The 144,179-nt window shown below is 41.0% G+C and overlaps 1 protein-coding gene, 1 long non-coding RNA gene and 1 pseudogene across 4 annotated transcripts; 1 reads left to right on the top strand and 2 right to left on the bottom strand.

Annotated features, from left to right (window-relative positions):
* Positions 1 to 45,119: 45,119 nt before the first annotated feature.
* Positions 45,120 to 47,085, bottom strand: LOC309829568. The gene is made up of 3 exons (XR_014297415.1): positions 46,985 to 47,085; positions 46,348 to 46,413; positions 45,120 to 45,129 (listed from the first exon to the last, which is right to left on the bottom strand). It is a non-coding gene; the product is annotated as an uncharacterized lncRNA (long non-coding RNA).
* Positions 47,086 to 50,383: 3,298 nt separating this feature from the next.
* On the top strand, positions 50,384 to 129,927 carry SLC22A15 (solute carrier family 22 member 15). 2 transcript variants are annotated; one of them, XR_014298198.1, is made up of 12 exons: positions 50,384 to 50,508; positions 63,041 to 63,253; positions 89,533 to 89,665; positions 90,303 to 90,467; positions 96,821 to 96,950; positions 102,168 to 102,383; positions 107,110 to 107,250; positions 109,899 to 109,984; positions 123,877 to 123,997; positions 126,067 to 126,143; positions 128,234 to 128,422; positions 128,739 to 129,927. XR_014298198.1 is itself a non-coding variant. In XM_082677244.1 (12 exons), the coding sequence occupies exons 1-12, from the start codon at positions 50,422 to 50,424 to the stop codon at positions 128,826 to 128,828; spliced, it is 1,644 nt and encodes a 547-aa protein (XP_082533370.1). In that variant the 5' UTR covers positions 50,384 to 50,421; the 3' UTR covers positions 128,829 to 129,927. The 2 variants fall into 2 exon arrangements, 1 of the variants encoding a protein (XP_082533370.1); XM_082677244.1 differs by having other exon boundaries at positions 126,067 to 126,139.
* LOC309828748 (KH domain-containing, RNA-binding, signal transduction-associated protein 3-like) lies at positions 51,341 to 54,171 on the bottom strand (annotated as a pseudogene). Its single transcript has 2 exons — positions 54,029 to 54,171; positions 51,341 to 52,202 (listed from the first exon to the last, which is right to left on the bottom strand). The product of its transcript is annotated as a KH domain-containing, RNA-binding, signal transduction-associated protein 3-like (transcript).
* Positions 129,928 to 144,179: the final 14,252 nt, after the last annotated feature.

The raw sequence follows: 144,179 nt of genomic DNA, 5'->3' as shown, positions 1-144,179 counted from the left end.
CTAATGGATAAAAAGGAGAGAAACTGCACTGAAATATAACAAAATGGCTTTCTCTACAGTGAAAATGATTAATTTATGAAGTAATTTACCACTGAATTTAAAGCCTTGTCACCACTCAGGACAGTATGAATAGGACCAGGTAAAATGATCCAAAGTCTTAGAAACAGATATCTATCACGGCCATACTCAACCTTAGCATCGGACTTGTTGAAGAGAATAAAGCAGTACATCCTACTGTACAGTTTAAAATGGCCCTCAAGATGCCCTGGTCGAGAGACCAGAGACTGTTCTAGAGGCTCTGAAAATAAAAATACAGTTCCTAGTGGATGGGGCATGGGCTGGAGGAAGGTCAATCAAATTTATGGAAGCCAAGGCCCATTTTGGGCGTAAATAAAAGTGGAAGGCTTTAAGGAATTGAAAAGTGTTCCCTTCCCATCTAAAATACCTCCCTGAAATCTCTGACGTTTGAAATTATGTTAACTTAGGAATAAAGACAGTCCCTTAACAACGAGATAAAGGCCTTAGATGGAAATTTCCATGAGAGCACTAATATGGTACTAAAAACTAGGCTGCTCTGAAGTGGACGTTAGTTTACTTTCTGTTGCACTGGCTGTAGAGTATATGCTTTGTGAGGCCAGGTATATTTTTGTCTTGTTCATTGCTTTGTCCCTCGTAACTAAAATGGTCCCCAATCCATAGTACATGTAACAAAAATGTGAATGAATGAATGAATGAATGAATGAGATAGCCAAATCCTTACCAAAAACAAACTTTTATAGGAGAGAATTTTTAGAGGACACTATATGGCTGAACAAGATAAAGGAAAAGTGAACCATGCAGAAGCTAAAGGCGGTGGGGTGGGGGAAGGACGAAAGATGGGAAAGGCAATTTTTTCTTATTTTATTTAGTCAAGGGCAGCTTCTGATTGGATTCTCACACTAGACCCATGTCACGGAGCTGAAAAACCCGACATCCTCATGCTAGAGAATCACGAAGAGTATTTGAGCCAAGTAGCAGAACCATGTTGCACCTGCGCTTTCCACAGGCCTGTCCTCGTTCTCCAAATATCAATGCCCCCAAACCCCTCCCCAAAGTCCACAGGTGGATTTATCATGAAGTTGATAGAAGTCAAGCTTTGGTGCCCTCATTTGTTAGGAGGAACCCTAGCAATGCATTCACTTGGCATATGTTTTGGCAAAATTTGTAAAAGTCACATATTTTAGTCATAATAGGGCAGACTGCCTTCTCTTTCTACTCTGACTTACCCTCTTATCAGGTGGCCTCAGGGTGGCTGCAAGCATTTTGGGGGGCCCAGCTAAGGCAAGTGCAGTTGGAAATATATTGGTTTGAGTTTAATGGGATGTTTTGATGTGATTCCCAGTCACTTTATGTATAAATATTTCTAGCTAACCTTTTGTAGGAGTGGCTTTCAGGAACATTCTCACAGCCCACTGTGAAAGCTCATCTGGTTGTCATCACATAAAGTGGCACACCTAAATGTTGTATCACAATATGAATGTGTTCTATGACCTTAGTGGAGGAAAATAAAGGTTTGAAATGGAGCCAGAAGATTGTAGAAAATTCTTTCCAATCAATTTTTTTTAACTTCTTTATTGGAGTATAATTGCTTTACAATGGTGTGTTAGTTTCTGCTTTATAACAAAGTGAATCAGCTATACACATACATATATCCCCATATCCCTTCCCTCTTGCGTCTCCCTCCCTCCCACCGTCCCTATCCCACCCCTCTAGGTGGTCACAAAGCCCCCAGCTGATCGGCTGCTTCCCACTAGCTATCTGTTTTACATTTGGTAGTGTATATATGTCCATGCCACTCTCTCACTTCGTCCCCGCTTACCCTTCCCCCTCCCGGGGTCCTCAGGTCCATTCTCTACAAACAAAGGATTCAGTATTCATTGACACCTACTCAAAATGAAGTTCTTTCCTATTGGGAATACACATGAAGATGCAATGTATACGTTTGTGGTTTTGTACCACACAATAAAATTATTTTTCATATGTTTGTATATGAAGTCCATGGAAATTATCCTGACATCTAAAGTGAATTGTAATGAAAAAAAGAATATTATTCCAAAGGTATAAATCATTAACAGGAAGAGATTAATTACTAATAGAAATAATACATAAGCTCTTGGATTATGTAATGATCCAATTAATGAGGAAGAGTGAGTTATCTGAACCTATTTGAAAAACTATTTGTATCTCTTTAGGATTTGACAGGAATATGCATATTGACCAACATGTACTTCACAATACACGACTACAATGAGGACATTGCCAGCAAAATAGTCAACAGTGAGCAACATCAATTGAAAACCTTTAAGACTAGGCACTAAACAACAAAAAACTGGAAAAGGTCTGAAATCTTAGAGATGACAAAAATTTGGGTAAAGTTTCCAAAATTTGACTATAATCCCACACGTCCATGTGATGATACCAATAATGAGCTGCGAAGCACACAGAAACTCTTCTAAATTATTAATAAACAAATTTGATCAACGATGTTACAGGAAAGAATGATTTATCTGGTTTTTTTTTTTTTCAGTGTATACATGTCAATCCCAATCTCCCAATTCATCACACCACCACCACCACCACCACCACCCCCGCCGCTTTCCCCCCTTGGTGTCCATACCTTTGTTCTCTATATCTGTGTCTCAATTTCTGCCCTGCAAACCAGTTCATCTGTACCATTTCTCTAGGTTCCACATATATGCATTGATATATGATATTTGTTTTTCTCTTTCTGACTTACTTCATTCTGTATACAGTCTCTAGATCCATCCGCGACTCTATAAATGACCCAATTTCATTCCTTTTTATGGCTGAGTAATATTCCATTGTATATATATACCACTTCTTCTTTATCCATTCGTCTGTCGATGGGCATTTAGGTTGCTTCCATGACCTGGCTATTGTAAATAGTGCTGCAATGAACATTGGGGTGCATGTGTCTTTTTGAATTATGGTTTTCTCTGGTATATGCCCAGTAGTGGGATTGCTGCGTCATATGGTAATTCTATTTTTAGTTTTTTAAGGAACCTCCATACTGTTCTCCATAGTGGCTCTATCAATTTACATTCCCACCAACAGTGCAAGAGGGTTCCCTTTCTCCACACCCACATCAGCATTTGTTGTTTGTAGATTTTCTGATGATGCCCATACTAACTGGTGTGAGGTGATACCTCATTGTAGTTTTGATTTGCATTTCTCTAATAATTAGGGATGTTGGGCATCTTTTCATGTGCTTCTTGGCCATCTGTATGCTTCTTTGGAAAAATGTCTATTTAGGTCTTCTGTCCATTTTTGGATTGGGTTGTTTTTTTTTTAATATTAAGCTGCATGAGCTGTTTATATATTTTGGAGATTAATCCTTTGTCCGTTGATTTGCTTGCAAATATCTTCCCCCATTCTGAGGGTTGTCTTTTCGTCTTGTTTGTAGTTTCCTTTGTTTTGCAAAAGCTTTTAAGTTTCATTAGGTCCCATTTGTTTATTTTTGTTTTTATTTCCATTACTCTAGGAGGTGGATCAAAAAATATCTTGCTCTGATTTATGTCAAAGAGTGTTCTTCCTATGTTTTCCTCTAAGAGTTTTATAGTGTCCGGTCTTACATTTAGGTCTCTAATCCATTTTGAGTTTATTTTTGTTATGGTGTTAGGGAGTGTTCTCATTTCATTCTTTTACATGTAGCTGTCCAGTTTTCCCAGCACCACTTATTGAAGAGACTGTCTTTTCTCTGTTGTATATACTTGCCTTCTTTGTTACAGATTGGTTGACCATAGGTGTGTGGGTTTATCTCTGGGCTTTCTATCCTATTCCATTGATCTATATTTCTGTTGTTGTGCCAGTACCATATTGTCTTGATTACTGTAGCTTTGTAGTATAGTCTGAAGTCAGGGAGTCTGATTCCTCCAGCTCCATTTTTTTCCCTCAAGACTGCTTTGGCTATTCGGGGTCTTTTGTGTCTCCATACAAATTTTAGATTTTTTGTTCTAGTTCTGTAAAAAATGCCACTGGTAATTTGATAGGGATTGCATTGAATCTGTAGATTGCTTTGGGTAGTATAGTCATTTTCACAATATTGATTCTTTCAAACCAAAAACATGGTATATCTCTCCATCTGTTGGTATCATTTTTAATTTCTTTCATCAGTGTCTTATAGTCTTCTGCATACAGAACTTTTGTCTCCCTAGGTAGGTTTATTCCTAGGTATTTTATTCTTTTTTCTTGCAATGATAAATGGGAGTGTTTCCTTAATTTCTCTTTCAGATTTTTCATCATTAGTGTATAGGAATGCCAGAGATTTCTGTGCATTAATTTTGTATCCTGCAGCTTTACCAAATTCAATGATTAGCTCTAGTAGTTTTCTGGTGGCATGTTTAGGATTCTCTAGGTATAGTATCATGTCATCTGCAAACAGTGACAGTTTTACCTCTTCTTTTCCAATTTGTATTCCTTTTATTTCTTTTTCTTCTCTGATTGCTGTGGCTAGGACTTCCAAAACTATGTTGAATAATAGTGGTGAGAATGGACATCCTTGTCTTTTTCCTGATCTTAGAGGAAATGCTTTCAGTTTTTCACCATTGAGAATGATATTTGCTGTGGGTTTGTCATATATGACCTTTATTATGTTGAAGTAGATTCCCTCTATGCCTGCTTTCTGGAGAGTTTTGTTTGTTTGTTTGTTTTGTGGTACGTGGGCCTCTCACTGTTGTGGCCTCTTCCATTGCGGAACACAGGCTCCGGACGCGCAGGCTCAGCGGCCATGGCTCACGGGCCCAGCTGCTTCGCGGCATGTGGGATCTTCCCAGACCGGGGCACGAACCCATGTCCCCTGCACTGGCAGGCGGACTCTCAACCACAGCGCCACCAGGGAAGCCCTCTGCAGAGTTTTTATCATAAATGGGTGTTGAATTGTGTCAAAAGCTCTTTCTGCATCTATTGAGATGATCATATGGTTTTTATTCTTCAATTTGTTAATATGGTGTATCACATTGATTTGCATATATGAAAGAATCCTTGCATCTCTGGGATAAATCTATTTGATCATGGTATATGCTCCTTTTAATGTGTTGTTGGATTCTGTTTGCTAGTATTTTGTTGAGGATTTTTACATCTATATTCATCAGTGATATTGGTGTGTAATTTTCTTTTTTTGTAGTATCTTTGTCTGGTTTTGGTATCAGAGTGATGGTGGCCTCATAGAATGAATTTGAGAGTTTTGCTTCCTCTGCAGTTTTTTGGAAGAGTTTGAGAAGGGTGGTTGTTAGCTCTTCTCTAAATGCTTGTTACAATGGACCTGTGAAGCCATCTGGACCTGGACTTCTGTTTGTTGGAAGATTTTTAATCACAGTTTCAATTTCATTACTTGTGATTGGTCTGTTCATATTTTCTATTGCTTCCTGGTTCAGTCTTGGAAGGTTACACCTTTCTAAGAATTTGTCCATTTCTTCCAGGTTGACCATTTTGTTGGCATGGAGTTGCTTGTAGTAGGATGCTTTGTATTTCTGCAGTGTCCATTGTAACTTCTCCTTTTTCATTTCTAATTTTATTGATTTGAGTCCTCTCCCTCTTTTTCTTGATGAGTCTGGCTAATGGTTTATCAATTTTGTTTATCTTCTCAAGGAACCAGCTTTTAGTTTTATTGATCTTTGCTATTGTTTTCTTTGTTTCTATTTCATTTATTTCTGCTCTGATCTTTATGATTTCTTTCCTTCTGCTAACTTTGGGTTTTGTTTGTTCTTCTTTCTCTAGTTCCTTTAGGTGTAAGGTTAGATTGTGTATTTGAGATTTTTCTTATTTATTGAGGTAGGCTTGTGTAGCTATAAACTTCCCTCTTAGAACTGCTTTTGCTGCCTCCCATAGGTTTTGGATCGTCGTGTTTTCGTTGTCATTTGTCTCAAGGTATTTTTTGATTTTCTCTTTGATTTCTTTCAGTGATCTCTTGGCTATTTAGTAATGTATTGTTTAGCCTCCATGTGTTTGTGTTTTTTACGTTTTTTTCCCTGTAATTGATTTCTAATCTCATAGCGTTTTGGTCAGAAAAGATGCTTGATATTTCAATTTTCTTAAATTTACTGAGGCTTGATTTGTGACCCAAGGTGTGATCTATCCTGGAGAATGTTCTGTGCACACTTGAGAAGAAAGTGTAATCTGCTGTTTTTGGATGGAATGTCCTATAAATATCAATTAAATCTATCTGGTCTGTTGTGTCATTTAAAGCTTGTGTTTCCTTATTAATTTTCTGTTTGGATGATCTGTCCTTTGGTGTAAGTGAGGTGTTAAAGTCCCCCACTATTATTATGTTACTGTCAATTCTTTCTTTTATAGTTGTTAGCAGTTGCCTTATGTATTGAGGTGCTCCTATGTCGGGTGCGTATACATTTATAATTGTTATATCTTCTTCTTGGACTGATCCCTTGATCATTAGGTAGTGTCCTTCCTTGTCTCTTGTAACATTCTTTATTTTAAAGTCTACTTTATCTGATATGAGTATTGCTACTCCAGCTTTCTTTTGATTCCCATTTGCATGGAATATCTTTTTCCATCCCCTTACTTTCAATCTGTATGTGTCCCTACATCTGAGGTGGGTCTCTTGTAGACAGCATATATATGAGTCTTGTTTTTGTATCCTTTCAGCGAGCCTGTGTCTTTTGGTTGGAGCATTTAATCCATTCACATTTAAGGTAATTATCGAAATGTATGTTCCTATTACCATTTTCTTAATTGCTTTGGGTTTGTTTTTGTAGATCCTTTTCTTCTCTTGTGGTTCCCACTTAGAGAAGTTCCTTCAGCATTTGTTATAGAGCTGGTTTAGTGGTGCTGAATTCTCTTAGCTTTTGCTTGTCTGTAAAGCTTTTGATTTCTCCATGTAATCTGAATGAGATCCTTGCCAGGTAGAGTAGTCTTGGTTGTAGGTTCTTCCCTTTCATCACTTTAAGTATACCATGCCACTCCCTTCTGGCTTGTATAGTTTCTGCTGAGAAATCAGCTGTTAACCTTATGGGAGTTCCGTTGTATGTTTTTTGTCATTTTTCCCTTGCTGCTTTCAATAATTTTTCTTTGTCTTTAATTTTTGCCAATTTGATTACTATGTGTCTCAGCGTGTTTCTCCTTGGATTTATCCTGTATGGGACTCTCTATGCTTCCTGGACTTGGATGGCTATTTCCTTTCCCATGTTAGGGAAGTTTTTGACTATAATCTCTTCAAATATTTTCTCAGGTGCTTTCTCTCTCTCTTCTCCTTCTGGGATCCCAATAATGTGAATGTTGTTGAGTTTAATGTTGTCCCAGAGGTCTCTTAGGCTGTCTTCATTTCTTTTCATTCTTTTTTCTTTATTCTGTTCCTCAGCAGTGAATTCCACCATTCTGTCTTCCAGGTCACTTATCCGTTCTTCTGCCTCAGTTATTCTGCTATTGATTCCTTCTAGTGTATTTTTCATTTCAGTTATTGTATTGTTCATCTCTGTTTGTTTGTTTTTTAGTTCTTCTAGATCTTTGTTAAACATTTCTTGCATCTTCTCCATCTTTGCCTCCATTCTTTTTCCGAGGTCCTGGATCATCTTCACTGTCATTATTCTGAATTCTTTTTCTGGAAGGTTGCCTATATCCACTTCATTTACTTGTTTTTCTGGGGTTTTATCTTGTTCCTTCATCTGGTACATAGCCCTCTGCCTTTTCATCTTGTCTATCTTTCTGTGAATGTGGTTTTTGTTCCACAGGCTGCAGGATTGTAGCTCTTCTTGCTTCTGCTGTCTGCCCTCTGGTGGGTGAGGCTATCTAAGAGGTTTGTGCCAGTTTCTTCAAGAATGATTTATCTTTATACTCTCTAGAGAGAAAATATTACAAGACCTCTGTCATATGAAGAGGTAATCCAAGAGCATGGAGCTCCCACAAATTAAGTAAAAATCTACAGGTTTATCAGACAGGTAGGTAACAAAAATATTGTGGATTTTTTTGGATTTTGTGATGCTTGTGGCATTTAAATTTTTTTTTTAATTTTTAAAAATTATTTATTTGGCTGCACCAGGTGTTAGTTGCAGCACTTGGGATGTTTTAGTTGCGGCATGCAGGATCTTTAGTTGTGGCATGCGAACTCTTAGTTGCTGCATGTGGGATCAAGTTCCCTGACCAGGGATTGAACCCGGGCCCCCTGCATTGGGAGCGTGGAGTCTTAGTCACTGGACCACAAGGGAAGTCCCTTTACATATTTTTAAATTGTGTAATTTATGGTGATTCCTCTTATCATTTTAAATAAGTACTCAGTCTTGAGCTTAATTTTGTGTTAGTAATCTTTTTCTTTTAAAAGCCCTGTTAAATGATAGAAGCTTCAGATCCCCAAACCAATAATGATGTTGAGAGGAAGAGATCCTGGATCCATCTATGCTTCTATTCATTTCAACTCTGAATTGATTAAGCCATTACTCAGATTTTAAACACACACAAAACACACACAAATAAAAGAAAAATTTATAAAATGGGTGAAATGATCTAACATGAATGTTTCCATATCAGCAGTCTTTCCTTAATAGCACAGCCATCCTGACCATCCTGGTGGTAGGATGCTATCTGTGTGTTGGTGATACAAGGAAATTAATAGGGTTCTGGAATTCAGGAGCCCTCTTAGGGTTTATAAAGTGAAGAAGAAAAAAAAAGAGGATCACTGCCCTAGACAATTGTATCTAGAGAACACAGAAAAGAAAATTTACTTTGGACTTGAAGTGTCTTGGGTTTAAATCCCAGTCCCGCTGCTTAAATGGTTGTGTGACTGTGAGACTTGATTTCTACATTTGTAAAAATAGGCAGAATATTAAGTGCCTTTCAGAGCTTTTGTGAAAATTAAATGCTACTACTGAAATTAAATGAAGCTATAAGGATTAAGTGAATAGGGCTGCTCTAAAGAGTAAATGTGCTCAGTAATAGGTGTTCTGTAAATGTTAGCTTCCTTCTGAAATACATAGAGCAGGACGTCAGCTTATGCAAAGAATGTAAATTTGTTCTGGTCATAAATGTCAATGCATTTTCTGACAATGCCAGTAAATTTGTACAGACTATATGGATTATATTTCACCTTTTTGCTTTATCCTGAGGCTAATACCAAATAGGGCAATGACGTGTGGGCAATTTTTGAAAGAAGAAATAAGCATGTCTGGTGACACAGAAAGACTTGTCTAACATACCTGGTTATCAAACACGATGTAAACAATTAGATACCATTTCTTCTCTCAGACTGGCAAAGATAAAGAAGGATGAGATGCCCTCCTGCCATTGGTAAGGGTGTGAGGGAGGGGACAGGCTCATAACATTGGATGGTGGGAGTTCAAATTGGAACAACTGTTTGGAGGCCAATTTAAAAGTGGACAAAAAAAAAAAACTTTTAAAAATGTTTACCCTGCCTTTAAATATATGCCTCTCTATGGCCTAGTAATCCCACTTCTAGTTTACATTTTAAAAATGCGTAGTTACGTCCTCCAAAAAAATGTACGAGAATGTTCACAGCAGCCTTATTCATATAGTCTAAACGTCTGATAACAGTAAATGCATCAATAAATTGTATATTCAAAAAACAGGATACCACACAGCAATATAAAGAATGAATGACTGCAATATACTACAGCATGGATGAATCTCACAGATATCATGTTGAGTGGAAGGAGCCAGAAACAAAAAATTCCACACCCTGTGACTCCATGTATATGATGTTCAAGCACATGGGGTAGGTGTTGACTGAGAAGGGGCATGAAGGAGCATTCTGGGGTGCTGCGAGTGTTTAACACGTGATGTGGGTAGTGGTTACATAGTTGTACATACGTAGGTGAAATTCAACTAGCTGTACGCTTGATGTATATATGTTATACATGAACTAAAAAGTTTTAAGAAAGCATGTCCTTTGATTTAGCAGTTATGTTTTCATTCTAAAGGAAAAATCAGAGGAGGTTTACATACAAGAACCATCACCACAGGGTTATTTATTGTAGCAAAAATCTAGAAGTAAATTAGTTCAATAATAAGGAAGTAGTTAAATTATAATACCTTCAAACAATAGAATGCTCTATAGTCTTTAAATAAGATTAAATAGAATAGTTAAAAACATGGAAAGTTGTTCATAATGTATTGTTGAGAAAAGGCAAGTTAACCAAAGGGTTAATACTATATTTGGTAGAAATATGTGTGTGTAGATAGATAAACAAATATATTTTAACCAAATATAGTATTATACATACTATATTTATATAGTATACATACTATATTTATGTGTGCATTCTAGGTGTGCTCTCCAAACTCAGTTTCTGGCTGCAAAATGGGGATAATAATAGCACCTATCTTATAGCAATGTTATCTGGATTAAATTAAATAATCTGTATAAATCTGTGTTTAACAGTGTCTGGCACAAAGCACTTTATAAATATTAGCCGTTACCTTACTCTGGGATGCTGGCCAAGACTCCTGTTACCACCACTAACTTAACTGTTCTTCTTTTCACCTTGGGTATCCGCTGACCTGGTTATGACTTGTTCCTTTAAGGGGTAACTAAAACTTTGCTGGAGACAGGGTGGCAAGATTATCAGGTACTGACGCATCCCGTCATCTGAAGACCATGGGACAACCCCATCCGATCAGGGACATTCCTTCTGAAAGCCGGGTCTCAGGGTTCTTCTGCAGACACGTCCAATTCCAACTGATATGAGAGCCACAAGGACAGCCTTGTGAATACCCCTCAGAGAACCTTGGGGCGCAGGTTCTAGAGCATTCTGAGACCTACAAACCCAAGGAGAAAGTTAGGAAAGAGCTGGTTTGCTTTCTTTGTGCTTTTCCTCCTCCCACTCACTACAGAAGTGTTTTGCGCAGCTGGTTTTAGTTTCATTTTTGCATTGTCTCCTCTTTCCCGATTCCTGCCTGCCTTGTTTTCCGTTTCTATTTCCATGCTTTTCCAAAATGTTCGTTTTCAGAGCTGCTTCCGTGCTTTCTTCTCCCGGCACCAATCTGCCTGCCCCAGTGTCTCCTTTCTCCCCTCCTTCCTTCCTTTTCTCTCCCTTCCTTTGCATCTCTCTTGAGACAGGTCTAGTGGCCTGGTTGCCATCTGCTGCCTTTTTTTTTTTTTTTATGAGGTTGAGATCAGATGGCATCTAATCGATCGTCATGGTCTCCATGGTTACCAGGGTGACAGAGCACTTGGGAGAGACACATTCTCCAGCCTGGGGCTGTCAGACCACTCCTGAGAGGGAGAAAGAAAATAAAACCTCTTCCCTCATATTTATACATTTACATCTCTCTCAAATGCAGTAAAACATAGACGCTGTTTATGTTTTACATAGACACCTAGTGGCTTGGGGCCAGGGAATGAAGAGTGACTTTTTTTCTATGAAAAAAAAAAAATGCACAAGAAGAAAAGTAAAGATTTTTTGTTTTGAACCTCCGAATACCCTCATCCTCACCCCATACACACAGACTATCACCTTTTTTAATTTTCTTTCCCCTTTTAATGTTTGGGCATTAATTTAGTAATTCTAATGAAGTGTTATCCTTCCAATAAATCAGAGTAGTTCTAAAACTGACAATTGACAATTCTTCAGAAGAACAAAGAGCCACTCATAAAATTACCAACACTTTAACCTTTGATTAGGATCAGCGGTAACTTTAGTTGTAACTTGTTCTTTGGCCAAGAATTATTTGTAGTACAGGAAGCCATTCTTCCCATGAAGAGCAGTCACATATGATGAAATGTAAGCAAAATAACCCCTCTTAATGCAAAAAGGTGTCGGGGCATGACTGGTCTGTAACACTTTAATGCACAGGGGCTGGCCAATCCCGGTCTTATTATAATAGAATATGGTGGCGTTGATGGCCCAGGTCTGGTTGAAAGAGACATGAGAAAGGTCTTGGTAATAAGAATGTGTAACTAATGGGACAAAGGCTAGAGTTTTGGAGAAACTCAGAAGAAAACAACCAATCTCATATCATTAAATAATGTTAAAACTGCAAATGTAATGCTGTCTTTGATTTATTCACACACCTTTAATCCTAGGCACAGATGACTTGGGGCTATAGGCTGTTTTACTTCCTCTCCTGGTAATATTTTATGCTTCATAACACTTATTAGAAATTCTGCTCTTTTTTACCTTTGTCAGAGAAAACTAAATTTAAAATTATGACACAGGTCCAAGGCCCGTAAGTAATTATTTTTCATTGAAAGTAAAAACATCACCTCGAACGATGGGCAGTGCCTCCTTTCTTCTTTCCTTTGTCTCTGATGTCACTTCAGACCTCCTCCATCCCCTCTGTACAGTATCTTAGTAAGATTCAGATATATTCATCTGTGGTGCCTTTGGCTGTTAAGCAAATATCACACTGATATTTGAAATAGAAATGATGCCATCAGTTGGAGGAGAGACTTTAATATAAAGGGAAAGTAATTTCTTGTGAACACAACCCCTCTTACTCACTTTGCACCTCCGCGTCCTTGCTAATACCTACCCCTCTTCCCTCTCCACAGTTCTTCCCACCCTCCACCTCTTTCCTGGTGACCTCTATAGGATGGCCAAGGGACCTGCTTGTACTTTAATTCCCACATCCTCAGAAAAGCCCTCCTGACACCCTATGGTTCAGAGACCTGAACTCCTCATTTCTTATGGTCTACACTTCTCATTCGGGACTTAGCCTGTGGTGACTTATATCAGCGGTCCCCAACATTTTTGGCACCAGGGCCCAGTTTTGTGGAAGACAATTTTTCCACAGTTGGGGGGCGGGGAGCAGGGGATGGTTCAGGCCATAATGCGAGCCATGGGGAGCAGCAGATGAAGCTTCGCTCGCTTACCTCCTGCTGTGCAGCCCAATTCCTATCAGGCCGCAGACGGGTACCAGTCCAATGCCCCGGGACTGGGGACCCCTGCCTTAGATTCTCCTTGATGTATTTGTTTTGTATATTTCTGGTCTCTCAAGTGTAAACTCCAGAGGGGAGAGACTATGTCCCCTGCTTCTGGGCTCTTCCCTTGCTTTCTCCCTAGTTAGCCCTCACTAAGTTTTGATGAAGATGATCACAGCCTGTTGTGTCTACTACCATAGCTGGCTTTCCATTTTAAGGCCTTGGATCTTAGCATTCTTAATCTGCAGTGATTTGATTTTGTGTCAGCCAGGAAGCTATCCTTGCTTCCTTCCCTCCCATACTCTGGTGCACAAGCGTGCTGCTCAGAGAAGGTGGGTTCCACCTCAGAATGAAATGAGTCATTTGTTCCCATCAGGATGACTGCCACAGCATGGTGTCAACTCACTCCTGCCTTTGGTAAATTGAGTTTGTCAGTGCTCAGCCACACAGCTGAGTGAAATGTTGTGTGATGTGGGCTGTCTCCAGGGAGAGAGAAACTGGCATAAACCACATCCTAATGGGATCCAGAAACAAAGAAGCGTGAATGAAGTGTTAATTGCATTCATAAAGACATTAACAAAGGAATTAAAAAGGCAGTGGCTTCCATCCCCCACTCAAGATCCACAGGAAAACATGTGACCCCAAAGAATGTTTTAACAATAATCATCAAAGTTTATTGCTCGCAGACTGCAGAGATGACTGTCAATAAATATTAGCTTTTCAAAGAACGAACAAACTTTTTTTTTTTTTTTTGCAGTACACGGGCCTCTCACTGTTGTGGCCTCTCCCGTTGCGGAGCACAGGCTCCGGACGCGCAGGCTCAGCGGCCATGGCTCACGGGCCCAGCCGCTCCCCGGCCATGTGGGATCCTCCCGGACCGGGGCACGAACCCGTGTCCCCTGCATCGGCAGGCGGACTCTCAATCACTGTGCCACCAGGGAAGCCCACGAACACACATTTTTTGTTCATTATCTTGAGTACATTAACCAGCAGACAGTGTAGTCTACCCCACCTCCAGTTCTCTTCTTGCTCCTTGCAGCCTTTGTATGATTTAAGTTCCCGAAGAATCAAGAGGCATTTTCAATGCTGCTTCATTAACCGTAAGGATGTCTGCTAACAGTTTGAACCTAATCAATCCTACAGTTCTTATTAGAGCAAAATGCTTATTATCTGGGAGATTCTTTTGCTTTTTGAAGTAAAATGACAAGACTGGGGGTTTGTTTTATGGTCCTTCGTGAATATTCCTGAGATCATCTGCAGTGTGGGCAACCTGAGGCTCCCTCCCCCTGCCCTTTGGCAGGGCCCCCAGCTGCTGACAGCAGGGCTAAGCTGGCAAAAGGGCAGAAGGCTGCATTTGGCTGGAGATGGATCACACTGATGAATACTGTGCCTGGTTAATGAAGTCAGGGCCACAGATCTGGGGCCTTTTATGGTTCTTTTCACTCAATTTCACCCTCACAGACCACACCACTAATCCCAGCCGGTCATTCTGTGTATGTATGCAACTGGTGACTCAGGGACTAGATAAAAGTGAATGAATCTCATCTAGAAGATCAGAAATCTCTACAAAGGAAGCAGAACTAAAAAGTGTGTTTACATAGAGCCGCAGGCAGCACATGCAGCAACTCTGGAAGATACGTACAGTAGGTATTCCCACCTTCATCATGCAGATAAGAAAACAAAAGCCCAGAGAAATTAAGTCAAGTCCTGGCATTAGAATTCAGGTATTTTTGATCATCTGACTGCTCTTTCTACCGCAGGATTCCAACTCTCTTGGGAGCTCATTTGATTCTCACAAGAGAATGAAGTAAAGCAGGCGGTATAAACAAGGGAGTCGATTTGCCAGGAGCCATACTAATGCAACCAGAGGAGCAGGTGCTCTTAAGCCCATGCCTAGAATTTGAATGAACAACTGTATTTTTCAGTCTAGCCTAAATTGACCTCATTCATGGATGGTGGCAGATTTAAAAGTGACAATATTCTAGTCTGTTGTATGTGTCCAGGCTGATCAACATGGGTCAGTCAGAGGAAGCAGCCTCAGAAGTGCAGACAGCATCTTAGGAGAGCTCACCTTCCAGTCGTCAGAATCAGACCCACTGAGTCTCTTGTTCCTTCTAATTCTGCTGAAGATATTAGGGGCATTTCCTTTTGTATATGACCTGTACATTAAATAGGGATATCACAAAATTCCTAAACTAAAACATTTTGGATTATATGTTGCTTTGTATTAGTGGTTCTTAGTTTCATATCTATATTACCAAACACTCAAAAGATGACTGTCTTTATTTCTCATTAGAACACATCATTTATCATACTCGAGGCCATAATCTTCAAGCAAATTTAGCTCCATGTAGACATGCCATCAAGTTGTGCAGGAGTCTGATCAAACAGCACTTTGAATTAATTATCTAGAAGTTATTAATATTATTATTTGCACTTACTTTACTTGTATTTTTGTCTTGATTAGAGGGTCCTATTATACCTTTATGTTGCTCCTAAGATAAAAGACTAGCCAATTGTAATCTTATTTATCTGAGGCTAGGAGTAGGATGCAAAGATTTATACTAAATGGGGAAAAAAATCAAGGTGAGCAGTTGGTCAGTCACGTATTCAATTGAGGTTACAGCCTTAGTTTTTTACCAATAGCAGAAGGGCTGAATATTTTTCCTTGGAATTTCTTGTATCAGAATACATCACGTTCACTTGCCTAAAAATGTTGACTGAGGATATGAAGGAGTTTGACACTATAATTATCTACTGATATTCAAAACACCCAGGGAATCATCTGGTAAAACATCTAGTTTTTATAAATTCTTTTCTTTTCATCTTGTCATTTGGATAGTGAGGAGACACACCCTGAGATGCCACCTAGATCCTGGAGGGGAGGGGGAGTTTCAGGCTTTTATTCATTCTATTTATGTCAAAATTAAGAGAATTAATTCATGCTCCTAAGCCAGAATTCTGTCATTATTGTAGAGTGACCATTCTGATCATTCATTCTTTCCCATTCATGGAAATCCAAATGGTTGAAGTCGTTTTACAGGGCTGTACTGTACATTATGGGTAGCTACTAGCCACATGTGGCTATTTAAATTAAAATTAATTAAAATTAAAAATTAAGTTCCATATTCTAAGTGCTCAATAGCCACATGTAGTTAGTGACAATGCAGGTTTATAGAACATTTTTGTCACCATAGAAAGTTCTATTAGACAAAGTTGTTCTAGAGCAAAAGATTGAAATCCACACAGGCTGCAGAAATACACCCTATATCCAATCATCTATTTGTAGAACCATATAGTTTCACTGAGAGTGACTTGTGGGACCCAGCTGCTGGGGCCTGGACATCAAGGAGGAGGTGGCCTGCAGCTTTCTTTCTCAGAGTGAGAACTGGCCCTGAGTGTCATGGGAGAAGATGAGTCAAATCTCTGGAGAAAGGGCAGGTGCGGATGAGCCATTTCCATTTTCCACTCCTGCAGCTCCCAGAACCTTGAGTCCTGACCTGCCACCAAGTCGTGCTTGCACAGAAGCCCAAACCAAAGAGCATTTTGGATCAGTTTTCTGGCCGTTACTTCTTTGCAAAATCTATCTTGTGCCTTTGATTAAGGACTTTCTTTGTGCCATGAATTTAAATGAATCTGAACCTAGCAGGGTTTTCCACCAACCATGACATTTAGCATGGGCATTGACCAAAAGAAAGAAGGCTTCAGACAAGCCAGGATTATGACAGAGACTGAACAGTATGGGCCGGTATTCCTGGACTGGACATCTTTAAGTGAATGCCATTCATTGGCTCCTCATCATTAAACCTATCCATAGACTGAAGTTCTTCCTCTAAGATGGAGAAGGTGGGAACAATTTCCAGTGCTTGCTGCATTAGCCGCTTAAACTTGTAAAAACTTAAAAGTAATACATCACCAATCATACCCTTTTCTCCGATGTATCTCACTAGGACTATCTCTACTATATCAAGAAAGAGATTGAGGCGGGATGTTTTCGTCAGATAGTTCAGTCATTTGCAAAAAGCACGTGAGGTAGACGATTCTCATTACTTTTATCACGTACTTCCAAGTGGGCTTATTGGGAACATGTTTTATATTCTTAGTAGACTGTAAGTTCTTTAAAACTGCTAATAATACATGTTTGCATCCCACAAGTATCTGATACAGTAGGAGGTGCTCCGCACCTTGGTTCAACTCCATCAGCAAATATTAATTGAACAAACTAATGAATGAATAAGGAGATTATGGATGACAAATTTGTCTAGCCTGGTAATTTTTAGCTGATAGCTATAGGAAGTTGGAGGACAGGGGGAAGAGGTTCAAATTTTGAGAAGAAACAGATTGTGAGCTAATTGAAAGTGTATCCCTTCAAAGCTTCCTTTGAATTTCCAGAGGTTTATAATGGGAGAGAAGACTTTTTTGAAGGGCAACTGTGTGTTTCAATTGATGGAATTGGTGATTGATTCGGTGATGTGCATCCAGCCTATTCTCTCCTTTACAGAATTTCCCTTCTGACATTCTTCCTGGAAGTAGGGAACCTAAAGTAATGTATGAATTTGTTTGGTATTGTTTTGTGTTGATGGCTGAATGGCAGAATAATGGAGTTAGCTGACAATGAAAATGATTTACACGACTGAGCCCAAGCCCATACACTTTTTTACAAACTGAATGAAAACAAATTTAAAAATTAAAGCGACCACAGGAATACCTTGAAATCCATCCCCATACTTCCAATCATCCCTGATAAATCAAGGTCCAACCCCATCTTCAATATTTGCAAGAAAAGAGAACCGTAGGTGTATGCTAAAGGCCATAGAAGGGACTTTAAAAAACGCAATAACCTCTTTTCGGGTTTTAACAATGCCGGTCACCTACGTAAACACGTTCTGTGATGTAGCTTTCTAGGTCATGTATCTTTAAATAACCGTGACTTATATTATTCTCTTGTTCCAACTGTTTTTCTAGTATCTCTCTTGCTGAAATGGTTTCAATTAGAGCCTGGAAAAGGTTGATACAGAACTCTTTCTCGGTGCTTGCCAACATGGGATTTGGTTTTAAACATGGCTGATTTCCATCCAAAAAAAAAAAAAAACCCCCTTCCTGCCCTGGAGTTAGAAGAGATTATTCTCAGACAGGCATTTAGCTGATTTTTAATGTCAAAGAAACTTAATTTGCAAACTCGTTAGAAACTCTTTAGTAAAAGCCGCCTAGTAAAACGAATGATTAATATTGGTAAACTCCTCATCTGCATATTAATTAGTCTCCATACTCAACTAATTAAAACTGCACTGCCTGTTTGAGGACATCTAGACTGCTAGTCTTGTTTCTATGTACAAGCATGTATTTTAATGAAAATAAGGGTTAGTGATTATGTCTGTATTTTCCTAATGTACTAGTTTTTCCATCTGTGACACTTAGGACTCCTTGAGAGGTCATAGAACCATCTCTAAGAAGCCATTTCATTGGCCCAAAGATCACTTTTGTCCTAGGATTTGTGTGCTTCTTCAGGTTTTGATGGGAAGAAAATGGTTGGATTATTCATGACTGGTAGTAGTTGAAAATAAGTAAGAAAGGCATCAAATTGTATCTCAGTATTTGTTTTCCTCAAGTCTTGGTCTTGTATCCTGAAGTCTTGGTAAATGTATTTCTCCAGTACAGTATTTTTTGATATTTACTTAACTACTCTAATAATTTATTCTACTTTTTAACTTTGAATAAAGAATTATTGGGTATGAAAGTAGGCTAATCTGTTTTAGAAAATTATGCTTTCAGAAAGCCTAATTATTTGGACACAAGACCCTTGCTCTCATTGGTGAAAATGTATTTCCACTGTAGGCAAAACAAAACCAACTAGACAAACAAAAATACCTATGAAAATAAACAACCTTTGAGTACAGTGCCCTCAAATGAGATTCATGAGAAGTTATATTAGTCCCAATAATCAAGTGACATTGGCCAACTTGCTGAACTTTTCTCTCATCTGCAAGAACTAAAACTAAATATGCAATGAGTGTTTGCTTCAGGCATTTTCTTATGACACCCAGTCCCCAAATTGAGTTAGGTGCCACTGCTAGGTTCTTCTAGCACTCAGTGTTTACCCTTCTAAAAGACCACATCTTTTAGTACAGTAATCGTATCTTTATTTATTTATACTCTTTACTGGATGATTCTCCATAGCAAGGCCTCAGTCTTTTTCATTATTATATTCCCGCCTACTTATCACAGTGCCTGTGATAATAGTACATGCTGATTAAATAAATGGATAAACCAATGATAGATGGATACAACAATAAATACACCGTGTGTTTCAATTATCTATTACTGCATAACAAATAGCCCCCAAACTTAGAAACAAAAACAATAATCATTTCTCATGATTCTGTGAGTTGGCTGGACAGTTCTTCTGCTCTTTCACCTGGGCTTGCTCATGGTCCTGCATTAAGTTGGGGGTCTTCAGGAGTTGGACTCAGCTGGGACAGCTGAGGATCTGGAATTCTCTCTCTATATGTCTTTCACCCTCAAGTTGTCTACTTGGACCTCCTATTATGGTAGTAGTAGTGTTTTAATGCATCCAGTGTATTATGCCTCCTTTACAGATTTTCCTTTCTGACATTCTTCCTGGAAGTAGGAAACCTAAAGTATCATATGAATTTGCATTATATTTGTTGCAACCTCCTTCTAATATGACTTCCTATTCTGCAGAAGCTTAAAAAGATAAAAACTATTTATTAGACTCCCTTGCAGCTAAGGTTCATGATGACTTACCTTCAACAAATCAGATGAACACTGTGAGAACTGACTTTGAAACTAAATCAAATGGGAAAATAGGCAGTAGCTGGAAGGGCATCAAAGGATATCAACTTTTGTTGGTGTGGTGAATAGCAGCTATAGCATAGCTCCAGGGACAATAGTCCTGGTTGGAGTCATGTCCTGGATGCATGGCTTTGATGGTACGATCTCAGAGTCTGCAGTAGGTGTGTCATCTTCTGGACTCTTAGCATGTAATCTGTAGCAGAGGGAGCAGTGCCCTTGGCAGTGTCCTTTGAAGGTGATGTTTGGGAGCCATTTTTCCTGAAGATCTTATCTAATGCTTACCTATCTAGCCCTTTCAGTACTTTTGTAGGCACCAAATTCCTTTTCTTTTAAAAATAGCCAGCATAGTTTCTGTTTTTTGCACTGAACCCTGATGGGTAGATTTCCTTCCTGGATTATTATGGAGTTTCCGTGAGACATTTTATGTAAAAGTGACTGGCACTTAATGAGTGCTTAGAAAGAATTAATTTTCCTTCTCTTATAATTTGTATATACAAAGTCACAGATGAAACATCCAGGTGTTCTGAAAGATTATGGTAACTGACTGTCTCTCCCTCTGTCTCTTTCCCTTAGTTTTCAGTTGACCTGACCTGTAAACACAGTCTTTAATCAAAAACTTGGAGTGACACCAATACACAAACATAGAAATATAGAGATGCAAAGTACATCCTTCTCTTCTTCATTCTTTTAACAAAGGCTTATTGACTGTGCATTAAGATTCAGCGCCTGATCCTGAACTTGGCCAAATCATTTAATCTCCCTGAGCCTCGGTTTTCTCATTTAAAAAATGAAAGAGTTGGACTACATCATTTCTAAGTTTTCTTTCTTACTTGCTTCAAAATTGTGTGTTTTTTATATCACTAAACAATTAACTCCCAATTTTGATCTATGAATATGCAGTCTCAGTTTGCCTCAGGGTTCCAGGCTTCTCTAGTGGTTTGGAATTGTGTGAGAAGAGTTGACCATGTGTTTTCATGTACTTGTTATTACTCAAATCAGCTAGGAGAACCACCCTTTTATCAATAATAATATATTTTCTTGACCCAATGAATCATATATCTAACACTCCTAAATTCTTCCCTCCCTTTCACATTTAAGAAAGCACTATCACCACCATTGCTAACATTTATTGAACAATTACTATTTATTGTATACTTTGTATTTTCTTATGCACATGACTTAGTGCCCATTTAACATCTACAATGCTCTATGTACTTTTTTTTTTTTTTTTGTGGTACGCGGGCCTCTCACTGTTGTGGCCTCTCCCGTTGCGGAGCACAGGCTCCGGACGCACAGGCTCAATGGCCATGGCTCACGGGCCCAGCCACTCCGCGGCATGTGGGATCTTCCCGGAGCGGGGCACGAACCTGTGTCCCCTGCATCGGCAGGCGGACTCTCAACCACTGCGCCACCAGGGAAGCCCTCTATGTACTTTTTTGATATGATGAAACCGAGGCTGAGAGAAGTACAGCAAGTTGCCTAAGATCACAGAACTAGTAAGGGGCGGAGCTAGATCTGGACTAGATTTATTTGAACCGAAATCCTCTTTCTTAACCACTACAGTAGACGGCCTCCCAATAATAATAGTGATGATGATGATAATAATAATAATTAGTAGTAGTAGTTTTGAAAATACTGTTATTTTAGCTAACCATTATTGAGTACTTACCCTAAATGCCAAATACTCTGTTCTTTTATTCATATTCTGAATTCATTCTTATAATTTACAACCTAAATCCTATTATAACCTCCATTTTATAGATGAAGAAATGGAAGCTTATTGGTTTTAAGCATCTTGACCAAAGTTGTTCAGTTAATCACTGGTGGAGCTGGGCTGTGAGCTTAGGCACTATGGAACCAGAGTGGTCCTGCATGTCATGTGTTACGGTCTCCTGTTTCCTGTAGAGATGGGGTTGACTCTGCCTTAATTTATGGAAGAAGTAAATTGTTTGCATAATTAAAAGTCATGTAAGTAACAAGTACATATGGTGCTTCCCACAACTGATTCTGCCCATCGGTGTGCCCTGACCAGGACTGGGAACCACTAACAGAGGCTTATGAGCAAGGAGGGAATGGATCAAGTGGTCTGTGTGTGCAAGAAGAGCTGTGCTGTGAACACATGTTCCTTCTTCTCAAATGGGTGTGTGAGGACCTTAACCCTTTTTATTATCCTCCCAGAGCTACAGAGTTTCTGACCCTGTTTCTATCAAGGTGATGGTGATTATGGAAACCACTTTATATTTCTGTTTTAAACATCATTTTTAATGTTATGTAGACATGTGTTTAAAATGTATGTTTTTGGGGGGAGAAAGTATGGCCATTTAAAAATCTGAATCAGTCTTACAAGTGACCTAGATGCTGGCTAGAATTAATAAAGAGAAAAATTGTAAGTCCAAGCAATTAATTATTAAACACCTAACAGCCAAGTATAGTACCTGTGGGCAGAAGGCCCTTTCCTTTGAGGAGGCAAAAACTAATTGCAAACACAGAGCTGCTGAGAAGTCATGCTGGGAAGCATGGGGTGTGCATAGCAGTTGTCATTTTCTGTTGGCTGAGTCACATTAAAAGAAAGGTGGAGATCTAAGAAAAAAAGTATTTAAAACCCCTTGGGAAATTTATTCAATAACTACTCATGAAAAAGAATAGGTGATAATGAGAGCCAGGGAGAAAGGTAGTCAGGGGATGTTTACTCTGGGTTGCAGGGAGCTCTGTGAGTCCCGAGGCTTCCGATCCCTGAAAGAGCACAGATCTAGCTATAGTACGTGCTCAAAAATTATTAAAATAACTAGAGGAAACTTTATAAATATTATTGAAAAGAGTACCTATGATGGATTGAATGTTTATGCCCCCTCACCATTCATATGTTGAAGTCCTACCCCTCAACGTGTTGGTATTGAGAGATGTGGCCTTTGGGAAGTAATTAGGGTCAGATGACATCATAGGTGTGGAGCCCTGGTCCGATGGGATTAGTGCCCTTATAAGAAGAGACACTGGAGAGCTGGTCTGTCTCTCTCTCCCCAGCAGCATAAAGAAGACGTCATGTGAGGACACAGATAGAAGGGGGCCATCTGCAAGCCAGGAAAAGAGTCCTTCCCAGGAACCAAAAAGGCTGGCACCTTGATTTGGGACTTCTCAGCCTCCAGATCTGTTAGAAATAAATGTCTGTGGTATTTTGTTATGGCAACCTGAACAGACTAAGACAATACCTATACCCAAGCCCTTACATATCTTTAAATCTTGTCCTACTTGGGAACATGTATAATTATACAATAGTATATATGTTATACCTTATATATACATTTATGTGTGTACATTGGTCATTTTAATGTTGTGTTTTTTAATAAGTAGTTAACTTTGAATGTGAAATAACTTCCCAATTGAATGAAAATCATACTATTTTCTATGACTCAGAGGTCCATGTCCAAGGAGAAATTGGTATTCAAATCTTAGGGCTATGACCAGGGCCCTACAGTCAATACAGTGGCACGACACCAACACATAGGCAGATACCAAAGAAGAAATTCTGGTTTCTACACTATGGGTAAGGCATAAACTCACAATTTGCAGTCACTTTCTCTTCTTTTCCCTCTCTTTCTTTCTTCCTTGTATCGGGCCTTTGGGACACATAATAGATAGAAAAGCAAACACGGGCCATGTGGCCTCTAGATGGGGTGTGCAGGATACACTATGGGACTGCCATAATAAGAGCTTTCAGAGGAGGTTCAAATCCCTCAGGGCCTACTTCCTGAGGTTGAGTTTCTGGGGCAGCAGACTGTCAGCAGACGTATTTTTCTGTCTCACAGTCCTCCTCACAGTGAATACAAACCATTCCTGAACATCAGATAGAGAAAGTACTAGCAAATCCCAGTTCCGAGAGCTCTTGCTTCACCTGTGAGAGCAGTCCCTTCCTTGGGTATACGTAGCCAAGAGCTGATAGCTTTTTATACAATTTGACATAAAGGTGAGTGTCTCCTTGGGAGAAAGGTATATTAAAAGAGTAGCTGAATCCTGGAGACTAGGGTTAGATCTGATCTCTATTTCTTGTTAACTGTGATCCTTAGTACCTTGCTTACTCCTTCTGAGACCTTCCCCTTCTGTGTAAAATGGGGCTAATAGCTTCTTCCCTACCTGTTTCAGTGAGTTGATCTCAGAAACAAATGAGGCAAATTTGAACATACAAAATCCTTTTGTAAAATATGATATTCTACACCAGTGGTGGGGAAACTTTGGTCCACAGGCCAAATCTACCCCTCTGCTTGTTTTGTACTGCCCGCAAGCTAAGGATGGTTTTAACATTTTTAAATGGTTGAGAAGAAGGTTTCGTGACATGAAAATGATATGAGATTCACATTTCAGTGTCCATATGAATGAGTGTAAATGATCATTTGTTTATGCATTATCGATGGCTACTGTAACACTTACCATGTCAAATTTGAGTATGACCCACAAAGCCCCAAATATTTACTATCTAGCCCTTTACAGGAAAAGTTTGCCAACACCTGCTCTACACAATTCAAGGGATTATTCTCTTTTTATTAAAGGGATGCACCTTATTTCCATGGTTTTGGCAAACAGCTGGGCCTGCCATTGAGGTTGAGAAGGCTGAGAGCTGCCCCTCCCCTAGCCATAGTGCTGGGAATGCCCAGCAACTCTGTATCATCAGGGAGAAGTGGTGTAATATATAGGGCAGGCTGAACAGGCCCTAAAGATATAAAAGTCATATGAGCAGACCCTTCTCCATGGCTGATCTTCTTTAATCCATTCCTATGATCTTGGATACAGAGGGGGAAAAAAAAGCAAGCCTTGCTTAGAGATGGCTCTGCGTGATTCGGTGATATCAGTGGAAGTGGATGGCGCCGCATTACAGCCCTGTTCAGGGTGGCCCTGAAGGACAGTCAGGAAAGAAAATGCCTCCAGAAGGCAGAACTTTAAGAGGAACACCAGTGTACTTTTCTCAGGAGAGATGGCCTGAGGTCAGAATCTATTCTGCTTCATAAACAGTAGCCAGTAATTTGGTTGGATGGGTAGGGACCAGGAAGGCACAGATTGGAGAACTGATGGCAAGGTTTGGAGAAGTAGGTGGTGGATCCCTGAGAATGGTCCAGAAATGTGAGACTCTCAGTGTCTCAGGTGAATATTTACCCAGAAGTCCCCTCCAAAGAGAAAGATTTTAATCAGGTAAAGGAGGTTACCTGCTCTGTGAGCTGTCACCCTCCTCCCAGGGCTTGCTCAACAGGCTCGTGAACAGCAATCACGGGCTGTAATGGTAGAGTTAGAACTTTTGCTAGGCTTAACATTATGGACTTCCCATCTGTCCTGCTGTTGGCTTTTGCCATTTCTGAGTGCCTGACTTGCTCTCAGTGTTAACCAACACAGGTTTCTAACGTGGTACCACCGTCCCCAGGGACCCAGCCAAACCCTGCTGACACTGGACTCTTGCCTTCAAGTGGGAAGGCAGAAATTTGTCCTCCCTGGGGTAGATCCCTGCCCACCATGCTTCTACCCTCCTTGTTTTCTGTAGAAGGAATGGTGCCCAATACACTGCCATGGCATCCCACACGGCGTTGGTTCCGACCAAGGAACTCACTGTGCTCTGAAAGAAGGAAAGCAATGGGATTCACAGGACTTACTCCTTATCACACAGAAGCAGCTGGCTTTATAGAATAGTAATGACAACTGACATTTACATGCCAGACACTATTCTAAGAACCTCACATATGCCAGCTCATTTAACCCTTATAACAACCCTCTGATATAAGTATCATTATTATACCAATTTCTAACAAGAGGACACTGCAGCAAGAATGGTAAATAAACTGCCTCTGGTCACTCGGTTAGGAAGGGGGGACTGAGATTTGAATCCAGACAGTCCAGCTGCAGAGGCTATACTTGTAACCACCGATGTGCACTGCCTACGACAGAGGAGTAGAACAGTCCATCAAAGGCTCAGCATGGAGCCTCACTAGAAACAAAAGCAGGTGAGGTTGCAGCATGGTTCTAGGAAGTGAAGTTTATTTTCTGAACCAGTGGCCAACATATGGTGCCATTTCTGCCATAGCAAGAATCTACCTCAGGGAACTATGTTCAGTAGCTTGTGATAACCTATAATGGAAAAGAATCTGAAAAAGAAGATATATATATATTTAAAAAATGAATCACTTTGCTGTACACCTGAAACATTGTAAATCAATTATACTTCAATTTTTAAATTTTTTTAAATTAAGAAAAGAAAGAATCTACCTATTTGGGAATCAAGAAGGTAGAAGTGGGTGGTATGCCTCACTCCCACTTGGGAAGCTGCTTTTGTCCCCCATAACTCAGGGCGCTGCTGACATAGAGGATTTATAATCTAAAGGAGGAACCGTCCAGGGGGAGAAAGCAGTAGTCCCACTGAATTAAAAGCTGAGACTGTCACCTGGCCATTTTAAACTCCTAATGCCAAGGGAAAAGGCAAAAGGGGGTGGGGAGGGGCTCTGATGTAGGTCAGGGCTTTTGAGCCCAACTGTTGAAGGGAATATATCAGTTAGGGTGCACTGCCTTTAAATATCTACTATAGCAATACATTTAAAAGTGACCTAAATCATGGGAAGTCTGGAGGAAGGCTGTCTAAGGGTGGATTCAGTGGCTCAACAACATCATGCAAGAACCGGGCTCTTCCAGCCTCTCATCCCTCCATACTCAGCTGCTTGGTGATGTCTTCCCTCATGGTGCCAAGCTGGCTGCCACAGAGCCTGGAGTGAGGGACTAAGTGAGGCAAAGAACCAGGGCTGAGTGGGCAGAGCACAGAGGATCCTTAGGGCAGTAAAAATACTCTGCATGATACTATAATGGGGTCATTTTACATTTGTCCGAACCCATAGAATGTACAGCACAAGAATGACCCCTAAGGTGTAGGCAGTTCCATTGGTGTGATCTTGGTGTGGCTCTCTCATTCTCACCTCCGTTTGTTCCTGGTCATTTTCTGACCCTGATTTTCCAGTGAGTTGATAAGCTTCAGAATATCTCTTCAGTATATCTTTTTTCCACTTATATCTGCAAGAATTGATTTTTGTGGTTTGTAGCTAAGAAGCCTGGCTGATAACTTGGCTGTTTCGTTGGTTCTTTGAAAATGAGGTTTTCTGTCTTCCTGTTGTTGTTCTTTTTGGTGTTCTCAGAGGGTTTCAAAAGATGGCCAGTGAGTAAATATACCATCACTAGAATGTAGCTCATATTTATCAAGTCTCTATGTTATTTTAATACCCCTCCCCCCCACCTCAGTACAATTCAGGCCATACAAGTCCTGAAAGGTGTCCTGGGAAAGGGGATATAGCTGCTCACAAATACCATTTATCGAGAGCTTAATAGGTGCCAGGTGCTACAAAAGTACTTTAGTATGAGTTCAATTCTCACATCTTCCTATGAGGAAGATATTACTGGGTTGTCTATGTTTTGCAGATAAGGAAGCTGGTTTGAAGATTGGTCACACATGGTACAGGTGACAAATGACCCAAGTCTGCTTGACTGGATCTTCCCAGTGTACCAGGTCATTATTTTCATTTACTTATGCTATCAGAAATGAAAGTGACAGATCTGACCCAACCAGATCTCCATAATACAACTCAGCCATTGTTGAAGTTAATATCAAAAACATCTATCTTGGGCTTCCCTGGTGGCACAGTGGTTGAGAGTCCGCCTGCCAATGCAGGGGACACGGGTTCGTGCCCCCGTCCGGGAAGATCCCACATGCCACAGAGCGGCTGGGCCCGTGAGCCGCGGCTGCTGAGCCTGCGCGTCCAGAGCCTGTGCTCCGCAACGGGAGAGGCCACAGCAGTGAGAGGCCCGCGTACCACACACACACAAAAAAAACATCTATCTTGGAGTCCATCCCAAGGATTTTGTTCTGAAGGACCATAAAGACGTTGATCACTTTTTAATGTAGAGTAAGGTCAGTGGCACAAAGGCTGAGATGACCTTTAAATTATGTCTCCAGGCAATGTACTCATTTTAACTGACCTTCACCTGCCTTGCACTGGACTCGTTTATGGAGCTTGTCCACCCACATGCCCTCGAAGAGAAAGTCCCACCTCCATCCAGTCCCTGTAGCTGAAGCAGATACTTATTATACTAATTGCCACTGCTGATGAGCCATGGACAGCTTGCCCAAGGCCACCGTTTAGAACTAGCCTGTGGCTTCCACAGCCTGTCTTGAAAAGATGGCTCATTCAGATAGCTCTCACGGGAACCAGGAACTGGGAAACTGAGAGACTGAGCAAGTTAGCAATGGAGCTGAAGGGAGAGGGATGCTCTGATGTCAAACTGATTTTAAAAATCACACCAAAGCTAATGTTATGACGAGGTAAAGCCTATCCTCTGTAAAACAAAGGACAAGGAAGTTGGTTGGTGGGGAGAAGTGGACAGCGTATATGGATGGAGAGACACAGAGGTACTCAGAGAGAGAGGAAAATAAAGGGGAGGGGCTGAGGGGAGAGCCCCACGCCTTCCAGGGTTTTCTGAATTTCCCAGGAAACTTTGCTGGATCTCTGTTCCTTACAGTTACCTGATCCTGTTTGAAACTCTCCTTCTCATCAACCTTTAAAAAGGAAACTTGTGAACCAATTGGTCCTTCACCTTTTTAGTTTTATCCCATTCTTCCTCTTGTGACCTAACTAATCCAAATGCTGGAACTAAGAGAAAAGTGAAATGGGAAGCAAGAAGTCAGGATATTCCACAAACATAAGAACCAGACTCTGAATGGTAGAACTTGACTACATTGTGCTGAGACCTGGGCTTTCATCACCTCTCTGCTCCCCTCTGTGGATAAAGGCAGAATTGAGAGTATATTTCATCCTATAAACTGTAAAACCAGAGGCAAAACGAAATTCTTTCTTTCCTCCTTCCATTTCATGACTATGAACCAAACACATCAATCCACTTCCTTACAAAAGATATATTTTTTTCTGATTCAGCAACCTGCTCTACTTAAGTCTAAGGTGTTCTAAACACCTGGATCCTTCCTGTAAAATGCCAGGCAGGTGGTTTGAGTGAGAAAAGCCAGAGGGGGCAGTCATTTTGCTATAGGTTACCTAAAAGACTACCACGTTTCTCCTTCACACTAATTTGCTTCAGGCCAGAGCAGTGTCAGTTAACAAAGACTGAGGGCCCCTTCTCCCTTTCTGAGCCCACAGTCATGAGCCCCTGGAACAGCACAGCTGATGGAGGCACTGAGGATAGTTTCACCTTAGGCTGTTTGGCTTTCAAAGCTCCTTCAACCATCCACAGAGACGGGTCCCCAGGGCTCCTCCCTGAGTCCTCTTGCCTTCTACATGCTGTTGTTCTACTCTGCTTGGCAAAGCACGGAACGTGAGTTAGCAAAGAAGGACCGTGGTGCAGTGCTTACGCCCCTGGACTCTAGACACAAACTTCTATGGTTCAAGTCTTGCCTGTGCCACTTACAAATAAATAGAACTCTCTGAACCTCAGTCTCCTCATCTGTAAGATGTGGATGGTATTATTAGTTTCAACTGTAGGACTGAGTTAATATCTACGAAAGGTCCAGGATAGTGCCTAGTACATAATGCACCATGTGTTTGCTAAATCAATAAACAAACGTGCTCCAAGCAAAGGGAACTCCTCCTCCTGACAGAACAGCCAGGCTGGTGGAAACAGAGCTTTGCTTGCAAAGAACTGAATTGCGTTTCAGGTTATAAAGTGATATTTTTCCTTGCAGGAAATTTCCATTTGCTAATTCATCTCTACTAGACCACTGAATATTTTAAAGTAAGGGAGTGTTTCAAATTACAGGCAACTTATTTTTAGGAAAAAAAAAGGAAATTGAATACAGAAATGTACCATTTATGTAGAGGTTAATTAACTGGCAATTTAGAGCATGGAAATCAGCAACAACAACAAAAAAATAGAGGTAGTCGTGCCAAAAGACCTGGGCTGAATCCCAGTTCTGCAAGCTTTTAATTGTTTGACCCTTGGCAGGGTCCTTCCTCTCCCTGAACTTCAGTATCTGCATGATGGGGACGTTTTTCCCCAGCTCACAGGGTGGTCATGAGGATGAAGTAAGAAACATAGCACAATGCGGGATATAGTGTGTGGCACTTAATGACTCAACAAATGTTTGAACTTGAACCTGAAAATAATTTCCGCAGAGCTCAGACACACAGCCCTTCAGTGTTTGGCTCAGGACCTAATGACCTCTTCTTTAGGCAAAATTCAAGCCAGGTCACCTGATCACCTACAAAGGGGGAAACTCACTGACAAGGGATAAAAGAGACAGGGCTAAAAGAGATGCTAAATACATAAAGAAAAATAGAACATTTAATAAAAATAAGACAAAATTCCAAAGTTTGGTAGCCTAGGGCCCTTTTGTGTAGATAAAAACAGCTCTGGGACCTGAGTTGCCTCTGAGGGATTCCCTACCTCACAGCCCAGTGTGATGATTCACACTGACATGTCTAAAGCCTCTTGGCAATACACAAAGATACACAAATAGTATCTCTGAAAGACCCTGTTAGGACTGCATGGGCCTGCACCCCAGGGGAAAGGCACTTGGAGGAGGGAATCACCATATTGTCTCAGGTTATTTGAAAATGAACCACAAGACTAGGAAAGAGGCTGCCTGAGTTCCCAGCTCCTCGTGACAGGGCTTAAAAGATTCGAAAGGCCTGGGAGGATACGTTTTCACTAACCGTATAGGGGAAGAAGCATTCGGAGCTTAGTTATATACTGGACAGGAAACAGTCTCCCCTTAAAGAGGGACAGAGGGCCCGTGACAGAAAGGGCTGGTTGGGAAGGTGGGAATGGTCCCACCACAGGGCAGGTCTCCAGTAGAGACACCCAGGACAGAAGGCAGGCAGCCCTTGGTCACAGGTGGCTCAGTGCTTGGCTGCTAGGGCCAGATGTCTGGGTTCCAACCCAGGTCTTCCTCTTATTGTTTGCATGACCTCCTGCTTAATCTGACTTAATCTCTTCAGTGTGAAATAAATACCTGACAGCATTGTTATGAGGGCAATTATGTTAATACACGTGGAGCACTTAAAAGACTGCCTGGCACACTGCAATAATTTGACCAATGTTAGCTACTGTATTGTCAAATGCATCTTTCGTATACATTTTACTTTCCTGTACTTCTAATAATGGATGATCGGGTTACCTCAACTCCACTTACCGAAGACAATGTTGTGATGAACACTTTCAGACTTTCACTCAATATACATTTATTGAGTGCCTAATACATGCCGGGCAACGTTTTCCTTTAGTCTTGTGCAAGAGCTAGTTTCCCAGAGACATACAACCACGATGGGGTTACTTACCTAAATTCACTGAATGCTGGTCACCTGCTCACACATTTACACGTCTGCTGGCAGCACACGAGGGCTCCTGTTTCCCCACACCTTTGCCAACACCCAGTGTCATCAGATTTTTAAAATTTTTGCCAATCTGATTGGCAAAAATAGTATGTAAATTTTCATTTCTGTGGAGAGTGAGACTGAGCATATACTTGTTAGCTGTTCCTATGTATTTTCTGAGAATTATCTATATATATTTTTTAACTGTTTTTCTATTGGGCATCCTGTCTTTTTGTTGTTGTTGGTTTGAAGTTGTTTCTTATATATTTTAGATATGTAGCACTTGCTAATTTTGGGTATTGGAAATATCTTCTGTCAAGTCATCACTTTTTTATTACCTATGTTTAGATTTTCTTTTTTAAAAAATTTAGTTATTTTATTTATTTACTTTTGGCTGTGTTGGGTCTTCATTGCTGCCCGTGGGCTTTCTCTAGTTGCGGCGAGCGGGGGCCCCTCTTTGTTGTGGAGCAGGGGCTGTAGGCACGTGGGCTTCAGTAGTTGCAGCACGTGTGCTCAGTAGTTGTGGCTCACGGGCTCTAGAGCACAGGCTCAGTAGTTGTGGCGCTCAGGCTTAGTTGCTCCGTGGCATGTGGGATCTTCCCGGACCAGGGCTCGAACCCATGTCCCCTGCATTGGCAGGCGGATTCTGAACCACTGCGCCACCAGGGAAGCCCCTAGATTTTCTTTATTGGACAGAAACCCTGTGGTACACTCAGCTCAACTCCTGACTGGACTGACTTAACCCTCTATATCTATGGCCTGTCACAAAAAGAAGTTTACCTATTTCTGGACATAAACACTATTTATCTCAGTCTCAACTTTCTTCCACACACAATGTCCAGCATTCAGTAAAATATTATAGGACATACATCAAACAGAGAAAGACAAATACTGTATGACATCACTGATATGTAAAATCTAACAAATACAACAAACTAGTGAATATTACATAAAAGAAGCAGACTCACAGATATAGAGAACAAACTAGTGGTTACCAGTAGGGAGGGAGGGGCAATATAGGGGTGGGGGAGTGAGACGTACAAACTGTTGGGTGTAAGATAGGCTCAAGGATGTATTGTACAACATGGAGAATATAGCCAATATTTTGTAATAACTGTAAATGGAAAGTAACTTTAAAAAACTGTCTTAAAATTTCTTTTTAATTTAAAAAAAGTCGTAGAACTAAAAAGAAAAAAACTTATAGGACATACAGAAATCAAGGGTAAGGAAAACAGTGCCAAGACATAAAACAATCAAAGAATCAGATCCAGATATTCAAATTATCAGACAGGGACTTTAAATAACTATGATGCATATGCTGAAGGATCTAATGGAAAAGGAGGACAAGAAGCATGAGGGAATTTCAGCAGAGATGGAGAACATAATGAGTCCAAAAGTTACACATTCTATTTTTATTCTTCCAGTTATTTACCTAAATTATTAAGACGTTTGCTTATGATGATTTTTTTTCTCTCAGTTATTTTGTTTTGTTTCTCTCTTGATTTTATTGTTTGTTTGTACAGTTTGGCCAGTTCATTAAGCTCTCTTTCACGTCTTTGGCATACCTAGAGCTGAGATTGAGGGACAAAACAAAGTTTGCCATCTTGTCAGGAAAACGAAACTTCCTCCCATGCCTCACCTGTCATCATCAAGCAGTGACTGCTTTAAAGGAAGTGGCCTTCAGTAAAAATATCAAGAAAGCACCACAGGGCTTAGTTAAATGCAGGATCTATATGGGTTTAAGAAAAGGGTTAATTAAGCAAAAGGGTTAATTTGCTTTTTGTTCAAGTAGAGTACCTCATTCTCTGATAATGCCACAAAATAAAATGTTGCCTACACTTAAACAATAATATTTCTAACAGGCAGTCAGATTAGAAAAACAAAACAAGTTCATTGTCTAATAATTATATTATTTGTTCTAAAATTAGGTATTTTTTTCACTCAGTAATATCAAAGTCAGACATTATTTATTATGTCAATGGTCACATACCCTGAAATACTCAGGTCAGATCAGATTTTTTTTTTTTTTTTGCGGTACGCGGGCCTCTCACGGTTGTGGCCTCTCCCGTTGTGGAGCACCGTCTCCGGACGCGCAGGCTCAGCGACCATGGCTCACGGGCCCAGCCGCTCCGCGGCATGTGGGATCTTCCCGGACCAGGGCACAAACCCATGTCCCCTGCATTGGCAGGCGGACTCTCAACCACTGCGCCACCAGGGAAGCCCCCGAGACTCTGAGTTTTTAAAGGACTTTCAGAAATGTTTGAGATCTGAAAAAAAATTGTCTCTCAAATACCAAAAGAAAATTACATGTTTGATATGCTATGGAGTAGGGTAATGGGGTTCCAAAGGAAAAGTATTTAGAACATATGCAAGCCCTAAGCCAGCCTTGAACCTCCTGGGAATGATCTTCCACCTACTTTGTTCTTGGTCTATAGCTTGTTTATTGAGAGCACTGGCTGATAGAGTACAATGGAGAATAACAGAGAATTAGAACATTTAATGCTGAAAGCTACAGTGGAGACCATCTATTCAGGTTTTCAAACTGTGCCTCAGATACAGAAGGAAGGTTGAGGCACTGGGGCCCTGGTCTACCCTGCTCCTGTTTGTACCCCCATCTCCTACAACTCCCTGCCCTGACTGCTATCAGAACAGCTCCACTTGGATCTGTTTAATGTATTGGGATTTGTAAAGTTTTGTTTGGAAAACGAGTTCACTGCTTAGTATTAGAAAACCGCTGATCTATTCTGACTTCATCATTTTACTAATGAGTGCCCTGAGGCACAGCGAATTTAAATAAGTTATCCAAGGTCTCCCAAGTAGCTAAGAAAGCCAGGTGTTCTGAGTCTCAGTTCAAGACTCCTTCCTTAGGCAGAGACTGACGAATCCCAGATACAAGAAAACAAGTTTATTCCAAAATCTGTCCCTGACCTTGTGTTGAGAAGGTGTTATTTCTGTCCTGGGAGGCATGTGGGCTTTGCTAGGGCAGCTGTGCATGGTTCCATCACCACCTCCCCATGTGCGCCTTTCCAGCCATGGACTTGCAGGAGATCTTTTTGAAGGGCTCAGAGAGCATCTGTGAAGCTAACCAGGGGAATAAAAATCATTTTATCTCATTTTTAGTACATGGGTTATCCTCCAATTCTCATCCCTTAAGAGAAAGTTCTTGTTTCCCATTGAAGAAAAACAAAGATTTTTAAAATTCCTATAAAAACAAAGATTTACAGCTTACAAGAAAACTAATAAGCAAAAATACAACAAAACCAGAAAGTATATAAAGAAGTAAAAGCGTGCATCTGTGGTGGCGAAGAACCACCATTGACTAAGTTTTGTTAGTCATCCAAACAGGCTATGTAACCCACACAGTAGCTGCTAGCCACATTGGCTTCTGAGCACTCGAAATGGGGCTGGTCCAAACTGAGATGCACCGGAGGTGCAAAATATACACCAGAATCAAGATTTAATACGCAAAAAAATTTGAAGGAATGTAAAATCTCTCAATAATTATTTATTTTATTGATTCGTGTTGAAATAATATTTTGGATATATTGGGCTAAGTAAAGTGTATCATTAAAATTAATTTCACTTATTCTTTCTGCTGTTTTTAACGTGCCTACTAGAAAAATGTTAATTATGTATTTAAATATAATGCTTGTGTTATATTTCTATTTGGACAGCACTGGGCTGGAAGTAACTAATTCATGTCCATGGCAACTGAGCTGAGAAAGCTGGGGTTCTTTCCAGGAATAGCTTCCTCCCTCCATGGTCCTGGCCTGAAACTAAGGTCTCCATCAAAGAGCAGCTCCAGGCTCTTCACTCAGGCTCTCAAATTATGTGCCTTCAGGGCACATTAAAATCATTTGCATCAGAAACCTGACTTAACCTGAGGATATGTCATTTAGCAGGTTTTCAGGGTTATGAGATAACAATCTAAAGGGCAAATTCCATTTAAGTTGATTTTCAAGTACTGCTTCTGTGGTGTCAAAGCAAAAACCTCCCTACAGTGAATTTCTACTTTCAAAGTAGGTGGTATTAGATCTGTTAAAAGCAGAAACATACTAAAACCTATGTTGCTCAGGACTTTACCTAACAGAAATCTCTGGAAGTTTTATTTTTTGTCATCTCTAAAACAAACCTTTAATCAGATAAATATTTTAGTCTCACGGGAGATGCCTTTCAAAAGAAATGCCTGACATAAAACAAAACTGAAGTGTTTTGTTGGTTTAGGATATACTTTCTCTTTTTTATAAAAGCGAAGTTTTGGTCTGTGAGAAATGAGAGGCACTACATTTAGAGCTGAAGTTTGGTTAACACTGAAAATTGCTAGAGCTCTGAAGAAAAGAACAATTATGAAGAGCGTGTTAGAGTTCTAAAAATAAACCAAACCCAAAACAAACAAATAAAGCACTTGCTTTTTTTTTTTTTTTTTAGCGGTATGCGGGGCTCTCACTGTTGTGGCCTCTCCCGTTGCGGAGCACAGGCTCCAGACGTGCAGGCTCAGCGGCCATGGCTTACGGGCCCAGCCGCTCCGCGGCATGTGGGATCTTCCCGGACCGGGGCACGAACCGGTGTCCCTTGCACCGGCAGGTGGACTCTCAACCACTGCGCCACCAGGGAAGCCCAGCACTTGCTTTTTTAAAAAGACAATATGATAGACATTCAAATTTGAAATGGACCCATGATAGGCTGAGTAATGGCCCTCAAAGATACAAACATCCTAACCCCTGGAGGCTGGAAATGTGACCTTATATTGCCAAAGGGACTTTGCAGGTGTGATTAAGGAAGGATCCTGACAGAGGGAGATTATCCTGGATTATCCAGGGAGGCCCTAAATGTAGTCACAAGTGTCCTTACAAGAGAAAAGTAGAGGGAGATTTGACTACAGAAGAGAAGGCACGAAGACCACAGACCACGAAGCAGAGACCTGAGTGATGTAACACAAGCCAGGGAATGTCAGCAGCCGCCAGAAGTTGGAAGGGGCAGGGAATAGATTCTCCCCTGGAGCCTCAAGAAGGAACAAGCCCTGCTGACACCTTGATTTTAGTACCATTAGACTCACTGCAGACTATGGCCTCCAGAACTGTAAGAGAGTAAACTTCTATTGTATTCAGTCACTACCTTTGTGGCAATGGGTAATGGCAGCAATAGGACCCTAATACAGGACCCCAGTGACTTCACAAAATTAACTTAGAGGCTGAATTTTTTCCCCTTCAATCACATTAGTTTTTATAGGCTTAAAGCATGGAAAATAGAAATCTCTAAGATAAAGGTCTTGGGAGAACACAGATCAAAGGGTAAAGTGCTCTAAATGGCATTTGCCCTCTCATCTATCCTTAGCTTTTATCCCACTCTCTAGCCTTGGATTCTCCATCCCCTTGTCCTTTCTTGCCCTCCCTCTCCCAATATCCTCCACCCCAAGATTAGCAACCCATCCAGATGCAACTTCAGATGTACTTTTGTGTCTGACTTGCCAAACCTCTATAATGTTAACAGAAACATTCCAATTTTCCTTGTGAAATCATCTATGGTATAATAATAAATGTAACTAGCAGCTCATGGTTTATAATAAATATTAATTCATTTATTCAGCAAATTCTTATTGAGTACCAGCTATGCCCTAGGCACTATGTTAGATCCTGGCAGAACAGCAGGGAACAAGGTAGATGTGGTCCCTGCCTTCATTTACAGATTAGTAAAGGAGATGGACTACAGCAAGTAAACATATAAATACATAAAAGGACCAAGTGTGGTTAAATGCTGTGACAGAGACAAAGAGAGTACAGTGCCAGGGAATAACAGAGCTGGCCTGTCTTAGGAAATGGCATTTGTCTTGTAAAGAGCAGGGTTGGGGGAAGACAGCATCCCACATGGAGAGACAGCACCCAAGGACCCAGGTGGGGCAAGAGCTTAGTGTGTGTCAGAGATGCAAACAAACCCATTTGGGCAGAGCACAGCAGGAAGGGAGGACAAGAGCACAAATGAAGTTAGGTAGGCAGGGGACAGATGACCTAGAGATTCAAGGGTAATGGCAGACATCGCTGGTCCCTTTTCTCCTGGTGAACAGCCTGGAAGTATCAGGAGCTGGAAAGCCTCTAGCTAAGAAATATGCCAGTAATTGAAGCCTTACCAGTAGAGATGCATTCCTTTAAGTTTGGAAATTTTATCTGAATATCTTCCACCCTCCAGGAAGCATTTTAAACCATTATCAGTTAACACTTTGGTGGGAATTAGTTTCCTGGACTCCTTTCTTTGATTCAACATTTACCGCATGTCCTCTTGTGCCAGACAGCCCCATTTGGGGTACTACACGGATATGAAGGATAGGAGAGAGCCTGGCCCTGCTCTCACGGAGCACAGTGGTAGTAAAGTGCTATGAGGGAAAATCGTAGGGAGCAAATGAGAGTGGCTCACAGCAGGCCCCAGACTGATCTGGGCAAAGGAAGAGGGCTTCAGGGAGGAAGTGGCACTTAAACAGGAAACTGAAGGATGAATAGGAGTTGGCCAGGTCAGTGTGTGTGTAGCGAGGAACTGAAGAGGAGTACTCCTGGTCTGTCTGGAGTCCTATGGAATTAGGACACTAGAAGAGCTGAGAGAAGTCCAGTGCGTAGAGATTGAAAGTGAGGATGGAAGAGAGAGGACTGCATGGGTAACCTTGGAGGCCCTGGTAAATGAATTTGGACTCTACTCTAAAAACAAAGAGAAGCTGTTAATGGGTCATAAGCAGAAGAGTTATAGGCTCAAGTTTGCATTTCAAAAAGATCACCCATGTTTTGGTGCAGAGAATGGGATTGGAGGTAAATAAGAGTGAAAGTGAAAGAACATTCAGAAGGCGATTGCTGGCTTTCAGGCAGGAAATGATGGTGGCTTGGATGAGGATGAAGATTTCCTAATTGCAGAGCCTACTTAATCTTTGCATTTACATTTATTTACAATTTAGATTAAATATCAAGTCTTTATCAGTTATGTTGGTCAGATATTGAGTATGATTTTTATGCCTTTGCGAAGAAGTAGAGTATTATTTTTTATATAAGTGAAATTAATTTCAGTCTCAAGCCACATTCTTCTGGAATTCGTAAATTTGACTTCGGTCAATTTGCGGGGCGGGGGGCGGGTGGTTTCTCCACTTCTTCCTTGGTATGTATCTGAATTTGGGGAAGAAGCTATGCTGAGATCTTGTACAAAGTGGGTGTCGGGGGAACCAATCTTGTCTCCTTGATTGTGTTCTACTCTGAAATCCACTGACACATCCTTGGTCACATATCTCTCTTCTGCTCTAGAATCATGCTTGGTATGTAGGACCAATAGTTTCTTGTTGGATCTCGGGGACAGGTTCAAGAATATTTAGAAGGAAAAAAAATGATTGTATTTAATGATTCATATACACTGAGAGCGAAGCTTCAAGAATGACTTGTAGATTTTTTTTGCATTAGAAACTGGATGGTGCCTTTCAACGAGACAGGAAACTTGGGAGAGGAGCAGGTGCAGGGCAGTGGGCTGGAATCACATGGTCACTTTAGAACATGATGTGTTTGAAATATTCAAGATGAGATATTGAAGAAGTGATTGGTAATGGGGGAGTCTGAAGCTTGGAAAACATCTGGGGTTGAGAAAATACACACACACACACACACACACACACGGTGTTTTCAGTGTAAAACAGAAGGTAGTGGAGGCTTTGGGACACCATGAGATCCCCTGGAGAAAGAGAAAGAGGGCTTTGGAAAAAGTCTGAGGAATATTCAAAGATTGGGCAGAAGGAGAACTGGCAAAATATCCATGGAGGTAAGAGGAAAACAAGAATGGCATGAAACAAAAGTCTCAAGAAGAAAGTCTTTAAAGGTGGGAGTGGTGAACAATATTAAATGCTACTGTTGTTCAGTCAAGTAAGATGAAAACTGAAAAGTATCCTCTGGACTAAAAAGTCCTTGGTGATCCCAGAAAGAGCGATTCTAGGGTATGGAAAAAGCAAAAGCCAATTGGTGTGAAGAGTCTACCATGAACATGTGGGGCAGTCACTAGACACTTCAGAAGAGTCATGCCCTTGCAGGAGGCCTAAATTAGCCCTGCAGTAGGGGCTGCTCCAAACCCACTCCAACAAAGCTTAAGAAAAAGCTTCAAAAGGTCAAGCTGATGCACAAATAAATAAACTGCCTGCTAGGACAAAGGCTAACAAGCTTTAACTAAGACAGCAACATCCAGTGGTCAATAACAAAACTTCACAATTTATAGAATCCAATAAAAAATCATTTACACGCACCCCAATGTTCACAGCAGCACTGTTTACAATTGCCAAGACGTGGAAGCAACTTAAGTGTCCATCAACAGATGACTGGATAAAGAAGAAGTGGTATATATATATATATAATGGAACATATATATATATATAAAATAGAATATATATATAGTGGAATACTACTCAGCCATAAAAATGAATGAAATAATGCCATTTGCAGCAACATGCATGGACCTAGACATTATCATACTAAGTGAAGTAAATCAGACAAAGACAAATACCATATGATATCACTTATATGTGAAATCTAAAAAAAATGATACAAATGAACTTATTTACAAAACAGAAATAGACTCACAGACATAGAAAACAAACTCATCATTACCAAAAGGGAAAGGGGTGGGGAGAGATAAACTGGGAATTTGGGATTAACAGATACACACTGCTACATATAAAATAGATAAACAACAAGGACCTACTGTATAGCACAGGGAACTATAACCAGTATCTTATAATAACCTATAGTTGAAAATAATATGAAAAAGAGTATATATATATATATAACATATATACATATAACTGAATCACTTTGCTGTACACCTGAAACATTGTAAATCAACTATACTTCCATTTTTAAAACCTCCTCCCAAATTAAAAATCACTATATATAAGAAGCAAGGAATTGGGACTTATAACCAGGAGAAAAAATCAATCAATAGAAACAAACCCAGAAAGGAAGAGATAAGAGAATGAGCAGATTAGCAGACAAAGACTTCAAAATAGTTATTAGAAATATGGCCATATATCGGGGAAAATATGACTACAATGAGAAGTGAAGATATAAAAAAGAATATATAAGCAATCATATTTCTTTTTCAGTAAGCACCACCGCCCCACCAAAAAAACTATAACCTGCCCTGCAGCCTCTTTTTTGCAAAAGATTTTATTTTTCTATAACTTTGTACTTTTGTTTCCTTGTATGGAAGTATTTTAAAATTGCCTTGGGAACTATATCATATGTAATTTTAAAAGGAAGTTTAAAGTGACCTTGATAGGTGCTGGGGAAGGAGGGAGGGAGGTGTGATAGTGATAGAATTCCAGATGCACTTTTGCCCTGAATTGACATTGTTTGTAGAAAGTACAAGACTTCCTGGTCTCTGAGCACAGAGCAGATGAGCACAGAACAGACTAGAGCTGCAGGGATGACCAGGTTGTGTGTTCTCCTGAACAGGCTGGTGTCTCGGGTCCACCTGCCTATTGGTCCCTCTGAACTAAGGTCTAACAGTCCTGAGCCTTATTGTGGCAGAACTCTCATAAATGCTGGCCACATTCTCCTTTAACCATCCTTTGAGAGCTTTAATAGTACTTTTAAAGGTATACTTAAAGTTAAAAGAAATATTACTTAAAAGGAAAACATTAAAGTTCAGGAGCTCATCTGGTGTATTTGTGAGCATCTTTATCAGAGCTATGTTGAGTCTTGGGCACATCAGCAATTTAAGGTAACAGGAGAAAGACCAGATCTTCTCACCTAGCTCTGCATCCCCATTAAGGAGGTATAGGTTTCCCCTAAGGATATTCATCCCATAAACAGTGATCTCAAAGCTGAATTTTCAAATTTGATATCTCCCATATTATCAGCTTTTCCAAGATTGTTCATACAGTCAAGAACTCATGGGAGCTCACATTACTTTAGTTCATAGATCACTTTAGTTCTAAAGCACTACTAGAAACCTTAAACTTTAAAATTATAAATGATAGGACATATTTTTATTTACACTCATTTAACTGAAAACTTATTTATTTCTGCACAGCCCCATGCCAGTAAGGGAATTAGAAGTCGTGTTTTTAGCTATTCCCTGGATGAAGGGAAAAGGAAATGTGGGTCTCAGTTGACTGCACCAAGCTGTCATGCTTATATTTGGTGCCGCTGGTCACATGTTGGCAGGGCCAGAAGAGAGCCCCAGGACTAAATCCATCCTTACCTTCTATATCCTGCTTCAAATAAAACATCTCCATCAGCACATCTTCTCCCTGTGCAAAACACTTCACTGAATAGAAAACTTCTCTGCTTAAGTGATTTCTCGTTATCAGCTTGTATTTTGACATCCAACAAACTAAAACTAAATTTTTAGTCTGAAGCAATAACTTTCCATTATATGTTATTTCAAGAAGCACCCATCTCCTTGCAACAGAGCATGTATTTATCTCATAAACACATACACGGCTGAAAAGAGCAATGACAAAAATAAAAACATAAACACAAAATGACTCAGGTATCTTTGATCAAATATCTTTATTATCAGTTATATTAATTTATTTTATGCCATAGACATTTTGCTCCTAAAATCTCATCTTCTTTCACTTACTTTAGTTCTTCATTTTATCCTCAATGGACCTGTCTCATGTCTTGACCATGGGAAGAAGATGCTGAGGAAAAGGCAAGCTGGTCACCAGGATGCTGTAAATGGCAATGACACATCATTAGGAACACCGTCATATAACAGACCAGGCCGAGAATACATCATTAAGAACCCAGACAGAAGATCATCATCTTCCATCATCATCTGAAATTAAAAAGCACCTCCAAAGGAACTGTTTACTGCTTTGTCTGCAAAAAGTGCTCTGAACACTAAACCAAAGAGACAAAAACATCCTTTAGCAGATCGTTGGAGCACTTAAGGAGGTGTAAATTGTAATTAGCCATATGTTAGACTTTCACAGCCCAATATGAAAGAAGCCTGATGGTGCAAGATCTCTGTGGCCCAGTTTTTCAGGTCAAAAGCAGAATGGCTGTTGAGTAAGGAATAATCCACAAAGGAAAGCTACAGTGCTATTCCATTCTCTGGCTTCAAACACAACAGATGAGAAAGCCTTCGGCACGTGTTTGCGATTGCAGTCATGTCTCTGAGTTATTAGGGAGGGAGGGCCCCTATTGAGCTAAAGTCCCAACCTTAAAATCGTGGATCTGGGGACATTTACTCTGTTTACAAAGGAATCAGAGTGTAAATGTGTTACAAAGATAATATTGTTCTATATTAATATTTCCAGATAAGAAAAAATGGTTCAGAGATGGGGCCTGTACCAGAGAGTGGAATCTGTTAGTAAAAACAAACAAACAAAACAAAAACAAAAAACAACTCACAAACTTTTGAGAACTTGGTTTTAGTTACTGCTGTGCTAACTAATTATGTGGCTGGCAGTATGTCCCGGAATCATCTTAAACCTATTATCTAACTTCCCATAGCCTAAATTTAACATTTTTATAATGTGGCGGGGTGGGCTCAGTGATTTCTAAAAAATGGCATTCAAAATGTGTGTGTGTATGAGTGCACCCTCTCCAGTACCCTCATTGTCCTGAGGAAAAGCCATTAACTTCGGGCTTCCTCGTGGCGCAGTGGTTAAGAATCCGCCTGCCAATGCAGGGGACACAGGTTTGAGCCCTGGTCGGGGAAGATCCCACACGATATGGAGCAACTGAGCCTGTGCTCTAGAGCCCATGAGCCACAACTACTGAGCCTGAATGCCACAACTACTGAAGCCTGCATGCCTAGAGCCCGTGCTCCGCAACAAGAGAAGCCACTGCAATGAGAAGCTTGCGCACTGTAATGAAGAGTAGCCCCCGCTTGCCGCAACTAGAGAAAGCCCACACGCAGCAATGAAGACCCACTGCAACCAAAAATAAATAAATAATTAAAAAAAAAACCCATTAACTTCATTGGGTTTGCACAAGGTCCTGTGACCAAAAAAGGTGAAGGAAAATGAATGAAATACTGCCATTTGCAGCAACATGGATGGACCTATCATACTAAGAGAAGTCAGGCAGAGAAAGACAAATACCATATGATATTGCTTATATGTGGAATCTAGAATACAACACAAATGAACTTATTTACAAAACAGAATAAGACTCACAGACATAGAAAACAAATATATGGTTACCAAAGTAGAAAAGGAGTTGGGGAGGGATACATTAGGAGTTTGGGATTAGCTGATACAAACTACTAAATATAAAATAGATAAACAACAATGACCTACTGTATAGCCCAGGGAACTATATTCAATATCTTGTAATAACCTATAGTAGAAAATAATCTGAAAAGTATACATATATATATATACATATATATGTAAAGCTAAATCATTTTGCTGTACACCTGAAACTAACATAAGATTGTAAATCAACTATAATTCAATTAAAAAAGGTCTTTATTAGACAAAGGTGAAAGAAGAATCTCAGGCCTGGTAGGAGGGGCAAATAAAACTGAGACTATTCAAAATCTTGCACTGAAACAGATAATTGAGGAGGATTTGATTTGCTGTTTGGCTGAGAATAAGATATTCTTCTCATTCATATGAAAACCGATGAAGATGAGTTTATATCATTTAAGATGCAATATGATCTTCAGGCTCAAATAGCTGGATGCCAGTAAATTAAGGATTAACTTGGTTCTGAAAATTCATGTGAATTTGTGCACTCATGTAACTTTCTACTAAGTGACTCTCACTACTATAGGGAGATAACAAGATCTGGCTAATTCTTCTTAAGGCAGATAAACATAGGGACAAGAGCCTTCAGACTGAAGAAGACATAATGGATACCATCCTTCTTTCTAATCTACTTAGCCACATTGTTATGTTTTAATTTGGAGCCTATTTCATGATCAGATAGTAGAGCAAGTGTGCAATTTCCAGAGTCGACAACTCCTCCTCCTCTTCCTCGCTCTCACCCCTACCACCCCATCCAGTACTGCAGCCAAGAAGAAAGTCTTCACTGGAAGGCAAGCGCCACTAGCGAGAGGAGAGGCTTTGCTGGTTTAACCCTGTATTCCTCACACCTAGAATAATATGCCCAGCACGCATTTGTTGAAAGAATTCTCATATACAACGATTTTCAGAATGGTTTCGGGATTGGTGACTTCTCCTTTTTGAGACTGAGTAGATCCAGTGGATCAAACTTGATTCTCTGAAATCTACTTTGGGTTCCTACTTTCTGAAGGCAATGTAAATTGCTGGTTTTAATTTAGAAAGCCCAGTTGGGGTTAAGACTCTTGATATGCAGGTTATCATCATGTTTGCGCAATACTTAACCAACTCAAGTGGTTCAGGCAATTCCAATAGCACCCAGATTTTAATCCTGGGGAACTTTGGGGCATTTGGCAAATTTTTATCCATCCTACTGAATTATATAGCCTCAAATGATAGACGTCCATGAGTATGGCAAATTCGTCATTTCAGTCTGTATTCCCTAGTTGTAAAACTTCCCTGCATAAGAAATAGCAGCAGCATAGCGGCAGTAACAGCAACAACCCTGACGTTTTCATTAAAGTTGGGCACTCAGGAATGAATCTGTTGAATTAAATGAATGTCCCATTCTCTAAGCTCAGTGCTTCTTGGGACAGCATGTAATACTGGACTCTTAGCAAGCAAAACACTCTATGATCTAAATTCAAACGTAAGTAATGGCTAATTTCATATTTCATCTCTTTCTGCTGTAACCTAAAAATAGAACTTCAGACCTAACTCTATTCATACTCTTTTGTTGCTAAGGTTTGAGACATGGAAATGGCCAATTCCTCCATATCAGATTTAGATCTAATTTAGTATATGCTTTCACCCACTTACAGACGGTTTTTGAATGACAGTTGTTGGTTTGGAGGGCCAGAACACGGAGACACGTCCATCTCACCGCTAATCCATTATCGTTTTGCTTTTCCTCCCTTTGTCTTCTTGCTCCTTCCTCCCAGACATCTGTCCTCAAAATCTGGCTTCCTTGTGATCTGGTCACTCCCATCACATTTGCTGTGTTTATATCAACTTAATGTTGACAGAGGTATTTGGACTTTGGCTGTCTTTATTAAGGCATGTTGCTGTAACATACTAACAAAGAGTTATCTCAGCATAAAGGTTTATGCAGAAGGAAAAATGTTCTTTAGATTTTTTAAAAAGACTAACTCTGGGTACATTTAGGCTGGTATACAACACTGATTTCCAAGGATTTGAAACAACACTTAACACACATGAATTCTGTTATCTTGCATACCAAATTTCAGTAGCCTTCCGGGACACCAAATTACCAGTGAAGCAAAAGGCATGACACTGTGGTTAGGTGTGGAGGTTTTACAACAAAAGAAAGAAGATGACAATAATTGAGTATATTTGCTTCAAGGCTTTATGTAATTTACCAGATAAAGTTAACCTTTCTTCCTCTCATATCCCAACAAGTGTATATTTGATAGACACACTATTTTAAACATTATTTTAATTGTTTATTATTTAAAAAACCCCAGATGTTCATTACTTCTGAGTTATTAAAAGAAATACAGGTACTATAAAATTATAGTAGGAAAGGACTTAAGAAAAAGAAAAATGAGTAAAGAACGGTCAGATGGGGAAAATATGCTCTCAAAATGGAACTCTTTGCTAAGAGCCACAGATGCAATACCTTGAGCCTCAGGAGAGCTTTAATTAGTCCTGCTTTTCCTTCAGCGCATGCTCAGAAGCTCTGGCACGGACTGTAAATGAGGGCAAGGAAATCCAGCAGGGGCCTGGGTGGGTTAAGGGGGGGAAGGGCAGGATCTTAAAGGGGCAACGACCATTTAAAAGAGCAATGCCTCTAGGCCCCACCATTCCTATCTCAGGTCCTTCAACCTACCACCACCAACCTACTCTACCTTCTGTGTTCCCTACCTCAGTTAACAGTACTACCTCTGGGCTTCCCTGGTGGTGCAGTGGTTAGGAATCCGCCTGCCAATGCAGGGGACACGGGTTCGAGCCCTGGGTCCGGGAAGATCCCACAAGCCGCAAAGCAACTTAGCCCATGCGCCACAACTACTGAGCCTGTGCTCTAGAGCCCAAGAGCCACAACTACGAAGCCCGTGTGACACAACTACTGAAGCCCATGTGCCTAGAGCCCACGGTCTGCAACAAGAGAAGCCACCGCAATGAGAAGCCCGCACACCTCAACAAAGAGCAGCCCCCGCTCGCCGCAACTAGAGAAAGCCCGTGCACAGGCAACGAAGACCCAATGCAGCCAAAAATAAATAAATGAAATAAATAAATTTATATATATAAAAAAATAGTACTACCTCCATTTTCCCAGTTGTTGAAGCCAGAAACATAGGAATCATTGCTGATTTCTCTCTCGTATGCTTCTGCAAAATGAATCACTGTCAATTTTTGCAGATTTTACCATAAATTTGACTTCACTTCTCAATCCCTATTACCACTGTCCTGGTTTAAGCTTTCAGACCCTCACTGGGTCCTGCCTGGGCCCTTACAACAGTGTCTCAACTGGTGTTATGTGCATTTTCCACTGCTGCCAAATCATCTTTTAAAAATCACAACGCTCAACCTGAAAAAACACTTCAGTGGTCCCCATCACCTGCAGGAAAAAGTTGAAGCTCCTTAGCACTGCATACCTGGACTCTATCAATCCACAGACCTCATTTCTGACACTCCCAGGGTTGTATTTTCTGTTCTCACGATAACCAACTGCTTTTAGGATATATGTTCCAACACAATGTGAATTAACACGGAATATGTAGAAAAGTTTCTGACCCACTTAAAATAAACTTTTAGCGAGTAAGATGAAATAACCCAACTTCTACTTAACACTTCATTTATTTAGCTATATATCATAAAATATGGATGTATAATTTTTTCACTCTCATGCATCATAATATCAAAGGAAAATTTCAAAAGTTCAAAATATGACTCTCTTACCTATACAGAATGAACCCATGTCAATGATTTTATTTTTAATTGATGAAGGAAGCAGTAGGATGGTAAAGCTGGTTCTAAGAGCATTTGAAGAACTGGTTATTTCTAGGAAAAAAAAAAGATTGCTAGATTATATATAAAATGAATTAATGTTCTGCAGGGCAATGAAATAATAGATTATTATCTTTCCTATTAAACATAATCATTTACATCTCTACCAAAAAGAAAATCCACAAATTTACATGTAACTGCACAGTATCTAGACTCTAATTCATAGCAAATAGCCAGGTCAAACACTGGTAAATTTTCCTACTGAATTAAATAATTAAATAATCCTGGGGGTGGGCTTGTTGAATAATGCTTCATGATTACATTGAAAGGACATACAGTCCTCTTCTTGCTTTCTGATTATTTCCAAGTGCAGGACAATTTTCCTTAACAGTGAAAGTTTTTTGTTAAAACACTTCACATTAGTCTTGTTCATCAGTGTTTTGGCAGCACAATAGTCACTTCTTGAGTCACCTAACAAAGCTTTTCAGAACATAACATTTTATGTCCTCCTATGTTTTCTCTGGTAAAGCATTCTGGAATCTCGTGTAGTTTGAAAAGAGAATAAATATATTAAGTAACTATCAACATTGTAGAACAGTGTACAGTTATGTGGATGTTAAAACGTTGAGTAACTACTAAAATAATAATAATGACAACAATAATAACAATAATAGTGCAATGTGTAGCTCCCAAAAATAGAAGAAAGAAAGAAGGACCATATAAAAATGGCTTTAAGACTTCAGGAGATGGCCAGGAAGTAAAAAGAAAGAAGATGGTAAACATAAAACACAAAATAGTAGAAATGATTCTAAATATATCATTCACAATGAGTATAAGTGGGTTTAACTCACCTGTTAAAAGACAGAGACTACAAAATTGGATAGACAAATAAACCCTCCTTCCATAAACATGTCTAGAAGGTAACAAAGCTGAAAGGATGAAAACAAAGGGATTACAAGGAAAATAACAACAACAAAAAATTGACACAGCAATGTTAACATTAGACAAAATGAAAATTAAGACAAAAAGCATTAAGAGAAAAAAAGGTATTTTATCACGATAAAAGGAATGATACAATTGGTACTTTCATAAACTTTCACAAATAAAAAGAGAACTTGATAAAAACTCGAAAATGATAATCATTTTGTAAGATTTTGACACGTTTACTAAAATCTGATACATCCAGCAAAGTAAAATTTAGTAGTAATACAGACTACTTTGATAAAATTAACCAGGTTGATCTAATAGATAAAGAACCTTGCACCCAAACAAATGGAGAGTATTTTCAATACATTCAGTACACTTTTCCAAAATGACCACATACTAGGTCACAAGAAAATTCAATTTCCAAGATTTAATATCATCTATGTTCACAAAGCATTTAAATTAGTAATCAACAATAAAAAGATGGTTAAAAAATAGCAACAACCTTTGATTGAAAACTTAAAAAAAAAGAACAAATAGCTCCTTGGGTAGAGAGGACATTACAATGTCATGGAATATTTAAAACTAAAGACAATGTAAGTACCACATGACAAAACTTGTGGAATAGAGCAAAGTAGTACCTAGAGAAATGCATAGTCTTATGTATAATTATTCTTATAAAAGGAAAATTGAAAGCAAAAAGCTAAACTTTCAAGTCATGTAGGCAGTAAAAGAATTACATACTAGCAAAAATAAGTAAAGAAAGAAAATAGTTCATATATTCCATAAAATAGAAAACAAATAAAGAAAGAAAAATCACAAAATAAAAACTGGTTTCTTCAACAAATAATAAAGTAGACAAGCTTCTGGCAAGACTGATAAGAATGGGACAATAAAAATGAATAATATTCAGAATAAAAAAATGGGGCCTAAATACAGCTAGAGCATGATTTAAAAAACCCCAAGAGAACAAGATGAACAAGTTTATTCCAAAAACAACAGAAAAACTAGATAAAATAGTAACACTTCTAGAAAAAAAACTAAAAGTAATTCAAGAACAAAAAGCCATAAAGGGCTTCCCTGGTGGTGCAGTGGTTGAGAGTCCGCCTGCCGATGCAGGGGATACGGGTTCGTGCCCCAGTCCGGGAGGATCCCACATGCCGCGGAGCGGCTGGGCCTGTGAGCCATGGACGCCGAGCCTGTGCATCCGGAGCCTGTTGCTCTGCAGCGGGAGAGGCCACAACAGTGAGAGGCCCGCGTACCAAAAAAAAAAAAAAAAAAAAAAAAAGCCATAAAAATAAGTGACATAAATCTCTCTAGGTCTCTATCTCTGTAACAAAGAGGCTCCCCCTGCAAAACAAACCAAGTCCAGATGGTTTAAAGAAGAGTTTTTACTAAATACTTACAACTCATTTTACTAAGCTACTATAATCTCACAGCCAAATCCAGACAAGAACAGTAACAAGAAAATTATAGACCTATCTCACTCTCTTAGACGTAAAAGGCTAGATAAAGCATTAACTGGTTACTTCTTCTGTTCAATATTGTATTGGGTGCCGTGGCCTCAACAATGGAATACTATGCAGCTGTTAAAATCAATCTAAGGAGGTGGAGAAATGAGGCTTAAGGCAAGTGACTAGCGTCCCTAGGTCCTGCTGCATATTTCTCCATTTCCAGCCCTTCAAACTGCTGTTTATCCTTCAAACACTTTGGCAGCCATCACGTCCTGTCCCATAAATTATAATCTTTCATCTTTTGTATTTCCTTCGTACCTCATGGATATTTCTATAACCAAATGTATCTCACGGTTTTGCAAGAATTTGGTTGCCTGACCACATAGCTAGCACAGAGCAGGATGTAAAGAAATGTTGAACAGCACTCTTCTCCGAAGGATCTAGAACCCATTCCCACTTACCGCATTTAACTGATTTGTACAAAAGTACAGATTATGCTAGCAGTCACCCGGTCTCCCAACAGTCATCGCGTCCCCCGTCCCCGAAGCAGCGGCTGTGGTTTAGACGCCGCTGCCCTTCCCGTATTTCTCCATCAGAGAGGATGCCGACGGCCGAGCCCACTTCCCACTTCCTCTTTCCTCTCGCTTTAAGCGGCGCAGAAACCCATCCCTCTCAGAAAAAAATCTTTAACAGGAAGCCCAGAGGCCCTGGTACCTGGCATCCCGCCCCGGACCCGCAAGCCCGCGCGGACCCCGGGCCCCCGGCCCCCGGCCCCCGGCCCCCGACCCCCGACCCCCGACCCCGCCCGCGCAGACGCAACTCCCGCCGCCCCGCCCACGCTCCCACGCCGCGCCCGTCTCCTCGCTGGCTGGGCCGAGCTGGTGCCGGGCGCCGTGGAGCTCGCGCGCCGGGCCGGCCGGGGAGGGCCGCGCCGGAGCGGGGGCGGCGGGAGGGCGGGTCGGGGCCGGGCTCCCGCTGGCGGCTAGGCCGGGGCCGAGCGCGCGGCCGGCCATGGAGGTGGAGGAGGCGTTCCAGGCGGTAGGCGAGATGGGCATCTACCAGATGTACCTGTGCTTCCTGCTGGCGGTGTTGCTGCAGGTGAGTCCCCCGCCGCTCGTATGGCTCCCACGTCCCCGCTTCCTAGCCGCCTGGGGAGAGGCGTACCTCCCTCCCCACCCCCCAGCGCCCGGCCCGGATGCCGAGCCTCTGCAAACCCCGAGGTGTGGCGAGCCTCTCCCGCCTCCACCTTCACCCCGCGCGAGGGCGGCGCTGGGGTAGGCGCCGCGCGTTGGCCTGGGCCCCGGAAAGCCAAGGTCGCCGGCCGGCCTGTCAACCCAAGCCTCGGATCCTCGTCCCTTAGGCGCCATGCTTCTCTCACCTCTAGTGGGGAGGGACTGCGTGGGGGGTACTTAAGCCAGCGAGCTGGTTAGTAAGAGATGAAAAATCCAGTTGTTACCTGGAATACGCTGTGAATAGGAAGGGAATTTTTAACCTGTGGCGCTGTCACTTTGGAATCTGGAACACAGAGAGGGAGGGCCCTGATCACCCGCTGACAGAAGGGCTGATTTAGAGGGCCTCCTTCAGCTGTGGTATCTACTTACCATCTTTTCCTGGATTTGAGGGGACTTCCTATCCAGGAGCTTTCAATGCATAGGGTTTATTTCTTTCTGGTTTAAGTTCTGCTGGGTCATTCTGCCCAGAGTCCCCTTGGGTTGAGACTTTTTAAAGTCCATAGTGCCATCTACAACGTGTGGTGTAAAATGGAATCACTTCTTCATTGTACAGAATTCTCAGAGACTGCTTTTTTGGTTTTCTCCAGATTTTAACCATTTTGACTTATTTAAAAAGGGATTGTTCGTAGAAAACAATTACTTTGAACAGTATACAGGACTGATGGAGACTGGCTATGTCACAACATCAGACAGTACAGTCAGTATCTGCTGTATGGCTGGTCTCTGTAGACACCCGTTGCTGTCCTCGCTGAGGGTGCCTTGTGTCTTGAGTTAGTCCACTCCTCTGGCCCTTAGGAATCACACGTCTCTTCACTGAATCGGTGTCCATAAGCATAGTAATCAGCGCCACTTTGGGCTGGGGCGCTATAGCTGTTATCATAGGAATCATAACGCTGTTCCTTATAAGCAGTGCCATGTCCATCGTCATAGTCATAATCTCCACAGGTCTCTCGTGTTGGGGGCGGTGGTGGAGGTCTGTACCCAGTTGGGGGGACTCCTCTTGCTCTGAGGTGAGAAGTCCTCTTCCCCGACTCACTGGCCCTCGGGTGGAAAGGACTCCCCTGGCAGTCGGTGTCCCTCGCAGTACCCCGACTCCCACTGGCTGGGCTGTGACTCCTCCCCTTCCCCTGGTTATTGCTGGGGTTGGTACCCCTCTTGTACGCAAGGTAACAACTGGTACATCTGCATTTTCTGGACCACCATTCAAATATGTTAATTCCTGGAGCTGTGCTTGCCTGATTTCATCATTATACTCAGGAATGAGGAACTTTTTGATTTCCTCCAGAGCATGTCCCATCCGGGCATAGGCTTCTGCTGGGGGGCGGGGCAAACACTTCTTTCAGAACACGGAGATCATCACTGAGGTGGAAGTACCTTGCTTCTCCACTTTTCCTCAACTCTTCTTCTTTTGCCTTGTCTCTCATGGAGCCAAGGATGGACATTTTTGTCAAGGTTTCTTCTTGTAAACGCTTCACAGAATTGCCACGTGGCCCCAAAAGTTTTCCCACAAAGTTGAACTTAGGGAACTGTTTTACAGGAGTTAAAACTTTCTGTCCCAGCCTAAAAATGTAGGTTCCATATGCTCAAGGTCACTACAAATACACTTCGCCACGCAAGTTCCTCCTCCTTTGCCAGCTTAAATGGCCCATTTGATGTCAATTACTTCTTTTATTCTAAAGGCATTTTGTTCACAGATCCTTTATTAGTATGCCAGTCGGCCATTTTACTTATTCTTTCATTCAACGTATACTTAATGAGTGCCTACTGTGTGCTTATCAGGGGCTATAATGTCAGATAAATCAAAGCCCCTTTCCTGTGAAGTTTACATTCTCGTGGGGGTGGGATGAAGCAGGCAGGCAGTTAAATAATTACAATTAACATGTGATGATAGTTATTCTGAGGGAAGGACAGGGTGATCGTGGGTATAAGCACCAGTCCACCAGTTGCTTAAACCTTGCATAAATCAGCTGCTCAACAGGAAGACTGGGAGGGTTGGAGGTGAGGGTTGACTAAGCGATTCTGTTTTCCATTAAAATGTTTGAAAGTTCAGTTGATTTCATAACCAGCCAGAAGAACCATTTAAATGATGCACTGACAGATGAAGTCAGTTCTTTCTCTAGCAAAACAAGTTCTCAGTTCACAAATATGTGATATTCTGAGGTTCCTTTAAGAGTGTTTTAGCTTTAAATGCACTTTCCTGTGGGGAAAAAGTATTTGTGCTAAATCACAAAAGAGTATTTAATGCAGAGAGAATAGAATTGTGATCATGATGTCTGACATTCATTTATATTTTCTCTTTGAGAAAATTTTTTTCCTATTCTAACCAAGAGTTTCAGGAACATAACTCCCTCTCTGAGTAATCTCACCTACACTCTATCTCCTGTATCATTATGTTCTCACCTGCCTAGCCAGGTATCCACTGACCTTGAATAAGTTTGTCTTGAGTGGAGTGTGGCACTAAAAAGGCCACCGTTCTGGGTTCGGGACCTGTTAAATTTCCATCATTTACTTTTTGTTATGGTTGACCCAGTTGGTTAGACCCAGTTGGTACCAAAGAGGTCTAAGCCCATGACCATGACTGTTCACTGAACCCTGCCTGATGTGTGGTCAGTATTCACCATAGAAGAACTAGCTCTTAGAGTGTTGGGGATGAGTGACTGACTTTACTTGTAGGTGTGGGCTGAGGAGGTGCCCTGTAGCTGTGCGGATCCCAAAAGAGTATAGATGCCCAGGTCCAAGCAGAAGTGAATTCTTCACAGCTGTTACCCGTTTGTGAGGACTTAACTACCCCATTGAGATACATAATCCACATGGTCCTATGGTCACCCAAAGCTCTCCCCAAAGGCTGCTCTATCAAGTCTGTTGTTGGAGATGATTTAGACTAGGGGAGCTGGCCTGCAGAGTGCGAGTACTAGAGGGTCCCCGTCACACAGTTGTAACACGGTGCTTTCTTCATTCTTCTGGGGGTTGCTTCCTCTAACAGGAAGAAGTAAGAAGCCTTTTTCAGAGTTGGTTGGCTTGAATGGAAGGAGCTTGATGTTTGCTTTTTAAAACCAAAGCACTTGTCTACCAGTGTCCAGTGAGTGTACAGACCAATGGTATAGCAGCCCTGCCAGAGAGGGGGAGTCCTGCACATTGTAGATGGGACTGCCAGGGAGAGGGACCACCAGGGAGAGGGGACTGCCTCAGCAGGAGCCTTATCTACATCTGTGGTTTGGTGATGACCAACTCCAGCTGAGAAACACAAAACTAGAGGGACAGAGATGGAAACCGTACAGATTCTTTTGTTTTCTTCCTTCTAGGATCATTATTATTTTTAAAATGATGTTAACTCCCTTTACTTCAAACACATCCAAGTTCAAACTAAGAGGACAAGACCACATTACAAACCAACTGTAAAGGTCTTTAGGTTAACTTTTCTTGGATTATAGATATCATCAGGTAGCTCCTCAAACGTCTCAATATCGTTTCCTTTGCCTAGGAGACCTACCTTCACTTGCCTTGCAAACACAATCTTTGGAATCTCCATAGTGGTCAACTTTCAGATATGTACAGAATAAATGCAGATTTTGTACATTTCTCGTCAGCATGATAAGATGCAAGTGACCTGATAATAGTGATACTTGGTTTTACAGTACCTAAGAAGAAAGCTAGAGGAGAAAAATTGCCTTCTGTAAAATTGGTTGTCCTATGAACAAGCAATAAGATTTATAATTTTGCAGTTAGAAAAAGTCTTACCCACTCAAATATACATGCCCTCCTTTGGGTAAGAGTTATTTGTGGTATTTAAATATGAATAATTCTATTTACTTTATTACCATTTCTATTTTCCAATTGTGATTCAAAGTTGACGCCATTATCACTATTTTGTGTTTGTGTTTGTGTGTGCTTATTTGCCAGACTGTTTGGAGGAAGGTTTGAATACAATTCTTTGTTTCTTGATCCGTTTAGACATAAAGTGGAAATGGATCCTACTTCCTTGCTCTAAGTCAGAGACTCCAGCTCCTTCGTTTTCCTCAGGATCATGAATCATATGCTGTGGTATAATTTGCACAGAATTTAAAGCGTCCATTAACCAACAGGAACATGTAACCTGTAATAAACATTCGTTTCACCAGCAGAATTGTGATGCTGCTGTGAATCTCATCTTGAGATGCAGTACTCTGGTATTTCGGAATGCATTATTATTATGTAAACTCTTAATAAACCCAACCTTACTTTTCAGATCCTTGAACTACCAGTGCATTCATATCATCTACGCAATAAATATCTTTTAACGGTGTTTTAGAAAGTGGAATGACTGAACAGGTATTTTGCAGAAGAGGGAACTATAATAGTCAACACATGAAAAGATGTTTACCTTCAGTGGTCATCTGGGACAGGCATATAAAAATGACTATGAAATATCATTTCACACTTATTAGAATAGCAAACATTAAATAGTCTAACAGTACAAGTGTGATGAAAATGAGTAGAAAGTACCCCATTTACAGAACAATTTGGCATTGTCTAGTAAAATTACAACCAGCATTGGACTCCTAGGTGTATGTACGACAGTATCGCTTGTGCATAAGCAGATATGTATAGGATGTTTTTTGCAGCACTGTTTGTAATGACAAAATTTAGTAACCACCTAAATGACTCTCAAAAAGGGACTGGGGACTTCCCTGGTGGTCAGGTGGTTAAGACTCTGCCTTCCAATGCAGGGGGTGGGAGTTTGATCCCTGGTCAGGGAGCTAAGATCCCACATGCCTCTCTGCCAAAAAACCAAAACGTAAAACAGAAGCAATATTGTAACAAATTCAATAAAGACTTTAGAAATGGTCCACATCAAAAAAAAAATCTTTAAAAAAAAAGGACTAGATAATTAAAATCTGACATAAATTTTATAGAATATAACAGTTAAAATGAACAAACTAGGTCTACACACAGCCACATGGATGAATCTCTTTTTTTTAAATAAATTTATATATTTATTATTTATTTTTGGCTGTGTTGGGTCTTCGTTGCTGCACATGGGCTTTCTCTAGTTGCGGCGAGCGGGGGCTACTCTTCATTGCGGTGCGCGGGCTTCTCACTGCGGTGGCTCCTCTTGTTGTGGAGCACGGGCTCTAGGCACACAGGCTTCCTCAGTTGCAGCACACAGGCTCAGTAGTTGTGGCTCGCGGGCTCTAGAGCGCAGGCTCAGTAGTTATGGCACACGGGCTTAGTTGCTCTGTGGCATGTGGGATCTTCCCAGATCAGGGCCCGAATCCGTGTTCCCCGCACTGGCAGGCAGATTCTTGTAGATCAAGAGGAAGATACATCTCTACCCTCTTCCCAGGTATATCCTCTCACTTTGTTCTTGATTCCGTATTTCTCTATATCAGTTATTTCTGATCTTCTATCTTTCTGCATTTTCTGACCTCCCAAGGAGTGGCCCGCATGGTAGATTTAGGTGGTCTATGGAAATGTTATTAAATAACATTAACTCATAAAGTGAGAGGGTTATTCCCTTTTCAGTTCTTCTTTAATCCTTTTGTTTATCTAAGAAGAATGTCTCATTTGGTGCTAGTATTTCTCAAAACATTTGCAAATATTTCTGTTTTAACAAAGGGAATGAACCAGAATTAAGGAAAGTTCAGACTTTGGTGGAAAACATTACCTAGTTAGACTTGAATAACATTATTATGTTTTTATTGTACTTACTATTCATTTTCTTTTCAAACTTTTTAAAGTTATTAAGCATTTCAGATGAAATACATAGAATAATGTCACAGACACACATGTACCTACTTCTAGGTTTAACAAATGCTGACATTTTGCCATGTTTGTTTAAGGTTGTGTCAGCATAGTTCAACCAGAGAAACAGGAGGCAGAACTTCTAGGCTGGAGATGTATGTGTTTGTATATATATGTGTATCTGTATCTGTATATATGTACGTGATTATATATGTAATCAGCGAATAATTTATTATGAGGATTTGACCATATATAATTGTGGGAGCTAGTTCGGCAGTCCCTGTAAGGCTGTTTTCTCTGTGTCTGTTGTTGGAGCTTGAAGTCTGCAGGGAAGGCAGCCTGGAACACATCAGGATTGACTGGAATCTGTGTCATTCTCACTGCCTGCAACCTTGATGAAGCACATCTGTTTCATCATGGAACTAAACACACACTTGGCCCAGGAGTCAGAGCAGCCAAAGGAGGATCCCGGGGAGTGTAGATCAGTAGCAGGTCCAGCTGCTGTGTTGCAGCGACAAGGTGAGGGAGCAGAAACATGACGGTGGATGTGAGGCACAAAATCACTGGCCCCAAAACCTGCCCGAAAATCTCTCTTGTGCCCCACCTTAAATAAAAATGTGCCAGCTAACACTAGTACTGTAGAAGAACATTGTATTTGTTTTAATTTTATTTATTTATTTATTTTTGGCTGCATTGGGTCTTCATTGCTGCGTGCGGGCTTTCTCTAGTTGCGGTGAGCCGGGGCTACTCTTCCTTGTGCGCGGGCTTCTCATTGCGGTGGATTTTCTTGTTGCAGAGCATGGGCTCCAGGCGAGCGTGGGCTTCAGTAGTTGTGGCTCATGGGCTCAGTAGTTGTGGCTCTCGGGCTCTAGAGCACAGGCTCAGTAGTTGTGGCTCACAGGCTCTAGAGCGCAGGCTCAGTAGCTGTGGCTCACGGGCTTAGTTGCTCCGCAGCATGTGGGATCTTACCGGACCAGGGCTCGAACCCATGTCCCCTGCATTGACAGGCAGATTCCTAACCAGTGAGCCACCAGGGAAGCCCCAGAACATTGTATTTTTATAGTTCCGTCTGGCTGGTTATATTTGTATTGATATACAATTTTATTTCTCTGTAAATTTACAAGTTAAAAAATTTGAGTCCATTTAAAAGAAGGCCATTAAGTAAATAGTAGAAAACAAATGGGCACGTAACACTCTTGCAGGGGGTACTCACATGACTGAAGTTTGGGAAAAGCTGAGCCTGTCCAGTAATACTTCTTCAAAGAACACTAAAGATAGGTTCTTTACTCTCATGACTCTGATCAGGCTCTTTCTTTGGCCTAAGAATTCCTTCCTTGATTTTTGTTTTGATTAAACCCCTAGCAGTCTTTCACTGCCTAGCTCAGGTGTCACATTTGCAACCTTTTCCTTATTCCCCGAGTTGGAATTCACATCTGCTTTCTTTGTTGTCTCATTAACTTCATTTCTACTCTGGCTAATAGAGCATTTGTCCAAATCTGCCTTGTATTTATAGCTCTGGACATATTGTCCTCACTTGAATGTATGTGCCTAAGAAGGAAACAACTGTTTCTTACCCATCATTGTTATCACCTGAGGCTCAGAATACACTGTGTTGCAAAGTGTTGGCACTCACTAAAATTTTTTAAAAATTAAACTGAAATAACAGAAGGAAGGTGGTCAGGTGGTGGCATTCCCATTTTATTTGGGAGATTGAGAGGGAAACTGATGCGGGTCAAATAATGTGTCCAAGGTCTTAATTAGTGGTTGGAACCAAGATTAGGTCCCATAATTACTGGTTTTTAATCCATCATCATTTTCTTTGCCACACGCTTATGCAAGGAATTAGTTAACCAAATATATTATAGCCTGTTATGTACACAGTAGCGTGTTGGGTTTCTTGAAAGGACATAGAAGTAGAAATTAGGGTTTTCTTTTCTTCAGGAGATGGCAAATCATTAGAAGAGAAAAAATTATATCTATACTGTTAAATAATGATACAAAGTAATATTTCCCTAGTAAATAATACAGCCACTGAATGCTTTAGACATTAAGAAAGAGACATCAGCATGGTCTAGAGTGGTTTGTTGAAACTTCAGAAAGAGGGTTGAGCTTGAGCTGAACTTTGAAGCTTGGGTTAAGAGAGAAGTGGGTAGGCCGTTTCAGGTGGAGAAACATAACATTGGAGAAAGTATAGAAGAGGGAATAACCTAGACCCTTGTTACACGAAGTGTGGCCCAGACCATCAGCCTTGACCTCACCAGAGCTTGTTAGAAAAGCAGGATCTCAGGTCTCATCCCGGCCTGCAGAGTCACACTCTGAACGTTAAAATTGGGAGGCGCTGATAGATGCTATTTGGATGGTGCTATGCGATTTACTGTGTGATGTTGGCTAAAGAAAAATCCCTTTGACCTTCAGATTAGGTTAGTTAGATATGAATGAACTAGATAAAGATGTACTGCCAGTGTCCAGTCTTACTGGAAGAAAACGTGAAGTTTAGAAAGGTTTTGATTTGCTGGAAGTTTACTAGAGCTGGGATTCAGACTCAGGTGTACAGATCCCATATGCTTTTCACAGCACACAATGAAAAGTCCTGTTTGGGGAACTGAACAGGCTAGTACAGAAAGCCTGGATGCAGATAAGGTAGCCATCGGGTCATGTGGTAGACACCTGGGTGCTAGGACAGCTATCATTTATCCATTAGTATGTTTTGACCAGAAGAGTTTCACGAAGAATGTCTCAGGGAGACTGATCTGGTGGCATCATGTGGATAAATCAGAGTCAGGGAAGAAATGGGACTTAGAGGCATCTGTTATTCAGGGCGTAATTAAATTTTTTAAACACAAGAAATAGTATCAGTAAGTCACTCCACAGATATTTATTGAATACCCACTTTGTGCTGGGCCCTGGACATTGGGTGCTGCCTTCGTGATGTGGTCATACTCATGTAATGCTTTTGATTGAGTCAATTAGATAACTGAGTGATGACAACAATGAAATCATCTTTGATCCCTCCCCCCAACTTTTTCTCTGAAAAAAGCTCTGGCCCCAAAGTTAGGTGGCTCCCAGTCTCATCCTGGCTTTGCCATTAGTGTTTTACGTTCCCTTGAACGTTCATTTAATCACTCTGTGGCTCATCTTTCCCACTTACAACATAAACATCATATTTACCATGACTTCACCAGCACAAGATATTGTGATGAGATAATTTATGGGAGACATTTTTGGTTTCCTGAGTATTATAAAGGCTTATAATGCTGTTAGTGTAAAATTACTTTTAAAGCATTCACTTTTGAAACTTTAAAAATTTCAATCCCCCAGTGCATCTTAGTCACTTTTCTAATTATAATTACATTGAAGGGGAAAAATCAGTCCTGCCATCTGTGGCACTCGTTCTCCTTCCCTGGAGGTAGCACTAGAGAAGATAATGATTTATTTGAGATGTTGGTGGTCCCACCCCGAAGGAGAATGGATGGCGGTTTCTCATTGTGGCTTTAAGACCCATCTGCTGATGGGTGCAATTCTCTAGACAAGGCTACGTAGTGAATGTGTGCACAGAGTCACAGCAGAGGGAAGAGAGGGAGAGTGTTTGTACTCTGGGGGAAGAAGCAAGATGAGAGCTCCGTGACATTGTCGCAGACGCAAACCGAGGAAAACCGCTCCATGTGCCTTGTATAGGTGGTGCATCCCCTGGACTAGCTAAGGGCTAAACCATCTTCGACTTCATAGGACCATGTGACCCATGTATGTGGCTCTGGTGTAAAGTACCTAACAGTAATCTGTATGCAGAGTTTAAGCATCTCCTCTTTTACCTAATCCTCATGATGTCCCTTTCACCTTTCATAGTTAGCATGTATTATAGGTACCTGCCTACTCTCTCTTTTACCTTTAGCAAAACCAGGCATGGCCATTTGTGTCAAAGACAGAAAGGCTGACGCCATGTTATGGAGGCTGGCACAGCAAGGAAGAGCTGCATGTTTCCGACCCCTCTGGTGACACAAAGCCATGGCCCTGTGTATTCTGTGAGGTCCCTGTGTGTGTGTGTGTGTGTGTGTGTGTGTGTGTGTGTGTGCGTGCGCTCACATGGGGTGGGTAATGGAAACATTGTGAGGGGTAGGAAGAGAGCAGAGAAAGTGAGAACGGAGGAAAGTGCTTCTTCAACCTACTGACTGCTAAGGATAATACTGATTAATACAGATAATACTGATTAGCTAGGTTTCACTGCTCCCTGCGTTATAAATAAGGGTATATATCAGCACCACCTCTTTGTTTTTTAACTTTTTTTCTGTACGTTGTAGTTTCTTCCAAGATTGGTAGCCTCCACAATGAAATACACCTCAGATTAGAGGACCCTTTGGAGCACTTCCTGTTTTACACACAACATTGCTTATTCTAGAATAATACAGATAAAAATAAGATGCATTAACATATTTTCACCAAGCACTTAGAATGGTATCTGGAATATAGTTAGCATTAGAGAAGTGTTTGCTGTTATTATTAGTATTCTGTTATGGTCATTCATTCATCCATGGACTTGTTGAATGTGTGGTATCATCTATCTAGGCCCTGAGTTATTTGCTTTGGGAGCCTAAAGGTGAATCAGACACAGATCCTGCCCTCAGAGAGGGTAGATTTCAATAGAAAAAATAAGACAAGCAGATACATATAGTGCAGTGAAGAAAATGATATGGGTTCTAAGAAAGGTCTAAATGGAACTTTTGGAGGTGAGCAGAAGCAGGAGAGGGCTTCTGGAGGGGTTGGAGGGAAGGCAAGGTGGTAGGAGGTGGCAAGGAGGAGGGGGCATCTGAGTTACATCTTGGAGGATGGGAAAGGTTCAGACATTCACAGCAGAAAAAGTGCTTTGTAGGTGAAGTGAATGGTACGAACAGAAGCAGAAAAGAGCATGCTTAGAGAAAAAAATATAACTAGTTAGGTTTGCCAGATTGAAGGCTGTGCGTTTACTGGAACATGTGTTTTGCATCATCTCCTGAGTTCCCTTTTCCCCATTTTTTGTTTTTCATTTCTTTACCCATGAATTAAATTTCAGCAGATTGTAATCAGGAAGGGCAGTTACTAAAATGGGTGCAAGTGGCTTTGTAATTATAGCTAAATGTGTAATCTACCTCTTCTTGTAATTATTAAGGTTTTCATTTTTGTAAGCTGATTGCCTCCTGTCCTGAAAACTTCCTTAATAGTATGCAAATAGGGGCCAGGAAGCAATATAAACCGAGAAACGTGTTTTCCTTTGCGTTTTACCGTAAATCACACGCGCAGACTGACCTGTGGCAGCTTTGTGCATCTCCAGAGGCCCACAGTCATCCGACTCACAATAGATTGGGGCTGCCTTACAGCCTTGCAGCCTTGGCAGAGAGGGGAAGAATCACATCTTGGGTTTTACATTAGCTGTTATGACACACACAACGTCATGACTTCTTTTCTCTTTCCTTGTCAGTAATTCCATCATCTACTTGTGATAAATTACTCTTCTTTTGGTGCTTTAGCTTATCCCCTTAACAGCTGAACATGGCCCTCCAGAAGGGTGTGGAAGGGGCTGGGAGTTCCCTGACAGTGGAGATAATGCTGTGGGCAGGTCTCTCCATCCTTTCATGCAGCAGTCAACTCGTCCATCCAGTGGGAGTGTTACCACATGCTGTACCGAAATCACATGCTTTGTGTTTTTTAGACACTTACTCTGTTTAAAGCTATTTTAAGACATTAAGTTCTAAGTTAATAGTGATAATTTTTTTTAATTAAAAAATTTTTTGAATAGCGATTGCTTCAAATAAGATTGTCTCACTATGGAACAGACTATTTCTGTGTTTTCCTAATAAATTTTAAGCTTGAAACAATCATCCAAGGAGAGTTATATAAATGGATCTATAGCATTAAAACTCTGTACAGGGCTCAACACCTTGTAAACCCAATTGTGAATTGCCAGAAAGCCCAAAACAGTCAGTGACAAATGTCGTATGTGCTCAATAAATATTCCTTGAATGAATGAATGAAATAATTTTTTCTTTAGGGGGAAACTATGTTTAGACTAAACAATGATTACTACAGCTAAAGGTTATAAAGTGGGTACCTATCCCTGGGATTTTGAATTTTTTACATCTTATAAGTTGTATACTATACTTTAGTACCTACTCAAGTGCATATAATGCTTCCCTGATTATAATAGAGCATCTGTCCTCCCCGTGTATGTGCGTGCGTGTGTGTGTGTGTGTGTATACAAACACATACTTTTTTGGAAACATTTAACTATGCCACAACATGTTTTCTTGTTTAGATCGTGAATTCAAGACCAAGATACTCCTGGGCCCTGGTGACTGCTTATCTGAACTGAGGTGTAGTGGTCAGGAGAAAAGAGCTGGAATGTTAGTCTTCTAAATCAGAGCTAGTAATATCACCCCCTCCCCAGCTCCCTGCCACTGCGGAACCATTTATGTGCCGTGTCCTCAGCATCAGATGTATCTCAAATGTAGAAGAAAACCCTCGGAGGAAGTAGAAGGTGCTTTACAGATGGGATTGCTGATGGCTCCATTAGTAGTAGATCAGGAAGCTTCCTTCTGTTTTTTTCCTTTGTTTCTGAAGCGTCTCGTTTCTGTAGCTCCTACAGACATAAAAGCGAGACCTGCTCTTTCAAGGTTTGTGAGCTTACTAGTTGTGTTTCCTCTTTTCAGCTCTACGTGGCCACGGAGGCCATCCTCATTGCGCTGGTCGGGGCCACACCGTCGTACCACTGGGACCTGGCGGAGCTCCTGCCGAACCAGAGCCACAGCAACCGGTCGGCTGGTGAGGACCAGGCGCTTGGGGCCTGGCTCCTGACGGCCAACGGCAGCGAGATGCACAAGCACGTGCACTTCAGCAGCAGTTTCACCTCCATCGCCTCCGAGGTAATGGCAGGAGCAGGGGACAGGCCCTTCTGACCACTGAATGAGCCCCCTGGAGCCATTGTTTGGTCTTGTTGTTTTAAATCTCAGCTCACCTTCCAATCACTTTCTAGTAAATTTGAGAGTTAAAGGAGAATATCCTAGGGAAATACATTGTTCTTCCTTCTTACTGCAAATGGGAGAAGCATGAGTCCTACCAAACTAGTTATAGATGAAGTAAGACATAAACTCTAGAAGAGCCCCATTTTGATTAGAGTATCCTTTTAAAAAGTGAATTAGGGCTTCCCTGGTGGCGCAGTGGTTGAGAGTCTGCCTGCCGATGCAGGGGACGCGGGTTCGTGCCCCGGTCCGGGAGGATCCCACATGCCGCGGAGCGGCTGGGCCCGTGAGCCATGGCCGCTGAGTCTGCGCGTCCGGAGCCTGTGCTCTGCAACGGGAGAGGCCACAGCAGTGAGAGGCACGCGTACCGCAAAAAAAAAAAAAAAAAAAAAAGTGAATTAAAACTTTCATGTCTTTTTCTTTTTTTTTAAATTAATTAATTATTTATTCATTAATTTTTGGCTGCGTTGGGTTTTCGTTGCTGCATGCGGGCTTTCTCTAGTTGCCGCAAGTGGGGGCTACTCTTCATTGTGGTGGCTTCTCTTGCTGTGGATCACGGGTTCTAGGTGTGCAGGCTTCAGTAGTTGTGGCATGCAGGCTCAGTAGTTGTGGCTCACGGGCTCTAGATTGCAGGCTCAGTAGTTGTGGCGCACGGGCTTATTTGCTCCGTGGTGTGTGGGATCTTCCCAGACCAGGGCTTGAACCTGTGTCCCCCGCATTAGCAGGCGGATTCTTAACCACTGGCCACCAGGGAAGTCCCCATGTCTTTTTCTTATATCCCCCAAAATTAACAAAGTAAAGAGAGGGAAATGTAATGGCTCATCTATAACATCCACAGTTGATGTTTAAGTCCAGTCCTGTGTGTAGACTGCATGGGGCACCTTGACTGTACAACATAAAATACAAATGGTACTGCCCAGTGTGGGCAGAAAGCCTTACCTTCAAGGGGACTTTCCTGGCCAAGAAGGTTCTGGTAAGGAGAGCACCGTCTGGGCCAGCGAGTTATATAAACTGAGGATAGATAGTCTGGTTAAGAGAAACCCTGGGATAAGAGGTGCAGGGCCCAAGCACAGCTGGAAAGCACAGGTCCTGGTTGTTAAAGTGTTGAAATACTGTGTGTCCTTTGCCTGCTCTCCACAAGCTATCCATTTGCACACTGACACCCTAGCCCAGTGGCATTTTCATGACAATGATCCAGTCCTGTCATCCCTCACCCAAAAACCTCCAGTGGTTCTCCCACCACACCCAGAAAACAGTGAAACCCTACATGTTACATTCAAAGCCCTTCACCCTCCCCAGCTTGGTCCTGGGTGTACTTTCCAGACCCATTCTACACTTCTCTCTGCCTCCCCTGCTTCCCACTTGTGCCCTGAGCCCTCAGCCCATACCCGTTACCTGCGTCAGGATGGCCCCAAACACTCACCCTCGCCTCTGCCTGGTGAAATCCTAACCTACCCTCTACTGCTCACTTGACCATTATCTTCCCTGAGAAGTCTTTCCTGACCCACTCCCCAGAAGAAGTAAATACACTTTTGTTTCTGCTCCAGCAACAGTTTGTTTGCACTTATGTGACACACTGTAGTTTGTGGTTCAGCTCTATTTTTTTAAGTCCTTTGAGGTCAGGAATCATATTTTGGTCGTCTTTGTATTTCCATGGCTTTCTGGCCACCACCACAATAACTACCATCACAAGCATCACCACTACTCAGCTATAAAAATAATAAATAGCATTGTGGAATGATGACTATATGCCAGACATTGTAATATTTTACAGCCCTTATTTCATTTAATCCTCAAAATAATTTTATGAGGTAGGCACTATTTTCTGCATTTTATAGATGAAGAAATTGAGACTTCTTGAGGTCAGCTAATAAGGGCAGAGCTAGGATTTGAACCCAAATTTGTCTTAAGTCAGAAGCCTGTGCTCTTATTATTGTACTTTTTAGGGACCTATCCCATCTAAATTGGTATGCACATCTCTTAGTTCTTTTTTTTTTTTTTTTTGGTGATACGCGGGCCTCCCACTGCTGTGACCTCTCCCGTTGCAGAGCACAGGCTCCAGACGCGCAGGCTCAGCGGCCATGGCTCACGGGCCCAGCCGCTTCGCGGCATGTGGGATCCTCCCGGACCGGGGCACGAACCTGTGTCACCTGCATCGGCAGGCGGACTCTCAACCACTGCGCCACCAGGGAAGCCCTCTTAGTTCTTTTTGATAGCTTAACAAAAGCCAAAGAACTTTAAAAGTTATTTTATTTGGAAATAATTTCAAACTGACAGAAATTTCAAGAATAGTTCAAAGAATACCCTTATATCCTTTAGTTTCATCTGTTGGTAGTATTTTTCCTCACTGGTGTTACTGTTCTTCTCAATTTTTTAAAGCCATTTGAAAGTTGCACATACTGCTGTTCTTTTATACCCAAATACTTCAGTGTGTATTTCCTAAAAATAAGAACATTCTCTTACATAAACACAGTACAATTATCAACTTCAAGAAATTTAACATTGATGCTGCAGTTTTATCAGATCTACTATCCACACCCAGTTTTGCCACTTGACCCAGTAATGTCCTTGATAGCGGTGGTTTTCCCCTCTTGCATTGAATTCAGTTTAGGATCACACATTGCATATAGTTGTCATGGCTTTTTAGTATCTTTTCACCTTCAGCCTTTCTGTTTCTTTTATGATATTATACTTTTGAAGAATGTATAATCTCTCCCTTTTTAAAAATAACAGTGTTCTCCATTTTGGGTCTGTCTGATGATTCCTCATTCAGGTTATGCATCCACAGTCAGACTAGTACACAAGTAATGTTGTGTCCTTGGAGGATCACACAGGAGACACACAATATTCATCTGCCCTTTTTGGGTGATGTTAATTTGACCATCCAGGTATTGCCTGATTTCTCCCCTGTATAGTTTTTTTTTCCTTTTCATTTCAAGAAATAAGTAATCTGTGTGGAGTCGAGTCACTTTAAGATTATGCTAAATTACTATTCCTTATCAGAAACCCCTCCCTCCAATTTAGCATCCTTTGATGATTTTTTCATAAACCAAGCTAGACTATGATGGTTACAAAATGATGAATTCTTAACTCTAGTGCTTCCTCTACATTTGCCAGTTGGGCTTTTTTATTTTAATTTAGGTATAATTGACATATAACATTATAGTAGTTTCAGTTGTACAACATAATGATTTGCTATTTCTATCACTGAAAAAATCACCATAACAAGTCTAGTTAACATTCCTCACCATACGTGGTTACAAAATTTTGTTTTCCTTCTGATGAGAACTTTTAAGATCTATTCTCTTTGGAACTTTCAGATGTGCAATACAGTATTAACTGTGGTCACCTTGCTGTACATAACATCCCTGTGACTTATTTATTTTATAACTGGAAGTTTGTACCTTTTGACCCCCTTCACTCATTTCAGCTACCCCCTCACCTCTTGCCTCTGGCAACTACAGTCTGTTCTTTATACGTCAGAGCTTGGGTTCATTTTTTGTTTTTTGTCTTTTTAGATTTTGCTGTAAGCAACAGCCCTCTCTTCTTCCTTGTCCATCTGTCTGCCTGTCTGTCTGTATCTCTTCCTCTTCATCTCCCTCTTCTTTTCTCTCTCTCTCTCTCTCTCTCCATCTCTCTATCTCTCTGTCATTAGTATGTACTAGTGGATTCCTAGTCTTTTCAATTATTTATAATTTATTACAGCTTTTAATTATTTTGGTGCTCAAATTATCCCCAATTTACCAGTGGGAACCTCTTCAAGCTGGCTCTTGTCTCCTTTTTTTTTAATTAAAGTTTTTATTTTGAGATAATTGTAGATTTACATGCAGTTGCAAGAAATAATACAGATAAATTCTGTGAATGCTTTGCCCAGTTTTTCCCAATGGTAGCAGCTTGTAAAATCATAATATACTATCACAGCCAGGATAACGACATTGATACGGCTAAGACACAGAACATTTCCATCACCACAAGGATCTGTTACCATATATATTTATATATAGCCACACCCACTTTCCTCCCTCCCCAGCACTGTCTAATTTCCTTGGTAACCACTAATCTTTTCTCCTATACTTTAATTTCATCATTTCAAGAATATTATAAAAATGGAATCATACATGTAGCCTTTTGGGATCAGCACTTTTTTTTTCACTCAGCATAATTCTCTACAGACTCATCTAGGTTTAATTATATTACTTTAGTTATACAATAAGTCTTATGTACAGGTAGATTGGTTCCTCTCACTTTATTCCTTTTCAAGATTGTTTTAGTTCCTTTGGCTTTTCATATAGAATTGGTGTTAGTCCTTTAAACATTTGGGAGAATTCTCCAATAAAATCATCTGGGTCTTTAGTTTTCTTTTTTGGGGGTTTTAAAATTATGAATTCAATTTCCTCAAAAGTTATAAGACTATTTAAATGAGCTCTATTGTGTTGTGAGTTGGGGCAGTTTGTGATTTTCAGAGAATTGGTCCATTTCATCTAAGTTTTCAAAAATATGTGTGTAGCGTTGTTCATTGTATTACTTTATTATCCTTTTGATGTCTGCAGAGTCTGAAATGATATCCCCTTTTATTACCTGATATTGGTGATTTGTGTCCTTTCATATTTAGTTACCCATCTGTCCTGATAGAGTTTTGTCAATTTTACGGTTCTTTTTAAAGAACCAACATTCTGTTTCATTGAACGATCAAGCATAATTTAGAAAACTCAAGAGGAGAAGGAAAGTCTGTTGTATTTACATTGTTCTTTCTTCCTTCCTGATATTCCAAAGTCCCTTCTTTTATGTTTTCTTTCTTTTTAGAGCACTTTCATTAGCCGTTGTTTTAGGGTAGTTCTGATGGCGACAAATTCTTTTAGTTTACCTTTATCTGAGAATATCCTGGTTTCCCCTTCATCTCTTGTTTTCACTAGTTATAAAATTCTTGGTTGACAGTTCTTTTCTTTCAGCATTTAAAAACTCCTGTGCTACTTCCTTCTGGCCTTTATGATTTGTGATGAAAAATATGGTATTTGAATTTTTTTTTCCCCTATAGGGAAGGTGTCATTTCTCTCTTGCTACTTTTAAGGTTTTTTCAGTCTTTAGTTTTTAAAAGTTAGATTGTGATGTTACTTGGTATGGATTTCTTCAGGTTTATCTTATTTGGAGTTTTCTGAGCTTCTTGGATCTTCAGGGTTATATCTCTTAAATTGGGAGATACTCAGCTGTTATTTGTTCGTGTACTTTTTTTTTTTTTAGTACTTCCCTCTTTCTCCTTTCCCTCTAGAACTCCAGTGACAAAAATGTTAATTCTTTTGTTCCAGCCCCACAGATCCCTAAAGGTTTGTTCTTTTTTTTTTTTTTTTCAGTCTTTTTTATCTTTGTTTTCAGATTGGGTATTTCCTGTTGTTGTATTTTCAAGTTTACTGATTCTTTCCTCTATTCTGCTGTTGAATCCATTCATTGTATCTTTTAGTTTAAAATTTTCTATTTTGTTTTTTTTTATATTTCCTCTTTCTTTGCTGAGACTTTATCTTCGTTGAATCTTTTTATTTTGTCATCTATTTCAAGCATGTTTACAAGTGCTTATGATGGCAGCTCTAAGATCTTTGTCAGTTATTTCTATAATCTCTATCATCTCAGTGGTTGTCTTTTTCATTCTACTTTGAGATTCTTCTAATTCTTGGTATGACAGATTATTTTTGTTTGAAACCTGAAGTTTGGGGGATTAGGCTAAGAGATACTGTGTCTTATTTAAGCCTTCTATTTTAGCTGGCTTTCTATGACACTGCTCTGGCACAGGAAGAAGGGAAGGGTGTTTCATTACTACCGGCAGTGAAATCCAGTCTCCCCACGTGGTCTCCACTGACACTGGTGGTGGTGGCGGTGGTGGTACTGGGGCAGGAGGGAGGGGAGCTTTGGCAGGAATGAATGTGCTGGCTCCTACTTGTCTTTCGTGACACCACCTGGGTGGGGTGGGGTGGAGCGACTCATCACTGCCTGACCAGGCGGAAGCCTCGGTTCCCCACTTAGACTTTGCTGGTGTAGATGGGGTTGGAGCCCCAGTTGGTAGGTTTATTTGTTTATTTTTTGGGGGGTGGTAATTGGCCAGAATAAAGCAGTGATTCCCCAAAAGTCTTTTGTCTTGCTGGGCTGCCCCTCTCCTGGGCCTTTTGCTAGAGAGCAGACCTCACTGGGACTTCTTTTGTGTCTCCTCTTAGCATTTCTGAGTCTCTGGCTTCTCCAGTACCCAGTCTGGGTGTGTGAGGTAAAGGGAAACCCAGGGAACTCACCACTGCACCATTCCTTGAGTCCCAAGGTCCTTAGCTGGTTTTCTCTCCACCTTTCAGAGTTGTCTTAATGTTTATTTTATGTATAATGTCCAGGATTTTTAGTAGTACACAGTAGGGGAAACAAGAAAAAGTACATGCGAAAGAGTTCCTGGACCCAATTCCAACAAGCAGTTCTCGGATGCCAGCAGTATGTGCGAGAATTCAGCTCAATTCTGATACTATCTACCCAGAGACAGAATGGAATTCCACAGGTAAAGGGCTCAGCTCCACGAGACTGCCCTCTACTTCAGATGCCAGTCGCAAACACAGGTTACCGGTGCTTCTGACCATCTGACTATAAATCAGAAGTTCCCGTGACCTCCTCTTCAGGCTCAATTAATTTGCTAGAATGGATCACAGAACTCAGGAAGAAACCGTTTACTTACTAGATTACTGGTTTATTATGAAAGGATATTAAAGGATACGGAACGACAGCCAGATGAAGAGCTGCATAGGACAGAGCATGGGGAAACAGTGCAGAGCTTCCATGCTCTCTGAGCGCCACTCTCCCCAATCTCCACGTGTTCACCAGCCCAGAAGCTCTCCGAACACCCTCCATTTGGGTTTTTATGGAGGCTTCATTACATAGGCATGATTGATTAAATCATTGGCAGTTGGTGACTGGTTTAAATTCCAGCCCCTCTCCTCTCCCTAGAGTTTGGGGGGAGGGATGGGGGTTGAGAGTAAAAGATCTAACCCTCTAATCACATGGTTGGTTCCCCTGGGCAACCAGCCTCCACCCTTGGGTGGGACCCAAAGTCACATTCCCTGAAGCAGTTTTCAGGAACTAAGAACAAGAGACAATTAACCCATTGCTCTTAACCTAAGCTCAGGAATTCCAAGGGTTTTGGGAGCTGTGAGCCAGCAACTATGAATGGAGACCAAATATACATGACAGATATATCTGCATTTGGTCATCTGAATGACCAAATATATATTTCTGCTATAAATCACAGTATCACAGTATGTTTGCTCCTATGTTTAGCCTAATTTTTATATTCATGTTTACTCCGTCTTCCTGGAGCTGAAAGTCCTGTGTCCTTTTGATGTGTCCATCTTTTATTTTTTTAGTTTTTTTGAGCACTTCGAAAATTTTTGACGTAACAAAATAGTCCAGGTTTATCTTGCATCTCCCTGCTCCAACTGTGGGATTAGGTATTTCTCCAAAAAACCCTGGTTCTATTTATTGCCCCCATAGGATTTTGAAATGGGTGAGAGCCATCGGTCAGCTTTCCAACAAATCCATTAAACACATTATAATGAAAGTGGATCTCAAACCAAATTCTGCCACATGTATAAATGAACTTATTAACTTATTAACTCAATTCTTATTCTCAAGGAAGCTCAAAATAAACTATCTTGCAGGCTTTAGAAGTCTCAGCTCTGCTTTTATAGGTGTTCTGTACACTGCTTGTATGGCAGGTCGCTACAGGAAAACCCCAGTTTTCCATAGTCAGGGTACTATGGAAAATAGTACTTCCCATCAGCTTCAAGCACACGGAAACTTCCAGAGTTCATATTGGCTCAGGACCAAGGAGGGGTTTTAACCTAGGGCATCACCCCTATAGATAGAGTACAGAACACATTGGATTATCTCTAAAATTCATGGAAAGGTAGTGAGTGTCTCTAAAATATGTTGAGCTAATCTGTGTATCTTGAATGTCTTTAATTTCACTAGGGATAGCCTATGTTTTATATTCATCGTTGCTAGTCAACAGGCCACTATTTTAATCAAGAATAAGCAAAGCACCCATTGTTGATAGAGACAATGATTACAGAAGCCCTTGTAGTAGCTCCCTGTGAAGAATGGGCTTTCTGAAGGGAAGGCCAGCTGACCACCAGTGGACAATGCAACCTTAATGAGAATGCTCGTAGTACCAGGGTGAAAGCTTGACCTAACATTGATACAGAATATCCCACTGAACGTGCTTAATACTTTAAAGTAAATTAGATAACATAGCAGCACTATGCTTCAGCATCACAGACACTCAACAAATTTCAGTAGAATTGAATTAAATGAATACTTAGGAAATCTGTGATTAGGAGCCCTTTTATGTTTATGTTGTTTTTTTTTTTTTTGCAGTACGCGGGCCTCTCACCATTGTGGCCTCTCCCGTTGCGGAGCACAGGCTCCGGACGCGCAGGCTCAGCGGCCATGGCTCATGGACCCAGCCGCTCCGCGGCATGTGGGATCTTCCCGGACCGGGGCACAAACCCGTGTCCCCTGCATCGGCAGGTGGACTCTCAACCACTGTGCCACCAGGGAAGCCCAGGAGCCCTTTTAGATATCACTGGAGGGACACAATTCTTAGCAAATGTCATTGAGCAATGACTACTTGCCCAATGCCAGAGAAACCCTTGATACAGAGAAGGAGAGTGCTATCAGACCCTATGCTCTGGGACGGCAGGAATGGGCACCCTGGTCACCAGCTCCTCTGCTGTGCTGGTACCTGGGAGGCTCACCCTTAACACTGCTTGACTGGAGGCTGAATATGGAGGGAAGGGAGCCCTGAGGGCTACTACTTCCAGGACAAAGAGTTGGTAGATGCAGGAGAAATGGAATTAGATAGCTTCCCCAGCAAGTGCTGAAGGTCTGTAAGGCAGCTCAGAGAAAGAGGAGATAAAGGGCTAAGATGGCCCTTACCTGACCTACCCGTGATAGTAGCCTCAGGTCCCTCTTCTTATTACCACTGCGTGTGTCTGTGAGTGACTGTCCCTCCTGCAATCTGTCTTTGTCAGACTGTAACTCTGTGTCTGCCTGCCTGCTTTCCTTCCTTCCCTCCTCCTTTTCTCCCTCCTTGTTTCCTGTATCCCTCTGTCTCTGTCATTTCGTCTTTCTGAATCTGTTTCTCTCTATCCCTAGCTCTCTCCATCTCAGTTTCTGTCTCTCTGTATTTATCCCATTTCTTCATCTCTGCCTTTCTCTGTCTCACTGGCTGTCTCTGAATTGCCTTTCCGTCTCTTTCTCTGATGTTTCTGTCTCTGTCTCTCTGTGTATATCTCCATGTGTCTTTCTCTTTTACATTTTCTTCCCTGCCTTCTCTCCGTCTTCCTGGTTACTCGCCTGTCCTCTTTCTCATTCCCACCTATGTCGCTCCACTGAGATACATATACTTGCATATACAGTTATCCATATTGATTATACATATACCACTATAGATTTATAAATACACGATACTTCCCCCCCACGGTATAGAAGCACACATTATGTTCCCATGCCATCAGAAGGTCAGACAGTTCTCCACCTCCGAGGTGTGTCTCAAGGCGCAAACATCCCCTGCGCAGAAAGTGACCTTCAGTCTCCAGCAGGTGCTCCAGAGCTATACGTGGGGGGTAGGGGGCCTGCCCAGCTGTCCAGCTGGTTGATATCAATGTGCCGCTCCGTGGGATCTCCAGGGAATGTTCCATGGAGAGTCTGGGGGTCACGGTTTAGGGTGAATTCTCTTGGAGCATCCCAGATTCTCAACCGGCTGCTCCCAGCCTGTGTGGGTTCATGCTTGCAAGGGTGGCTGTGGCCTGTCTGCCCTGGTGATGGAGGAGCACGGGTGGCATTGCTGGCTGCACAGTGGGACAGAAGTCCACAGTCCCCACAGGCTCCTCAGCTGCAACGAGACTGTTGCATACTTGGCAGAGAGTTTGTGGGTGAGATGATGAGTCTTGTAAGCGTTATTAGGTAGAGGCACGTGAAGAGGCAGATAACCGTGACTACTTCCCAACGCCCTCTCGTGTGAGAGGCCCCCTCCCAGGGGCCTTCCATGTGTGCTGCTTATTTACTCCTGCCAGCAGCCCTACCCTGTAGATTAAACAACTGACATGTAGAGAATTTTTTAAATTGCCCTAAATCACATATTTAATAAGCCACTGACCTGGGACTCAATGGGCCAGCCCATATTCTTCCCATTACACCGGTGATTTTCAAACTCTTTTTATTTTCCTCTTAACAAACAGAAGCCTTTAGTTTTGAACGGCGCCTCAGTTGGCATTTCAGTATGAGAAGAGCTGGGCGCTGTGCTGCTATCACTGAAGAGGAACAGAGGCCAGGGCCCAGCACTCTGCCGCCAACAGCCAGCCCTGCCAGCTGCGCGAGCCCTTCCATGGGGAACAGGGCAAGAGCTGAGCTCTGCCTGGGAGGAGCGGATGGGAGCGTGGGTGCATGGATCGGTGAGAGTGAAGGTTAGCAGGGTGACTGTGGGTGATAGCACATGGTGCACACACGTTGGGTTGAAAGCTAAGCAAAGTAGATGCTCACCTCCCCCGGCTGCCAGTTGCCTGCTTGAAATTGCCTCTGACAGAGCGAATTCTAAGGGAGAAGGGCAAACAATCGTAATGTTTGTATCGCGGCTTGCGAATGAAAAATATATGACTGTCCGGGTTCAGAGTAGCTGGGTGAGTTAGTGTCACGGTTGGTAAATGGAGGAGCGTGGCCACTGATTTCTGTGGCCTTTCTACAGTGGCATGTGACAAGAGTCAGGGAGGGGGGCAGGGAGTCAGGCTATTTGTATCCAGCTCACAAGGATCCTGGCTAGCGGACCCACACAAACAAATCACACAAGTACTACAGAAGTAGTAACGATTCAGTTCAGCTTTCATAATTGTCAAGCCCAAATAAACTTACGCGTGTCCTGATCTACCCAAAAATAACAGAGAATCAAATAAAACAAGCAACAACTCCCATGCCCCTCAGTGGTTCGCTTGCATGTTCAGAACTCAGCAGCCTGCCGCCCTGGTGTTCATAGCATCACCACATCTCTTTGCATATGTCCACACAGACCCAGCGCGAGGCTTGTCTGCTTTGCATTTTCAGTGCAGAATCTCATGTCTTCCCTGAAGTCATTTTATTTCAAGGTACAAATAAAGTGTCCCCCCTGTGTGCCCTCACCTCCAGCGCTCAGAGTGTGTGAGTTCCACGCAGGTTCACACACTCCACTTCTACCTGGGACATCAGAGCCCTAGTCGGGTGGTGTTCCAAGTCCGGGAGTGGTTTGGCGCCGGTGGTATGGGTGGCGTCCAGGTTTCCTGCTGCCGCTACCAGAATGACAAGAGTTAGCAGGGAAACAGCAGCAGAGGGCAGAATAATGAGGTGATGATCGAGGGGCAGCGGTGCCAGGAGGGATGGCAGCATCAGCCACTCTTCCGCCAGTGTCCTTGAGGAGCTGCTGCTCTCTCTACGCTCGCTCCCAGTCGTATTCCCCTTTACTATGGTGGAGTGCAGCCCCAGCCAAACCCTCCACTTTGTTGCTTAGCATTACTTTACTTTTGCTTACTGCTCTAGTTTTTCCATTGTTCCTTCAAATTTCTAAAGTGGTGATATTAAAAGCAGCACTCAAACTTTGCCGGTAAGTTGGTAAATATCCTTAGTATACAGTCTGTGTATGTAGATAACACATGTTTCATATTGAAATTATTCGGTATAAAATGAGAGTTAAAAAAATTATAAAGTCTTGTTGACTTCTCATATTAAATTCCTGAAAATAAATATCAAGATAGAGTCTACAGAACTCTATAGTGTAAGGAGATTGTCTTAAAAATACACATTTGAAAACTCCTACCCTCTACCTTATTACATTCAGGTCAGGCCTCGCAGAAGTTATTCATGGAGGGTTTTGGGGAAGGGTGAATAAAAGGTTATGTAGATGTGATTAACTTGGTATTAATGCAAAAAAAACCCCCTCTAATCTATGAGTCTTGACTACTTTAAAATGAGCTAATAGCCATCGGGGTGAATTTATGTAGCAAATTGCTGTCTGCTGTATTCAGATTGTTCCCTGAGCTCTGACTCATTCAGAAAGCACCAAATATCATGGAGACACAATTATCATGCTCAATTCATGTTTGCAACCAAAAAGAGTAAGGTTGGAATCTTTAATATCATTGTGGATATTGAAGAACTGAAATTGACTGATGATTATCTTGAGATTAATATATTTTCCCCAAGCCATACCCTGGGGTCAAAAGACAGAGTATTAAAACTATTTGAAAAATTCACTGCAATAATTGCTTTAGGGGCTAATTTTTTTTAATGTCTTGCTTCCTTACGCCTGTACTACTGATTGTTATAGGCTGCACACTTCACCCATTAAGTGGTAATTCAGAGTGACAACTACATTGAAATGAAGCAAGTTAGTTAATCACCATGAAACTGTTCCTGAACTACCCTGTCCAAGTACTCCCTAATCACAGGAGGCTTCTGACGTAGAAGGGAGATTTTCCTGTACGAAGCCGTAAATATTTTTATGGGACATAGGTAACAGCGGAGGGCTGAAGTTTGGCTGGAATTGTTACCAGAACCATTCAGAATTTTTCTCAGAACAGTTGTGCACCGGTTGTGCAGAGCCCTGGGGGACGCACTGCAGGAGTGTGGGGAAAGCTTACTGTCTGATCCAGTCCTGCAGCCTTGAAATACTGACACGCGGGGAGTCAGTCTGGTTCGGGCTCTGGTGCTGGTGATCTGACTTAGAGTTCATCAAAGCAGGACTTTGGGCGAAAAGGAGCTTGATCAATAACACGTGCCCAGTCTTCTTTGCCCATTTTCATTGGCCCACCGGTCAGCCCGCAGAAGCTGCTTTAGTCTTTTTTCTTTATGGTCAGGCAGGCTACACCCCTGAGTAGCCATGGGTTCTGTCCCCGCTTCCAGGGGAGGCTGAGTTGGGACTAGTGACTTCCTCTGGGCTCGTGAGTGAGTGTGTCTTTGGAAGAGACACAGCAGCCAGATGCGGGGCTTGGGTGCCCCTCTCCGACCTGCTAGAGCCACTGCCTGGCTTGCGGGCTCACTGATACTCTGTGTATCGTCTGTGGCAAAGTTCTTACCCCTGCGAGATCCCCGTGCTTCTAGTGGGGTATCTGTGGACCAGTGAAATTGCTTTCAGGGCCACACTGCTTCGATCACTCGGGCATTGGGAAGTAGATGTTTCAATGGCACAGAGTTTGCCTTTACAGCTTTTTCAGCCACGTTTGCAGAAAACTGCCATAGTTATGTTTCTCCTTATCTTTCTTTCTCATTAATGTAGGGCTAAAGATGAAACTGAAGTGTTCCGTTTGTCAGATTGGCTCTAGGAGGAAGGAAAACCCCTCAAATTCCAAATCTCCATCACATTCCCTTTTACGAGAAAGCCATTCAGTGGCTCCCAGGAAAAGATGACGAGCTAGTTTCCCAGGTGTATGTAAACTTACAACTTGATGCTTGAAGTCGTGACATTGAGATAGTGTATATGAAGATGCCTGTAAGACTCTAGCATTCACTCTTATTGTATAGATAGTTCGGCAAATATTTAATTAGTGCTGGCACTGCCAGGTAAGCACTTGGGATATAAATATGCCCTTAGGAAACCCAGCATCATAGGGGAAGAGACAAGTAAACATATAATTCACCATACATCACAGCAGAAGCAAAAATAGGAGAGAAGGCAGAAAAGACAGAGTGGTCAGCCCTGCTCCCTGAGTCAGGCAGGACTTCACAGGAGGAGGAAGGGTGAATAGGAGCTCATTAGGGGTTGAGGCGGGGTTGGGGACAGGTGTGGGGGGCAGGGGCACAGCCCACAGGAAGAGTAGTCAGTTTCTGTAAGGTAGCAGGCTTCTCGGAAAAAGTGGAGTGAGTAATGTTTGTTTTCCTTTGGGGAGTGGTGCCCTCCCTGGGCGGCTGCAAGGCATGGTCCTACATTATTCATGTGTGGCTAATGCAGAATCATTCACCTACTGATGGCCAAAGCAAGGAAGACGGGAAGGGCACAACCTCCTTGGGGGAGGGAAATGACCCACGCTTGGGAAACCTCAGGGGAAAGGGCTTTTATTTACCATGCACCTCCCCTTCCATTAGAGAGGTCTCTGGTTATAGCATGTTTCTCAACCCCTGTTCCATGAAATGTCACCATACATTAGTGGGGGGGGGCACGGCGGGGGGGGGGCAGAAATGGGCAGCTCAGGTCACAAGGGAAAACTGAAGCAGAGACAGACAAATTCATGACATTGACTGTCAATGAGAAGTTGCTCAGAGCAGAGGCTGGATGTGTGTCTAAGGGTCCTTCTTGCTCCAAAGAAGTCTTCCTAATATTCATGACCAACTTAAGAAACATCTCTTATAATCTGCGTTCTAGGCCAGTGGGGAAGGATAAGGCAGCGCAGGACTATTCAGCAGAGGAAAGAAAAGAAAGCAACCTGGGGATGGTTTGTTTGTGTCCATGTGGCTACACCAGGGTGTCAGAGAGACAGTAAGTAAAGGATAAAGTTCAATTAACACACCATTGTAAAGCAATTATACTCCAATAAAGATGTTAAAAAAAAAGTTCAATTAAAAGTTAGAAATTTTATTAAGTATTTGTATTTAAAGCATACACTGTAGAACGAACTAAATCTACTCCAAAAAATGAGTAAATAAATAAACAAAACCAACTTGGAAGTTGATTTTAAAATTAATTATTCACATCTCCTCATGCCCAGCCTTTTCCTTGTCATTTCCCAAGCACCCAGGCCATGGAACCTTCACTTCATATTCGACATGCCATCTTCCTTTTCTCTTTTCCCTCTCCTTTCTGCCTACCCCTGGTTCTGTTACCGTAAGCCATAAGGATCTTCTTATTTCTAGTATTTCTTCTAATATTCATTTGATTTTTTCCATAGCTTCCTGAATGGAACACATGCTAAAAAATAGAGAGTTGTTTTTTTTTTTTTTTTTGCGGTATGCGGGCCTCTCACTGTTGCGGCCTCTCCCATTGCGGAGCATAGGCTCCGGACGCGCAGGCTCAGCGGCCATGGCTCACGGGCCCAGCCGCTCTGCGGCATGTGGGATCTTCCCGGAGCGGGGCACGAACCTGTGTCCCTTGCATTGGCAGGTGGACTCTCAGCTACTGCGCCACCAGGGAAGCCCAAAAATAGAAAGTTTTTACCCAGCATATTGTAATTTCTGTGCTTGTGGTTTAACATGCTCAAATATACTGTTATATCACTAGTTAGCTCCAGAATTCTAAGACTTAACTAATTCAAACATATGGTGCTCAGAGAAGATTTTGAGGCAGATGTCTTGGCGTTAGGGCCAGAATCCACTGCTTGTGTGATTGTGTCTGAGCTGCAGTTTGTATCATCTATAAAATGGGAATAATAAATATCTATTTTAAAAGGTGGTTGTTTTGGATTAGAGGAGAATATTATATGAAAGTTGGATGGTTATTAATTATTTGGTTCGAAGTGGCATACTCCCATTTGACATATCTTTTTTGAATTGAAATATAATTGACGTTCAACATTATACTCGTTTCAGGTGTACAACATAACGATTCAATATTTTTAATATTGTGAAAGACCGCAATAAGTCTAGCTTGCATCCCTCACCATACATAGTTACAAATTTTTTTTTCTTGTGATGAGCACTTTTAAGATCTACTCTCCTACCAACTTTCAAATGTGCAATATGGTATTAACTATAGGCACCATGCTGTACATGGTCTCCCCATGGCTTACCTATTTTATAACTGGAAGTTTGAACTTTTTGACTACCTTCACCCATTTTGTGCCCCTTCCCCTGCCCCTCCCTGCAACCACCAGTTTGTTCTCTGTATCTGTGAGCTTTTTTTTCTTTTTTAGAGTCCACATATAAATGAGATCATACAGTATTTGTTTATCTTTCTCTGTCTGACTTATTTTGCTTAGCGTAATGCTCTCAAGTCCATTCATATTGTTGCACATATCAGAATTTCCTTCTTTCTCACAGCTGAATAATATTCACATGTATATATCACATTTTCTTTATCTACTTATCTATTGATGAATATGAGGTTGTTTCCATATCTTGGCTATTGTAAATAATGCTGCAATGAATATGGGGGTGCGTATGTCTTTCCTAGTTAGTGTTTTTATTTTCTTTGGATAAATACTCAGAACTGCTGGATCATATGGTAGTTCTATTTTTTAATTTTTTGAGGAACCACCATACTGTTCTCCACGGTGGTTGAACCAATTTATATTCCCACCGACAGTGCGCATGGGTTCCCTTTTCTCCACATCCTCACCAACCTTGTTTCTTATCTTTTTGATAATAGCCATTCTAGCAGGTATATCTCATTGTGGCTTTGATATGCATTGCCCTGATGATTAGTGATGTTGAGCACCTTTTCATGTGCCTATTGGCCATCTGTATATCTTCTTTGGAAAAATGTCTAGTCAGATCCTCTGCCCAATTTTTAATCGGATTGTTTGGGGGTTTTGCTATTGGATTATATGAGTTCTTCATATATTTTGGGTATTAACCCTTTATTGGATATATGATTTGCAAATATTTTCTCCTGTTCACTAGGTTGCTTTTTCATTTTGTTGATGGTTTCCTTTGCTGTGCAGAAGCTTTTCAGTTTGATGTAGTACCACTTGTTTATTTTTACTTTGGTTGCCTTTACTTTTGGTGTCAAAATCCAAAAACTTATCTCCAAAACTAATGTCCAGGAACTTATTACCACCTATGTTTTCTTCTAGGAGTTTTATGGTTTCAGGTCTTACCCTCAAGTCTTTAATCCACTTGGATTTTTTTTTTTTTTTTAATCTTTGTGTATGGTGTAAGATAGGGGTCCAGTTTCATTCTTTTGCATCTGGTTTTCTCAATACCATTTATTGAAGAGACCGTCTTTTCCCCATTGTATATTCTTGGTTCCTTTTTTGTAAATTAATTGACCATATATGCATGGGTTTATTTCTGGGCTCTCTATTCTGTTCCATTGATCTACATGTCTGTGACACATCTTGGATATATATTTTTATTACTCAGATGTTAATTTTATTTTTAGGATTATATAAGCATGCAATCCATTTTAAAGCAATAATTAATTTTTTCAAATTATATTTCTGCCATGTCAGAAAAATGATTTGTGACAGTTCCTTAAAGCTTAAGGTTTGATGATTTCAAGGGAGATGCTTAAAACATATTTTGTTACTACCTTATCTCAAGCTTCACTCAGTCTGTGGTTGATCTAGTCCATACTAGTGGTGTCAGATAATACCTGCTCATGGATGAGTCAGCCTTAGTATATCCGGCTTGAATCTGTTCTGTTCTCTGAGGTCTCCACCTTGTCCAGCTGGCCTGGATCACTGTAATGACCTTGACAGGTCTTCCCACACCCATGCTTACAGTTACTCTTCCATTCTCTGAATTGCACCTAGAGCAACTTTTCTTTTTTTTTTTTAATTTATTTTCTTGAAGTATAGTTGATTTACAGTGTTGTGTTAATTTCTGCTGTACAGCAAAGTGAGTCAATTTTATATATATGTATATATATATATATCTTCTTTTTCATATCCTTTTCCATTATGGTTTATCACAGGATATTGAATATAGTTCCCTCTGCTATACAGTAGGAGCTTGCTGTTTATCCCTTCTGTATATTCTAGTTAGAGCAATTTTTCTTGACATACGCCAATACTTTATCCCTTTTTGAGAGATGCCATTTATTCTTAGCCTCTAAGCAGTAAGAATCCTAATATTAAACAAAAACCTCCCAGATGCTTCCTTAATGTCCGGTCAATAGTTACTGTCTCAACTCTCTGCTTCTGCTTGCCTGCCTTTTTTCCCTCTTTAAGAGCTGGAAGGCCTGGCATGGCACCTGGCTCTGTACTCAAACCCATATTTGCCATATTTATGTTCCTTTCGTCTTTTCTTTTCAAGGCACCTGCTCTTGGTGTCTATCCCCAGTTGTGCCCGATTTTCTCTCAGGTCTGCTTTCTTTAGATGAGTGAATGATTGTACCAGTGCTTTTAATGCTAGGCTCCTTATATCCTTTTTGAAAATACAGTATGATAAATGAACTTAAGAACTCAATATAGTGATTGTGGTAAGCATATGAACAAAAATACAGATGTTGGTTATGAAACACAAATAGATTAACTATAGCTAGGTCAAACTGAGGCACTGAAAATATTTTGTCTTTATATTCTTCCTTTTCTGTTAATGTATGGGAAAAGAAAAGTAGATTTTTCTATTTGCAAGTGATTTTTCAATTTGAAGTGAACTAATATAAAAAGGAACATTCTGCAGCTTTAGAATTTGGCTTATCATTAAAAATAATAGGAGAGGGCTTCCCTGGTGGCGCAGTGGTTGAGAGTCCGCCTGCCGAGGTAGGGGACGCGGGTTCGTGCCCCCGTCCGGGAAGATCCCACATGCCATGGAGCGGCTGGGCCCGTGAGCCATGGCCGCTAGGCCTGTGCTTCCGGAGCCTGTGTCCCACAACGGGAGAGGCCACAGCAGTGAGAGGCCCGCGTACCACAAAAAAAAAAAAAAAAAGAACACATGTTTCAAGAATGTCACAGTCATCATATTTAGGTTTCTTATAGTTTAATTTCTGGTATCCTGGTGGTATCCTGGTTTGGGTTTTACCTTGTTACTAAGTATTGACCAAAGGGACAAGAAAATAACCTAGTAATTGAGTCTAGCCTGGTGGGTGACCTCTTTCTAAAACTGTAAAAATAGGTCATCCCCCAATACGTTTTCTCAAATACTGTAGGAATCACTCTCCTAGTGTATTATTGATATATTTTGTCTGACCTTTGACGAAATGAAACTCTTTAGATCATATAGTAGGTATGTGATAAGTATGTAAACTATATTTGGAAAGTTCTTAATATTGAAAACGAGACAAAACATTTAAACCAAAATTGCACAATATTAGGGCACGGGGAATGTGGAAAGTGGATTGTAAACACATTGTCGTAAGTGCTTGACTTGGCATTCCTGAGTCAGCCATCCCCAGTTCACCTACATCTGTCAGTGAGATCTCCTGGGTTCCATTTTTCACATTCTCTAACTTGCTTTTTTAAAACCTGGCAGTGCTTTTCAATTTTTCTATCAGTTCCTGCATGTATTCCAGAAGAAGTAGAAAGATGCATTAGCCCAGCCAGCATTGACCTGAAGAAAAACTACTAGAAATTACTTTGACACTTAGAACTGGCAGCCTAAGAATTAGAATTTGAAATTTGCTGGTCAAACATTCCTTGGGCCATGTCTTCCTAAATTTGCCATCCAAGTTGATAGTTATCCAATTGCTAGGAGGATAGTATTACAGCCTTTTTGATGAGTTTGAGAAGTTCTCCAAATGGTTCACGGGATAATTGATGATGGACCAGCCACGTTGACCTCTCCTTATTGATTAAACACAAAACCAATCAGTGTGAGCCTGAACCTCTTGGCCATGTAAACAGACCAGCAGAATTGAGGTGCAGGATAGTCAAAGCTAAACTTGCAGGCCAGATTCTAAAGGCATGAAAGCACCAAAACAAACACTAAGAATATGAAAGACATAAAAGCAAGTATTTGGATTCCAGGGTGTTAACAAGGCCTAATTGTACTTGTTTTTTATTGGCCATTGTAAGAGAAGGGATATAGACCTGGGACGAATGCAGCCCTGTCTTCTCTAGGCCAACCTAATATTTAATTCATTTTTCAACCTGGAAAACTATCCTCATATGCATTCCTTGTAAGTTGAAAATTCTGTCACAGAACTATCCATACATCCAAAATAAGTTAATTTTTCACAAAACAGAACTTCTCCTTCAAATTCCAAACCTCTTTTAATCATTTTGTGTGAAACTTTAAAATGTATTTTACCATTTCCTTTACAGATCCTTAAATCAGGGCTTCTTAACATGACTTAAGCTTTCTTGATGACTCAGGCCATACTTCCTATAGTGTTTGGTAACTGGAGGCCTTGAAGAGGTTGAAGAATGTTTGGAGCGGGGGTACTAGAGGAAGTGGGTGGAAGTCTAGGGAATGGTGAGTGGGCTGTCCAAAATCAAGATTTTAGAGGTGATGCTGTTGTTGAGGGTGACAAGGTCCAGGGCAGGAATTCTTAACCTGATTGCCTATGAGAATCATCTGGAGAACTTGAAAACATATGCAGTGCCTGGGCTCTACTGCAGTGTTGTCAGGGACACGGCCTTTGACTTCACTATCACTAACAAGTGACCCTCTTCATCATGGTCTCAGGAGGTAGAGCTCCAGCTTTTTTTCTTTTCCATACACACATTATCTTTTTATTTTTTAATTTTTTAAAATTATAGTTGATTTACAATGTTGTGTTAGTTTCAGGTGTACAGCAGAGTGATTCAGTTTTACATATACATATATATATATATATATATATTCTTTTTCAGATTCTTTTCCCTTATAGTTATAACAAAATATTGAGTAGAGTTCCCTGTGCTATACAGTAGGTCCTTTAATATTGAAAACAAGACAAAACATTTAAATCTTATCCTTCTAATTTATCCCCCGCCTTCCCCCTTGGTAGCGAGAAGTTTGTTTTCTATGTCTGTGGGTCTATTTCTGTTTTGTAAGTAAGTTCATTTGTATCTTTTCTTTTTCAGATTACGCATATAAGTGATATCATATCGTATTTGTCTTTGTCTGTTTGACTTACTTCACTTAGTATTATAATCTCTAGGTCCATCCTTGTTGCTACAAGTGGCATTATTTCATCTTTTTTATGGTTGAGTAGTATTCCATTGTATTTATATACCACATCTTCTTTATCCATTCATCTATTGATGGATATTTAGGTTGCTTCCATGTCTTGGCTATTGTAAATAGTGCTGCTGTGCACATAGGGGTGCATGTGTCTTTTCAAATTATGGTTTTCTCTGGATATGTGCCCAGGAGTGGGACTGCAGGATCATATGGTAACTCTGCTTTTATTTTTTTAGAGCTCCAGCTTTCAAATGGGCATTCTAAGCAGTAGGGTAGTAGAAATAAAGAAGGGGAAAAGGGCTGATCAGCCATCTCTTAAGACCTGTTCCTGGAAGTTGCCACATGATGCTTCTGCTTACATTCATTGTGCAGAACTTGATAACGTGGCCGTCCTAATTGTCAGGGATATTGGGAAATTTATGCCCAGCTAAATATTCTCTTCCTATGGAAGAAAGGAAGAGTGGCCATTTCCAAATGGGCTAGATTCTCTGCCCCAGAAAGGTAGTAGGTTACACAGTCTAATGATGTGATCTTCACACGAGCTGACAATTTTGAAGTTTGGCTATCTGCTCCCATCTCAGGTTCTCAGGTCCATGGGTGTGAAAGGAAAAACAGCCTCCAGTTGAGAGGGATCTGGTTCAGTGAGTGATTTCCTCTGGGGACAACCAAATTTCAATAAGGGCAAGAATGGAAAGTACAGAGTTAAACAAATAGGGGGATTTCCTGATGGTGACATTATTTCACTACCTACCATCCTCCTATGTCTTCCTTTTCTCCTTAACCAGCATGTATTTTGTTATTATAATAAATACACCTTTGCAAATCCCTGCAACTTCCTGGTACCTCTCTCCCTGTGGAATACTCCTGGGAACCCCCCAACTCCCCACCTTCTCCTCACAAAATGGATAAGTACACAACTCAAGTGTGCGTTCGGTATGGCAGTCGTGTGACATTTCCTATGAATGGGCCATGTCCCATTCTGAGACGGGCCTGTCTTCTTCCTCCTTAGACTTCTAGCCCCCCCTCCACTTACACTCCCTTCAACAGTCGACCTCTCTTGATATTTCAGTGAAAAAGCAATGATGCAGTCCAGCAAAGGTTCCTTTACTACCTGCTTCTGAACCCACATTCTGCCTTCCTCCCACTTACAGTGGAACTTCCCTGCTTCTACGAAAGGCTACCTGCTCTACTTGGTACACTCAAGCCCCTTCCTTCTTGCTTTTCCAAGTACTTTTCTCCTGCAAGGATAGCTTCTCTGCCTGCAGTTCCTCAAGCTCGTCCAATTCTTCAACCTTCTCCAATCTGGCTGCCATTCGCACTCTACTGAAATTGCTATTTTTTTTTTTTTTTGTGCGGTACGCGGGCCTCTCACTGTTGCGGACTCTTCCGTTGCGGAGCACAGGCTCCGACGCGCAGCCTCAGCGGCCATGGCTCACAGGCCCAGCCGCTCCGCGGCATGTGGGATCTTCCCGGACTGGGGCACGAACCCGTGTCCCCTGCATCGGCAGGCGGACTCTCAACCACTGCGCCACCAGGGAAGCCCGAAATTGCTATTTTTTAAGTGTCCATTTTGTTTCCAAATATAACTGCACATCTCTGTCCTCAGGTTAACTTGACCTCTAAAGCAACATTCGACATAACTTGACCACCCCTTTCTCCCTGAATCACATCTCCTCTTGTAGTATTTGTGACACCACCCTCCCTCCAGTTTTCTTGCTCTCTCTCTGACTCCTGTTTGTGAGTTTTCTGTGGCAGTTCTCTTCTACTCAGCCTCTGAATGTGGAAGTGTCCTGGGCCTCTGTCCCGAGCCTTCTTCCTTATCTCTAAGTTCATAACCCCTCACATCCTCTCCCTCGAGCTCAAGACCCACATCCAAATGCTAGCTTGGCATTTCCACTTGGGTGTTTTTTAGGCATCTCAACCTCCACATGTCTAAAGAGAACTCTTAAATTTACCACCACATACCTGAAATCCCTTTGCAGCCTCCTCCATCTCAGTAAATGTCATCACCATTCACTGAATGGCTAAAGTTAAAAACTTAGGTTAAATCCTGACTCTCCCTTTCTCTCTTCCCCGCTGCACATCTCATTCATCAGCAAGTCCTGCTAGTTCTACCTTCAAGATCCATCCCACGTTCATGTAATTCATGTAATCCCATCACCATTGCTTTCATCCTAGTCCAAGCCCCCGTTATCTCCTGAACTATTGCAGTAGCCTCCCTTCTCCCACTTTTCCCTGTTGTAATGCATTCTCTAAGTGTGGCCCAGGCTGATCTTCAGAGACACAAATACAGTAATTCAATGTTTTCCCTTTGCACTGGAATAAAATCCTAGCTCCTTACCGTGGCTCAGGGCCCTGTATGACGTGATGCCTGCCCACCTCTCTGACCTCATTTAATGCCACCCCCATGAGAGGCGCCCTGATGTGTCTTCGCCTTAGGGCCGTTGCAGTTATCCTCATGTTCCCCAAACAGCTTTTCAGGGTTGGTCACTTTCTCATCGTTCAGGTCACAAGTGTCACCTCCCCAGAGAAGGCTTCCCTGAGTACCTTATTTAAAGAGGTTTCCTCCCAGTCTCTCGCTCTGTGTTTGCTTGTTTAATGTCTAGCTTACGCTACTGGAACTTATACTCCATGAGGGCAGGAACCAAATCTAGATCGTTCGCATCTGTATTCCCAGTGTTTAGAATAGTTACTAACCTCTAGTAGAAACTAATCAACTATTTATTGAATACCGGAATGAAAAAAGCCTGGAATGTAGTTCAGTTTTTTTAGTCATATTGCTTCCATCACTCTCTTATTTAAATTATGACTGCCACCAAGAGCGGTAACTGCCTGATTACTATTTCTAAGGGCAGTGTCACACTAGACTACTATTTCTAATCCGTGAAGAGCTAGGAAAACCAATTAGTTAATCTTGTTAAAAACTGCATGTGAAGGACAGAAGAACTTAGAAGTAAAGCACAGCATTAGTGAGGGGCATTATTCTTATTTCCAGTGCCTAAATTTTTGTGTGGTGTTGTTGCATAAAGATGTACAGAAGCTGTCTTGTCAGGATCTTTATCGATCTTGTCTTACAGGAAATACAAGAGAAGGAGAGAAGTTAGATGTGCTTTGGGCCATAATGACTGCTTGTCAAAGTGTGAGACAGGAGTGGTCTGAAAGACAGAGAAGGGACAACTAAGGGGTGTCTCCATGTGAGTTTTCGAGAAGGGGTTTTCTTAAACCTGTCTTTGCTGAGCCTATGAAGGGGGCTGTGGAGGGGAGAGATGAGCATTCTCTTGGTTCTCTGAGGTCACCTCTGAGACACAGGTTGCTTTATAATCAAAGATCACAGTAGCACATCACTAGGCAGGGCTTTAGATAATGACATTTTAAGCAGAGGATAACTACTTCCTCTTTGAGTTTATAAGTTTTCCTAAAATAGAAGGTAATAGTGCTCAAGGGATTATTTTTTATTGTGGTAAAATATACATAAAATGTATCATTTTAAAGTGTACAGTACAGGGGCATGAAGTACATTTGCATCTTTGTGCAACCATCACCCCTGTCCATCTCTACAACTTTGTCGCTATCCCAAACTGAAACTCTATCTTCATTAACCAGTAACTCCTCACTCTAACAGCCCCTGGTAACCACTATGCTACTTTCTGTGTCTGTGGATGTGACTACTCCAGGTAAAGGAAAAACACTCCTCTGGTTTCTCCTCTACCGGCAACTACTTCCCTTCAGACACTTCTGCTGCCAAATGTGGGTGGGTGGGAGTGTGTGTGTGTGGAGGGGGAGGTTCCCACCTCAAGCCGTTCTGCCACACCGGCTGGGTGTCCCTGCAGTTCAGTTCAGTTCTGACACCATCTACCTGGAGTTAGCGTCAGATCCCACAGGTTAGGGTTCAGTCCCACAGGACTGCCCCTGCCACCCCCTTCAGACACCAGTCACAAGTTCAGGCTGCTTCCTGTGCTTCTGGTCAACTGACTATAAATCAGAGGGTCCTAGGACCTCCTCCTTCAGTTAGATTAATTTGCTAGGGCAGCTCACAGAACTCAAGAAAACATTTTACTTACTAGATCACTGGTTTATTATAAAAAGATATAACTCAGGATGACCAGGTGGAAGAGATGCACAGGGCAAGGTATGGAAGGATGGAAGGGACACAGAACTTCCATGCCCTCTCTGAGCTGACCACCCTCCCAGCACCTGCACATGTTCACTAACCCAGAAGCTCTCCAAACCCCTTCCCTTTGAATTTTTATGGCGGCCTCCTTACGAAGGCATGATTTATTAACCCACTGGCCGTAGGCAGTTGATTCAACCTCTAGTCTCTCTCCTCTACCCAGAGGCCTAGAGGGTAGGACTGAAATCCCAGCCCTCTATTCACATGGTTGGTTCCCCTGACAACCAGCCCCCATCTAAGGGCTTTCCAAAAGTCACCTCATTAACATAAGCAAGGGGCTTGTTACAAATAACAAAAGACACCCATTTTACCTTTATTGCTCTGAAGCTTTTCCAGGACCTGGGAAAAAATCTAAATATTATTAAAAAAAGATATCCCTGTGGTTCTTACATAGGAAATTACGAGGATTTCAGGAGCTGTGTTCCAGGAACAATGGATAAAACCCAAATATATGTTGCTTACTGTAAATTACAATATCACACTCATAATTGGAATCATAAATTATTTTCCCTTTTTGTCTGCTATTTCACTTAGTGTAAGGTCAAGGTTCATTCATGTTGTAGCTTTCCAGAATTTCATTCCTTTTTAAGGCTGTATAATATTCCATTTGATGTATATACCACATTTTGTTTATCCATTCATCAATGAATGGACATTTGGGTTCCTTACACCTTTTGGGTATTGTGACTAATGCTGCTATGAACCTTAGTGTACAAAATCTGTGAATCCCTGCTTTCAGTTCTTTTGTGTATATACTCTGAAGTGGAATCACTGGATCATAAGGTAATTGTATGTTCAATTTTTCAAGGAAAGTACTCAAGAGCTTTTAAACCCATTAATTTATTGGAGAAAAGGACTGTTCATTTTTTGCCTCATATATGTCGTGTAAAACGTTAGGTGTCAGAGAAATGGAAATTAATGGGATACGGCTCCTCCTGTCTAGAAACACAGGAACTTAGGTTCAAAGACGTGACCAACAGATGAGTAAGTAATTAGCTGTTACATACTGTGCTCAGTGCTGGCACAAGATGTGTATAGACTATTGTGGGAGCACTTTATAATAATGATTTCTGGGGTTCCTGAAGACAGAATCTCCTTGGGTGTTGTCCTGGATGGATGTTCTGCTGAATTCCGGTTAATAGTGGTAATGCAGTGGCAAAGTTCCAATATTCAAGTTTTTGTTGTACATTTGTTTTTTTTAATAGCTAACTCCATCCATCCATCTTTTCTGTGACCTAAGTGTCTGCCTTTTGTTTTTTTCTTTCTCTAGTGGTTTTTAATTGCCAACAGATCTTACAAAGTGAGTGCAGCAAGCTCTTTTTTCTTCAGTGGTGTGTTTGTGGGAGTTATCTCATTTGGTCAGCTCTCAGATCGGTTCGGAAGGAAAAAAGTCTATCTCACAGGTAATCTCTTAGTGTTCATGGACTGAATAAGAGGAGTTATTTCCCTAAGGTTCCCAGGGAAATAATAAGGGGACCATTTCCTTAAGGTTCTCAGGGAATTGCCATGTGGACCCAGAACTGATTTTTATTTCACTGGCAAGAGGCTGAGTTGATTCTGGCCAAGCATTTTAAAGTGACCAGCATACCCGAGGAAGGCCAGATATTTGCACGGTAAGCTTTTCGTGGTGGTGAATTCTGCAATCCCTGGATTCTAATTCATGCCATGTTTCTAAGGAGAACAAAGATTGAGGCAGTCTACTGGATCCATTTCCTTGTATCTTGTGTGCTGATTCATTTCAGATGAGCTCTGTAGGTCTCAGCATAGTCCTCTTGACAAGCTGAGTACGAGCTAAGATTTATCAGTTTCCAGCATTATTGTTAATAATTGAAAACTGCGCATGACAGAAATCAACTTGTAACAAAGAAAACCTCAGTTTTTCTTGATAGTCTTTAAGAGAAACTGTTTTAAAAAAATAACATAGCTCAGAAAATTTAAATTCACAAAGATTTTTCTTTACAAACTAATGAATATAATACATTACGTTCATCAAATGCTGTTTTGCCTATGCATTATTGAATAGTGTTCTTCTCTTTCTAGGTTGTGCTCTTGACATCTTATTTGCTATCGCAAATGGGTTTTCCCCCTCATATGAGTTCTTTGCAGTAACTCGCTTCCTGGTGGGCGTGATGAATGGAGGGATGTCGCTGGTGGCCTTTGTCCTGCTGAACGAATGTGTGGGCACCGCCTACTGGGCACTCGCAGGTACTGCTTCAATCCATGCAGACATGGAGATGGGGAGCTGCTCCAGACAACTTGATAGGAACCAGTTCAACCATCGAGTCTAAAAATGCACTCGGACTTGAGGTGCTCTATCCAGCTGTTAGATTTTTTTCCTGAGTTTGTTCTATATGACCTTGAACGAGTCATTAGTCATTTTATGTGTATTCCTCTCTAGATAGTCTCCCATGGGGCCTGCCTCACAGATGGTGACCTTGCCCCTATCCTCACAGATTGCCTAAGGGCATTCGTTAACTGCTTTTTACAGGTAAAGTGAAAAATAGTGCAGAGGAAATACTAGAAACTCCTTTCTCAGTGCCTTCGTATTGTATTGTATTAAATCCTTGTCGCATAGGCCTTTCTGATTTTTACTGGTCTCTTCAAGTTAGTAGTACTCTTGTATTTCTTTAATGATGTTTAAGTTCCAAAATAGAGGCCATATTCGGTATTATTTTTAACTCTCCCATCATCTTCTTAAGAACTACACTATAGTAAAATAAATGATTTTAAAAGCTCCTTGACTTAAAATAATGTCTTAGGAGAACAACTGCACTAAGACTCGACTTTGTGGACTGTAGGTTTGCAGTGAGAATTCTGTTTCGCTTTCCGTTCATTTGACAATTACTGAGTGCTATTGATGTTCTTGTACTAATACGGGAACAAGTTGACTGTGGGACTGTAGGAACTTGCCTGCATGAGGATGTGGATGAGAGCATGCCAGCTACCATTTGCTGAGCATCTGTTATGTGCCAGGTACCATGCTAGGCATCTGACTCATCTGTCATATTCCCAGAGCCTACAAGCTAAGAATTTCTACCTTCATTTTACAGGTGAGGACACTTCACCTCTGAAAGGAGGGGTGATATGCCCATTTTCACACAGCTCGTGACTGACAGGGCTAGGATGACGCCAGGCTCATGTTGTCCCACTGTTCCCTGAGTACTCCCCTCTTAGATCTTCAGTGGGTCACCTCATACGAATACTGGTCTGCTTAGCCTATTTTTTTCTCGCTTGGTGGTGTTTTCAAAGTTGGTGAGGGCTAATGTATTGAGCTGGAAGACAAAGCTAAATAAAATAAATTTTGCTCTGTTTGTATGTCGACCAAACTGCTGTCCAAGCTGAAGGACACAGAGGGTTGGACAAATTAGAATTAAGGTGGGGAGCAAGAGACACCTGCTCCGTCCTAGCAGGACAGGCTTCCTGCCTGTCTCTTACACGTGGTGCTTTTTTATGACTCACTTTATCTATAGCAGCTTTCAAAGCCTTTAGAGATGGGCTTCTTTTTTCCCTAGCCCAGCTCCTAAGTCAGGATCAGTGAGAAAATGTCCTCTGAGTCTTCAGTTTGCATTGAGACTTTTAAGGTCACTTTTTCAAGTAGTGGGTTCAGACTTGCTGGGACTTCCCAAGAAATGAGTAATGATGGTGATCACGACCACTCACATTGTCCGGGGAGGACACAAAGGCACCCTCTCCTGGGGTTTTGGTTTTCCTGAGTCTAAAATCTGGCTCAGGAACTTCCCTGGTGGTGCAGTAGTTAAGAATCTGCCTGCCAATGCAGCGGACATGGGTTCAATCCCTGGTCCGGGAAGATCCCACATGCCACAGAGCAACTAAGCCTGTGCACCACAACTACTGAGCCTGGGCTCTAGGACCTGTGAGCCACAACTACTGAAGCCCGTGTACCTAGAGCTCCTGCTTTGCAACAAGAGAAACCACCGCAATGAGACGCCCGCACAACCCAACAAAGAGCAGCCCCGCTCGCTGCAAGTAGAGAAAGCCTGCAGGCAGCAGCAAAGGCGCAGTGCAGCCAAAAATAAATAAATAAATTTATTTAAAAAAATAATTAAAAAATAAGAAAACTGAAATCTTGCTCATGTAGAGCATCATGAGTACATATTTTTCATGTACCCAGCACATTTCTCTATTAAAATGTTCACATTTGACTCTAGTTGTTCCATGAAGAAGGTGCTCTCTTACAAAACACATATATTGCCCCCACCCTACCCAATTCTCTAGGACTATTCCTGTCCTGTTGCATATTTTGGGCAAAAAGAAAGACCTCCTGGTCTCTTGCTTCCTTGCCATTCGGCCTAAAGCCAGTGAAAAGATGGCTCTTAAAGCGCATTTACTTTCCATTCTTGTCCTTGAAGCTGAGTTAAGATGGGGCTATTAAAATTTCTATAGCTAAGGGAAAAGGGAGAAAGGAAAAAAACCTGCAACAGTGGTATCAGATGGTTGCCAAGTTCAATGTGAAATTCAGAAGGAGCTTGAGAGAGTTCCCTGAAGGCCAGTGCACTTGACCTGCACCAGGACAGAAGATTCTGATGCCCCTGGAACTCTTGTGAGGAGCTTTCTTCGTCCCTCTCCCATGAGCCGAGTCTTCCCCAGAATTTTGTCCTTGGCCTTTCTTTCTAAGCTGTTTTCTCTCCAGCACAATTTTATACACTCCAGTGGCTTCAGATACGCTCATGAACTGCAAGAAACTGAGAAAAAAACCTAAAAGGTTAGCAATAGGGGATTAGTTGGAAGTAGCCTAATTGTTTAGCAGTTAAAAAAGATTTTGAAAAATTGTGCTTGATTACCAAGTATTTGCAGTATGTATAAAATACTATGTAAAGTACATATAAAAAGTATAAATACAAACTGAAAACATCCATTTTTGACCAATTTGCAGTGTATTGCTTAACAAGAATGAGGATAATTGATTGAAAATTATTGAGTAGAAAAAATAAAATACTAAAGCTATGAAAAATGTCATATTAATATATTTATTATTTATTTTTCTTATATAAATATCTTATAACAAAAGGAATTGATGTTCATTGTAAAAAAATCAAGAGCATATAGAAGTGAAATATAAATAATACATATAGTCCTACCCACGTGAACATCACCACTATAAACATATTGCTGTGTGTCCTAGAGCTTCTTCTTTGCATATCTGTTCTACAACATTCATTTATTAAATAGACCCTGCCATGTACCAGACACTGCCTTTATAGACACTTGTGATAAAAGGGTGAACATGGCAGGCCAGGGTGGGGGAAGGTCCTTGTTCTTATGGAGCTTATGTTTTAATCAGGAGAGACATAACCAATATGAGGTAATTTCAGAAAATTTTAAGTGCAGTGAAGAAAATTAAACAGGGTAATAGACTAGGCAGTAAGTGCAGTGGACAGATGGTTAGAGAAAACCAAGATGTAGATGTTTGATCAAAGATGTGAATGATGAGGGAGACCTAGGCATGTGAGATTCTGAGAGAACATTCCAGTCAGATGGAATGGCAAGGACCAAGGCCCTGAGGTAGGAATGAGCTTCTCTGAGGACCTGAAAAGATGCAGTGTGAAGAGGCATGGGGAGGTTGGGATGAGATCAGATTGGAGGGGCAGAATGATATAGGGCCCATGATAGGCCAAATGAGGAATTTTGGGTTTTTTTTTCACTCACAGTGCAGTGAGTAGCCAGTGAATGAATTAAAGAGAGAAACAATGGGATCTTGTATACAGAAAGATTACTCTGGTAGGCATGTGAAGAATGGATTATAGAGGAGCAAGAGTAGAAATTGAGGGGTCATTCAGGAGGCTGGTGTGGTTGGCCCCATGCAACCCAGAGGCAGCTTAGACCAGGTGGGAGTAGTGGAGGAGGAAAGAGGGTGCGTTTGAGCTGGATTTGGTGGGAACGTGACCTGTTAAAGAACCAGCATAAAAGGCAAGACCAAGAGGAATCAAGGGGACTTCATGGCTTGTGCTTGAAAACTGGAGGGATCACTGGAGACATTTACAAAAACGAAGTCATCACTATACACTATTTTCTAACCTGCTGAAATTTGGCTTTTACTAGTGCGAACTGAGTGGGAATAGCAGACATGAAATTAATTTAAAATAAACAGAAAAGAAATCTGAAAAATAGGCATAAATACCCAAACGCCCATAAACAGTTACACAACCACCTATGGTTCTCCAGAATTACAATGTGCAAAAGTGGTGATTTGAAGTGTTCTTTTTTTTCTAATTAAATTTTTTAACCAAATGACCTAGAACCTTACCACACCTGTATCCTCACCTTATCCCTGTTGTCATTTCGGGGCATACATGTGCAGCTTCTTGCTGGATATTAGATATGAATGTCTCTTGGCACCTCAAATTAAACATGTTGCTTTCTTTTACCTAAAATCTCCATCCTCTTCTGGGACCTCTCTCTATAGTAATGTAATCTTTTTATTTAAAGCCATTAAACTAGAACCTTTGAATCATTTCCTCCCATCCATTATATCCAGTTGATCCCAAGTCTTTCTGAGACAGAGTTTCAACTGTGATGAGCTTAGGTATAAAGGGAAATCATTTGGTTAACACAACCAAACCACAGAAGAGCCAGGCCCTTGTGATACCTGGAACCCGGAAGTCAGATGCATCTCATTTCTGTTTCCCATCATCTCTGAGAAGCTTCCTCTGCTCAGTCAGGGATGGGGCCCAGCAGCTCTCAGGTTTCACCACCACGTCCAGTATTTAAAATCCTTGGTAGGAGCTCTGATGGTCCCAGCAAGAGGCCCATGACTGGCAGCCCTGGCTTGAACCACAGGGGTAAAGTATGGGGAGGTCATCTCTCTGAAAAAGGGAAAGTGTTCTTGGAATTAGAAAGGAGTGCTAGGTAGACAGTATTTATTTTATAATTATTGATAGAGGAGGCTAGGTAGAGGAGGCTTCCAGATGGCTTTTTGGGGGAGGTTAATAGATATAAGGGGCTATACCCATTTTAACAGTAGGACGATAATAACGTCCTCACATTTGTACCACATGCATTGTTTCATTTGAAACCAATAACTACCCTTTGGAGTAGATATTATTATTTTTCTTGATAAGGAAACTGAGGCTCAGAGACATTTAGTGAGTTGCCTAAAGTCACACAGCAGCATGTGGCAGAACTGGGGTCTGAACTTGGTCCCTCTGAAGTGGTCCCATCCTGTGGTCTCTGGACTTTTTGCCTACATTGTTGTCAGTGGGCACTGAGTACTCAGGACTGTTCTGAGCAATGACAGAAACCCTTGTTCTTGGAAACCAGGTGCTATTCGGTGCACTGTAATGAACCTGTAATAGCTATTGATTATCTTAAGTTTCCAGGGAAATCACAGGGAATGGAAGTCCGCATTCCCTTACTTAGTGGACCACATGGTCTGACTGGTTTTCTGAGCACACTGAACTTGCTGTCACAGCAGCTTTCCCTTCTGCGTCCCCCTTTTCCTCACTAGGGCAGACAGCATACAAGGCATTGTTTTTGTTATAGGTTAATAATCTACGGACAAGAATAAAAGAAACATTTGTCTTACAGGATTGTTGTAGAAAGTTCTTGTAACAAGTCCTATTGCTGTGAGATGCCCACAGGAGCCCGCCTTTCCCCAGAAGGGTGGTGACGGGGAGGGGAACGGTACAGAGTGCAGGCTCTCCAGTCAGACAGACCAGGGGACAACGCCTCCTGTCTGGGCCACACACAGCCCTGTGTCTTTAGGCAGTGGCACCTAACTTCTCTGAGCTATATGGCTGTATATGGCTAATAATGGTACCTGCATTATAGGACAATGTATGGATAAGGCTTAATACTCGATAAATAGTAGCTATGATATAAATAAATAGCGATAGATTTAAGTACTACTAATAGTAGCAGGTACAGAAAGTATGTCAGAGGTATAGAATTTGCCAGTATATTGGGCAAGGCAGTGGGTTTGTACCCATTCAGCATTTATTTCAAAAACCATAGGATCCTTAACAACCCCATAGTTGATGTTTTTTCTGTCAGTGTGCTGACAAAAATTCACGCTTCATAGAACTTATATTCTACTTGGGATAGACAGACAAGAAACAAATATAACTGATGGTGATATATATGATGGTGATAAATTAAGTGGAGAAGGACAATAGGGAGAACTGGGGAGTAGGTTGTGATTTAAGATAAGGATTTCAGGGACAGCCCCTGTGATAAAGATGCAGTCCCAGCATTTTCATAGTCTCATGACCTAAAAACCTTCCCGCCATGTAGCAAACAATATTTCCAAGCTTCAGCCACAAGTTCAGGTGGATGTCAGCACAACATCAATGCAGAAAGCACTTGGGCAGGCCCTTAAAATTCATCTTGACCACATGTGGTTTGTATTTTTCATCTGTCCTTCCTTCTTTTCCACTAATTTCCTGGCCTCTCTTCTAGTTTTATCATCTGATCCTGCATATTTGTGTAGGTTTTTCTTTCTGCTGACATCTCACAAGGAAGGGATTGACTCCGTGACCTGGGTTGGAAATGGGGCTGCAGGTGGTCCTTTCCCCAGTAACAGGTCTCTTTTCCTGAATTAGGGTCGATCGGTGGCCTCTTCTTCGCAGTCGGCATCGCCCAGTATGCCCTGTTGGGATACTTCATCCGCTCCTGGAGAACCCTAGCCATTCTGGTTAACCTGCAGGGAACAGTGGTCTTTCTCTTATCTTTGTAAGTAGTTTTTCCTCTTAGACTTTTAATTTAATAAGCAGAAGGAATGTCTTAAGAGGATGCGGGTCAATGAGCGGCGTTATTCCCTTTCAGGAGTTTGCCTGAACTGACTTTGGTGAAGAACTAAATTCCGCAAGCGCTCCAATGCTTGGCAGCTCCTGGGAAGAGAGATGCTTAATTAATTCAGAATGCAGGTATCCCTTGTTTAAAGTAACCTCTCAGTAGAGTGCATTTTAACCTTCATATTGCCAATGGAGGGTACCAATTTCTTTTTTAACCTAATGCTTCAAGCTGAAAGATCTTCAGACTTGGTCAGATCACGTGCTAGGGGTGCGACTGAGGTATGATATTATAGAGCAATCTGTGCACATTGAATATATAGTGACACCTCTTCATCCCACGGATGAGTATAATTTCAGGGCCTCTTCATGTGGACATGGGAAGATACTCAGATATGGGAGAAATCCTTAGAGTGCATGGACTCAAAGCAGTAAAAGGTTGATGCCCTGGTCAGGGAAGGGTTCTACAAAAAACTCATCCAGAGTATCACACCATGGTCCTCTAAAGGCTGTAAGATGAGCCACCAACTTAGGCCTATTTCACCAGAAGTTTTATTGTGCTTCTGAAAGGTTTTCTCCCCTCAGGTATCAGAGCTCTAATTTTAATCATTAAAATCTTTGAGATAAATACAGTTTTCAGCCAATGGTACCACCTTTCTTCTGTGAAGTGAGAGATACCCGTAATAGAATTTTCACTCAGATAGCGATTTGATATAGTAATCCTTTATTCAAGTTCTACTAACTGAGATTTGGTGGGAATTGGCCTGAAATCTGTTTTCATTCTCTCTTTGAAAGTAAGAGGATTGTTAAGTACAAAAATGAATATAGTAGAAATAGTTAATGTATATTTAGAAAGGCAAAATTTATGAAATGAATTTAGTTATGTGAAATAGAGTGACATAATTTTATTAGAAAGGAAAATTAACCATATTTTATTAGCTTGTGTATTGTAAATTTTTGGAATAAATGGGTTCCTAGTATAGTTCCTTGAATTAATAAGCATTCATATAAATATCAGTAGATCAACGAATTTTCATTTTTTTTTTACATCTTTATTGGAGTATAATTGCTTTACAATGGTGTGTTAGTTTCTGCTTTATAACAAAGTGAATCAGTTATACATATACATATGTTCCCATATCTCTTCCCTCTTGCATCTCCCTCCCTCCCACCCTCCCTATCCCATCCCTCGAGGTGGTCACAAAGCACCGAGCTGATCTCCCTGTGCTATGTGGCTGCTTCCCACTAGCTATCTATTTTACGTTTGGTAGTGTATATATGTCCATGCCACTCTCTCACTTCGTCCCAGCTTACCCTTCCCCCTCCCCGTATCCTCAAGTCCATTCTCTAGTAGGTCTGTGTCTTTATTCCCGTCTTACCCCTAGGTTCTTCATGACCTTTTTTTTTTTTTTTAGATTCCATATATATGTGTTAGCATACGGTATTTGTCTTTCTGTTTCTGACTTACTTCACTCTGTATGACAGACTCTAGGTCCATCCACTTCATTACAAATAGCTCAATTTTGTTTCTTTTTATGGCTGAGTAATAGTCCATTGTATATATGTGCCACATCTTCTTTATCCATTCATCCGATGATGGACACTTAGGTTGTTTCCATCTCCGGGCTATTGTAAATAGAGCTGCAATAAACATTTTGGTACATGACTCTTTCTGAATTACAGTTTTCTCAGGGTATATGCCCAGTAGTGGATTACTGGGTCATATGGTAGTTCTATTTGTAGTTTTTTAAGGAACCTCCATACTGTTCTCTATAGTGACTGTACCAATTCACATTCCCACCAGCAGTGCAAGAGTGTTCCCACGGGGCTTCCCTGGTGGCGCAGTGGTTGAGAGTCCGCCTGCCGATGCGGGGGACATGGGTTCATGCCCCGGTCCGGGAAGATCCCACATGCCGCGGAGCGGCTGGGCCCGTGAGCCATGGCCGCTGAGCCTGCGCGTCTGGAGCCTGTGCTCCACAACGGGAGAGGCCACAACAGTGAGAGGCCCGCATACCGCAAAAAAAAAAAAAAAAAAAAAAGAGTGTTCCCACGAATTTTCTTTTTAAATATTTAGTAAATCACATACTTCTTAATCAGGCTGGCTTTCATCTCTCCTTCAGTAGCAGAGTGACTTCACTGGATGATCCGAGCCATTCCGCTTTTCATTTTCAGAATGTGTCGTCTGTCTGTTACTGCTTAGTGCTAGGTGGGGACATTGGCTCGCTGGGAAATTAATTCAGGTCATGAAAAACAGAAAGCAGAGAAAAGAGCATGTGAAATCACAATGTATGTGTGTTCCATCAGGCCTAGAAAGTAAGGCTTGCTGCAGTCGGCCTCCAGTTTCCCTCCCACCCCACCTCACACATGCTGCTCCAGGCGCACTAAGCTGCTCTCTGTTCCAGTTTACAGCTTAGGCTTGTCGGCCTCCGTGTGTCCTACTCAGTGCTTTTGCCGGCTGCTTCAACGCCCTCCTCCCCATCTCTCTTCTTTATTAGTTAATAGCGTTCCCAGTTTGCTCAAATGCCACCCCCTCCGCACTTTTCCAGGTCAGACCTCCAGTCATTCGCTTTCTTTTCTTAATTCTGCAGCACTAAACTGGCACCCTTCAAGTGGCCCCTTATCTCTGCCTCACCCAGAGCCTGTCCTCTTTATAAAGCAGGAGCTCTCTGATAGCACAGCCTCTTTGCTCAGCTGCATTTCCCCCAGCTCCAGAGCTCTGGGCTTTCCTCCACACAGGAGACGCCTCGTATCCATTGGGCAGATGTTGGCACGAAAAGCCTTTGGAATTAGCCTGCGTTAGCCATCAGCAACATCAGAAAAAGTCATGTTATTTTAGAGACATACCTTGTTTGTTTTACTAGAGACATTATGACTTAGCTTAAAAATTCCTTATTTTCTCAGTACTTGAATTTGGATAGTTTTACTTTAGAAACCAGTGCCCCCTTAATTTACAAAGGTTTTCCACCTTTAAAGAAATTCACAGGACATTTTCGAGCAGAGGCCTCATTGTTAAATTAGCACTGTAGCTTCTGAAGGTGAGTACAGCACCATGTAGCCGGCAGCATGTTCAAGGGCCTGCTTCTTCTTTTAAAAACATGTCTTACTGTTTTGCACGTGCAGTCAGCGTGTGTTAGAACTCATATTCCCAAATCTGTCCAACTAGGTGAGGCTTCGTTACTGAGAAGCTTGTAGGCTTCTCAAAATGTGGAGAAATATCAGGTCCTAAGTTTACCTAATCCAGATAAACCCTTTCCCAAGTGGAAATCGTTTTATTAACTCAGAGTCAGATTTCCAAAACCTGAAAATCTCTCAAATATCATCGTTAAACATGATTTATATAGTTTTAAAAGTAATTTTTATTGCTATAAACAATTCTGAAAACACAGAGAAGCTTAATAGGAAGGGGAAAAATGACTTAAATTATCCAAAGATAATAATGACTTCCTATATTTTGACTCTTTCCTTGTTGGTCCTTTTTCACTCCTCTTAGGGCTCCTCAGCTTTCACTTTTACTATCATAGACTTTCTAGCATTTCACTTATATTTCTATCCCAAGTATACTCTCTCTATTCACCCCACTAGTCTTATATTCTTTTTATTTGTATTTAGACTTGATCAGGTAGTCTTACATAGGTACCTCACATATGGGCTGGTGGACAGGGCCAGTGGATCCAGTGATGATCGGCAGACATAACTTCCAACAAAACAATATTTTACTTGATTATTCACTTGTGTATTAGTAACAATCATCAGATAGCAGTGAAAAAGTAAATAAAAGAATTTTTCAGGATGTTGTAGAGGCCTTTGTTCCTGCTTTTGTTGACAACCAAATGTTGTACATGAATAATCTCTCCCCAGTAGCAGGACTCCTGGGAAAATGCCTGCTTTTTTGTTTCCGTGTCTTTCCTCTAAGCACCTATTACATTGCTCCATACAAAATGAAAGTGTTCAGTAAATGGTTATTGATGAACTGGCTGTCCGTGAAGTTCCAAATCCTGTGGTGTTTGTTGCCAACACTATCCTTACTGAAAGGCATGGGGAGTTCTGAAAGGCACCTTAAATAGCCTTTTTTAGTATTATTCATGCAAGTTTCATTTTAGGAAAATAATATCAGATTAGATCAAAAGGTACTTGATGTTGTGTTTTGTAAACAAGGCTTCCATGTTCCTGCCACCCTTTGGTTTTTGAAAAGTCCTCTAAGAGTATGCAGAACTGTGAAGAGGAGAAAAGATACGTAATATCTAAGTCTTGAAACTGTTGAAAGGTATCAGTGGCAATAGAAATGTTCAGTACTTTGTGGCTATAGTAAGAAGTAACTGTTGTTTTGGAACTGGAGTAGTTAACCAGAAAATAAACTTTTATTCTTTTTTTTTTTGCGGTATGCGGGCCTCTCACTGCTGTGGCCTCTCCCATTGTGGAGCACAGGCTCTGGACGCGCAGGCTCAGCAGCCATGGCTCACGGGCCCAGCCGCTCCGCGGCATGTGGGATCTTCCCGGACCAGGGCACGAACCCGTGTCCCCTGCATCGGCAGGCGGACTCTCAACCACTGCGCCACCAGGGAAGCCCCTGATTGTAGTATTTTAAAGCTTTAAAGCTCAAAAGTAGTTGAGATGTGATAAACCCTTTTTCATTTTTATGTGTAGCCTTAAAATAATCTCTACCTTTTTAATAACATATCACTGTGTTGAAAACACTTAAAAATTCTTTTCTGATGGATAATAGAGATTTTAATCTTCTTTGTGAGGCTTTTTCAGAACTTTAAAAACCCACTCTACAGTATTATTCTAACAACACTTGGCTGTGATTTAGAGCCATATCTCTGACACATGCTTTCTGAAGAATTACTCAGTACTGTAAACTTAACTTGCCATTCATATATTAACATTTACCTAAAAGTAAATGCATGCTGTTTACTTTTTTACTGCAGTTTTGGGAGTGTGTTTTTGATTTCCATTCGTAAAGGAGGCCATCATTTAATGATGGCAGCTGTTGACAGCAGCCCTCTCTCTCTTCCACGTGTCATTGGGAGAGTTAAGCTTTAGACCTAACGTGGAATCCGGTTGTGGTTTGGGGACCACGTACGGCGTGGGTGATTTGTCTCCTTCTGGTGCACGTGTACCTATACGAATATACAGCCTTTGATGACATCTCTTTCAGATTCATTCCTGAATCACCTCGTTGGTTATACTCCCAGGGTCGACTACGTGAGGCTGAAGCCGCGCTGCACCTCATCGCCAAGAGGAACCGCCAGCTCAAGTGTACCTTCTCACTAACACACCCGGACAACAGGAGCTGCAGGGAGACGGGAAGTGTCCTGGACCTGTTCCGCTACCGGGTCCTCTTGGGGCATACTCTGACCCTGATGTTCATCTGGTAATTCTCTCTAAGGGCTCTTCTGTTGATCTGCAGCTCAGGTTATTGATAGTCAGTTATTTCTTCAGGGTTACAGAAAATTTCACTCTTTTCTTCAGCCTGAAGTTGTTTTCAGAGAAATAAGCCTCCCCCGATCCCCCAGCTTAGGTGTTGTGCTCACCTGTGCTTTCTCAGCATCCTCCCCTTCCAGGAGGAAATGATGGTGCCTGGCGGCAGGTTTACTGAACTTGTAGGAGTAGGTGTCAGAAGCACATCTTTGCTTATGAGGTATTTAATGTAAATTTTTAGGTCCCCCTTCCCCACTCCAAAAAAAGGAAAGCAAGGAAGCACACCAGAGACAGAAGACTTTCTAAGGGGGACTTGGAGGCACCTGCCCTTGGTTTTGGCCTCAGGCACTTAGATAGCACGTTCTAATGGCAACCCCACTCACTCAGTCAACAGGTGGGCTGAACGTTTGCCTCGTGGGAATGAGATCCTTGGAGTGTGAGGTGACAGCCTCAAAGCCATATGTGCAAGTCAGTGAATGAACAGATTAGTCCTCTCTGAACCCGAGTTTCTAGTTTGGCTAATTCTGACCTGCCCTCAAAATGTTCTCTGCATTAATGTAAATCGCACTGAATGGTTCAAGATTGTGCCATTTAAAGAATTAAATTGTGGAAAGGGGAGGAATGGATGGTTCATACATAGAATTTGTGGAGTACCATAGGTTTTAATATTATTCATTCTGTTAAAGTGCCGTAAATGTAACTTGGTCCAGGATTGGACACGAACATCATATTTACTGGCCTAGAGGACTGTTGTGCTATGGTTTGCCTGTATTTGGCAAGAAGCCTGCATAGAATCCTATATTTTTCACTTGGGAAAAGAGGAGAGTCATTTTATAGCAAATTAATTGTATATATAAAGCTAAAAGGAACAGTGTGTTGAGAATAAGAAGCTGCCAAGATAGTTTTCTGTATCTTGATTCTCTTTTCCCACCCGACCAAACCCTGGCTACCACCTGTATGGTTAGGGGCCAGGTCACATCAGCTGCCACCGTCCCCACTGAGCCAGCCTAGTGCTGGAATATCACAGATGCATAAGAAATGTTGAATGAAGGACACAAGTTCGGAGGCATGGAGATTAAGGGAGCCTTTATTAATTTATTTAAAATTTTTATTGGAGTATAGTTGATCTACAATGTTGTGTTAATTTCAGGTGTACAGCAAAGTGAATCAGTCATACGTATACATATTATCCACTCTTTTTTAGATTTTTTTCCCATATAGGCCATTACAGAGTATTGAGTAGAGTTCCCTGTGCTATACAGTTAGGTCCTTATTAGTTATCTGTTTTATATATAGTAATGTGTATGTGTCAATAACAATCTCCAATTTATCCCTCTCCCCGCCTTGCCCCCAGTAACCGTAAGTTTATTTTCCATATTTTTAACTCTTTTTCTGTTTTGTAGATAAGTTCATTTGTACCCTTTTTTTTTAGATTCCACATATAAGCGACATCATATGATATTTATCTTTCTCTGTCTGACTCACTTCACTCAGTATGACAATCTCTAGGTCCATCCATGTTGCTGCAAATGGCGTTATTTCATGTTTTTTTAAAGCCAAACCTGACAATACAGCGTAGGAGCTACTAAGGAAATCCTTACAAAGTATGTTCAGGTACTTAAGGCTCCATAAAACTGCATTTGCATGTCAAGTAGACAGTCAAACCCTCTGCCTTGAAGGAAGTATCTACTTTCTTAGGGGTTATTTACTTCTTGTTTTTAAGTTTTTGTTTTTTCCAGGAATATTAACTTTGGGGTTCTGGCCTTCAGGGGATAAAAAACAGACAGACAGAAAAGCAAACTAGACTTAGAGCTAGGGAGAATGTTTATGTTTATTTTATGTCTTACACGGCCAAAGGAGCTGTTCTCAAATAAACTTCTTCCCCCGGGCTCAGAATGTTAAAATACATGATAACTGAGACAGTGTCATTCCACATACTGCCGTTCTTTTTGAAGATGCTATAAAATTCTAAAATCTTTTCTGTGGATCTGTCATTGAAGAAAACCTTAACTGGGGAGTAAAATTATACCTCTGTGCTTAACATCTGTTCCTTTGGTTATTTCCCACAGTAGTGCCTTTTTAAATAGTTCTTTGATGCCCTAAATATACTGCTAAATATTACGCAAGCATTTTAAATTTTGTTTGGGGCCCATAAACAGGATTGAAATGATTTGAATAGCTGTAATTATGCATCCCAACGACCAACTCTACCAGCAAAGAAATCTGCAAACGGAGTCTGAGACCATAGGCCTTCCTTGCCCATGTTCTCCCCATTTTCTCTCACCCCCAGCTGGTAACTCAATTCCTCTAGTGTCTTGAACTGGCTCTGTTTATTTGTGCCCTACTTGCTACCTTCACAACTTAGTTTAAATATGTATGTGTGTTTCCATTGCTGGACTACTTCACTGGGATTTCTATTTTAAATGCAGAATAGATACACACTAACACATACAGCACATTAGGAATAGCGTTATGTAAGGCGGGGGGGGGGTCTCTACTGCAGATGGAAAGGATTTTTTAAGTATTTCAGGAAAATATTTTAAGTTGTCTAGCCTGCTGCTTACAGGCAAAGGGCTCGGGGACAGGGAAAACAGAAAATTCAGTGTCACCTTGCATCGTTACCCGTGACGTCCCAGCTATGACTCTGCTCATCATCCTCAGTATATGAATGACAGCTCCACCCAGGAAGAAGTAATGGGAAGTAGCTGCTGCCTGGGCTAATTTGCCAGAGAGGGATGAGTCACTAAGCAGGCCAGCTCCAGGAGTCCGTCGTCCCTCCCCATCCCTCTCCTTGGTTCCTGTGGTCCATTCTTACTAGCCCAGAGCATTTGGCCCATTTTGCTGTTCTGTCAGAGACGGAAAGAAAGCTTTCCCTTTCCTGTTGGTCTCATCATAGCTGCAGCTCGTTGGACTTTTTCTAAGGAAAAGAGAAGCAAATGGGAATTTCCTCATAATAAACACTTGTCAAAATGAATTGTAAAAACATAAAAACTAATGAACTTCCGAAGCCCAGGTCTTTTACTATTTGTATAGAAATTTATGGTTTACAAAGGGGGAAAAGGAGGGGGTGTGGGATGAATTGGGAGATTGGGATTGACATATATACACTACTGATCTATGTATAAAATAGATAATTGATGAGAACCTACTGTATAGAACGGGGAACTCTACTCAATGCTCTGTGGCGACCTAAATGGGAAGGAAATCCAAATAAGAGGGGATATATGTATATGTATAGTTGATTCCCTTTGCTGTACAGCAGAAACTAATACAACATTGTAAAGCAACTATACTGCAATAAAAATTAATTTAAAAAATTTATGGTTTACGAAATGTATTTGTATATTAACAAAGCCTAGTCAGGGTTTATTTTCGTTCTATTCTAGTTTGTTTTATTTTTAATACTGCAATTTCCTAGGCACAAAAGGTTTTGCTTTCTTTCTGTGGTTTCAGTTACCCAAGGTCAATTGCAGTCTGAAAATATTACACGGAAAATTCCAGAAAGAAACAACTCATAAGTTTTAAATTGCAGGCCATTCTGAGTAGCGTGATGAAATCTCGCACTCTCCCGCTCCATCCCATGTGGGACCTGAATCATCCCTTTGTCCAGCATATCCTGCCCATTAGCCACTTAGTCACAGTCTTTCTTATCACATCAACTATCCGGTATCGCAGTGCTTGTGTTCAGGTCACTCTTATTTTACTTAATAATGGCCCCAAAGCACGAGAGTAGTCATGCCAGCAATTCGGATGTTCTCTTACTGGGCCTAATTTATAAATTAAACCTTATCATAGGTGTATGGCTAGGAAAAAACATAGTATATATAGGGTTCGGTACTATCTGAGGTTTCAGGCATCCACTGGGAGTCCTGGAACGTATCCCCAGCGGATAAGCAGGGGCTACTGTAGTCCCTTCACTCTGGAAGAAGTTCCTATTATTCCGGATGGCCCTTGCTCCAGCGTAGCTCCTGGGCTGCGGGACGTGGGCTCTGTGCCTGGCACAATGCCTGCCTCCTAGGAGGCGCCCCCTCAGTGTTTCGGCGGTGGCGTACAGAAATAGATGCAGGGCTTTGATCATCCTAGAGGAGCCGGCCTCTACCATGGCCCTCGTCCTCTCTTTCCTGTTCTGGGCGTCTATAGCATATGCACTTGCTGAGTGCCAGGAGGGGTTGAGAACCTGGTCAGGGGTTAGAGTCCCTGTCACCCTGGCCTGCAGGCCACCCGCTGGTAACCCAGGCACTAATCAGCATCTGTTCTCAACACCATCCTCTGTAGGCTTTCTCTCTGGGAGTTCTTTATTCTAGAGTCATTTCGATAATATCACAATTGCCTAGGGCAAGTGTTCTATAAGTTGTTGAATTAAACACAGTAAGAATAGAGTCACTGTCTTCATTTAAATGCAGAAAAGTGTGACGAAAGCACAAGCGGTGTCTCCTCTGTCAGGAGCTGGCCACACCTTTGCTTTATAGAGCATCTGGATGTAGCTCAAATCATTTCCAAGGCCCCTTTACTTTTTATTTTGTCCTAGTATAGAAATTATATTAGGATAGAAAGCTTAGTGGGAGAGTCAGGCTTACTGCTTGAGCCGGATGGCATTATTGAACCAGGATTTGACTCTTCTCTGGTAGATTCTTATCGGCTTTTTCATTGTCTTTCTTGTTTTTCACCCCCAATTGCAGGTTTGTGTGCAGCTTGGTGTATTATGGCCTAACTCTCAGTGCAGGTGATCTAGGTGGAAATATTTATGCCAACTTGGCCCTGTCTGGCCTCATAGAGATTCCATCTTACCCTATCTGCATCTACTTGATTAACCAAAAATGGTGAGTATGGGTGGATATGAAGTGCACCATGTAGAGGACGCACACACACTAACATACATAAATATCTTTGTCCATATGCAGAATCCGCTAAGTACTCCATGGTGATTAGAATTCTTTTCAGACCAAACACAGTGAGAATTCATTTTTTAGTGTTATTTCTTGGGCTTCAAGTTTATGAGTTATTATGTAGGGTTTTTTAAATTGAAGTATAGTTGATTCACCATGTTGTGTTAGTTTCTGGTATACAGCAAAATGATTCAGTTATACATATACATATTCTTTTTCATAATTTCTTCCATTATAGTTTATTGCAAGATACTGAATATAGTTCCCTGTGCTGTACAGGAGGACCTTGTTGTTTATCTATTTTATCTACAGTAGTTTGTATCTGCTAATCTCAAACTCCTAATTTATCCCTCCCTGCCCTTCCCCTTTGGTAACCATAAGTTTGTTTTCTGTGTCTGTGAGTCTGTTTCTGTTTTGTAGATAAGTTCATTTGTGTCATATTTTAGATTCCATGTATAAGTGATATGATATTTGTATTTCTCTGTCTGACTTAGTGCGATAGTCCATTCATGTTGCTGCAAATGGCATCATTTCATTCTTTTTTATGACTGAGTAATACTCCATATATATATATATATATATATATATATATATATATATATATATATATATATACCACATCTTCTTTATCCATTCATCTGTTGATGGGCATCTAGGTTGCTTCCATGTCTTGGCTATTGTAAATAGTGTTGCTATGAACATTGAGGTGTGTGTGTCTTTTCGAATTAGAGTTTTCTCCAGATATATGCCGAGGAGTCAGATTACTGGGTCATATTGTAGCTCTATTTTTAGTTTTTTTAAGGAACCTCCATACTGTTTTCTATAGTGGTTGCACCAATATACATTCCCACCAACAGCGTAGGAGGGTTCCCTTTTCCTCACACCCTCTCCAGCATATATTTTTTGTAGACTTTTTGATGATGGCCATTCTGACCAGCAGTCTGTGTGTTATTTGTTCGTCCCAACATGTGGGAATATTGACTCGATGTAGGTAGAGCTCCATGACCCAATCACTATCATTTAGAAGCTCCCACACAAGACAAAGAGCTGGAGGAACGAAAAAGACTTTTCTTTCCTCTTAAGATCCCCTGGACTTTGTTGAGAGGAAGAAGAGATCCTGCTTTTGCTGTTCATTGTCAGTGGGCCCAGTTTTGAAATATTTTTTTTAAGATCTTTTATAGAGCACCCTTTCCTCAGCTTTCTCAGATTCCTTCTGTTATTGAACCCCTGACCAGGGCAACTGAAAATTGTGAGCTAGGAATCAGTTGGATTTTGCCATTTCTCATTCTCCAGAAATCATCATTTTTACCAAAAACAGCATTCCTTTAGCGTTGCACTGGCTGCTGTCGTCATGGATATTGCGGTCAGCGCATTTTAAAGGGCAGTTTTGGATTCTGTTCAGTTGAAGGGCTTTTCTCTGGGGGGTGGCCCCAGTTGCCTCTGCTGACCCCTCTGTTAGTGACTGAGTGTGCTCTCATCATGGTCCAAGGGCTGAGCCAGGCAGAGTATTCAGAAATCTGTTCCCACCATCCCCGGTGTGCTTCCTGTTACAGCTTCCTGTGCCCCCCTCTGATGACCATGGACAGTGTTACAAGGACACAGTCGATGGGGGGGTGTGTCCTAGGTGTCTTTGCATCCCTAGTGCCTGCCTAGAATGATGCCTGTCACTTGAAAGGCATTCAATACTGACTGTTAAATTAAGCACAATAACCTGGAGACGTGAGTCCTTCCCTGTCTCCCAGCCATCCGCACCAGAGTCAGGATTAAAATCTGAAGCAGAGGGAAGGAACACCACCTTGGGGATCAGGCAGCCTCGTGTTAGTTTTATAACTTTGAGAAGTTACCTTGCTAAACCTCCATGTAGTTATCCTTAAACCAGGGATTATAAAATTGCCCTGGAAAAATTGTTATAAAAATTACAATAACATTGAAGCTCCTAACAGAGGACCTAGCACATTGCCAGCTCCTAGTAAAGGAAGGCTTATTAATGTTCATATCTTTCTTCTAAGTCTCGAGCTCTTATTTGAAAATTATTTCTCCCAAGAAAGTGTGCAATAAATTTCACTTAATTCTGACATACTAACTAGAGTTTCTTTCTGTTTGTCTTTTTAAGAGAGAGAGAGGTGTGTTTAAAATTTTAACTGCTTAAGATACAAGTAACCAGAAAATGAAATGAGCTGGAAGTCTCCATTCTCCATGTCTCAGTGTTATTCTCTAGAAGATGGAGAATATAACAGCATATGCCTTACAGGTTTATTATTAGCATTAAGTAAGATAACATAGACAGAAAGCATTTCGGCACAGAAAGTGCCTGAAACATAGTAAGCACTCACAGAAATAGATGGAATGAGTCCCTATTCTTTTCCTGCACACATGATTTAAACCCGCCGTCCAGCAAGTTTTCCTTGGCTTTGTGATGGTTACTTATTTTATGTCCTGGTCAGTCATATGTGCCACCCACTCCTTAAGAAAAGATGAACATATAATGAAAGTGAGGACATTTAAAAAGGAAGGTTAGGGGGATGAAGCAGATGAATGTATAAGATTCTCAAGGGAAATGTGAATTTCTTTGTATTGTTTAGGTTTGGTCGGAAGCGGACATTAGCAACATTTCTGTGCCTAGGAGGACTGGCTTGTCTTATTGTCATGTTTCTTCCAGAAAAGAAAGGTATGCCTTTCCAATTTCTACATGAGGGTTTTGAATAGCACTTGTATTACAATGAATCTCAATATAGTGGAGCGATCACCATATGCCGTGCTTCATTTCTGTGGTTGCATATTATTTAGCAATGGTGTGGGGTATAATGGGCCAGATTCTTTCCATTGCCTAAACTATTCTCCGGGTGAATAATGCGCTTAGAGGTGCACTATTAATTCTTTCAGGCGATTAAGCTACCATCTGGGGTGTCTGGACTGCAGTACTGGTGATGTTGGAGTTGTTTATTTGATGATGATGTGGGCCATTTAGTTCTGCACAGAAGGAGCCTCTGTCCAAGGCTGCAGATTGCCCTCCTCATTCCAGCCAGTTACGAGACTAGAGATGAGAGGCACTGGTTCTCCACGGTGGCTTCGGCACCCCTCATTGTCTCCATCAATACTCCCAAGGCACCCTGATAATAACAACAGCACAATAAGAATAATAGTCACTGTTGGTGACAATTGACCTTCTCTCATTCTTATAGAAAGTGTGAATGAAACATCCTTAGGAAACTTGCTATTTTTATATTTGTAGCTTTGCTATGTAAACACAGCTTTAAAAACAGGTCCCTTTGGCATCCATATCTAACATGACTTCTGCCCCTCTCTAGGGATTCTATACATAGTGCTGGTCCTCAACCTCTTTTCCGCACTAGCACACCTGAGACATGCCCTCTATTACATCAAAAACTGTGGTTTTAGCAGTGATTTTCGACCATAAGAAGTGGGTCATAACAAACTCTCACTGCTAGGGAATAGGGTACAATGAAAGCCCTGTTTTGGGGACTTTGGGATTTTGACAGGGTTCCACCATGGAGCTTGTTCTTCAGGTGGGAATCATTGTGAAATGGTTTAACATAAGTTTTTCTTTTTTGGCCGCACCGTGCGGCCTGTGGGATCTTAGTTCCCCGACCTGGGATTGAACCCGGGCCCCGGCAGTGAGAGCTCCGAGTCCTAACCACTGGACCACCAGGGAACTCCCTAACAAAGTTTCGATAACGACTAGAAATGCAGCTGATGAATTCATTTCCCGTCGGAGCATACATGTATGAAGTGCTCCTTTGGTGATCCCTTCTCCTTAAGGGTCAGGTGTACCAGCGTCTCACTGAAGACTCCAAGGCCACGTGTCCTAGTTATGCAGCCCTCCAGTATATCTGCTGTGCTGCTAGCTGCCACCTGGAGTTCTGTGCCTTAAATCCAGAGCACTGTTGGTTCACTAGTTAGGATTTTACTCAATATTTAGAACAGCCTTGGGGACTCCCCTGGTGGTGCAGTGGTTAAGAATCCGCCTGCCAATTCAGGGGACATGGGTTCGAGCCCTGGTCCGGGAAGATCCCACATGCCGTGGAGCACCTAAGCCTGTGAGCCACAACTGCTGAGCCCACGTGCCACAACTACTGAAGCCTGCGCACCTAGAGCCTGTGCTGCACAACAAGAGAAGCCACCACAATGAGAAGGCCGTGCACCACAACGAAGAGTAGCCCCCGCTCACCGCAACTAGAGAAAGCCTGCACGCAGCAACGAAGACCCAATGCAGCCAAAAATAAATAAATTAATTAATTAAAAAAAAAGAACAGCCTTACACTGATTTTCACGGAATCCTGGAAACTAAAGAATTCAGTAAGTTTGCCATCGAGGCTTCCCTGGTGCTGCAGTGCTTGTAAACCACACACACAGCCCCTCTCCTTGGACACGCGTGGGCACAGTGGCATTCAGTATTGGTAGCCTAGCATGGTGGGTACTGCCCAATGAAGAGTGTACTATATGTTTTCTTTACTATAGGCTATACTTATACAGACATGTATATATATTTATATAAGATCTACCTATCCTAGGATGGAAAGTTTGAGGGAAAATAAAATGGGAGGCCAAAAAAAAAAAAAGGCAACACTTCCAGTTGAGAGACAAGATTGTAACCTGAGAGTAGCCAGGAGCTTCCTATCAGTAACCATGTTTTCAATAAATACTCTTTCATGTACAAAAAAAAAAATGTCTTAGTTTTAAGAAAGTTGTTACCTGTGCTAGTGCCAACAAAAGGAGAAACTCCTCAGTTGTTGCCCTGCCGTGGGCTTGTAGAACTAAGTGCCCAGTTCTGTTTGTCTGGGACAAGACATTAATGGGCTTCAAATCACTGCAACTTTCAGTTCAGCAGATTCTGTTTCTCATAGACAACCTAGAAATTCAGTTGTTTTCTACCTGTAATATCCAGTGGTCTATTTATTACTCTATAGAGAGAAACTTTTCCTTGTTACTCTAAATGCCCCTGTAAGCTGTCACACCTCGGCAAGCCAGGCCGATTCATGCCTTTCCTCGCTCCCACGTATCTGTACTCCAGGTAACCCACACCCTGGGCCTCTGCACACAGCCCTTTCTACACAAACCCAAAGGGAAAGCAGATTCCTGGTCTCCCGTCTAGACCGGTCACCACACTGTGCTCACTTCCAGTCTGTCCTAAGCGAGCAGCTGAGCCCCTCGTGGATCACGCCCTTGGTGCACACTGAGTCACAAACACAGCACATCTGTCTTACACACCCACAGATGCGCCCCGGGAACAGGATTCCTGTCATACTTAGAAAAGTGGATGTAGTCTATTTTTGAAGATTTCCAGAGAAAGAAGTTCCATAATGTTCCTTAGCAAGTAGTTTCTATTTTTAATAGCCACGCAAAGGTTAGAATGAGCCTCTTCCACTACAGCTGAGCCCATTTCCTTTCATTTTATTCATCACTAGAGATAGAGAACAGATGGTCACCCCTCTTTTGCATAATCCTTTCTCTCTTTGCAGGGAGTCATCTAACTATTCCTGAATCTTCGCTACTTTGAGCTAAAAGTATTTATTCTTTAAACTTTCTTTGAACCTTTCATATTTACTCTTCAAAATATTTTGGTAGCTTTCTTTTAAATCTCAATTTTTTCAAAGTGCCGAGGTTTAGGCTCCCTGTTGTGAAAGTTCTGATAAATATATATTAAGAAAGAGGCCTAGCAGTTTGAAAACATCTGTTACCATCTTATGTGAGCTTGGTGACCACTCATTTTCTCACTGCTTTTTATGCTCATTTGCCCTCACTTTTTCCCACCAAACATTCATTTGCTCTCTCTGTCAACTTAGGTTGCCCTCTACATACCAACTCTTTTTTCACATCTACGTATGACTGTGATGCTCAGTGTCTGAAGCACAGACATAGGTATACCTCTATAAGAGACAGCCAGTAAGCTAGAAAATAGATTGCTTGGCATTCCTTAGCCTAGGGTTGATAATTATTGGACAAAAGTGTCCTATTCAATACATATTTGCACCCTGGTTGGCCTCCAAGTAAATGTTCTCCCCTGGGGGCAATGTTACCAAGTGGCCACTAATTTCTTCCACAGATTGGTCCTCATACATTTTACCTGATCTCTGTCCTTGCTTAAAGGGTTCTAATTAAGCTGTAATACTGGCGACCATTTATTTTTTTAATATTTATTTTATTTATTATTTATTTTGTTGTGCCGGGTCTTAGTTGTGGCAGGCGGGCTCTTTAGTTGTGGCATGAGAACTCTTAGTTGTGGCATGCATGTGGGATCTAGTTCCCTGACCAGGGATTGAACCTGGGCCCCCTGCATTGGGAGTGAGGAGTCTTAGCCACAGTGCCACCAGGAAGGTCCCCTGGCGACCACTTACTAAGTGTTAACCATGTGCTGGTTTCTCTTCATACATAGAGGTATTACCTCTTATCCCCATTTCCTAAGGAAACTAAAGCTCAGGTAGGTCAAGCAACTTGTCCAAGGTTGCACAGCAAGTAAGCAGCACACCTAGGATTCAGATCCCACGTCTCTCTGACTCTAAAATCAGTGCTCTTTTGGGAATGCTTATTTGTCCTCTTAGAGTTTTAAGACCAAAGTATTCATTGCACATGGTAAAGCCATAGCCTTAGAGAATTAATGCTGCCTGACTAGGACCCATTCTTAACTCTTCAATGGGCAGGCCTGATGGGAATTGGCCAGAGTTTAAGAACCTGGCTTGTCAGGGTGGCACTGGGTAAGGAGGTTGGCAAGGAGGTTTCTGGCAGTTGTGATCCTGCCAAAGAATCTGAATACTGGGAAGTCACAGCACGTGACTAGATAAACAGTTTCACAGTTGAAGGTAGTGTCCTCAGACTCAGCTCTAGCAGAACCTTTATCTCTCATTGCTTTGTTCAGCCTCAGCCTGCCCATTCTTTATTCATTTGACTTCTCTAGGGCCTGCTGTGTACAGGGTACTATTTATAAATATGACCTGGTTCCTGGCCTCAAAGAGCTTATAATCTAGTGAGGAAAAGGAATGATTCATAAAAACAGAAGGTACCATATGAGAATTGACAACAGAATTGCTATAGGAACTTTAACAGGCTATGATAGTAATGCAGACCAGCTAACCCCCTTAGACAAAATATAAGGAACACTGATTTTCAGACATTGGACAACAGGCTGCGGAAGACAGAAGTGATCCCTGAGAGAAATGAAACAAGATGTGCCCTAAGAGTGCCCTAGCTCAGGTCTTTAGGCCTCAGTGCACAAAGGGACACCCAGCAAATCCTGGTGCTCTTACCAAATTGATAAGACAGATAGTAAAGCCTGGAAAGGCCAATATGGCTAGAATTTCCTGGGCAAAATACTGGAGAGGAGTAAGATATATAGAGGAATATGTGGAGGAAGAATTCGAGAGATCTGCAGAAGATCTCTGAGCACTTGGCTGCTGACTGATCTGGGCATGCATTTGAGGAAGCTACGGAGGCTGGGGAGGTGGCCACCAGAAAGGAACAAGTGGAACAATTCTTGGAACCTAGGGCCATGTCTAGTTCGTGTTGCCTTTAGCCAGACGTGGAGCACTGGGTAAAGACCTCCTGGGTCAAAGTAGCCCAACACTATAGGCTATTCTGCTATAGCAGAGCTTGCTCTAAAAGTGCTTAAAAAATTCAGAGGATCAAGTGATTCCCAGTAACTTAACTGCATTCCAGGAAAAAGAGCAACAATATGTAAAGGAATACAATAAAATCCAGCACCTAACGGTGTAACATTCACAACCTCTGGCATCCAGTCAGTATTACCAGGCATGCAGATGAGCGGGAAAATACCTCCCACAACCAGGAGAAATGTCAATAGAAACAGAACCAAAAATGACACAGATAATAGAATGAGGAGGCAGGGACATTAAAACAGCTATTATAAATGTACTGCATATGTTTACGAAGGTAGAAGAAAGCAAGATAATAATGAGCAGAGAAAGAGAAGATAGAAAAAGAGGCACATGTTACATCTAGGGATGAAACATACATTATATGAAAAAAAAACAGGCAGTAGATGAGATGAACCACAGAAGAGATCAGTGACAAAGATATAACAAAAGAAGCTGCAGAATGAAACAAACAAAAGTTGTAGGACAACACCAAGCCCAACAGTTATGCAACTGGAACCTGAGAAGGAGGAAGTAAAAAACAAAGATACTTGCAGAAATGATGGTCTACTACTTTCCAGATTTGGTGAAAACTATAAACACATTATGAGACAGTGGTCAGTTCATCAAGAAGATGTTACAATCCCGATTATGTGTGTGTCTGATAACATTCGAAGCACAGGAAGCAAAATGGACAGAACTGAAAGGAGAAATAGACAGACTCAACACTACAGTTGGATATTTCAGTACTCTCTCTCAATGACTGACAGAAAAACTGACAGAAAAGAATTAGGATATGGAGACTTAAGCAGCCTACCTGACCTAATTGTCATTTGTCAGACACTACCTAAAACGGCAGAATACGCATTCTGTGTGAAGTGCACACCCAGGACATGTGCCAAGAGAGACCATGTTCTGGGCCATAAGACAAGTTTCAGTAAATTTAAAAGGATTGAAATCTTACAAAAATAAGTTCTTTGACCATAATGGAATTAAAGTAGAAATCAATAACAGAAAGCTATCAGGAAATCCTCAAATATTTGGACTTCAAAAAAAACATTCTTCTAAAAACACATGGGTCAAAGAAGAAAGCACAAAGGAAATTAGAAAAATTTTAATTAAACAATAATTAAAGTACAACATAGTGAGTTTGTGAGATGCAGTAAAGCAGCGCTTAGAGGGAAATTTGTATAATTAAAAAATGTTGTATCGGGCTTCCCTGGTGGCACACTGGTTAAGAATCTGCCTGCCAGTGCAGGTGACACAGGTTCAATCCCTGGTTCGGGAAGATCCCACATGCTGCAGAGTAGCTAAGCCTCTGTGCCACAGCTACTGAGCCTGTGGTCTAGAGCCTGTGAGCCACAACTACTGAGCTGCACCACAACTACTGAAGATCGCGCGCTCTAGGGCTAGTGTGCCGCAACTGCTGAGCCCATGTGCTGCAACTACTGAAGCCCACGTGCCTAGAGCCCATGCTCCGCAACAAGAGAAGCCACCACAACGAGAAGCCCACACACTGCAATGAAGAGTAGCCCCTGCTCGCCACAACTAGAGAAAGCCCACGCGCAGCGACGAAGACCCAACACAGCCAAAAATAAATTTAAAAAAAAAGGTATCAGGGGCTTCCCTGGTGGCGCAGTGGTTGGGAGTCCGCCTGCCGATGCAGGGGACACGGGTTCGTGCCCCGGTCCGGGAAGATCCCACATGCCGTGGAGCGGCTGGGCCCGTGAGCCATGGCCACTGAACCTGCACATCCGGAGCCTGTGCTCCGCAACGGGAGAGGCCACACAGTGAGAGGCCTGCGTACCGCAAAACAAACAAACAAACAAAAACAAAAAAAAGTATCAGAAAAAAGGAAATTTTCAAATCAGTCATCTAAGCATCTCCCCTAAGAAAATAGAAGTCAAATTAAAAAAAAAAAAGACTGACAAACACAAAGTAAGCAAAAGGAAGGAAATAATAAATATAAGTAAAAATCAATAAAATAAAAACATGAAAATAATAGAGAAAAGTCAATGAAACCAAAAGCTGGTTGTTTGAGATCAATAAAATCAATAAGCCACTAGCCACACTAATAAAGGAAAAGAGAGAAGAAACCGATTACCAGTATCAGGAATGAAAGAGGGACATCACTATAGAAACTGTAGACATTTATAAGGGAATATTATAAACATTTTTATGCCAATAAATTCAACTTAGGTAAAATGGATAAATTCCTTGAAAGGTACAAACTACCAAAGTGTACAAAACCATAGATAACCTGAATAACCCTTTATCCAGTAAAGATATCTAATTTGTAGTTTAAAACATTCCCACAAAGAGAATTCCAGACCCAGATGGCTTCACTGGTAAATTATGAAACACATAAGGAAGAAATAATATAATTCTACACATTCTTCCAGAAAATAAAAAAAAGAGCGAATACTCTTCCAACCCAGTGTTTGAGGTCAGCAATTACCCTGATATTAAAACCAAACAAAGACATTATGAGAAAACTGAAGACCAATATCTCATTAATATAGATGCAAAAATCTATTAACTAAACATTAGCAAATTCAACAATGAATAAAAAAGGTATAATACATCATGACCAAGCAGGATTTATCCCACAAACACCCAGTTGGTTTAACATTCAAAAGCTAATCAGTGTTATTCACCATATTAAAAGACCAAAAAGAAAAAAAAAAAATCATATGGTCATTTCAATACAAGTAGCAAAAGCACTTGTCTGGTTTCAACACCCATTGTTTACAAAAACTAGCAGCAAGTAGAAGTTTCCTTAGCCTGATAATGGAAAACCTACAGCTAACATCACGTTTAATGGTGAAAAACTAAATGCTTGTTCCCTAAGATTGGGAAAAAGGCAAGGATATCCATTCTTGCCACTTCTTTGGAGCATTGTACTGAAATTATTAGTGAATACAACAAGGCAATAAAAAGAAATTAGGGGGATCCAAAATGAAAAGGAAGAACTAAAACTGTCTTTATTCACAAGACTTCATGATTGTCTCCATAGAAAATCCTAAAAAAAAAATCTATTAGAATTAAGAAATGAATTTAGCAGAGTCTTTTGACACATAATTTTAGTTCTATATGTTAACAACAAACAATTTAAAATTGAAGTAAAACAATGCCATTTATAAAAAATTAAAAATATGAAATATTTAGGAATGAAAACTGAAAAATATGTATGAGACCTGTAGAAAACTGTAAAATATAAAACATTGATGAGAGAAGTTAAAGAAGACTAAATAAATGAATTGGTGGTAATGGTAATAATAAAATAAATGAAGAGCTTACCATGCTCAAGGATCAGAAAATACTAAGACATCAGTTCTCCCCAAATCAATCTATCTTCAGCACAATCCCAATAAAATTTCCACCAGGCTTCTTTTTGCTGATAGATACTGACAAGTTAATACTAAAATTTCTATGGAACTGCAAATTATATCCAAAATAATTTTTATCAAGAAAAATTAAGTTGGAGGACTTTATCCCAACTGATTTTAAAACTTACTACAAAATTATGTTAAGACAGTAGGGGAATTCCCTGGACTCAGCACTTTCACTTCTGTGGCCTGGGATCGATACCTGATTGAGGAACTAAGATCCCACAAGCCATGAGACATGGCCTGAAAATTAAAAAAAAAAAAGTGTGATATTGGCATAATGGTGGATGCATAGATAATAGAATTGAATATGAAATAGACCTATATATATGGTCATTTGATTTTTATTTTATTTTTGAGGGGGCTGAGATTTTATTCATCTTATAAAAATGTTTCCTTCAGTCATAACACACATAGAGAAAAATACACATGGTCAATTGATTTTTGATGACAAGTCAATTCAATGAGAAAAAGAATCTTTTCAGTAAACCGTGCTGGAATAATTGGATATCCATATGTAAAAAATTTACCTTCAACCTGCACATCCCATCATATGCAGTAATTAACTTGAAATGAATGGTATGTCTAAACGTTGTGGACAAAGAATCACCAGCCATATCATAAACAAAGGATGTTGCAGCCATCAAACCATCAGCCACCGTATCAGTTCCCCCTATGATGCACCCTGAGGTGATTCAGAATGGAGAAAACAGGATATTGGCCCTAGATAGTTAAAGTGCATATCAAAAGAATGATTTCAGTGAGCCCAGATTCTTGCATTTTCCCATGCATAGAAAAGTGCTAAATTCGTTAACCTGAGATATCTGGTTTTTTCTTTAACTGGCAGTAATCTTCTGATGTTCTGACTACCTGATTTTTTTTGCAAAAACTCCTATATATCCTGGGTCCTTTCTTACTCTCCAGAATAGTCCCTCAGAGCTATCTGAGAGGCTGTCTCCCAGGTGTAAGTTCTCAGCGTGTCCCTGGAATAAAACATAATTGTCAACTTTTAGGTTGTGTTTTTTTTTTTTCAGTCGACAGTATAAAGGGTAAAACTACACAACTTCTAAAAGAGAACATGGAAGAAAATCTCAGTGCCTTTGGGCAAAGATTTCTTAAATATGACACAAAAAGCACACAAAAAAATTCATAACTTAGACTCCATCAAAATTAAAACTTTTGCTTTTTAAAAGACATTATTAAGGAAATGAAAAGCAAGGCACAGACTGGGAAAAATATTTGTAAAACGTATACCTGATAAAGAACTTGTACCCAGAAGATAGAATGGACTCTTACAGTTCAGTAATGAAAGAACAATGGGAAAAACGTTTAAACAGACACTTCTGCAAAAGGATATAAATATGGAAAATAAGCATAGGAAAAGATGTTGAACATCATTAGACATTAGGGAAATGGAAATTAAAACCACAATGAGATACCACTACACACGTATTAGAATGGCTAAAATTAAAAAGACTGACCATACCAAATGTCAGCAGTGATAAGAAAGAACTGGAACTCTTATACACTGCTGATAGAAATGTAAAATAGTACAGAGACTTTGGATAACATTAGCAGCTTATTTTAAAGAGAAACATAAATTTACTGTCTGATTAAACTTTACCCAAAAGAAGCAGAAACATAGATCCACAAAAGGACTTTGATGTTCATGGTAGCTTTATTAATAATAGCCCCAAACTGGAAGGAACGCAAATGCCCCTCAGCTGAGGAATGGATAAACAAATTGTGTTATATCCATACAGTGAATTACTCACCAACAACAAAGCAATGAGCTATGACCTACTGATGCAGGGAGCAATGTGGATGAATTTCAAAAGCATTATGCTTACTAAAAGAAGCCAGACACAAAAGCCTACAAACTGAATTATTTCATTCATGTGAAATTCTAGAAATGGCAAAACTATAGTGACAGAATTTTCGGCATATGTGGTATTTTTCTTTAGAAAAAAAAGCCAAAGGAAAGCAAAATGAATGTGGTTCTTGGCTCAACTTCTGTATCATAGTACAGGACCTACAGCTGTCTTAAAGATTTTTAACATATTCGTAAACAATAAAAATTTACCCAGTGAATGAAGTGGATGATTAAGTTTAACTTTTCTTATTTGGGTCAGTGAAATGTGACTGTAACATACTGAGGTATTTTGTTCTGGTGACCCTAGAGGACTCTGAGAAAACTTCAGATAACTAGTTCTGAAAATGATGTCTGTAGTATCTTCATCATTGGAATCAACTTAAAACCTCTGAAGTTCAGTACTTTGAAGAATACAAGTGTTTTGAAAATTCCCTTTTTTTTCTCCCAAAGATAATTGAGCTTAATTTTTCCTTTTAAATCACTCTTTTTCCCTAAACAGTCACTTTGAACATTCATTGATAATAGCCAATAATATCTAATTTCATTTTCAGATAAAAACCAAGGTCAGAAATCCAGGGAACCAGCCCAGTGGCCACAAAGCCTTCCTAAATATTAACTCATGATGACTGATAGACCGGCAGCTCCACAGGCAGGCTAAGAAGTCATTTTCTAATAAACAGAGCTGTCTGAAATTGACATGGGCTATCTTGGGAGAGAGTTGAGTTCCCCCAGGTTCAGATGGCCACTGCAGACTCCACTGGCAGGAACAAGGGGAGAAGTTTCAAGCATCAGATGAGGTGTCGGGCTGATGGGAACACTTGTGGGTATGCGGCTGGAGCCAGGCTCCCCAGATGGGCCACTGGGGAGTGTCCTGAGCCTCACAGGGGAGAAATCTTCCAGCTTTGGATCTTGTGGGTGTTTAGATGGTAAGCCTTCTGTGACATGTTATTTGAATTTAATTTTCAGGATGGCAATCCCCTCACCTGTTTTAAAGATGTAGAGAGTATCTCCAACACAGTTCTGGAAGGTGCCATCCTGTATGGGTTGAAAACAGTCCCAAAGATCATTTGCAGTCACGCAAATGTGCACATTTCTGTTTGCTTCAGTGCCACCCAAGACCTCTTCCTGACTCACTCAGTTTTCTGGAAAATCATTGATGAGTTTAATTTGCCCTCATTATTGGTTTACTTGAAGTTGTTAGATATCAAAAGTCCAGACCTATACCTTGAGCATGCTTCTTTTTCCAGAAGCACCTCATGGCTTAAAATAATATATTCAGTACTTAAAATTGCTGACATATTCTTCCAAATAGCCTGGCAGAAGAGAAGAAGGCCCCAGATGGTTGAGTTTGGCAGTGCCTGGGCCACTGCGTTCAGAACGCCATCTTTAAAGGAGTTGAAGTTTTATTTCATAGTCAAGCTGGGAATGTGAAACTTTTATTTTGGAATGGGATATATTATGTGCCTCCCTCCTCAGACATTGAAAGAACATGAGCACAGATTCTTTTCACTTAAATTAATCCCTGTTATAGTCCTTATACTTACTCTTTCAATAAATATTTAGTGAGCACCACTGTGATCAGACTATGGGAGGTGCCGTGAGGGAAACAGATACAAACAAGGCCTTAGCCTGAGACAACTCAAAATATATTTGGGGGGCTTCCCTGGTGGCTCAGTGGTTGAGAGTCCACCTGCTGATGCAGGGGACATGGGTTCGTGCCCCGGTCCGGGAAGATCCCACATGCCGCAGAGCGGCAAGGTCTGTGAGCCATGGCCGCTGAGCCTGCGTGTCCGGAGCCTGTGCTCCGCAACGGGAGAGGCCACAACAGTGAGAGGCCCGCGTACCGCAAAAAAAAAAAAAAAAAAGATATATATATATATATATATATATATATTTGGGGGCAGACAAGATGGAAAAGTAAGCAACTACAGGAGAGTGTCTAAAGCATGCCATTTGCATGGATTGGGAAATGGGCGCCGTGGAGGTCAAGGGCAGGAAAGAATATTGCAGTTGAGTTATTTAAGTGGTTTGGATGAGCCAGGTATGCAGTCCCAAGGAAGGGACAGGCATGTTCTATTAGTCAGAAATGTCAGAGAGAATAAGAGGCAATTACTTTGATGATCAGGACATTGCTGCTGACCTTCAAGAATAGGAGTTTCAGGAGAGGATGGTATTGGAGGCCACATTGTAGTGATGTACAGGGCAGATGCGTTTGAGGAAATGGAGGGTCAGTCACTCACTGGAGATGTTTGATTGTGAAGGGGAGAAAGTGCAATGGAACCAATGAGAATTTTTGCTTTTTCCTAAGGAGAAGAAAACTTATTTTGAAGGTTACGGCCTAGTGGGTTGCTGAAGGGGAGAGGTTAAATATGTTTGAAAGGGAATAATTAAATTGTAAGATCCCAGAGAAGGTAGTATTAATAAAGGAAAGGACCACTGGACAATTGATAGCATTTTTGATAGGGACGTGAACTAGCATAAACTGTATTTTTGCACTTTATGTAAAAAACGTTACATTAAGAAACTGAAATATCATTATTGATTAGTAATCTTCAAGTAAGAAATTGGGGAGGAGGAAGGATGAAAAGTAGTTCCACATTTAGAGTCTTGTTCTTTAAAGAACGTGTAGTAGTTTAGTGGGATTATTCCTTATCTTTACAATGGAATACTAAGGAATGCAAACTGAAGATAGGAGTTTTTTGAGACTCACTCCTCTCCTGTGTCAGGGCTTGTCATGCTGATCAACCTTTTACATCATTGATTGTTGAACGAGGCTGGGAAGAAAGGAGAGGCAAGTAATACCCTTAGATAGGTGGAACTTAAGACTTCTGTGAAGCTTACTTGACCCCAGTACAGAAGTTTTCAGGGAGCTCTGTCATTCAGGAGTGAGTGCAGGTTTTTTTTTGTTTGTTTGTTTGTTTTTAATTTTATTGAAGTGTAGTTGATTTACAATGTGTTAATTTCTGCTGTACAGCAAAGTGATTTAGTTATACATATATTCTTTTTCATATTCTTTTCCATTATGGCTTTTACAGGATATTGAATATAGTTCCCTGTGCTAAACAGTAGGACCTCGTTGTTTATCCATTCTCTATATAATAGTTTGCATCTGCTAATCCCAAACTCCCAATCTTTCCCTCACCACCCCTCCTCCTTGGCGACCACAAGTCTCTTCTCTATATCTGTTGAGTCTGTTTTTGTTTCACAGACATGTTCATTTGTGTCATATTTTAGATTCCACATATAAGTGATATCATATGGTATTTGTCTTTCTCTGTGTGACTTACTTCGCTTAGTATGATAATCTCTAGGTCCATCCATGTTGCTGCAAATGGCATTATTTCATTCTTTTTTCTGGCTGAGTAGTATTCCATTGTGTGTGTGTATGTATATATATATATCACATCTCCTTTATCCATTCATCTGTTGATGGACATTTAGGTTGTGCAGGTTTAATCACACATCACGACAGCCACTGTGTAAGATTTCCTGGGGATGGCCAAAATGCTGAGAAATATTTGCTGTGTGCTGTGTGTGATGACTAAACCTTCTGAATGTATGTCTGGTTATATGATCTCTTCACTGTTTGAGATCACCACAAATGTCTCTCACTCCTTCAGAATTAAGTGTGTCACTTAGACGAATTTTTCTCCACCGAGGACCTCACAGATGTGGCACTTGTCCTCCTCAGACACAGGTGTGTTCGCAGTGGTGAACAGCCATTCCTTGTCCCTGCTGGGGAAGCTGACCATCAGTGCTGCCTTCAATGTCGTGTATATCTACACCTCGGAGCTGTACCCCACGGTCATCAGGTACGCCTCACACACAGGCTTCTCCTTCCCATGTCCTGAATTCTGTTGTAGATGTTTGCATTGACAGAGGCGTGGTCCTCACTTCACCTGGAGCACAGCGAGTGTGGGCTAGCAGCAACTCAGCAAGCGGCTGTGAGCCCAGAACCTGTGGACACTGCTCTTGCCCACTTGGCTGAGGAAAACGTAACTTTATCTTGGGCTGAATTCCCTGTCAGTCGTGAGAAGTACTCTACACTAAACGTATCCCTTCACCCAAATAGTGCTCGGATGTCATTTTTATTTCAGTGCATGTGAGTTATTCAGTCAACCCTTCTGTGTCAGGTACACGATGGACCAGGAGACAAGGTCCCTGTTATCACAGAGCCTATATTTTAGCACAAAATATACACATTTAAAAAAAGATGAGACTTCCCTGGTGGCGCACTGGTTAAGAATCCGCCTGCCAATGCAGGGGGCACAGGTACAATCCCTGGTCCACAAAGTTCCCACATGCCGCGAAGCAACTAAGCCTGTGCGCCACAACTCCTGAGCCCACATGGCACAACTACTGAAGCCCCCGTGCCTAGAGCCTGTGCTCCACAACAAGAGAAGCCACTGCAGTGAGAAGCCCACGCATCGCAACGAAGAGTAGCCCTCACTCGCCACAACTGTAGAAAGCCCGCGGGCAGTAACAAAGACCCAGTGCAGCCAAAAATAAATAAATAAATAAAGATAATTCCCTATAGTTATAAGTGAATATTGTATTTACATATTAGTTGTTAAAGGTGATTTTCAATGAGTAGGACTTGCTTATATCAAAAATAACATATTCAGAAACAAAACCAAAAAACCCAACATATTCCATCCTAAGTTTGCCCTCATAAAATAAGTCGGAAAACAAAAAAACAAACCTAAATTTGAAGGGCAGGGATGCAGCTCAGTCTTTACAGAACGGCCTCTGTGTACTGGACCGTAGTCCCCCAGTCGGCATTTTCCTGGTCTTTTTTTGAGGATCATTCCAAACAGATCCTTCTTTTTCCCTTATCCATGCAAGAAGCGTAATGGTTCTGTCTGCCTTTTTCCCAGTAAGAGATCAGGTTGTCTGTGATTGGCTTGTCATTCCCTGATTATTCCCAGAACCTGCTTTCTCTGGCTGTTGCCTATAAAACTAGGGTGACCATTTAGTTCCAAACTGGGACACTTTTTTTTTTTTTTTTTTTTTTTTTTTTTTTTTTGTGGTACGCGGGCCTCTCACTGCTGTTGCCTCTCCCGTTGCGCAGCACAGGCCCCGTGGCCATGGCTCACGGGCCTAGCCACTCCGCGGCATGTGGGATCTTCCCGGACTGGGGCACGAACCCGTGTCCCCTGCATCGGCAGGCGGACTCTCAACAACTGCGCCACCAGGGAAGCCCTGGGACACTTTTGAGAGCGAATGTGGGCATTATTAACAATTCGGCTGGGATAACAGGGTGCTGTACGGTCACCCTACCTATAATCATTATCATTCTCATTTCCTCCCCCTCCTTGCTACCCACATTCCCCAAGAAGGTAATGTTCTTGGTTTCCTGAGAATATATGTCCAATCAATTCCTATTTATATGCCTGATCCTTTCGTAGTTAATTAGTTGAATTTAAAGAAATGGGCAGACTTTTCAGATCATTAAACCCTGGCTCTTCTATGGATGTTTTAACTGATAGGAGACCTAAGACACGAGAACCCAGGGAGACATTTAACAAGAAATATTCACATGCTCATTTCTGCACCAGCTTCTATACTGCACTGTCCAATATCACATGTGGCTATTTAAGGTTAAATTAATTAAAAGGAAATGAATTAAAAATTATGTTCCTCATTCTTAGTTGCATTGAGCTCTCGGTAGCTGCCTGTGTCTGGGGGCTTCCGTATTGGACAGGGCGAGTACAGAACAGTTGCAGCATCACAGAAAGTTCTAGTGGGCAGTACTGCTCTATAGCATCCTGCACTTCCACTTTGGGATTTGTTATTCTGAGCCCACTATCCCTTAGAGCCTTTAAATTGTCCCCCTAGAACTTACTGACTTTTTTTTTTTCCTTTTCCTTTTGCCTTTCAGGAATGTTGGGCTTGGAACTTGTTCCATGTTCTCCCGAGTTGGTGGGATTATTGCTCCCTTCATCCCCTCACTGGTTGGTTTGTACCTCCTAGTTTGTTTTTCTTGATTCTCTGCTTTGGAAATGTTTGTGCTTTTGAGTAGAAAGAGGTAACAAACAACTGCGGTTTTAAGATCAGCCTGACAAAAATGTGCACCTTGTGCCTTTTAGATTAAGGATACATGAGGGCAGATGGACCCTTCCCAGGGATTGGCTGTATTCATTGGAGAGTTAGCTAATGCCTGCCTGCCCCTTCCTGTCCCCATTTGTACATTAGTTGATTAGTGAACATTTCCTAAGTTTCTGCTGTGTGCTGAGCTCTGTGCTAAGCCCTTTACATACATCATATCATGCAGTCTTCACCACAGCTGTATGCTGTAGGCATTGGTACCCTGTATTAAATAACAGAGAACACAGCACACCACTCAGAAAAGAAAATTAGAAGAGAAGAAGGTGAAAGGGAGATAAAGTAAACTCCATCCAATCTCAAAATGTTCATGTTCTGAGAAAGATCCCATGGAGCCCCTGTGCACGTCTCTGCTTGGTCTCCTCTAGGACTTTCCCAGCCAAGACTTGTTGAAGCGTGATTAGGTTTGATCAAGTGGGGCTTTGAGCCTGTTCTGGAGACAATTGCTCATCACTCAGGCAATTACTCACCTCATCCTAGTACAGGACGTCTCTGAAATGCCACTGTAGCCTTTTCTTTTCTTGAGCAAATGGGATATACTTCCTTTTTCTGAGTATTTCTCTGTGTTTCGTGCTCAATTTTATTTTTTTCCTTTTTTTTCCACATCTTTATTGGAGTATAATTGTTTTACAATGAAGTGTTAGTTTCTGCTTTATAACAAAGTGAATCAGTTACACATATACTTATGTTCCCATATCTCTTTCCTCTTGCGTCTCCCTCCCTCCCACCCTCCCTATCCCACCCCTCTAGGTGGTCACAAAGCACGGAGCTGGTCTCCCTGTGCTATGCGGCTGCTTCCCACTATCATGCTCAATTTTAGATCACAAGACCCTTCTTAAGAAGGAGTCATATTAGTTCCATTTTGCAAAATGTGTCCAACGCTAGGTGTTTATCATTAATGATGCTCGACTTTGGACCGCTGTCCTAGAACATTATAACACCCAGCGTTGTGTCTTCCCTGAGTCCCACTAAGTTGAGAAGAGGTGAACGTTCCCCTTGATTCAACAACAGGCCCACAGTTCCGGGCATGTGTTTGCACGCAGGGGGCCAGAGGTCAGAGTTTTTCGTCTCCCTCCTGTCCCCTCCCCATGCCTCCCTCTCCTCCTCCATCATCTCTTCATCTTTGAAAAATCAGGAAAAGATGATCAGAAGGGACATCCTAACTAGCCACCGAATTTGGAAGCCCAAACCAGAAGGTGATAAAGCTGGGTGTCTCCTTTGCAGGAACTCAGGAATGGTAATCAGCGCAGAAATCCCCCAGAGCCCCGTCCTGCAAGAACCTTGGTGTTATCTTTGAAATTGTATGTTTGTATTTAAATTTTCCTGAGAACGTCTTTTGGACCGGCCCGCTACCATGTCCAAACCATGTGTATAGGTTTCTCAAGGCCTTTCTCTTCCTTTTCAGGGTGTTTACACCTTTAAGCCCCATGCCTCTCAGTTCTGGTGCTTAGTGAATCAGAACACGTATGTGGGACTGTTTGGCCCATTCCAGGGTTGAGAACGTTAAAGTTCGTCGTTGTCAGCAAATATGCAGGGTGTCTCCTGCGTGTGGAAGTCACTGTGCTGCAGGCCACTCAACCTGGAGTGGAAGCTGAGTGTCCGACTCACCACGCACTCTGGCAGTGTGTCTGCCCTGCTCAGCCAGCCAAGCCCCTTCCCCACAGTCCCCAGCCTGTGCATGAACAGTCTGCTGCGTCTGCTCCACAGGCCAGCTCTGTCCTTTTGATTTACTCACTCCTGTCTCTGTGCCCGAGGACTGGCTCTGGTTTCCTGGGGTAATTCTCTAAGGGGAAAGAAGACGGGCTTTCTGGTGTATTCTAGTGAGGAGGCAGGACCTGGACAGTAAACATGGCAGGTCCTGGGTCATAAGACTGCTGATGTCATCTGCTAGGAAACTAACACTGAATTTTTGTTTGTTTTCATTCCACTCCCTGCCCCCATAGAAGTACGTGCAGTGGTCTTTACCCTTCATTCTCTTTGGAGCCACGGGGCTGACCTCAGGCCTCCTGAGTTTATTATTGCCAGAAACCCTTAACAGTCCATTGCTAGAGACGTTTTCTGACCTTCAGGTGTACTCATATCGGAGGCTGGGGGAGGAGGCGTTATCTTTACAGACCTTGGATCCCCCTCAGGTATGATGGAATATTTCTTAATCATTCAAATTTACCATTTGGATAACGGTAGTTTTGGGGGAAAAGAAAAAAAAAGAATATCTGATTATATTAAATAGAACTGAGCAAAACTGCTGGAAAAAAGTGGGATCTGATAGCAGCTGATTGTCAGAGAAATAAAGATGATTCATTAGCTTTCTTAGAACACTTTAGGGGCTAATTCTTAGGGGAATAAATGTCATCAGAGTACATTTGTCAGTTGAATGCTAGACAGTAATTTAACTTTAGAAATGTCATGACATCATTTCCCTGCCCTTTTCTCCTTTCCTGGCTTTAGTCTGTGGACAAGGAGAGCCCTTTAGGGAGTGAGAGTGAGGAAGAGGAAGAGTTTTACGATGCGGATGAAGAGACACAGATGATCAAGTGACGTGCCCCAGATTCCTCCTCAGACGCAGAGGGTCATCTTCTCTGCCTCCAACGAGGGCAGGTTCTCCCAGGAAACTGAAGGGAGCTGTGGAAAGATAGGCCTGAACAAACATCGAAGGTACTCAGTGTGGCCTGATGTTTTTTAGGCACGAAGGAAGTTGGAGAAGAGATTTCAAGAAACAGGGCATCACTGCATCAAGGGAATAGTTGTTAACTGCCCACAATTCGGGTTTAGCTCAAAATCATGACCTCTGGCCAGATTGCTGAAGTCCACATGCCAGAGTGGTAAGCTCATTTGTTTCTAGAAGTTTGATTACGTTGCCTTTCAACTTCATTGTGGCCTAAAGGCAAATATGTAAAATTTCTTCTCACCATTAACGGTTGCCTTTCAACTTCATTGTGGCCTAAAGGCAAATATGTAAAATTTCTTCTCACCATTAACACGTAATCTGTCCACCAAATTTGACATCCGCCCCTCTCAGTTGCTCCTCACCAGGAATCTTTTGAGGCAGGTTGGTGTTTGCATTTCATTCACTTTTTTGCCAGAAGAAAAGCACTGAGAGGTCATTTGTGTGGCCTGAGGCCCTCCACCTTCATCCCAACGGATGAAATTTGGGCCCCCAACTTGGTTCCTGGCCCAGTGATTGGCTTGAGCTCCCTGTGCTTTCAGTCAGTCCCACAGATGACCCGCTAGGAAAAGCCAGCTGCACCAGAGTAATGTTCAGAGTCTGAGGTGTGGCTGCCTCTCCCTGGCAGCTCCCTTTGATACTCGAATTGTGTAATTTCTTCAGTTCCCACTTGTGTGCGCCTGGAGAAAAATTTCCATCTCAGATTCTAGTACCAGCAATAACTTCCAAACCATGCCCAGTAAACGACGAAGTTTTATAAAGGGGGAGGGCAGTTAAAAAGTGACATGTCAAGACTTTGGATGTTAAAAAGGAAAAAAAATGCTGTTTTTAATAAGGAAGAAAAGAAAATTATCTTTCACAATTTTCTGTTTGTTTTGTTTTCAGTGTTGTACAAGGAGGGACTTGGGCAACATTTAAGAACTTGAACTCTTCTAGTCCTAGATCAGCTCCAGCCTGTTTGGTTAGCTAGAATGGAAGGCTCAGTAATTTCCTAGTAAATGTTGGTTTTCATTAAGTACTGCCAGCTTTCAAATAAATCAAAGTCGTACTGTTTCCTAAAATCATGTGCTGAAAGTGTTTCCCATGAAACCTGGGTATTATCTCAAATAGGAGTGTTAACCTGGAGTCAACAAGCTTGGACAGTGTTACTTTAGGTCACTTTCCCAACTGGGAAAATTTCTGTGTTTTCAGAATTTCCATTTCTGTTAATCCCTTGGAGAAAAAGAAATTTCACTGGAGATAAAGAGAAGTCATCACTGAGTCTGTTTCTGGAAATCTTGGAGGACTCACCTCACATTGGCTCCAACCCTGTCCTGTCCTCTTCCATTGACATCTTGGTTTGCACTTTACCAGCTTGTACCTTTGTTAAAGTATTTTTATGTCCTTCATGCCCTTGATTATGTATTGGGCTCTTTATAAATAGGGGCCATCTCTAATGCTGTTTATTTCTCGCTGCTGTGCCCAGAACACAGTAAGTATTACTGTTTCTAGCCATCAGGGAAATTGTAGAACTCCTCCCAGTATCATTTTTGTAAATCACAGGCAAATCTGACCCAAACCCCCAAATTGTGGAATCTCGCTGTCTTTCTCTGGGAAATGGAGACCCTGCCCACCATCAAGAGAGGAAGAAAGGAAGAACTTACAAGGACACTTAGAAGCTCTTCATTGTGAAGTTAAACGTAAAACAAGAAACCAACACATAGGTGATTCTTGGTTGGTTGGAGCCCTCTTTGCATTATAAGAGTAATAATCCCATTATAAAAACACGTGGAAACTAGAAGTTTAAAAATGTATTAGTCATAGGCCCAACACCCAGAGACAACCAGTGTCATGGCTTTGGTCTCTTTGAAGACCAACTGGGAATCCATCTTTCTATTGGCACTGGGGTTCCCTCTGCCTCTGGCTAGATAATTGAGGATTCCATTAGTTCTGCCCCTGGGTATCCTCTTTTCCCAGCTCCAGGGTAGAAGAAGGGAGGGAAGGGTACACAGTTTGAACACATGTTGCTAAGGCTGGGCTATCAGCTGCTCACGTCAGATGTGTCACTAAATTTTGTTTCTTCCTAGATGGTCTTTTGGCAAAGTTTAATAATTACTGTTTTGGGGACTTCCCTGGTGGCACAGTGGTTAAGTATCCACCTGCCAATGCAGGGGACATGGGTTTCAGCCCTGGTCCAGGAAGATCCCACATGCCGTGGAGCAACTAAGCTCATACGCCACAACTACTGAGCCTGTGCTCTAGAGTCCGTGAGCCACAACTGCTGAGCCCGTGTGCCACAACTCCTGAAGCCTGCGTGCCTAGAGCCCGTGCTCCACAACAAGAGAAGCCACCGCAATGAGAAGCCCGCGCACTACAACGAGGAGTAGCCCCCGCTCGCCGCAACTAGAGAAAGCCTGTGCGCAACAACAAAGACCCAGCGCAGCCAAAAATAAATAAATTAATTAAAAAAAATAATAATTAGTCTTTTCATCCCTTTGCCTTTTATAAAAACAGATTCTGTCCTTTTGCTATTAACTGTTGAAAAATAGTGGTTGTGGAGATGGTGCACATGAGCATATTTGTACTGATTAAATTATTGGAAAACTCTTAATTTATAGGTAATGTATTTTGTTTGTTCAGATGAGTTGTAAAAGGTATCCTTTTAAATTTTTTATTGTATTCAAAATTAAATTTCTTTTCTCCTAAAAAGCAGCAAGAAAACCATAAGACACATAAGAAATCCCAGGGCTTCCAGGGTCAAAGGTCTTACTTATCAACAGCTTGTCCAGAACCCTGGCACCACACAGATATGTTGAGAGAAACCGTTTTGTAGTTTCCTGATTGTTGAGTTAAAACCACTGCCCATTGAAAATGCAGTATTTGTCATTTGGCTGATTTCAAGCAATGTAGACCTTCTTTAGTACTTAGAAATGAACAAATAAAATACAACAAATAACAAGCAAATGAAAGTTTCTGGGACACTACTTAAGTAAATGTAATCTGGGCAAGTATTTTTATGGAGGTCAAATTGATAAAGGTACTTTTAATAGATTCATATTCCTAATGAAAACATATTGAAATAATGATCTCTACTAATTAAACTGAATTAAACTGCAGCTTTCTAATAGGACTTACTCTTCCATTACTAATTCTTATTAGATTATTCTTAAATTGGATACATATAAAGGATTTTTTTAACAAAATAAAATGCAGGTATTTTGGTTTCTTGTGAATATGATAAAGAATTGTAAAATGTAGACCTTTTGTTCTTACAGAACGTATCAGGATGTACACAGTAGCATCTTTGACAAATTGAGCAAATATAGAATCTGCTAGAAATTATGGGTGGTATGTGGGTCAGGGGCTGTAGCAAAATTAGGGAGTCAGTGGGTACAAAAGATAACTATAAAAGTATTTCTGGAAAGAGAAAAATGCAAAGATACTGCATTGTTAGAAAATGCATCTGTGTAGTATGTTAAAGGGAAAGATCTTATGATTATCTCAATAGATGCATGAAGGTTATTTGACAGAATTCAACACCTATTTAAAATAAAAGCTACTAGCAGACAAGGAGTAAAAGGAAACTTCCTTAGCAGTATAAGGCGTATTGTAGCACGTAAGGTGAATTGACCTAAGGCATCTCTTCACCTTCCCGGGACCTTCAGACTTTCTTGATAATGACCACAATAAGAAATGTATTTTACATATTCTTTCTCTTCCCTGTTCCTCCACTGTCTCTGTCTCTGTCTCTGTCTCTGTCTCTGTCTCTATCTCTGTCTCTTTCTCCCCACCTGACAATACTTACTATATATATATTTAAAATAAAATATATACATAAAACTTTCATGAAACATGCTTATTCTTGCTTGGTACCCTGATAGCTTATATTCTGTCCCATTTTGTTTTTTAAAATGCCACTTGTGACCCACTAAACTGATTTCATGACCTACTGTAGTTTAAAAACCCTTGGTTCTTCTCTGTCTTCTTGTACTGCAGAGGCTTTAAAGCTAAGATGTACATTTCCCAAACACCCTTTGCAGCTAGGCTTCTAGGTGCAATTAAGTTTCCACCAGTCAGATTCAGATGGAATTTGGAAGGTGGGAGTGAGGTGGAGGCCATATTTGTGATGCATCGTTTTTTCCTACTCTGTTCTCCAGGGATGGAGGCATTTGGTCTTGCTGAGGCAGTTTCAGCAGAGATGTTGACAGGGGCAATATTGATTAAAATCTTAACAAGATTTTTTGCATAGAACCTGGCAAAATAATTCTATTAAAGAAAAGTAATGATTTGGGGCTTCACTAGTGGCACAGTGGTTAAGAATCTGCCTGCCAATGCAGGGGACACGGGTTCAAGCTCTGGTCCGGGAAGATCCCACATGCCGCAGAGCAACTAGGCCTGTGCGCCACAACTGCTGAGCCCGCGCTCTAGAATCTGCGAGCCACAACTGCTGAGCCTGTGTGCCACAACTACTGAAGCCCACGCACCTAGAGCCTGTGCTCCACAACAAGGGAAGCCCCTGCAGTGAGAAGTCGGCGCACTGCAGCAAAGAGTAGCCCCTGCTCGCCGCAACAAGAGAAAGCCCACGCACAGCAACGAAGACCCAACGCAGCCAAAAATAAATTAATTAAATTTAAAAAAAAGTAATTATTTGAAACTATTTAACAATCCCAAAAAAATAAGAGCAAGCAGAAGGGACTCAACTTCCTAGATATTGAAACTTTTGAAGGTGTGGTGTCAGTGTAGCAATAGATAAGCAGATCAATAGAACATAATAGATCCCAGAACAAGACCAAACATATATAACAATTTGGCATTTTTTGAAGATGGCATAACAAATCAGTGGGAAAAGAATGAACTATTCAATTATTGATGTGGGAACTAATGGGTTTCCATATCAAAGAAAACTAAATTAGGACCTTTCTTCTCACCATAACAAAAATTCCAAATAAGTTGAAGACCTAAATGGAAAAAGTCAAAACTTTAAAACAGCTATAAAGTAGTACAGGAGAATGTTCTTATGACCTTGGGGGATTGAGGGATTTTTCAGACAAGAAGTAAAAATCACAAATCATTTTTAAAGAGATTGATATGTTTCACTGCGTCTAAATTTAAAACTTCTTTCTGTATGACTAGACACACCACAAAGTTAAAAGAAAAGCAATAGATAGGAAGAAAATATTTGCAACTGCTGTAAAAAAGCAAGGATCAATATCCAGAATATAGGAAGAATTAGTGCAGGTAAGAAAGAGAAACAATAAGAAAGTTTACAAAAAATATTTTTAGGCAGTTCACAGATAACAGATGCTCAGCCTCAGTAGAGGATCAGAGAAATGCAAATTGAAAAAATTAAGTTATATAAAATCCATTAGATTGGAGGAAAAAAGAGGCTAATACCAAATTTTGAAGATATGAAGAAAAAGGAATTTACTTACATCCTGATATTATAAATTTATTCATCAACTAGATTGTCAGTAGCAAGTGAGGTTGAAAAATGTAAATGTTCTATGACAGGAATTTTACTTCTATATATATGTCGTGGAAGAGTTTTCAGATATTTTGACTGTAAAATTTTAAGAAAACTTTCACACTGCAACACACAGTACACACACCTACATACACATATCCACACATATGTATCACCAAAAAAAGTTTTATAAAATAATACTAGATACATTGCATTGTATTTTCTCTGGTATTATATTTTACTTTAAAATGAAAAGAATGTTGGTGAAGACACACAAAAGTGATTTTGCAATTCATAAGCAAATCAAACCAAGCGGTTGGAAAAAGTGAAACATAAAATTTTTGCTAGATCAAAGTTATTTCATTGTTAAATTCTTAAGTGAGTGACAGGAGTATTTGCCAGTTAAAGAGATTCAAATGCTTTTTAGGCCATACTTTACAGTCAAGACTGTTGATACTCTGTTGCAGAATTCTCACTGTTATTCCCACCCAAATGAAGAGTTATCCCTCTTCCTATAGGTCTAAATTTCTCTTGGGAAAGAGCTTTGCATCTGTGGAAACATTTGGACTTCTCAGCTGAGACCCTAGAGCTCTGTAATACAAAGCTTAGAAGAGATTACTTATTTATTGAAAAATGTCAAGGGCAGATGTAGTCAAAGTAGTATTAAAATAACTTCAGTCTAGACCTTGCAGAACAATTGATTTTGAATAGAAGAGATGTTGATGGAATTTCTTTGCTTCAAAATATAACTTCAAGAAATTGAGTGAAATGATTGTGTAAGATGGGCAAAAATGCACACTCAATTTGGAAGTGAGTTTAATCAATGAATGATTTACCAATATGTAGGCAGAGCTTCCAGAAACCACAGAGCAGAAGGCAGTATGCAGAAGGAAGCCCACTGATGCAGTCCACACAGCGTAGGTCAAGGAGTGGATCCGGAGAGGTAAACTGTCCAGCACTGGGAAGCACTTGAAAGATGGTAAATATGTGTCATGTCAGATTAGGGTTTTAAAATTGTAGAAGCTACAATATGCTTGCCAGTGATAATATAATAGATTCATTTGTTTCCTAGAGCCACTTTAATTGTTAGAGATGCATTTCACCCTATATAGGATGTTTGCTTTCCTATTGGCTATTGCAGATGGCATGCATCCATTTAATTGTGTAGCAGGATCAAGTTATATGTATATGGATATAAGAGGGACTATATAACATGTTTTACATTACCTGCAACTGGAGTGTGATCTGCCAAACGACCTCCCTCAACCGCTCTGATTCTTTCAGTGGGTTCTGAGGAAATACTAGTAACATCAAGGGCAGCATTTCACCATATTGATGATCTTTCTTAAGGAAACAGGTTGACGATGATCCCCAAATATTTTAAAGTCTCACATCTCCCCCCACTAATTTCCTGGAAAATACAGAATAGAAGAATGGTGAACTGAAGTGAATTGTTAGGTCTATGATCTGCTTGCCTCTAATGCAGCATAGTTAGATTGGAAAACTTAATTCTGAAGTTAACAGGGAAGAAAATTGGTAGAGAGCAGCAGTTCACTTTCAAATAATATCCTTCCCGTACTATTTATTGTCATTAAGTTTTCCATTATAGTTTCCTCTGAATAGATACTATAACCAAGAGAGAGGAGGAAGAAGAGGATTTTGCTTTTGCTGGCAGAATGGCAGCAGAATAGATGGGTGGTTAAGAAATGCCAATCAAACTAACTTTTCCATAAAGACTCCCAAGACCCTTTTTAGTTTACAGAAGTAATCGGGCGTTATAATAGTTTCCTATTGCTGCTATGACAAGATACCACAAACTTTAGACAGCACAGATTTATCCTATTACAGTTGTGGAGGTTAGACAACGAAGTGAATCGTAAGGGGTTAGAATGAAGATGTCAGCAGGGCTGTATTATCCTGAGTTCTTGTGGGGGGGGGGCGGTGTTGGGCAATATCCATTCCTTTGTCTCTTGCAGCTTCTCTCGCAGCTTCTAGAGGCTGCAGCATTCCTCGCTCCTGGCCACATCACTCCAGTCTTGTTGTCTAACACGGCCTTCTACTGGCTCTGACCTTCTGCCTCCCTCTTATAAGGACCTTTGTGACTACATCAGGCCTACCCAGATGATTCAGGCTCATCTCCCCACTTCAAGATCCTTAATCACATCTGCGAAGTCCCTTTTGCCGTAAAAGGTAACATTCACAGGTTCTGGTGATTAGCATGTGGATATCTTTGGGGGCCAGTATTCAGCTTATCACAGGTGTCTTAAGTGTGTGTCATTCAAGTTTTCTGAGTAGATGAGACCTGCTGGAGTCATCAGTGTATAATTGTAAGTTTTATGGGAAAACCTAGTCATTATCAAGAGAAGCTGGACCCAGACCACAGGTAACAGCCTCAAATCTACTTTTATCATTGAGTTTATAGACTTTTCCTGTTTGCTAGGTGATTCAGAAGCTGGCTCTAATGTTGACTAAAATATAAGTTTTCCTTGATTTATCAGAGGAATGCTTTGTCAGAGGAATGGATAAATGCCTGAAAACAACTCAGAGTAAAGCCTAAGGGGAATGCTGGACAGTTATGCTAGTTGTACTGACTTCTCCGTCCTGCCATATCCAGAAACTATTTATTATTGATAAGTAGGTTCCAAAGCATCTTCAAGGCCAGAAAATGCATTCAGATGCTGTTGAGCTATAGAATTCTATAATGATTGATTTGCCAATATCAAAGCAGAGTCAGAGCATAGCAGATGCATTTCTCACAGGGAAAGAATTTATTATCTTCCCAATCCAGTCCATCAGGAGAGAGATGAGGCTTGATAAGGATTTAACTGATAAAGGAAAGAATGACTTGGTAAAAAGTTGAAGACCTGGACAGCAGCAGAGAATTTGGGGAAAAAATCAGAGAGCAAAGGTAGTGTTGTTTTGTCTTGTGGAACAAAGTATTTGAGTTAAGCAGAGGTATAGAATCATTAACAAGTTTTGTTGACAAAAGTGTCATAAAATGACATCCAATGAGAAGTAGAGTGACCACCTAGGCTTTGTATGTCTTTAAATTTTTTCAAACCACCCAGATAGCTTCAAGTTTATCCTAGGAAGATGTGCACAAAAGATCAAAAGATTTCCTTAGTTTCTTTGTATTCAAAAGATTATTTCAGGGAAAAAAATCATTTACTTATTCATAAAATATTTAGAGTACCTACTAAGTGCTGTGTCCTATTCTTGGTGCTGGGTTAAAAGAAAGAACATGTATTGAGCATCACTCTAAACAGCTTCTATTTCTTGGTACATCCAATCCTCAGAAGAAAACTATGAAACGTATACGATGGATTCCATTTTTTGGTTGAGAAAACTGAGGCCCTAGTTAAGTCACCTCCTCAAATCAGGCAACTAATAGTTGGCAAAGCCTGGATTATCTGACTTCAGAGGTCATTTCTTTCTTTTTCTGTTTTTTTTTTTTTAACATCTTTATTGGAGTATAATTGCTTTACAATGGTGTGTTAGTTTCTGCTTTATAACAAAGTGAATCAGTTATACATATACATATATCCCCATATCTCTTCCCTCTTGCATCTCCCTCCCTCCCACCCTCCCTATCCCACCCCCTAGGTGGTCACAAAGCACCGAGCTGATCTCCCTGTGCTATGCGGCTGCTTCCCACTATCTATCTATTTTACATTTGGTAGTATATATATATCCATGCCACTCTCTCACTTCATCCCAGCGTACCCTTCCCCCTCCCCGTGTCCTAAAGTCCATTCTGTACGTCTGCATCTTTATTCCTGTCCTGCCCCTAGGTTCTTCATAACCATTTTTTTTTTTTTTTAGATTCCATATATATGTGTTAGCATAAGGTATTTGTTTTTCTCTTTCTGACTCACTTCACTCAGTATGACAGACTCTAGGTCCATCCACCTCACTACAAATAACTCAATTTCGTTTCTTTTTATGGCTGAGTAATATTCCATTGTATATATGTGCCACATCTTCTTTATCCATTCATCTGTCGATGGACACTTAGGTTGCTTCCATGTCCTGGCTATTGTAAATAGAGCTTCAATGAACATTGTGGTACATGACTCTTTGAATTATGGTTTTCTCAGGGTATATGCCCAGTAGTGGGATTGCTGGGTCGTATGGTAGTTCTATTTGTAGTTTTTTAAGGAACCTCCATACTGTTCTCCATAGTGGCTGTATCAATTTACATTCCCACCAACCAGAGGTCATTTCTTAAGTGACTGAGCTATACCGCTACAATTCTAGAGGGGCTCTTAAATTTTAGCCAGGCCTTATATTTTCCGTAGGCTGTTTGATGATACTGATGATGGTAATTATAACTACTATGCATTGAGTACCATGTCCCATGTCACCATGTCAATACATTCTGTGGTTATGTCTTAAAATTCTCACAACAATTCTATCAGGTAGTGTATAATTCTTGCTCTGCTGATGAAAACAACGAAGCTTAGGCGCATTACATAAGTTTTTCAAGGTCACAGCTAATAAGAGGCAGCGTTAGGTCTAGATCCCATTATGTCTTATGCCAAGGCCCAGACATTTTGATTAGGCTCTTTCTGGAGGCAGAGCATTTTAAGGATTCTAATTAGTTAATGATTCTCCCTGTATTTTAGAACCATTGAGGTTTTTTTTTTTTTCTCTCCACAATTAAATCAGTAAAGGAATACATTTGTCAGTCAAAAATGTGGATTCAGAAGCCCATCAAGATTCAGACTCCTCACTAATGGGCGAAATCCAGGTATGATCTTCTAGAGAAGGTGGAAAAATTCTCCGTATCTATGGAGTACCCTTTGAGGTTACTTTCATTATTCACTTTAGGGCAACTATTAACCTCCCATTTCACCAAATATATTCAAGAAAAATTCACTGAGCGCCTACTGTGTACTAGGCATTGTCGTTGGCTTGGAGTCGTCAAAGATCAGTGAGGTGGGTTTCTCAAGCTGTGAGCCTTCCCAGAGGGATTTAAGTACTACAAAGATGCAAAGGCCTTGGTGAAATTGAGACAGCCTCTGGGATCCAAGTTTGGGAAACTTGCTAGTGTCAGAAATGGATTTCTTTTTCAATGAAAAATTTCTTGAGCAGTGAGGTCACAGGCTGAGACTTTTGATAGTGATTTCAAGGAAGTCTAAGTTACGGAACTTTTGAGCTGTCCCTCACCCTATGCTTTTAATTATGCCAACAATTAAAATTAATTAACAGGCTAAAAGCCTGTTATCTGGGGAGAGTAAGCGTGCTGCTATCAGCAAAGGGACACCTAAACATTTCCTCTTGTAAATACTCTTTCCCTTTATCACTTAAAAGTCCAGTGTAAAGACCAGGCCTTCCCGTCTGCCACCATTTTTTCCCCCACATTCCTCATTAAACTTTATTTGATTCTTACTAACTTTTAGCTTTGGAGTAGTTCAGAATATTCCCCAAAGATATTTTCAGTACCCTCTGAAATCGTCACAGTATTGCAGGAATACGGTTTTAGAATCAAGAGAGATTTTTTTCCTCGTTCTCATTTTCCTTTTCTTTAACATGAAATATTAATAATATCATTTTTATTATAAGTCCTTGTGCTGATTACTAAGTAATGTGTATGTAAAACTCCAGCTGCCAAGTAGGAGGGCTTCAATAAATTCTACTACCTAGAAACTGCCGAAGATGTTAAAACAAGGATTTAATACACACATTTTTTAAAATGTTTAAAAATAAAGTGAACTCTCATGGTGCCATATATTTTTCCAAAAATGAAATTGATGAGGAACGTTTCAAGGAAACATTTTCAGTCTGGTCCAGTTCATCTGCCACCTAATCATGTAACTGAGGAAAGAAGACTTTTGTAAGACCACTTCCTTCTTATCTTCCTTGAAGATCTGTAAGCTCCCTTCCCCCTTTCCCCTCCCACTTTCCTGAGGAATCCTGGTTTGGGGAGGAGACTGGTAGCCTCCTGGTGGGAGGAGAGGAAGGACTATAAAATCAATTTCCTGTAGCCCTGGACGGCAGATCTTCTCTCTTTCCCTTTTGGAACCAGCTTGGAAAGGTAAGTGTGGGAGAGAGGCAATTAGGGTGTGTGTGTGTGTGTTTCCCATCTAGATCTCTATAAGGGAACTGGGGAGAGGAAGCCACGAACACCGGTTGCACCATTCCCTGGGCTATAGGGAGAGGGGATGACTCTTGAGGATTCTTTCTGGCTGTAGGTGTGCTCAGGAAGACTGTGCTCTGGCCAGAGTGTCATCTGTGTTTAAATCATTGAAACTCAAGGGAGCCTTAGGTGAAGGAACAGGAAGCAAATTCAATTACAATATGTGGACCACCCTTAAGGTTGATGGACAGGTCTTACTGTTTTGAGAACAAACAAACCACTCATTTGTATCTAGTTGTTCACATGGGTTCTATCCCTTGCCCTTTTCCCTTTCCACTTTATATACTCACCCTGAGCAATCTCAATGCCATCCACTCTGAATATTGAATTTTATTATTTGTATATCTTTTCTCTGATTATAAAAATATCAGTACGTTAACTTTAAAAAAAAAATCAATGGAAAGAAAGGTAACGTGGAAAGTAAAAATTGGATGCACGCCCACCACCCAGTGAAGACCATTTTAACTTTTTCTACATGTATGGGTAATGTTTTATGACCTATCTTTTTCTATCTATCTGTAATATCACAAACATTTTTCTGTTATTAAATATTCTTTTACTGTATAACTGTTAAAGGCTACAAAGTATTCCATCATATAGATGAATTGTAACTTATTTGCCAGCATCCAATTGTTGTTTAGTTTATGTCCATTGTTTCCTATTATAAATGAGGCATACAGAGAGTTGGCATACCCCTTATGTTTCCTTCATATACATTTTAAGATGCAGACTCATTGGGTCAATGGGCAGGATTCTTTAAAGTTTTGATGAAAATTGTCCTGTCAGTTTACATTGCCCTTGTTAATACATGAGGGCCACATTTCCAACAGGCTTCTAAGCAGTATTACCTTTTTCTAATTTTTGCCAGATTATCAAATTGGGGGATGGGCCAGATGAAGGAGTGTCTCATCGTTAGAATTTAATTTGCATGTTTTTGTAATTAGACATGTAATCGGTTTTTTTTTTTTAATTAATTAATCTATCTTTGGCTGCATTCGGTCTTCGTTGCTGAGCGCGGGCTTTCTCTGGTTGCTGTGAGCAGGGCTACTCTTCATTGTGGTGTGCAGGCTTCTCATTGCGGTGGCTTCTCTTGCTGCGGAGCACTGGCTCTAGATGCGCGGGCTTCAGTAGTTGTGGCTCGCGGGCTTTAGAGCACAGGCTCAGTAGTTGTGGCGCACAGGCTTAGTTGCTCCGCGGCATGTGGGATCTCCCCGGACCAGGGCTCGAACCCATGTTCCCTGCATTGGCAGGCGGGTTCTTAACCACTGCGCCACCAGGGAAGTCCCGGGTTTTTTTTTTAATGTTTATTAACCATTTGTATTTATTCTTCTATGGATTGCCTACTCGGATACTCTGCTTATTCTATATTGTGGAATTATGTTTTCTAATTTTGAAGTTTTAAATTTTTATTTAAAGTTTTCAGGACCTTCAGCATATGATCTTCATATGCACAAGTTTAGATAAATGTTAATCTCCTTTTTCTTCTGGTTTCTTTTGTGATTTGTTTTTATATGTAACTCCTTCATTTACTTGGAATTTATTTTGGTGTATGAAAGGATATAGGAGCCTGGCTTTTTTTTTTTTTTTTATTCCTGAATAGCTGAGCATTTTTCTTTCATCTCAGTGGTTCATATTATCCCCACAGATTAAAAATGCCACCTTTATCTCAGAGCCCGTAAGGATCCAGAGCTCATGCATGGTCAGGGTTGTTCAGGCAGAAGAAGGGAGGTGGGTGGGAGGGAATGGGGCTTGGGAAAGGCAGAAAGTAAGGAGACTTCAACTTTATGAGTAGTATTATGTCAATTTTTAAAAAAAATCAGTAGCAAAAAATGACAAATGTTTTCACTTGTAAAGTCTAGATGTGTGGGTCTAGAATTATTTTTTATATTTTTCTGGTGCTCTGTAAAAAAATTTATGAGAACTGTATATTCCCTGGAAGTTTAAAAGAGTCACCAGTAAGTTGAGCCTGGCACCTTCTTAACAGTTTTATCATTTCTTCTATAGCAGTTGTCCTTAAAATGTTCTTACTTCTTTTGAGTCGATTTTCCTCATTAATTTTTTTCTAGGACATTATCCACTTTATTCAGGTATTGAATTAATTGGTATGTGGTTTAACAGAGTAATCTCTTTATGTCTGTGACTATATCTTTCTGATTCCTATTTTGTATATTGTAATTGTCTTCTTTTTACTTGATGAGATTAACTAAAGTGTCTTTGTGTTTCTGTTGTTTTTAATTATTTTTTAAAAATTTCCAGGTAGTTGGAATTATTTTGTATATAATCATTATTACTTTCTGTTGTTGTTTTGCACTGGTCAAAATATGTAGTCAGTACAGTTTCTTTTTAGAATATTTAAGATTCTCTTTGCCATGATTTTTCCGTATTTTTTACAAGCACGTGATAAGACTGTTCATGTTTCTGTTTTAACTTTTGCCTACTTGATCTGCCAGGGACTGAAAGAGGAGTGTTAAAACTTCCTACCACAACTGTGTTTATGCCAAATTCTTTTTGGACTTTTAGTATTTTATGCTTTATATGATTATTCTTAATGTTAGTAACGGTACATGAAGATTCTTACTTGATTACTACATAGTCACAATGCCTATTAAAAATAGCAGAAAATTGAAATGATTGTGTTCCATATGCGAGTGTATAAGGGAGTTTAACCCACTGATATTTATTGTCATAATTGATATTTCGGGCTTCTGTCATCTTATGTTTTCTGGCTTGTGTGTTTTCTTGCTATATTATATATTTTCTATTTTTTTCTATATGAATTGTGTTTTTTTATTGTGATAAAATATACATAACATAAAATCTACCATTTTAATCATTTTTAAGTGTACAGTTCTGTGGCATTAAGCACATTCACACTGTTGTACAACAATCACCAGCATCCATCTCGAGAATTTTTTCATCTTCCCAAACTGAAACTCTATTCAATAAGCACAAAATCCCCCTTCTTTCTCTCCCCAGCCCCTGGGAACCACTTTTCTACCTCCTGACTCTATGAATTTGACTACTTTAGGTACCTCACGCAAGTGGGATGGTACAATATTTGTCCTTTTGTGATTGGCTTATTTCATTCAGTAAAATGTCTTCAAGATTCACCCATGTTGTTGCGTGTTGTCAGAATTTCCCTCCTTTCTAACGTCATGTACCATTCCATTGTTTGTATGTACCGTATTTTGTTTATCCATTCATCTATTGATGGGCACTTGGATTGCTTCTACCTTTTGGCTGTTGTGAATAATACTGCCGTGAACATGGGCGTGCAGTATCTGTCCAAGTCCCTGCTTTGATTTCTTTTGAGTACAATACCCGGAAGTGAAATTTCTGGATCAGGTAGTAACTGTATGTTTAATTCTTTGAGGAATTGCCATGCTATTTTTCACAGCAGCTACACGATTTTACATTCCCAGCAGCAATGTACAAGAGTTCCAATTTCTCCACATCCTCGCCAACATTTATTATTTTCTGATTTTTTAAATTACAGTTTTCCTAAAGCGTGTGAAGTGGTAATTCATTGTGCTTTTGTTTTGCATTTCCCTAATGATTAGTGATGTTGAGTGTCTTTTCATGTGCTTATTGGCTATTTGTAGATCTTTTTTAGAGAAATGATATTCACGTCCTTTGCCCATT

Source organism: Grampus griseus (assembly GCF_964374135.1).
Source record: "Grampus griseus genome assembly, chromosome: 1".
NCBI lineage: Eukaryota > Metazoa > Chordata > Mammalia > Artiodactyla > Delphinidae > Grampus > Grampus griseus.
Note: the sequence above shows the minus strand (reverse complement) of the source record. Positions and strands in the feature narration are given on the sequence as shown.

Bases quoted from the DNA above. Each gene is read 5' to 3' on its own strand.
- SLC22A15 (XM_082677244.1), top strand. From the start codon at position 50,422: ATGGAGGTGGAGGAGGCGTTCCAGGCGGTAGGCGAGATGGGCATCTAC. The intron at 89,666-90,302 runs GTAATCTCTTAG...TTCTCTTTCTAG, and splicing joins GAAAAAAGTCTATCTCACAG to GTTGTGCTCTTGACATCTTA. The intron at 128,423-128,738 runs GTATGATGGAAT...TCCTGGCTTTAG, and splicing joins AGACCTTGGATCCCCCTCAG to TCTGTGGACAAGGAGAGCCC.